This window comes from Tinamus guttatus, unplaced genomic scaffold (genome assembly GCF_059628265.1).
Source record: "Tinamus guttatus ecotype Peru unplaced genomic scaffold, ASM5962826v1 Tinamus_guttatus_pri_ptg000202l, whole genome shotgun sequence".
Classification (NCBI taxonomy): Eukaryota; Metazoa; Chordata; class Aves; order Tinamiformes; family Tinamidae; genus Tinamus; species Tinamus guttatus.
This window is the reverse complement of record NW_028288736.1, coordinates 326,865-459,527: the sequence shown is the minus strand read 5'-3', so window position 1 is coordinate 459,527 and position 132,663 is coordinate 326,865. Positions and strand designations below refer to the sequence as shown.

General features: G+C 41.3%; 1 protein-coding gene across 1 annotated transcript; it reads right to left on the bottom strand.

Moving 5' to 3' along the window:
• Positions 1 to 37,398: 37,398 nt before the first annotated feature.
• Positions 37,399 to 117,691, bottom strand: LOC104565623 (N-deacetylase and N-sulfotransferase 4). Its single transcript, XM_088523980.1, has 13 exons — positions 116,637 to 117,691; positions 88,947 to 89,034; positions 83,983 to 84,137; positions 74,749 to 74,934; positions 72,286 to 72,414; positions 52,138 to 52,320; positions 50,528 to 50,624; positions 48,587 to 48,710; positions 46,528 to 46,702; positions 45,371 to 45,541; positions 43,286 to 43,395; positions 38,189 to 38,291; positions 37,399 to 37,870 (listed from the first exon to the last, which is right to left on the bottom strand). The coding sequence occupies exons 1-13, from the start codon at positions 117,615 to 117,617 to the stop codon at positions 37,751 to 37,753; spliced, it is 2,622 nt and encodes an 873-aa protein (XP_088380106.1). The 5' UTR covers positions 117,618 to 117,691; the 3' UTR covers positions 37,399 to 37,750.
• Between the last annotated feature and the right edge of the window lie 14,972 nt (positions 117,692 to 132,663).

Sequence of the window (132,663 nt, the reverse complement as noted above, 5' to 3'; positions counted from 1 at the left end):
GCTTTTTATTTATTTTTGTTGTTGGGAATCCCATGCCCGAAAGGGGGAGGAAAAGAAACCCCGTTTATCTCGTGTTTGTTCACTAACATGGGAAGCGTTGCGATGACTGCAGAGCGCTGAGATCATCTTCATACACGGTGATGCGATATTTCATTATCACTCCATCAGGAGCCTCGGTCCTGTAGCAATAAATAACAGTGCAGATATATTTCTAATGTACAGTACAGCTCCCTTGTACTGCTTTCTGAATACTTGAAGAAAATGGTATTATAAATAAGCCTATTAGCTATACCTTTTTACAATCTTACCAGTTTGTGGCAACTAAAGGAGCACACGGAGGCGATGAATGGTGGGATGGTAATAAGACCTCGAGTGTATGAATGTCTTGGTTTAAATGTTTTTGGCACTGGAGAAGGTACAAAAGCACTGACCGGATGATTAAGCATAATTTAATCTCCACTGTGATAAAACTTAAGCAATAAACATGAATTTAATAGAGAAACTCTGTCGTTGGAAGTATATTTTTTTATTTAAATGAATATTGTTTACCCTGTGTGTGTGTGTTCGTGTACAGCTGTGGGGTCATACTGAGACACACAAGTTCTTTGCTCTTGGTATATGCCATAAGCATGATATGAATTTGAAATCAAAGATTACTGTGTTTTGGGAACATAAATCTATTTCCCTTAGGTCAAATCAGCGTTAACTGAAAGACTGAATACATAATCAGCCACACTCTAATACCTTTCTAAAACCTTTTTTTTTTTTTATATGAACACTTTTGGTAAGTAGAAGTTTTTTCCCTCTATGAGTTATATCTGTATTTCTTAAAAAGCAAACCCAAAAGTTTTCATAATAAGACTATTCAGAAATGAAATATCTGTGTTTTGGATGTAAACTCAATTCAGTATTATGAAGAGGAAGATACTGCTTTACTAATGTAACTTTATTACCTCTAGAAGGTTCTGATCCACCTAAACTGTAGAACTCTGTTTTGTTCTAAGTTGCCTTCTGGTGGATTCCAAGTATGGTCTGATACTACAGTTGTTTTTCAGTTTTCCCCTCAGCGGTGCAGACAAGTACATCATCCCAAGCAGGTGGGTGATGCTACTGGTTTTCAGGGAACATTTCCACAATGCAGGTCTGAAGAGGAGAACAAAACTGGTGCAAAACCAGCCCGTTCCTTGCTCAGCCCTTCCTGGGCCAGGTATGCAGAAGTCCTGATCCCCCGTTGCCATTTGTTCCTACGCTGTCCTATGCTGCCCCGGGCCGCATCGTGTGCTGCCCTCCTAGCACATTAGGACCTTCGTTTCAACAGGTTAAAAGGAAAACTAACCAGAAAAAACAACACAAACTGTTCTGAAAGGGGAAAAATGGGCAGCCGGGATGCAGCCGCAATGAGAGCGTAGCAGACACAGAGGATTTCGGAGCAGCCTGAGGCTTGGGTGCTCATCCTAGCAGGTTTCAGTTATTTGCCTTTCTGCTTTACTTTGAATATCTCAACTACCCAAGAACAAAGTAGTGCGGCAGCTTATTTGCTACCTGCAGAAATAGCTCTGGGAGGTGGTCACCAAGTATTTAGAATTTAAGGAAACCAACACTTGTGCTGCCTTTTTTTTTTTTCCTTACTCCCCAGATGACTTGCAGAGTCATATATTTGACACTGTGCTGTGCTTGTTTCCTTTGACTTGAAAGATGCCATTTTGTATTAAGATAACTACTTCCTACTTCTATTGCTATAGTTAGTCTTATTTGTACACTTGCAGCCAAGAGAAATTAAAATTAGTACATGCATATAGACATATAAGCAAAATCAGAGCCCTGTTCTTTTTTCCAGGCTGCTGTTTTTTTGTCTTCAAGCTGGGCACCCGTGTGTAGTGGGTTTTCCTTTATACCTTGAATTTCCTTGAATACCTCCACAGATCTGAATTAGGAAGGAACAGAATAAGACTGTTTGCTTTTTCTGAAGCAGAGCTGTGCCTCATGTGCTTGGGTGACTTCGGGAGATGTGAATGCCTGGGTAAATGTGGGTGTGGGGGGTTGGTGTTTTGGCGAATGACCCCATCTTATTGCATCACAGCGCGGGAGGTGGCTAGCGGCCAGTAAGTGCAAGGTAGGTTTCTTGCTTCACATGATGCAACTTTCCACATGCTGAAATTATATTTCTTTCCTGCAATGAGATCACGTGGGTTTTTTGTTTGTTTGTTTGTTTTTGTTTGTGTGGCTTTTTGTTTTGTTTTATTGGGAAGAAATGCAATAATATACAAGGAATTGCCTTGGCTTACGTAATACGGGGTAAATGGGACACTTGTGAAAAGTGGGCTGAGGCACTATTAAATACTTTGTGGTTCTGTGAAACAGTAATCTCATTCCCAACAAAGAAGGCAAACCCCTTATGAGCAGCTTTAATTACGCAAATACGGAAGAAGCGTCTCTGAAGTCCCATCACTGCTCTTACAGGTAAGGTACATGTGTGTTGGAGTGAATCTGAACGCTGCCTTGTTTCTGAAGAGCTTACATGCTGATAAGCTTTTATCAACTTAGAAATAGGATGGAGAGCAAGAAGGAACTTAAGAAAAACTTTGTATTTATTTTCTGTGAGTTGCTTATATAGAACTGATTCATATGGTTATTTGCCATTGCTTTAAAAAAAAAAAAACAAAAAAACCCGCTTGATACTATATCAGACTTACCTCCCTATCGAATAGCAAATCCTGATCATGAGCATCCCAGTTACTCTGTCACGAAACAGAAATTCATTGTTAGATAACATTTAACATGTATTTGAGGGATTGAAGCTTGATTGCTGAAAGAAATCTTAGAATGTACTTGCTGGAAGTTACTTTCAATTTCATGTGTTTCTTAGAAAATGGGGTATCCTTAACTTATAAGGTAATAACATAAGAACTAGAAAAATTGCAAGACAAGAAATGTAAAAAAAAAAAAAAAAAAAAACACTGTGTCCTGAGAAATCATGGAATAATGTTACCAGATTCAGGAATTACCAGATTGCACCTTAGAAGAATAGCAATGTACATTCTGTCATGAATTTGGGATTGAAGGATCTCTTAAAGTTTCTCAAACTCGAGCTGCAAGCAGCGATCTTCAAAGAGTTTGAAAGTACTGTCAAAAAATGCTAGGGTATGAAAAATGCACGAAAGCATCAACTTCAAAACACGGGGTAATTGCACTGCATGGAGCATTAACTGGCTTTAATGTCAGTGTAATTATGTGTTGCTAATAAAATAATTATATGTCTAGGTGTAAACTGCAGCTGGAAAAGAGCAACTACTAAGGCAAGGAACAGGGTAAAGATTGCTGCTTCTGGCAAGGGAGCTTGAAGATTTTTGAGGTCAAATCGTGTAATGCACTCCTGCTGGTATCTTTTAACCAGATGTTTATTTTACAAGTTTCATTTTTACCTGCGTGGTTGGGAGCTTCTTTTATATGATACTTAGTTTACATTGTCATTATTAATAATTAAAACGAGTATTCATACAGTGTCTGCAGCAAAACCAAGTGACTGACTTTTAACCTTTTACCTGAAAGCTTAAGGGCGTTGATCATTTCCAGAAATGAATACATGGTTACTGTGGTCGGACACCTTTGACTCCTTTTGGATGAGTCATCTTTCCCTAGGACCGCTCTGTCTCACTAAGTGCAAAGCATCTATTTGTGATTTTGTCTTATCTGCGTTTTTGTTTTACCCCGGAGCTAGGAGGTAAACTGCCTCCCAGATGATTTTTAGCATAGCGAAGCCGAGCCATTCCTCGTGGTGCATTGGGAAAAGCCTCAGCAGTTTCACAGCCAAAGTAAGTCAGAATTAGTGTTTATTGGCATCACCTCTGTCCCCTATTAGTAGGGAAAAGAAAAACTCAACAGCTCATAGAAAGCTCAAGGGTTGTTTGGAAGCACTGTGAGATTAAATATATATGTTGTGGGTATTATCTCTTTTAGGGAAGGCCTTTGCTGAGAAATGCACAGTTGTGGGAGACAAAAATGCTAAAATTTCACGTATGTGGGTATGAAGTCTTGGTTCTTTGGAAATGGGAAGGGTTCCTGCTCCTTATCCAACGCTGTCCTGGCTCTAAGGAACATGGGGCACAGAGTGGCAGCCGACGGGCTGCCCATCCGCGTGGCGCTCCAAGCCGGGAAGGGCTGGTCCGGCTGCTCCCCAGGCTGCACGGAGAGGGCTGGGAGGGACGTTCAGCATCTGCCAGCAGCGTGCGAGTGTCCAGGCCGCGCAAATCAGTGGGAATGACAAATAAACATAATCACTGACACGAAGGTTCAATGATTCCCTGGATTTGAGCCACTTCTAACGGGTAAAAGGAACAAAAGAGAGAAAACATTCTGCCTGAGGAGATACAGGCAAAAACAACAACAACAAAATAGATTAGCACCTAATTTGTATTACACAAGCATAAGCCTGGAATAACTCCTGAGTCAACAGAATTGTAACCTTATAGAGCTGGTTTAATGAAGACATGTAAAATAATAGTACAGGAAAGCAAAAGTGAACAAACTTGTGGACATTTCCCAATGAAAGGCACTGTCAAGAAAATAAGAGCAGCACATTTAAAACTGATTCATAAAAATGAAATACTGCATTGCATAATATGCAATTAGTTTCTGAGTTACTGTCATGTTGCCATTTAACACGAGGCTGTAGCAATACTAAGGAATGTCACAAGCACTTGGCCCGTCCTGCTGCTAGGGTTGCGTTCCTGTTTAGCTTAAAAGGTTGCAGACCTCTGTATCAGTTCATGACCTGGAAAAAACAGTAGCTAACTGGAATGGGAAAGCAGTTTTCTCTGTTCTTACTCCAGAGCTTCCCCTTCTCCCAGCTTCCTGCATCAGGAGCAGCAATGCACCAGACTGTGTCTCTGCAGGTGCAGCCAGGGGCTGCATCTCTGCAGTACCCTACTAAATCGCTAATCGTGTCTCGTTTGCAAAGTTTAGACTAAGCATTTAACCTGTGGGAAGTGAGGAAGGAGGTGAAAGATGCTCCTGTATTTTTTTTTTCTTGTTATCTGTATTCATAGTAAGGCTTACACCTTTTCAAAATCTACTGTATAAATCGCCCTGAATTTTTCTGACGGCTTCATAAAAAGATGTTTTCTTTATTCAAAATGTTAGCAGTTTGTTTACTTATGAAAACTAGATATCAGGTGTGATAATCTCAGATACAGACTTTTAAATAAATGTCTTTCTTTTGACTCCTGTGGTATTTGAAGCAATGAAAAGCATTTTAGCTCCAGGGTATACCCACTGAGAAAACTTTGTAAAGAAAACTGCAGCAAGGAAGGTGTCCTATGAGGAATTAAAGCATTTCCCTGTGTTTATAGGAGCAGTTCTGGGCCGTGCTCTGCTCTTCTTGAATCTCAGCCTTGCCCTTATGTCTTTTTTTTTTCTTTTTTTTCTACATGTCTTGATCCTCTCTTTGTTAGTGCAACCTTGTTCACTGTTGTATTTGTGTGTTAAAATATTTTTGCTATATGACACATCTGTTTTAACTTCTTTTAATGCGTTTCCCTCCTAGTGATACCTTTAATTCACTCGCTACCAGAGCTACAAAGTGATTTTCTGTTTTATCCTACAGGCAGTAGCATATTGGAACACTGATTTACCAGACTACCCCGGCGTTTACCAGTCCTCCCAGTACTATTGTCCAGGAAGTCCTTCTTGGAAGTGTGATCACTGGAAGCTGTCTCAATGGCTTGCTCCAAATTCTGCTTGTCTGGAAAACTTGCACAGATCCTGTATGCTGTACGGCTGTTTTGTGGAGCTGCGCTGTAAACAAGATCAGTGACAAGATCCATGTTGGAAGTAACCCTGCAGAAATAAAACCTAGGCCGTTCTGTAGTTTCTCTTTCAGAGCAGCCTTTCAGTAGTTGTGTTGGCCTCCCAGGTGGAGCAGTGAGGAACGTGGCTCGTAAGGCACGGTGTGGGACGGAGGGCAGGGGCTGCATGACATGGCCACCAGTGTGCGACACTGAGATTTCTGAAGGATCCACACTTTTTAAGGAAAGCATATATCTAGTGAATATTACAGGAAGAGCGCTTAGAGACAGCAACAGGAAACATTCCAGCCTACCTTTCTACTGAGAGGTAGTATTAAATAAAGAATAGCCTTTTACAAACTAAAAACTAAAAATAGAGGTAAAAGGGTAGTTTTGTATGGTCAATTCAAAAAAAAAAAAAAAAAAAAAAAAAAAAAAAAAAAAAAAAAGGACAGTGAAGTGCAGCAACCAAAAGGTGAGGTTGGGATCTGCCATCTGCCTCCCTGGATGATGGGGAAGAAGGGGTGAAGACAGCTGCTCGTATGCCACTGTCTTCATTTTGTTGTGGTTGATGCAGAGTAGTTCATCTGTCATGGGCTTAGACTGGTTCTGCAAGAGCAACATTAGTTGTGATGAGTGATGGCAGAAAGGACTGGTAGCTCTGAGACCTGGTTTCATGGTGGTCTTCTGGGTTAAGTCTTATATGTTTTGGGGTTAATTCTGAGAGAGCTGACAGCCCCCTGGTGACCTCTGGTGCCTTGAGAGCAGGAAGAAGTAATTCAGCTGTGATTGAAGCTGTTTTTTTTTGTTTGTTTGTTTGTTTGTTGTTTTTGTTTGTTTTTTTTTTTTTTTTTTTTTTTGAGGGAGGCATGGGGAAAAGGGAAGATCAGACAACCCAAGCCTCTCTATCTTGTTGGTAACATCAGCAATGAGAACTGATCTGATCACAGTGCATGGGGCCTTGCTTAGCAGGCCCTCATCAGTGATGATGCTCTGTCGTGAGTCTGGAGACCAAAGGCCCTTAAGGTGGGAAACAAATCTAAAGGTTGTAGTCCAGGGGAGATGAAGAAAGATAATTCTCCTGGATCTTGATGGTAGTTCACCTTCTCCACCTTCATCCATCAGGAAACTATTTTGGATGGACATAGCACATGTATCTGGCTGTCCTGGAAGCTCTTTTGAAGGGCCGAGGAACTGGGGACAGCTGGAGGCAGCTAAGGCACCCCAGCAGTAAAACCAAATAACTAGTGCTGTGTCTTGTAGACCTGTCTCTCTCCTTTGGGCATGGATACAAACTATTTCACTGCAACTTTTCTTATGAGCGACCTTTGGACAATCTTGCTTTCCTGGGTGTGGGAGGAAATGGGGCCAAGTTGGTGGTAAAGTTTGTCGCTCTTTATTAACACCAGTTTCTTTTGGTTGTGTAACATGAGACAACACGTGTCCAGCTGTGTGGTTTCTGGTGTTGAGGGTACACTTTGTGAGTGATGTGCAATGCTGCTGTTGACATAGGAGAGGGAAGCAGGGATCATTCTGGGGCAAAAGCAAGCAAGCACATGTTTTTTTTCCCTCTGATCTGTTTTTCCATCTTGCAGTGCAAGGAGCAAATTTGTTAACAAACTTGTTGAACTTCAAAGTCGGAGATGTCTCACCCGGGCACCAAGTGTCTTTGGCCCTGCCTCATGTACCTTCATGTCCTTTCTTCTCCTCTGTCCCTCTCCCTGTTTCTGTTTTCCTCCTTGTCCTTGGCTTCACTGGGGTCTCCATAAGAAGCCTGAAGCAGCAGCAGCCTCCTAGAGAAGTCCTAGCTGCTTTTCCCCTTCATCTGGGCAGCTTGGGTGCTGGGAACTGCTGATGTTGAAAACGCATGTAGGGAAGTTGCACACGTGGGAGAAGGGAACTGCCTTTCTCCACCAGGTTGTGAAACAAGGGCTTGAAAAAGGAGCACCTCTTTTGGGGGCTTTTGTGGTTAGGTTGCTACAACTTGCCATTGCTCAGTGCTTAATGAGCTGCAGGTTGGTAGATAAGTAAATGCTCAGTCAGCTGAGTAAGGCAGGTTATTAACAGAGATGGCCAAGATAAAAATCATTGTTTTTTTTTTCTGAAAATACAGGGGGAGGGAGCCCTGAAATCCTTGGTGATGGGCCAAGGAGTTCCTGATCTGCAGGGTGATTAGGGGTAGCTGTGGCACTTAAAGCAGTTCAGGTTGCTCTGGTCCCTTCAAGCTGAAGGGTGTGAGGGCTGGTGGCTGCCTGGTCTGTCCCGTTCCCCTGGGCAGCGCCCGGTACGGGGGAAGCGGCTACAGGACCAAAGCGATGCTGGGTTTATCCTGGGACTTGATGAGCCTGGGCATCTCCTGTTGTGTCTTGAAGAAGCCAGGGGGTCTTTTCAACCTCTGTCTTTTTAATGCATTTCTGGGTTTGAGATGAAGTTAAGAGAAGTCTGCAATGATGAAGCAGTTTCTGTCTGTGCTTCCTGGTGCAGCCTCTGCTCTTTCTGTTTCATCTGTTTTAAAGGATGTTTGTTTTCTTCAGAAATATTATCTATTTGCTTTTAAAAAGGCATTTTAAAAAGACTAAAATCCAAACAAAGCAGTCTAATCGACTGACCCAATTGATTCCTTGAACTGTCTGTTTATGCCATTTTTGACATTTTTTTCCTCATTAGAAATAATCTCATTTTCTTGCTAGCTTTGTGGGGCTGAATATTTTTGCGGGTCTGGGAAACTGGCTCCCACTTGGTGCTGGGAGCTTTTCCCGAGGCGGCTCCATGTACTCACCCCCTTCTGCAGCCCCTACAGCTGAGGTGGGGGGATGCGGCCCATCTCTGCGGTCCCTACAGCTGGAAGAAAACACGGGTGGCTTTCCCCTGTGAGAGCTGCTCTGCCTGCAAGCAGCCTCTTAAACTGCCTTTTTTTTTTTTTTTGCCCTTTTCCCCATCTTTTCTTCTCTCCCTGCTCTTCCTGCCTGCTGTTTTTGCCCGTTTCCGGCAGTCCTCGCTGGCGGCGGCGGCCTTGGCCGAGGCAGCGCTGCCACCTGCCGCCGCCAACAGGGAGAAGAGCAGAAGCTCTGGATGTGGACGCGGTTGTGCAGGGGCCTGCTCGTGGCAAGGAGAGGCGATGCAGGAATACACGGCCAGGATGTGCAGGCCGCTTGTTTGGATGGGTGGCCATGTGCACGCGTGACGTGTACACGCTCCCGGTCTGTGTAAGGTGCGAGGCTGCACCGTGCCCTTAACCGGCACATCCTCCCTCGCCAAGCTGATGTGCGCACTTTTAAACTCTTGCCAGCCTCTGCTTTTTTATTGAGTGCCCCTGCATTCCTGGGGAGAAAAAAGGAACACTTTCTCAGTGTATTTTTCTTTCAGATGCAAAAACAAAGTAAAATGCATGCCATCGTGTACTGTGTCATCAAGCACACATCAAGCAACTGCATCCAGGGCAGTTGCTGTTCGGGGACTTCTGTGCACTCTTCTGCTGTATCCTTACTAAGGAAAGATGCAAATGAGCTGCTGTGCAGAAGTCACTGTGTGGTGCAAATAATATTTTATTCCTCAAGAGTTAACGTGCCTGCCTCCTCAAGGTGAGTTTGGAAGGGTGTTCAAAGCATTGGTGGCATTGCTGAATCGCTTTCCTGGGACATTCATCTTCAACACAAAAGGGTTCTGCACTAGTTCAAAAAAAGGAAAAAATAGGAGTAATACTTGAAAGGCTCAGGAGGAAATCTATTATCAGACCTTGCTCATTATAAAATACCTGCAAATGTTTTATTTCCTAGAGATAGCCTCTTAAGGACCAGTTATTTTAAACCAAGATAAAAGCAGCTGTGATTGCTTAGTTAATCTATTATAAAACTGAGTTAAACTTGTAATAATTTGTTTGACGTTTGCCTCTTCATTAGAGGCTGTATCCTGGATAAAGCAGAATAGCTGAAGCCCTAGCTATTCTGTCACAGAATCTGAGACACCAAATTGCACTTATTTGCACACTTCGGATGCTTGGTAGATTTAGGACAGCAGTCTGCAGCACAGGTCTGCATCTGGAAAGCCAGATTTCAGTGAGACAAAAGGGAAAAAATCTCCCATGATTAACCCTTCTTTTGAGATTTCAGTCGCCTCTAAATGCATAAAGCAGGAGACTGGTGGTGGGGGGAAGTGTCTCGGGTCTTTTACTAGCAAAATGAATTTAGACCATCACAGAAATTGTTTTATTTCTTATTTCGTTTTAAGCTATAAGCAAACTCTACTATCATATCAGTACAGTTTCCTGGGAGACAATTCATGTGGCAGATGTGATTTCCCCACCACAACCCCTTTCCCTCCTGGTTTTGGTGGCAAAGGCAGAGTTCAGTATTAGCTGTAATAGCAAAGTCTGAAAGACACTGCAAGACATTTACCCTTCCAAGTCATGCTATTTGTATTTATCACTGCCTATGCTGGAATAATTATTGTAAGGAAGAGTAAAACAGATTTTAGTTAGAGCCTGAGATTCCAAGGGCTGGTTTCTACTGAGTACACAAAGAGCACGTTAGAAAAGCAGCAATGCTGTGCAAAGACCAAAGCTGCAAAGTTGCTGCCCCCTTGCTGCGCTGGGGAGAGGATGTACAAGTCAGAAAACACAGGTCCTAATTCTTCTTCCACAGCTTTTTTTCCACTTACCTTGGTGGCGATATTCCTAAATGATCCAAGCGAAACCCTGCCCTTTGAGGTGAACCTGAAAAAATTTTAGATGCAGGTACAGTCCGTATGTACTAATTCTCAATTGGTAAATGGTAGCAACCTGCAGTGGGCCTGAAGTCTTTTTTAAATTTATAATAAATTTTGCCTGGTAAATTGGCACCTTAATAGGCTTCAGGCTGAAAATTTAAGCTGTAAAAATGTATGTCAAAGGGGTGATACTGCACAACAGCACAGAGCTGGGAGTCCAGAGGATGTGAGCGGGAGAAATTTCCTTCCCCATACTGAGGAACTGGACTGTGAAATTAAGAGTATGGTTTTGCACCCTTGTCGTTTAGTCTTTCATTTCTTGCAGTTCCATTGCTGTGGATGTATTCAATTTATGAAGATGCTCAAATAGATAAGAAATCCCTAGTGACAAACACAGAAAACAAGTTTTAAAATGCAGAAATCTGATATTGCTTTAGAAAAGCTATCAAGAAATACAGATGTTATCCAAAGGACATATAGAATACTCCATCTTCATGAAGGATAAATATAAGAAATATCTTGTTCTTTAATACAAGGCAAGAAATGTTCTTCAGCATGTCAAATCTCATAGCTCAACTTAATCCTACATGTGCTGTCAGATTGAATCGTGCCCCATTTTATCAAGTTCTTCTGATAGATTAGCTTTAAGATTAATTTCTTGCCTCACTGTGTAAGTCTGTCTCCTTTTTTTGCCGCAGTCTTAGGCCTTCATATCATGTAAAATCTTCCCAAACTTTTTAGACAGGGAAAGAAACCAAGCAGCTGAGAGATGTTCTGTGAATGGAGAAGCAGCTGGAAACTGGGCGCTTCCCCCTGGTTTTCCAGGCCTGGCTGCTGGCCAGCAGTGATGAGATGAGAAATGATCTGTGTTTTTAATTCTCTGTGCCCTTTCTTGACGTACAAGTATGGCCATGGGCATGCAGATCCAGCGGCATGAAGACCCCCAGCTTGTCAGGGCACAAGCTGGTCCCCATCCCTGCCAGGTATGGACCTCACATAAGGTACGTGAGATGAGCGAAGAAGCTGTTTTCCTTGTGCAGGAAACCCTTTTTTCACACACTTTGAACTTTGGTTTAGCATTGTATCACAGTAAATGGAGTGTATAATAAACAATGATGCGTGGAGACGTTTCTGGTCATTAGATCAAGCTAGAAAAACAGCCTACCTTACGCTGCTTGACTGAAATCTTGATGGTTTCAGCAAGTTACCTGGCCAAAGGCTTTGCAGTAATATTTTGTCAAATTTCTGATTACAAGTAAGCAAAATAGACTGCCCTTCTCAACTACGTAAATAATTTCAGTTATGCTTCTTCTACCAAAAAAAAAAAAAAAAAAGTCAAAAAGGAGTTGGCAGATAACTAACTCTGGAAGGAAAGCCAGGATTTCTTGTTTCTCAAGAAAAGGGACCTGTGGCATTCAAAGCAGAGGCGCACAGGAGCGAATACAAAAGTTTCAATGAACATGTTTTCAATAGTATGCCCATTTACAAGGTGTTCTTCCATGTCTTGGAGAAGGACCAAACAGATGATAAAGAAAAGGTTTAGAGACTCTTAAGCAGGCTTTGCCTGGCTGCTGGTCATCCCTGCCAAGGCACCCTGAGGTCCACCTGCCCAGTGAGAGGCCACGGGAGGTGAGAAGCTCCGAGCAGGGTCTGGTGCAGAGGAACGGAGCTAGCAGGGATTTGCAAATAAATGGGCCACAGCGCTCATGGAAAAACAAAGCTCTGCTCTTGCCTAATATTATTAGTTAGGAAAGGTGATGACGTGGGAAGTGGCATACTGCCCTTCTCTTCCACCTCCTCCTTCACATCATGCTGCTGGACAGCAGCATTGAAGGATTATGGAGCTCAAGACTAGTTAAAATAGAGGCTACAAAACATGTTCCCAGCTTCACCCGGTCACAGCAGCTCTACCTCAAATTTCTGTGCATTTGTAGTCTTAGTAAAAGTCATTCAGCCTTATAAAGCATAGGGTACTCATCCACTGAATGTACTTACTTTCCTGTACACTAACATTCTTTACTGGGAATATCTAAGTGCTTGAACTCATGTTTTCCTTTTTTTTTTTTTTTTTTTTTCCCCTTCTCTCTAGAGCAGGGCTTAAATCCTAGTTCTTGTAGAATCAAGCCCTAATTCAAGGAAGTTTTAGTGCTATAGCTGGGTGGCATAGTATGCTTGAACTGTTCAGCACTGAGAAGCTTCCCATTATGTTTTCTGTTGTGGGGGTCACCAAAGGTTTATTAGCATTAATGTAATTTTTGGTGGATGGTGGGTTATGAACTTCATAATGGTATCAGCTGGATGGCATTTATTTCATTTATTTCTGCCTTCAGTTGGTAATAAAGTTACTAGGAACTATTTTTTGCGCTATTACAGTGGTGGTCTCTTAATTTCATTTTCAGTAATGTATTGGCATAAAATGTGAAGGAAACACAGAGGATTTGTGTACCAGAGAGTCTTCAAGATGACCTGGGAAAAGTGAGGGAGCTGAATAGAATATTGAAGATTAAACTCAGGCACAGAAAAACAGATTACAAGGTTATTCCTAAGACTAAGACCTAGCTGAATTCTTGAATTTTGGTCACTGCTGTGATTTAAAATGTGGAGTAGCTGATAGGAATTGACACCTGGTGAGCGACTACAGTCAGTGTCTTTTATGAATGAAGAAATTCAGCGTAAAAAAACATGAGTCAAAATATATGCACAATAAGAGCAAGCACCTGCTTAATGCATGGACACGCTTTTCAAGACTCACCGGCAGCGTCTGGAGCGTCACCGCACGCACCTCGCTCCCTGGAGTCACTGCCTGCATCGTGGAAACGCTGCTGCTTCCCATACGGATAGTAAGGAAACCCATATGGAAGAGCTGGGAATTTGCTGATAGGCAAAAGGAGGGTAATGCCACTTTTGAATAGCAAAGGCTGTGCTTTTCATCTGGTTCTTGGTTGCCCCAAAGCAACTGTCAGCACAGTGATGGAAAGATAACCTTTGTTACTGCAAAGGGCTGCTGCTGCTCCGTATGCCAGGGAAAGGGGAAATGCAGAATGAGGAAGACACAGGGTCTGCAGGATGTTTCCTGCTGCTTCTGCTTTATAATATATTTACTTGTCAAGAGCCCCACATGTGGTATAATGAAACTCTGTCAAATTACTCTCCTGTAATAAACCAGGGACATGTAAGTAACACCGCCTTAATTGGAAAAATCACTGCACATGGCACAAGCCTAACTAATATCTGGAAAAGTGCTCAGATCAGCTCTATGAATGCCAGTTCCCCACATGACTACCCTATCTCCTGGAATAAATCCTTAAGGATAGCTTATAGAAAACACATTGCAAATATTTGCTCATGTTCATGAACCAGATGTTTCTATCTGAACTACTTAAGGACAGTGGCAACCAGCTCATGATATAAATTTTCCATGTTTTTCTTGGAAGTAACAAAAGAGAGCATATGGCCCTAAAAAGCAAATGTTAGCTTTTTCACTTCTTACATGTTTTTGAGATAAGTGGGAACAGTGTGGTTAACCTAAGCAACCACCAGCTGGTGATTTCTGTTTCATTTGAACTGAGCATATGGAACATGGTCTAACCAAACCCATGCTGATACCTCAGATAGAAAAGCAAAGCTGCTTCCTCCATTACCCTCAGTCTCAAGAGATGTGATTTTTTTTTTTTTTAAGAGTGGGGGCAGAAATGGATAAAAGTAACAATTCTTTTAATGGATAGCAAAATCACTGTTTCTATAAATAAATGTTTACAAAAATTATTAATCAACAAATAATTCCAAAATATACAGTAATCGCAAAATAAAATTCATAAATATTTACAAAATGAATTCGTCCTGGTCCCCACTGCAGCAGATGAACAAATTCCTATTAAGATGTTTCTTCCTTGCTCACTAAATCTATAAAGAATATATTTGAATCTAGTGATAAAAAGAGCTTAACATAGGTTACTTCTTTCCTTTACTTAGTCTGTGTGCCTTAAGGATTAAATCAGAATCAATCTTTATATTTGAATGCAATCCCAAAGAAACATGACCCTGATTAGGCTTAGATTAACACTACAGAAACTACCTTTGAAACCACACATTTCATCCACATTGTCTAGCTTCACTGGTGAGATGAATAAATAAAATGAATATAACCTTGTTTATTCATTGTCTAGAGCATATGGTCATGACAGGAGATTTTGTAATAAAATACACTATTAGCTATATGATAATTTAAATTATCTTTTAAGTACATAGTTACATTATTTTATCTTATGAGTCTTTGAATTTCCTTCTAGAAAATTGAATACAGAGAGAGGAGAAATCACGCTGAGAGGTGAGGTGGCCAGCCGAGCAGGAGGGGTAGCTGCAGAGAGCTCATGATTGATAGACATGCTTAGAAAAACAAATCCACTTGCTAGCAGGTGATTTGCAGGAATTAAGGAAACCCATAAAATAAATAATGAAAACAGACTAAATAAGGTAAAGAAATAATTTGTCAGGAATCACCCTGGAGGTGCCCCGCTGGCTTTCCTTCATGCCAGGAACCCCATGGTGAGCGGCACATGCCAGAAACGTCCCCAAGCTCAGGAGCAGAAGGGAGAGCTCAGCGTTCTCCCCAGCCAAATTCCTTGCCAAAGTACGAGGCAATGGAAAATTGCTATCGTGTAGTCTTTATTTTCCTGTTCTCTGCTCTCTGCGTGATGCACCCTGTATATTTTTGGGAGTAATGAGGCCTGCTGGACAGACCATTAATATTATGACTTTGAAGCTCTTGGTCTGTTTTTTCTTGTTGTTGCACCCTGGTTTTGAAGACGTCCCATAGTGGCCAGATGACAGGCTTCTGGGTGCTCAGGCAGCTTGGGGAACCTTGTTGGGGTAGTTCTGAGCTGCTGAAATTTCAGCGGGTTTCTTTGTGGTTTATTTCATCATTCTTTTAGGAAAAATGAGCAGAAACCATTTCATTATTCTGGGGGAATATGATCATCCACATAGATTTAATACCCTGAAAGTTCGAAGAACTTTTTTTTTTTAAATCATATTATTTGCACTCAACAAGCAAAAATTGAAGAGCAGCTCTGAAGTCACCTTTGTGGCATTTGTCAGTAGATCTGCCTTACTGTTTGTTTGGATCCTGTTGGCTATTGGGATAAGAGGAGGAGCCCTTTTAAATCATATGGTAGATGTCATTTAATAATCAGTCACCAAAATTGCCAGAAGAACAGTATTTTTTTTTTTTTTTAATTCTCTCCTCTCCGAATTACTCATTTCTGTCCCTGGCAACGTTGCTGCGTTAACTCTGGAACAAACGGAGAGGCTCCAGATTTATCCCCAACAAGTGGGTGGGCTGCAAGACAGGCAGGTAGGCTGCTGTTCCTTGGCTTGCAACGCCCATTCTCCCATGGATTTTTTTGAAGCTTTTCTAGTAAAAACAAAACAACAACAAAAACACAACAGTTTTAACAAGAATTTTTTTCTTGAAGTTGTTGGGGCTTTAACCTGAGCTGCTTGACTTTGGTCATACTTTTTCAAACAGTCTAAGTACAGACACCCCCGTAAGTTTTGTAAGAAACTTCTTCTAAGGACATGCTTAGCTTAAGGCAAGAGCGTGTTTAACAGCAACCTTAAACCTAGGCACAGGGTTAAAGGTCTACCTAAATCATGATCTAACAAAAAAGAAAAAAAGTGTTTTGCCCCCTTAAATTCCCTGTAATTGATTTCTTCTCTCACATATATATGTAATAGGAAATCACAGTATTTGGTGTCCCTCTTTGAGGAAAGTCTCTTGACCTGTTTTTCTCAGTATCATCAGAAACCTACCACTCCTAGAAATGACAAATAAGATCCTTTCTAGACCTTAATGGGAAGGAATGCTTTGTCACTTTTTTGAGCAGAAACAAAGCTGTCTATGTGGATGTTCAAATCCACGCTTGGATTTCCATACAAACCCAGGTACAACCTGCCTTGCAACACAACCTGCCTCTCTACCAGGGAGAAGGGCTTTTCATCACTCATGTTCATGTATCTTCTGCTGCCTCATCTAGCCCTTCCTTGACCACAGGCTTGCTTAATTCCTACCTGGGTTTCCCAAGCTTAGGGGATTTAATAATCATGGTTTGAGTTAGAGTTTCTCCCCTAAGGTGCCCACCTGTAGATCCAATCAGAAGAAAGTACCAAATACATTTCATGCTGACACACCAGCAAAGGAAATTTAGAATGGTGTAAATTTAATAAACCACATTCCAGCAATGCTACTTGAAAATCGTGGATGTGTAGGTGTCAATGGGGAGAGATTAAGTGGTGCCCATCACCACATGTTTGATTAATGACTGGGGTGGAGGGGAGGGATCTGCTACAGGGGACACCCTTGCTGGCAGGTGACACCTCACTAGCAGACACACGTAAGGGAGCCCAGGGATGTATTCACCGTGCTCTTACATCCCTTCCTGAGCCTGGTGAGTACTGAGAGACCATGTCAACTTCCATCCTAGATGACAGGTCTCATCTCCTTCCCTTGAGGCTTTCCAGCCTCTTGGTTCTTGCACCCTCACTTGCAGTTTTGCTGGTTTGGGCTTGTGCTAATGATATTCTCCTCAGATCGCGGATGATCATTGTTCAATGTAATTTGCAGCAAGGCCTATTTTTAAATTATTTTGGGAGTGATATTACTTTGTTCTGTAAATGTTTACTTGCGAAATGTCAAATGTGTTAGTCTCTTCATGCATTGCAAGAGCAATCTGCATATGAATGGCAGGGAAATAGATACAGTCACCAGCATACAGATGCAGCTAGAATTGCAAAAGCTTTGGATCCAAACCCTATGAAGATGTCATACTGTCTTCTGTGTTTTATCTTGTATTGCTTGAGCTGCAGAGAATAAAACCTTAAATAATTCCTTCACTTTTGATGTCCAGGTTTTACAAATTCCAGTGAACCATTGTGGGAATTTTTCCCATGCAGCTTTGAATGTGATGGAGTTTTTTGAACCATGCTGAATATTTTTCCTTTTACAAACAAAATATCTCCCTTCCAAGATACATGAGGACGTGGAAATAAATCACAGCAAGGGGCCCAACCCCCAAAACTTCACTCATCAGGTAAAGACGAAGTCATCGTTTTTCCACGCTACAATTTGTGCTGCGAAATGAAAGCTTCTGCAGCAGATACAAGTGGATGAGAGAGATGAAAGTATTTATTATTCTACACAAGGGGTCTTAGTCACTGCGTGGATAAAATTACTCTCCCACTAGAAATTAGGCCTGCACTGAGGTAAATCAACGGTTTCACTGCAGCCTGCCTGAGCGAATGAGAAGGCAATCCTTGATTCACTTTTCCCATTAATTTAAGATATGTTTTGCTTTTTTTGCTTTTTCTTTTTTTTTCAGGAGAAGTGTGTGGTCCTTTGCCTCCTTTATTTAAGCCTTTATTTTGTTTTCCATCTGCGCTAGAATGGTCTGTAGTAAGGGATCAACTGTAACTAAACTGCTGCTACTCCACGGAGCAGTGCCCTCCAAAAAGCCATGGGAAGGGGCGCACCTACCCCTCGCGAGAGGAGAAATCACTCACTGCTGCCCACGCTGCTCCTTTACCTTCTGCTGGCATGTGGGCATGGGGAGGAAGGCTGCCAGCCTTCCTTTCCTTCCCTTTCCTTCCCTCCCCTCCGCTGGAGCAGCGGAGCTCCCGCAGGTGAGTGTCACCATCCGTGCAGGCAGCGGGGTGCTGGCAGCAGGGCTCGGTACTGGGGAGGGCGTCTCATAAATCTGGAATCGTGTTTCAAATCCCAGTGCCAACACATGTGCTGTTAATCACTGCCTGCCAGAGAGGCAAGCAAGCAGAGGGTCGCGGTGCCAGTCCACGTCGGAAAATCTCTATATGGATGCTCTCTATATAGATATTCTCTGTACAGCTATTCAGAGTAGCTGGGCTCACGTTTTACCTCAGAACCAGACATTTTATAACAGGACTAGTGGGTGGCCTCAGAAGAGCAGAGTCTCCTACCTACTGGCATGTATTCAATCTGTAAAAAATAGCAGCCTGTTCTCTCTTTGGCATCTTGTAAGTTTTGCAGCCATCACATGCTATATGCTTTATGGCAGCTTCGAGCTTAGGGTATAATAATAATAATAAATATGTATTCAGGAATTTATTTCTAAGCATTTAGAGATCATAGGCCCTAAGGGTGAGATTTGTGGCCGGGCAGCCTGTGCAATATCTGGGGCAGGTCAGTCTCAGTCGCTGCCAGTGGGGGCAAATGTCCTAAACATGGCCTCTCTCTGATTTGAAATAAATCAACAAAAATTCAAAGCAGCTTCTCCAAAAGTGGTCAGGGGGACGCAGGAGTGCAGGGAAGTTTGGCGCTGAGCTCCGAGGCTCTCTGCAGCACGCTGGCACGGCGGCGCCCGAGGTAGTGCAGTATTCACCTCATGGCCACAGGCTAAACACCAGCAGGTTTCCTTGGTCAGCGGCTCTCTGAGCTGCTCTTGGATGGGTCCCAGGAGAAGTCCCAGAGTGACTGTGCGATCTTATGGCCAAGGAAGGCGTCCTGTCACTCACTGCTTCCTATAGTGTGTTGGGTACAGCCAGGGATTGGGCTGTGCACTGCAGCCTGGTGCTCTTTTTCTCCTCAGGGCCGCTCAAGGGCTGCCCACAGCCTCCTGGCCTCTCTTCTCCCTGCATAAAAAGGACAGGCTTTGAACACACGTAAATCCAATATTTGTCATGCAGTATTTTGTGCACCAGGCAGGCTTCATGCCATGGGAAGGACTCATGTTGGCATTGCAAAACACGCCCTGGGTAGCTCATGTGCTCCTGGTTGGACAGTTTTGTAATCCTCAGATTCAATAACATCTTGTAGTTCACCTATTTAACGTCATACCCAGCAACAGTCTGTCAATATCTCATGGCCTTCACATTTAGGGCATTTTTCTAATGGGTGTCAGAAAGAGCCATCTTCTTGCACGCACTCTGGAGAATCGCCCTTACTGCCACAAGGAAAGCCTTGCAGGAAGAAGTGCTCGGGCCTATCTTTCGTACCCTTGGAGCACATCCAGGGAGTCCGAAAGCAAGAGCAGAGCCCTGCCATTAACCATATGAGGAAACTTCATAACAATGTGTATATAGATAGTATGTGGATGAATAACAGCTGCTGTACGTTCGCAGCTGTGCAAGGTGTTAGGTGTTATATAGGTGTGCAAACTGTTACACAGTGCCAACACTTCTTCAGGCAATTTTTTTGACGTTACTTGTCTCTCCAAATTCACAGGCATTTTACACCTGCTGATAATTTGCTCTGTGTTTATTCATGGTATAGCCCAAGCAGCACTGAGTGAGCAATGTTTTCGCTGCTCTGTCTCTGCAGACTGCTTGTGACAAAAGGAGAAAGCGAAGGCAGCGAGAGGTGAAGGTGCACGTTTCCAAGCCATTCCTGTTTCCCAATCTCGCAGACGGCGCTCAAGCGATCGTGCGGGGCCGCTCTGCCCACGGCATGGGCTGCGAGCGCTGCTTTGACGCTTCTGCTATCAGCGCCCGTTCCTGCTATCAGGAAGCTTGTGAAGGGATAAGAGTGTTTGCGAGCAGCTGGAACAGCAAGTCTGGGCATTGGGAACAGATACCTAAGCTCCTGCATATTTGCGGAGGGGAAGGGAGCTGCCAAATGGTTTTCATTAGGGTAAGCCTGCACTGCAGCGCAGCATGGAGATTGCTAAGCTAGGATGCTTCAGGCTAACACAGGTTTTGGAAATTTTCTAGCTGCTTATCACACGGCTCAGCAGAAGCTGACTCACCTTGCCTAGTGATAGCATGGCACGGTATTGGGGCTTAAGAGCTTGGCTGGGATGGGATAAGAGAAAATACAATTTATATGTGAAAGATAATGAGCCTATGCTGAGCATCCGAAGAGGCTGGAGCCCTGTTTCAACAGGGAGCTTTTAAAGTACTTTCATTATTTTGAAACTAGTCCTAGTGCTTTCTCTGTGTGTGTGTACATGCGTGCGTGTCATTTTTATAATGCAGCATAAGTTTCCTGGCCCAGAGGAACTGAGTTTCTCAAGGCCTTTGCTTCCGCATGCCGCACATGCTGGTTTGGGGATTTGCACCTGCTTGCAATTTATCAAAGTCTCTCAAATGAATTGGAAACTGTGAAAGTCAATAGCTGCTTAGCACCTTGTGGGTGGTTGGAAGGTGTCAGACGCCTAATACCAGTGCAAGCTGCATGTGGCTCGGTGCAATCTGCAATGCAAACCAATGGTATGAGGGCATGTTTTGTGAATGATCTTAAAATGAATGAATCCAAGCCATGCTTTTGTCAGTCATAGCTGCAAACACAGCACCGGTGCGTGAATTGGACATGGGAACCAAGAGCGTGGCGGTGGCACGTGTCTGCATTTCCCCACACCTAGGCCTGCAGCACGCACGCTCGTCTGTCCCCAGGCCTGTTCTGAACTGGGTGCTGCTGCTTGGGACAGTGCCCTGTGGATCACAAGGCTGTGAACTGTTGCACCATTTATCCTAAGAAGCTGAGCGAAATACAGCAGGATCCCACAGTCAGAAATCTTGTAAAACCTGAAATGCACTTCCCAAGTTACAGGCATTCTCATTTCCAACACAATGAACGTTTAATTTAGGTGTATCTTTACTTTGCACAGATGTACTGTATTTTAAAACGTACTGCAAGTTACAAAGTCCAACATATGAAAGCAAGGAAGTTCAGCGTTAAGAACGATTGTACCCTGTTAGCTTGGTTTCTGAGCTTGTACAAATTAGGTTGCCATTAGTAATTAAAGATTTAATTGCAACATTGTGTCCTGAGTCATTTGGGGCTCATGATGAGCAGAGGCTGTAAGCAAATGGTTGCATGTCACTGCAACAATTCTGCTACCACGGGCATTATTTCCCTGAGGTGTCTGTGTCGTGCATGTGTTGACACATATTGCCCCACACCTCAGTAACTGCAGTGCCGTGTAAATAAGTGACTTGACACCACTGACAAGTAACTTCCAGGGCATTAGAGCAACAAAAAGATCACGTAATTGCAAGTGTGAACTTCAAGGTTGAGTCATTAGCTCAAATCTTGGCTACTCTTCTCAAACTGAAGAGGTGGCTCCACTGTTGAGATTTGCAGGACTGCATCTGCCAGTGTAACACATTTGAGAAATTGAATATATATCAAGGATTTTAGGAAGCCAGGCTCCTCATTAAGAATGTTATCTACCTTGGATGATGGAGATTGTGACCTGTTATTATTTTAGGTCCCGGAAAAATATGTCAGCAGTAGCTCCTGCTACTAAAGAGTTCTGAATAGATGTGCAAAGAGGAGAAAGAGCAGCAAAAAAAAAAAAAAAAAAAAAAAAAGAAAAAATGGTGTGACTTGTTCAACCACACAAGTGACTGGGCTGGTTCTCTCCTCTCCTTCAGCACCTATTCACTGGCACAGACTGCTTCTGCAGGGCCCTGTGCTCTGCTTAACTCAGTGTCAAGAGATAACCCCTGTTCAGCTGAAATTCCCCATTTTGGCTGCCGATAGGCACTGAATTACACTAAGAATGGCCATGAACAACAAAGCAGCGAAGGGATGTCTGTAAAAAAATGGCCATTGCTGCTATGCACACAAATCCCACAGGGCTGCACCTGAAGAAGCTTAGGGCATTTTAGTAGGTTTTTTATTTATTTATTTATTTTCTGTAGTGAAAATTACTTCCCCATTAAGCTATTTGCAGCATCTCTATCACTGTTTTCCTTTACACTTCTGTAAATGTGAGTGTTGTTTTCCTCCATGCCTCTAAACTGCCAAAAACTCATGCGAGGTGATTGTGGGTATGCTGATAGGTAAGAGCTGGAATAAAATTGTTACTCGGAGCCACGTATAAAAGCAGGAGATTCGATGAATACAATAAACACTGCACTGAGTAAATCCAGTAAGCTTGTGTGCTGTTTCTGCCCATTGGTGCCACACTGAGTACATGTTTGGGGCTCTGCTGAACCGTACCTCACTAGGTAGACATGCTGTGCTGAGCAGTTCCCTCTGCTCTCCCTCGCAGGCAAGGTTTTGTGTTTTCTGCAGAAACTGGACCCAAATTCAGTGTCACTCTTGTGCGGCACATTGGAAAATTTAATTATTCTATGTTCTAGGCAAAAAAGAATAACACAACCCAAGCTGATCTTGCGTTAGCGTCCTGTGTTGCTTTGCTGCATTTTTACTCCCTCAGCTTCCAAGGTCTTCACACTGATTGTCCACAGCTCTGCAGAAGGGACTCTCAGGGAGGGCAGCAGAGGTTTGGGAGGATGGAGGAAGGTGCCCTGGGAAGCACCAACCACATTGCACAGCTGGAGAGAGGATGGAGCTCCCCCCTAGCAAGAAAGACAGGGCCTACACCAGGGAGGAAGTCGCCTGCAGCACGTGCCCCACCACGGCACCTGAAAGCTGTGATCATGCTGGGAGCACCACCCAGATATTTAATCTCCTGGGCTGAACTGGAAAAGCTTGTTTTTGCTGGGGCCTGTTCTTGTAGAGTGGAAAGGTAACTGGTTTGTCTTTGTTTGTTTGTTTATTTATATATATTTAATGTGGAGGAAGGATGGAAATGGAGGAAGGGAAAATACAGCTTCTCTTGGAAGGAAAAGCTTTTCTGGAGGCTGTTGTGGCTAGCTGAGGAAGGATGATTTTCCCTTGGAAGTTAGCAAGCTGGAGAAGTGCATAGTGGAGCTGTGTCTGCAGTGCACAGTAGGGAAACTGAGGCAGATTAAACAGCAGAAGGTAGCAAAGATTTAAAGCTGCTCAGTAATAAGAGGATTAAATGCATATTGCCAAGAGCCTGGCAATTTATAGCACAGTACTGTTAGCCTGTGAATGTGGCTCCTTGGGTGCTTGGTTTGTGCTCAGAGCAGAGCCACAGAGCGCTTTGCCCTGGCTGTGTTAGAGAGCAAAGTGCACGCTCCGCTCTCGGTCTTGCTCACTACGTCCCCTCTTACCTGGTGTGAGCGGTACTCGAAACGCTCAGCTAATCAGGAGGAGGGGAAGGAGAAGCATTTTAACCTGAATGAATTCGATTGGGAAAGAAGGCAGTTATTTACCTTAAATAGTTAAGCTCCTAGAGATGGAGATGAACGGGCTAGGGCCCCTCTGTCTAAGGAAATGGCCGTCTCTTTGGAAAGCTGCACTAGGTTGCAAAGGAGCAAGTCCAGGAAAGGAGAGGGGAGGAAAAATGCCCGTTTGAGGGTGTTTTGGGACTTTGTGTTTTCCTAGATGATTGAAGGAACTGAAATTTTGGACTGGCATGATGTTCAGAGTTGAATCTCTCGTGTCACATGGGCAGGTATTTATTGTTGGGAGCCCCAAAGGAGAAGATTGTATCTGCTTCTAGTTGCTTCTAGCTAGAGAGATTTTCTTTTTTTCTTTCTTTCTTTTTTTTTTTTTTAATCTAAATGTTGGCTGAGGGCGGAGTGGGATGTTATGCCTACAGAAACCTTGCAGGCTCTTGGAAAGCAGATGCAGATGCTTCCCATAAATAATAGGGATAAGCAATGCCCTTGGACAGCAGAGCAGAAAATAAAATGCAGTGAATCCTACTCAGCAAAACACTTAGTTGAAATGGGACTGGGTGATGCATACAGCTACATAGATGTTCCTTGAGCCTTTTGGGTGTGCTCTTACTGTGGATGTCTCTTCTCTGGTGCAGAAGATCAGTGTTCCTGTTTCCCAGGGGTCGCATTTGTGCATCATCTTGCATAAACTTTGGAGGAAAAGGAATTCAGCTATGCCTATGTTCACAGGCTGACCAAGTACTTCAGTACAAAACTGCCAGTATTATTTTGAGGGGAGAAGAGGTTTTTCACTAGTGGAAATAAGCAGTTTCTTGTGCTTCAGACAAAGCTTGAGGAAGAAAAATTCCATTGTTCTTCAGCCAGCTAAATATCAAATCTGCGCAAGCATCAGAGGTGCCTCCAGCCAAAGTATCGTGCCTTTGACACAAACAAGAGTCAGGGTCCTAGAGATAACTTCCAAAATGGTTTTACAGCTAGTTAATGAATATATCACAACAGATGTAGAGCCTTTTATTTCCCCTATTTACATGTCATTGTTCATATATACCGTTGATGCCAGCACAAGGATGCAAGAGCTCACAGATCAATATGAAATGCTTCTCACGGTGTATTGATTACTGATGGGTAAGGGGGAAATAAGGATGCATTTTTGTAAACTGCATTTCTGCCTCCAAGCCCCTGGAGCCTTCATCCCCTGTGAAGATCCTCCTCAGGAAGCAGCTTCCATTTGCTCTGTTCTCTCTGCAAGAGGAGTTTTTTTGGTGAGAAGTGAATGGCAATCCGGGCTATACCAGGACCTCCCCTGATGAAAACAAAATTTAAAGATGTATATTATTTCATGAGATGCTTTGATTGCAATGGGAACCAGGTCTACAGCACTGAATAGAGATATTCCTGGAACTTTATTGTCACCATTTCCAGTACTAAATGTTGCTTTTTCGTGGCATTTTTGTGTTTCCCAGTATGACCATTCCCACTTCTAATAATAAATCTTTTGTGTTATCAGGGAGTAAAACCAGCTAAGATATCCTGCAAGCTGTTTCTACCCAGGAGAACATGAGTTAGAATTTACCTTTTTTGAGACATTCATGTTTTTGTTATGATCCAATGTTATGATCTTCTGTTATGAGCATGGGCTCACTGATCTCCACCTGACAGCAGTCATAGTCAGGTTTGATGATTAATGTCACCTGAGTAAAAGATCTCAGCTGCGTTTCCTCAAAGCCTGATCATGGATAATAAAAGGTGAACCTGAGGAAAATAATGTTTAAATTTAATCCCTTTAGTCTGCCCAAAACCATTCACTTTGTCCTAGCGCTGTGTCGCATTAGTGATTGCTATTTTATTTTGGCTGCCTAGCTCTCTTCCCTGATATCTGTATCACAAAACTGTAGATGTGACAGATGAATTTGTGTCACCGACTCTGAGATGGCTTCATCCAGGGCTTGTTGGAATCAAACATCTTTTGTTTGCCTGGCTTTTGCAAGCCTGGCTTGCACTGCCCATATAATGATGATAAAAGCAGCCATCCAGAGAAGGAAAATGAGACCAAGCTTTTTTTACCTGGACTACAAATCATATAAGTATGTGAAAATCATGTGGCGAGAGAGTGCAGTGAGCGGGTTGGGGAAAGAGGGTCCCTAACTGTTTTTCAGACCCCAGGTGTGGAGAGCAGAGCTGTCAGGAAGGGCATTTAGGGGCTGCTCTGACATTTACAACAGCCTGTGACCGGGGCTCCGAAGGAGCTTCAAGTCCCTGGAGTGCGGAGTTCCCTGGGCTTAGGGTAGCCAGGAACCAGCCATGGGTGAATTTAAACAGAGTTGTGGTATTTACTTTAAACGCTGATGCATTGACGTTATTATTAAGATACAATCAGGAAAATGGATTTCAAAATAACATCATCAGCAGTACTGTTTTTCTTTCTTAATTTGTGCTCACTTAGCTTGTTTCCTAAAAGACTTCCCAATGCCTCTGTCAGGGTTCCATTCCTTGGGGAAAAGCTTTGTTTTTGGAGAAGCTGCGGCGCGTCAGATTAAAGTGCAAACCCCCGCTCGGAGGCTCTGACAAGCTGTGTGCCACCAGGAGCCTTTGATTTCTGTGTTTAATTCTGGCTCATTGGATTATAATAATCCTGTTCCTCCTTGTGGCTTGGACGTGGTTTTCCATGCTGGTGTGCACTTAACTAAAGCGGCCCCTTTGCTGCGAGGCTGGGAGTTCCAATGTGGCCTCAAACCCACAGCTGAGCCCCATGTCACCATCCTCAGCTCCATAGGGCTGCGATTAGAAATGTGCCCAAGGGCCCCGAAAACGTTTGGGGGTGACCCAAGCGGGGGAGCCCCCAGACTGCGACTGCCACAACCCCCTCACTGGTAACTGAGAACTTACCAGGTGGGAGTTTCCGCGGGTCCATTATACAATAAAATATGGTTCCTGTGTTATCTGCCAAAAAGAAATGCTGAGAAGAAACAAAGCAAAGGAAATGTACTTTTGGCGTTATGTTACTGTTGTGTTTTAGCCTGCAAGTCCTTTGGGACACAATGTCCTACTTTGAGGTTTGTGTCTAGCTCATGTCTAGCTTATTATCTGGCAATTTTTTGTTGAGGCACTTGACAAAACCCTTTAATATTCCAAGTACATGCTCTTATTTCTGGTTCTAATCGCCTTATTTTCAATTTTATTCCATCCAGCTAAGTGGGTTTTTCTCTGTGGCCTGTGACTCATCGAGCCATTCTGGCTTCTTGGGATCAGCCGAAGGATTTTAGGGCATTACACGGTGAAGTGGTGATTTCAGATTGTAGAAATTAATGCTGCTTTTTTTTTTTCCCCTCCTTAGAGGTGACGATCTGATTGCTCTCCTCCCTGCAACTGGACCCTTAGCTCTGCCGTCGGGGTTTTCAGCATTTCTGGCCCAGTCTGGCTGCTACATTCAAGTGATCCGCTCATCGCTCTGGCTGTAACCTCTGTTCTAGAGGCTGAGAGCAAGCGGTTAAACCCTGCTGCTGTAATAGAATCACCCTTTTATGCCCAGGAGGATTGTGAACAACCCTGAAATCATTTGGGTTCCCACTTGGGTCTGGCAGTGTTTCTGGAAGTCAGCATGTGCTGGGTCGATTCCCGGAGCTGATGGCAGTGAGGGAGATGAGGGGCAGGTTTCACACCAGAAAGGGCAGAGCTCCCTGGGGAAGAGGGACTTGGACCTTCCCGAGCGCCCACAACAGGCACAACCTGTGCAGGTTGTCAGGCTGGCCGGGACCTGCTGCCCTTCCTCGCTTACCCACCACAGACGTTTCCCAAAGCGCGATGCTGGGGCCGCCAGGCGTTGGCGGGAAGATGCCGGTGCGCAGAGCCTCCGAACGGACGTTTTGTCCTCACTTATTGATCTGGGCTTATTGATCACTTATTGATCACTTATTGGGCTGGTGTCTGCCCCAGAGCTCAGCCCGCTTCTCGCTGGCGGAACGCTGAAGATTTCAAAGACTAAATTAGAAAGATAACTAAACAACAGACAGTGTCGGGGAAAGGCAGCCAAAGTGAGAGGGAATTAGCTGTGTACAAACAAATGGCTTTAAATCAGCACTAGGCTTTGTAGTTGGACATACAAGAATGAAAAACGTACTGCTGGAAGGGAGCTCAAATGCATCTACTCAGGCTTGCACGTTATGAAAGTGGCTTTATAGCAGTATTATTTATTACGGAATTTTATGTCTTAATTGTTTTGTAAGTGTCCAGAATTCTCTTCACTCAATGAGTAAAATAAAAATGTGCTTAATACATCAGGATTAAATAGGTCCACAGGAAAGACAAGTTTGCAAAGGATATTTCTACTTTACTGCATGGTAGTTTGTCAGTGATCTCTTATGAAAGGGATGGAAACACAGAGTAAAGAACGGGCTTTTGGTAAATGCTTCACTTTGTTCTCCTTAGAGCTTAATCCTGCAGGGTGCTATTTCTGAAGAAAGACAAAAAAAGTTTTATCCTTTGGGAAGCAGCAGTGTAATGGCTGCTCTGGGAATGGCAGGGACAGATCTCTGTGCTGCAGGTCTTTGGAGTGTCCAAGGAAAATGAAGCTCCTGGTGCTCTGAACATCCGTGGCTGCAACAGAGTTGTATGCAGAGCATTTGGCTGGTTTATGTTTTTGTTCTAAACTTTTTTTTGTTGTAAAAACGTGATCAGCAGTGACACCAGGGCACAAGACCAAAGGCAACGAGACAGCGGCCGTGGCCCAGCCACGGCTCTGAGCTGGGGGTGTTCAACCAAGCCCATCTGGGCTGAGGACAGGCCTGGTTTGGTGCTCGAGGTGCAGATGCTGGTCTGCTTTGGTGGTGGCAGACGTGGATTTGTGTGTGTGGAGGGTTCACATCTCATGCTCTTTCTCCTGTGGGATTACTGCTTGCTTCCTCTTGCAGGCCCAGGGATGGCAGAGACTATATAGCACACCATTACTGCTTCACTTTTTTATCTTGCGTATTTATATTTATGTATTTATTTGCATTATATATATAGCATATGTAATATATATAATGTGAATATATATTATTTATGTATTATATTTAATAATAAATATTGTAAATATTACATATTTACGGATGCAACAGCCTTCTCAATGCTTAGGGCAGCTCGGCTGTGAAATCTGAACTTGGGTCTCCACTGATGTGCCAACTGCACATCTAGTGCTTCACGGGAATGGGATTTTACATCAGTCATTGAGGTGGGTCATTCATTTCGACATTATCTCTTGTTGGACAATTCACTTAGTGGCCTTATTAGTAGCTGAACCCATTACAGAAGTGTGTTGATGCTCAAGAAAAAGTAATTGAGGCTCATGAAAATATAGATCCACACTGAAAAATAAGATCTGCAGCACTACTGGAATGATGATTTAGGATCTGCACTAAAATATGCAGCTGCTGAGCAGGCTCCCATGGTCATAAAAATTCTCCATTGTACAGGTATTTTTCATGTCAGAACGAGAGACTGCTGAGGGATGTCACCAGAATAAAACTTACCTGTCAAACTGTGACCTTTATCTCAGCAGCTCACCTCATGTGAGAAAAGAATTTTTTAAAAAAATGCTTCCTGTGAAGTGGGATTTAGAAAATGCTCCCTACAAGATGGGCTGTGCTCCAGGGCTCGCAGCACTGTCACCCTCTGTGATCCAGGCAAGCCCTGGGGTGTTTCTGCTTCAGCCAAATCTCCCAACACTGAAGAAGCAAGGGGTGGCTTCCTGAGCGTGCTGTTCGCCTTTGGAAAATGGGTTCTAGTGCTAGAAACATCCATTTGGGTCGTTCCAGCTGCTTTGGATCAATGCCCCGTACCTGCCTAAGCTGGTGAGGTTTTTATCTTGAGGCACTGGGTCATGTCTCTTAAGAAGATTGAGAGGAATTAAGTTTCCTGGCTCAGCTCGGATCACTTCCAAGCGGCTGACAAATTTTAGGGCGTTCTGTGTGGCAGTTACTGGAAAGAGCTGAGATCTGCTGAGGATGGACTGGACCCATAAAAATGTTCTTCCTACTTAAGGCAATTTCTATTTGAACTGCAGCTCCCAACTTAATGGTGGCAGATTTATACATGGGACCATTCATCTCTGTCTTGCTTTATACTCAAGTAGCTTCACTAAATTGATACTGGGCATCTGAATGAGGGGAAAAAAGAGTAAAAATAACAAGAAAAAAGGCAGCAACATCAAAGAAAGCCCTGGCACACTGCTCCTCAGGTTGCCTTAATTAGCTGGGGCATTTAAAAGTATTTAATGTGGATATAGCTTATGAAAGAAAGGATGGTGCTTCCTTCTGGGAAATTTGTATTTTTTTTTCCCTCTATGAGGGCTAGGAGTGTGCCAATTTAGAGCAGAAAAAAAAAAAACATTTCATATTGAAATCTGCAGATAAAGTAATGTATTTTGAGGGTAAGAGGTAGCTTCAAGGAGAGTGGATAGGCAGGAAGCAGCAGAGTGGAAGCAGACTGCACTATAAAAAGGAAGAGCATTTTAGGAAGAGAAAAGCCAAATATCTAGGGATATTTTCTTCTTAAAACTGATACATGAGCATCATATACTCATATAATAAACAAGTATGTTAAGATTATTTCATGTGGAGCAGGGCAGAGGCCCTTGCTCTGTTTTTAGTGAGGGGAGTCAGGATTCAACCCAGGGATGTAGTCCTGAGCGTGGCACAGGTGCCCTGGGGCTGCTGGCACCTTGGGGGAACGTGCATTTGATGAGGGTGGCACTGGACACTGGGAGTCTGCTGGAGATTTTGGGCACTAAATGCAGGGCTGCCTAAGCGCTGAGTTTTGCAGTTTTGTGTACACCATGAGATGCCGAGCGGCACATCCCCACCTGGAAACGTCCCTAGGGAAGGGCCTTGGTTCTGCACCCAGCCCCGACTCCGTTTGGGCTGTAGTTGTGTGGGGAATTTCACAGCAATCTTACCCTGCTTTTCTCCAGTCTCTAGATGTGATGGAACAACTGGAAGGTAATTTTTGCCTTTTTGAAACAAGATTGCTGATGAAATTTTAAATACTTCACGTTGTGGAACAGTTTTTCTTTGCTTACTTAGCATGATTGCCCCAAGCCCTGCAGGAAGATGTGCTCTCACCACAATGTCATTAAACAACGTTTTCTCCTGGTGGGTTTATTCGCTCCTTCTCTCCTCCATGAGGGTATCTACTTGCCCCCAGTATTAAGGGGAACCATGTCGCTTTGGAGGGGATGGAGGGCAATGCTGAGTTGATTCCCTGCCCTAGGGAAGCACAAAGAGGCAAAAATATTGATGAAGAACTCTCATAAACAAACACATGTAAAGACCTTCCTCGAGGTAAGCTTTGGTGATTTCTTATATTTGGTTCTTTCTCATAATTCAGCTCAGCCTCTGAAGGGAAGTGGTGGATGTGGCTTGCAGGAAAGCGCAGTGAGGGAGCAGTACGGATCTGGGATTCAGGAATGCAGCGCGCGCACACTCGGGTGAGTGGTGAATTTGCAGTTATCGCCAAACTACAGAGCACCATTTCCAAAACCCACTGTGTCTCATGGACTCACCACTTAGGCAGATTACAGAGTCCCAGTCCACCCACTGTCAACCTTCTTCCTGCTGAAAATAACCCATGGAGGAGGGGGAAAAAAAACAAAAAGGAAAATTCTGCCTCTCAAGGGGAAAGCGGGTCTGTATATTGTCATGACACATCCCTATTTGGGAGAAATAGGGATAGCACTAAACTCACCTGTGTTTGATTAGAGTTAGCTGCATCTGGAAAAATGACTTAGTTAATCAGAAGTGGAAGATATGGGTCTAAGTAGATATTTATTTATTTAATTTTGCCAACTAAAAGCTGCAGCTGACTGAAATGCAAATACCAATCTGCTCTCCCTAGGCAATTTTTAATTCTTCATGAAAGTAAATTGGAATATAAATCACATTTAGAATTCATATCCATAATTCTATAAATCAGTTTCTATCGGAAATGTGGACATTTGCATGTACAAAAAAGGGGCTTTCCTCTCCTCACAAGGTTCGTGTGTATTAAGAGTCCTCTGCAAAAAAAACGAATTAACCCAGAATGTTATTTTGGCTTCTTGTGTTTCCATTTGTGGGGGGAGGAATCGTCTGATTCCAGGAAGTAAAAGAAACGCATAAGGAATTTAAAGCAAATCATACATTTACAGAAGAGCTCTCCTGTACTTTTACTAAACAAGACTCAGTCAGGAAATCCAGCTGAACCTGTAAAGCCCATTTTGGGTAAAAATCAAAGTATTGTTGAAATTTATTATCAGTTGTCGGTCCTGATTTCCACATGCTCCTTTCTCATTGAGGGAAGGAAAAGGGAGATATGGCCAAGAAATGATGAGCAGCTGTGAGAGGCAGCAAATCATGGTCACATTTGTTCATTAATGTCATCATTTAGATTTATTAGGGCATTGGGGATCCAGAGAAGCAGACAGGCAGATGTCTGTGAGGGCCTTTAAAAGTATATATCTGCCTGACTTGGTTAATAACAAATGATTATCCTAGACAGCCAGTTAACTTTTGGGTTTCTTAAAGCCCACAAGCCATTTTTGGGTTGGGGGCTTATAGTCTTAAGTATGTTGAAAATTTTACCTGGTAGGTCTCCCTTGCCTGAAAAAATCAGACAGATTCAGCAAAAAAAAAAAGGCCAAATGGGTATTAAGATGTCTATAATGTCATTTTTAATTTATTTAACTATAAAGGCCCTAGTGAGGCGTAATTTGCTACACTGTAAGGCTCGTATTAAAAATTCTTGGCTTTGATTTGATTTAACCGCGTTCTGACATAGGTCTGTAAAGCAAATGAATATCTTGCAACAAAAAAGAGAAGACGTGTTATGATATTGTAGGAGAGAAAAAAATCAGTATGAGGTAGTTTTGAGCACACAGTTTGAAGCCCCTTGAAGGCAGTTTGCAGTGGCTGAAGTGAGGCCCTTTTAAGCTTCCTCCAGCTGTGCAGAGGGACCCCGGTGCAGTGATGGAGCCGTGCTGGCCCGGGCGGCCGCTCTGCTCCGCGCCGTGGCGCGTGCAGGCCCGTCGTGGGGACGGCGCCCTGCCACGCGCGCCGGGGCCGGCTCCTCACCGTGCGGTGCTGCCCTCTGCCACAGCAGGAGCTGAGGACGGGGCAGTGCTGCCCACAGCCCGAGTCCCCAGGTGTCAGGTTGGGAATGGCCCACAGGGGAGGCCGAGTCCCACGCGCAAGCTGAGATTTGTGGTGGAGGCACCAGGGAGCAGAATTTGGCTCAGGAAAGGAGAGGGAGAAGTGGAGCAGACAAGAAAAGCTCTGTACAGGACGTCCTCAGAGGTGTTTATCCTGCAAAAGGAGAGGAACTGATAACCAGCCGTATCACTGGAATCAACTGAAACAACTGCAGCAAATGCGGAGCTCGACCTTCCTCACTGCCCCCAGCAAAAGCACTTGCAGTGATCACAGTTTATTTAGGTTCTCTTTTCTTGAACACCAAGTACTTGCTCAACTGAATTTCCTGTTGTTGTGTAAGGGGGAAAAAAATTATGGGGCAAAATGGATAAATGTTCCCCCCATCTCGGGTCTACTGAGAGGATCTCTTTTTGTTTTAAATCCTACAGAAATGAGACCAAGTCTTATAAAAGTTATCCAGTCACTGGAACATTTAATGCTTAAGCATCTGTGTTGCTTGAAAATCCATTAATTCTTTTTTGGTAGTTTTTCTAGATAGGATAGTGATGGAAAAATCAAATCCATAGACAGGTCCACACCTTTGCAGTCACACTAAAAGGATGAACTGGAAGGAAAAAAAAAAAAAAAAAGAGAAAATAAGGACAGTACAAGATTTTTTTTTTTCTTCTGGAAATATTTATATTCTGAGAACATATATTTTTAAAAAAATAACTCCTAAGTAATAAGTCCTGGTAGATTTATACAGAAATGTCTGTGGGTGAGTAACATTCTTCGACCTAAGGGCCTGCCTCCGAGTTTAATACCAGTGAGGAGTAAGGGAAGGAGGGGGGAACAAGAGGGAAAAGAGTCTGGCTTTGTTTCATATTCAGGGCATGTCTCCACTGCCTTATTATCACTTCAGAAAGTCTGGGCCCATCAGCGCTTTCATTACGCAATAATTTCCTCCCCCAAGAATTTATAATTCTGCCATTTTAATTTGTTTGGGGGACACTTGGCAGCCTGACTCCGTATCGGAGAGAAAATTTGTTTTATTAAAGAAATATCTATAAGCAGTTAATCTAGCAACTTTATTCTAGACCTTGAGAGGTCAATGCATAATTTAGAAGTTTTCAGATTCCATCCTGATTGCTTCTCGCCCAAAGACAACCTCCCTTACATGAACTTGCTTTTCTAGTGCTGATGTCCCCTTTTAATCATCAGAACGGTTGCCAGAGCCCTGGACACTTGGTGTCAGCCCTTGCTAGATCCTGTTTCCTACAGGAAGGCAGAGGAAGGTGGAGTAGATGTAGCCCCATGTGTCAGGCTGAGATCAAAGCTGGTTCAACCCCATGAAGGGTTTGAGTTGAGGGGACCACAGTGCCCCTGTGCAGGCAGTAGTTCTAACCGTGGCACTGGGGTGGCTCCTGGGAAGGAAGGAGGGAATTAAAGGCAACTGGGGAATAGAAATCAAGCTGGGAGTGGGTTTGAAATACGAATACGGCCATGTGAAATTGCAGTGTCATTGACTGTGCTTTATAGAAACCAACTCCTTGGGAGTCTGCTCAGGGGCTGCTAAAATTAATAGAAAGATCCCCAAAGGTCTCAGGTCTGTGCCATGGCAGTGCTATTTCAAACTGAAACAGTATTTCCAGGAGAAGGGGAGCGAACGGCAGCTGCAGCCCTGCAGGCCTTTGCTGTGCAAAACCCCTCCTGATTTACAGCCTTCTCCACGTGGCAGCGTTGTAGAGAGGAATCCTGTAGCTTAGGAATAAGAAGTAAAGCCCAGTGTTATCATTCACAGCTTCGGTCCCCTTTCCATGAATAAATGCTTTATTTTTATTGCATTTGTTTTGCTGGTCTTTAAGGAGCCCGACAATTAGGTGGTCAGGGAGAGCAGAGGCATAAAGGAAATCGAGCTCTTTCACAGCTAGTTCACAGAGGCTCCTCTGTCCTGTGCCGCTCTGGAGAGAGGCTCCTATTAGATGGCTCCTATTAGGAGTGCAGGGAATGAAGCTTTGAAACACTGTTATTTCATCTTTATAAGAGACATAATGAAGTCACTTCAGATGTCAGTGTTCAATGGGACACATGAGATCTCCTGGTAGTGATGCCCATTCAAATTGAAAAAATAGCAATGAACTACAAAAACTCTCCACTGTGTTTCAAGGGCATAATGTTATTACAGAAATCAGCTTTGAAAAGACCTAATTCTTTTTTTTTCTTTTTTTTCTTTTTTTTTTTTTTAATGAAAGAATTTGCCAGATTTAAAGGCATGTGCCTCAGTTCCTTGAGAACCCCCTGAAACTGTTTTCATTTTTTTTTAAGCTTTACCCCAAAAGATGTGAAGCCATCTTTTAAGGATGAATTATTTCTGATGCATTTTAGCAGCTAAAATTTTACCAAATGATTTGTATATATATATTTTTCTCCATCCAATCCCTACTTATGCAAAATTCACATCAGACAAGTCTTCCTCATTATCAGTGCTACAAATTAGAAGAGCTTGAGTTAGGTGTTAAGAAAGTAACTCACTGCAAACATTTTTCAAAAATTTTACACAATTTCTTTTATTTGGTGTTTAGGTTGTCCTGGTTCATTTTGAAGTTCTTCCTTCACTGCCCACGATAATAGCTAGAAAATTCCCTTAAGAAAACAAAACAAAATCCAACTTTTCTCATAGAGCCTCCCGGTGCCCCCTTATCCTCAATTGCGCAGCTGTGAGGTGGAATTGCAGGGCTCTGTGTCACCTCACGTAATTTTAGGCTTCTGCAGTTGAGCTATACCTCTGAACTGGTTGTCTAGTATCCTCTTGCAATCAATGGAGAGAAGGCAGCAAGATTAATCTCACTTGTCTAACAAGTCTACTTTAGGAGGAGAGGAATTGTGTCCTACAGGTGCTATTTCTCTCCGTCAGCTATAAAATAAAGTCTAAATACACCATTTAGAGGCAGATGTCTCACTTAAGTGAGACGAATCCCACTACAACATGTACAGGAGAACATGAGGGTGGGCAACACTGTCTTTCTCAGACTCCTTTATGTTTCCGAATTCCCTTGTGTGCCCATGCTAGTTTTTTTTTTTCCAATTTGCACTTGTTTCCTAAGCATGATTTACAGTTCCTTAATATCATTGCAGGTTTTCGGCTCCAAGCCTTTAATGAGTGTCTTGGGCAGCAATGGCAGGTGCGGGCAGAAGATACGGGGCAGATTGCTGCCATGGCCAGGGAGTAGCTGGGCTGCACAGGGGGTTGCCCTTGGCCTTTCTGTTCCCTGCACGTGAACTGGCCTGGCAGGAGGCAGGAGGGCTGCGTGATGAGGTAAAGAGCAGGGAATTGGTGCTGACTGTACCTCCACCTCTTCTCCATGCAACCTTGGATTATTTATACGGGACCAGGAGGGGCAGGGCAGTAGGCAGTACCAGCTCCTAAGTGGAAGAGAATGGGTGAGAGCGAACACCCTAGCAGGCAGGCAGTGGTAGATGGAGGTGTGAGAAGCCAGGTGGCACCAGCACATCTCTGGGAAGCAGCTGACTCATCAGGCCAAAGTAAAAGGGCTCTATTTCCCCATGTAGGTGCTTTTTTGCTTTCTCTATTTGCATGAGCAGTCGCAGGGCTGAACTAGATTCAAAAGCATAAACCTGTCATTGCTAAAAGACCAAATCATGTTAACTTAGAGGTTGCAGCAGAGTAATAAATCTTTAAGCAGTCTAGCCAGAAAAAGACAAGAGAATGGAGTCATTTGCACACTTAAGAAGATGGTCTCTAAACATATGTTTTATGTGGATACATAAAACTAAGTATATGTCTGAATTAGATATATAGGATGTAAAGGTACCTGCACAAAAATGCATACATCATATGTGTATGAGATTTAACAGTAGATACGCTTATCTGTTCAGCTCCATGAAAATCTGTAGAAAGAGACTTCTTCAGTAAGGCTGGAGGTTCTCCAAAACTTTAAAAAATGCCCTTGGCCATTGAACTCTTTTAAAAGTTTATTCCAAAATGGCTTTAAGACAGTACTCTGAATGACTAACCAATGTCTTATTTTGTAGGCTTTGGAGTGAAAACTGCTTCCAGGACAAACAAAAGCATAAACATTTTTGTCAGTATACTGCTCTGATGACCCACCTGGATTTTTTTAACGGTTTTGATAATATTATAACGAGTGCCATAGCGTTATGACAAACGATTTCACATAATCCCACATCTCAGTTTTCTGCCACAGCTGCTGCAGTAATCCAGCAAAAACCACTATCAAGGTGGCAAGATGCCAGGTGAAAATGGCAGTTGGGGGGTTCACTGAGAGCCTGGAGATCCAGGAGGAGAAGTTGCCTCACTGCACTGCACCTCAGCTGCCCATGCAGCTCCAAGGCCCCAACATGTAGCTTGTTGGGAAGGGGAAAAAGCGAGAGGAGGAAGGGGACAGACTGGGCATTGGTTATTACAGGGCTTCCTGGCAAGCGGTCAAGTTAGTCAAGAATTTAGCCAATCTCAGGCTGCTAATGCTTTGAAGAAATGATAATAAATTAAAACTACATACAATACAACAATTAAGGGCCCAACTGAAAAGTGCTGAATGCAAAGTTATAAGTGGCTGATTTCCCACCTGTGAAGGTTGGGGGAGAAATGTGCAAAACAAAATAAACAAAAAAAAACCCAAAACAGAAAAGACAAAAAAAAACCAAACTAATGACCGACCTCATAATCCGAGGAGAGATGTTCCCATCCTTTGCTTGTGTCCTGACAGACTGTACTTGGTCATATACACTGAGGCCTATCAGTCCTACACAGAGTTTCTGGTACTTTCTGGTGAACAGAAGACTAGGCTATGCACAAATCCCAGCCTGGATACAGAATAATGCCATGTAGCTCCATATTATTTCCTGGAAGCTGACAGAAGGAGTTGATGCTAATAACTGTCAGTACGTGCATATGAACGGTTTTACCTTTTTTTTATTCTTTTGTGTTTTTTTTTTATAGAAAGGGCATTATTCATGAGGTCCTCTACTGATGATCACAAGTGAGTCGGAGAAGCGAGGGGTTTTATGTGAAGGAAATGGTCCTCAGAGCCTTTGGTCCTCTGACGGTCAGTGCTACCTCACTTTCTGCAGCTCTTGTCTCAGCCATGACGGCAGCGGCTGGCCCAGTCTGTGCAGCAGTTTGGACAGTTCCACGTTGTGGTCTCGGTAGTAGCTCGACAGAAAAGCTCGAGACTGAGAGCAGTGAAAAAATAAAACACAGTCAAGCAATCAAGGCCACTTCACGCTAGGTTTTGGCATTCATTTGTATCAGATTGCTACAAGAAACATGTTGGCCCCTCTTAATGCCTGGGACCTGAGCTCTGCTACTACACAGACACTGTTTTAAAGGGTGATTAATCTCAAATTATTCATAGCTCATTTAAAGCTTCTGGTTTTAAAAATATCAAACTAACAGAAATAAAAACAAATGTGTTTACTTCAGTAGTCAAATACAGTATTCAACATACCCATACTCAGCAATTTTAATTTAAGTCTCTGGAAAACCTTTACCTCTTGATCCATTGGTGGGTATTTTCGACCTTTGCTTTTTCCCAGGCACTTTGTTTTCCCTCCTTCCAGTAACTGGCACCAAAACCCTTTTTGAGGGTCAAACCTGTAAAGTATTATACTTTAAGAAAGTCTAACTATGAAAGAATCGCCAAGCTGCAAAAACATCACTATTAAACACCAATTTTTGCTGCACACCTGTCTTTATATAACAGAGATATTGAGAACTAAGTGGGAAATGGTGTTCCTCTCCTCTGACATCTTGGGCGATTTCATATTTTCCAGAAACTTACCTCAGAAAGGACCACATTTTTCACATGTTCTCTACCTGTAATAGCTACTTGATTATTGTACTGCTCCAAGACACAGGACCTAGGACACCAAATTCAAGCATTGATCTATTTGCTGCTGGTCAAGGCTCCGAACCTTAGTCTCCAGGATGCTACGTGGCTCTCTTGCAGACTCTCATTTGTGGGTTTTTTGCCTGCTTTTGATCAGAGATTTCATTCCTGTCAGACTGTACTGTGCATCCCTGCAGAATGTTTAAGTTTTGATTCACTGACACTTCAAATGATGATTTTTTTTTCACAAAATTACTAAGCAGAGATTTTTGTGGACTTGTATGCACTATGTTCTTCAGAATATAAGATGTGCTTGGGGAAACATCTCCATACAGCCAAGAAAAGACAGTATTGTTGCAGGTCAGTACTGTTAATTGGAGAGAGGTTTAAAAGAAAAAGCTTTTGCCTTTGCAAAAGACGTAGATTCAGGCTTTTGCTGTGCAAATATAAGAGAGGTGTGTTATTGTGCTGTGACTATGAAACTATGAGAAATATAATACTGTGAAATAAGCAGTACTGAAGTCCTCTGAAAGGATGGATCATCCTTCTGGATGTTTGTTGATAAGCTAACTGCACCCGCGAAGCTGGTTGCTCCATATCATTAGCTCGAAATCTCATTTTCATGCCAAAGATGGCATTCTAGCATAAACAGTGTCTAAACCATTCTAGCAAAAATATAAAATTTGATTTTGATGTCTAAAATGCAAAGACATAGGCATTTTAGATTGAGGCATTAAAATCCAAACTCACTGAGGAACGAACAATGTGAAATGTTAAATTTTGAATTTATTGCTGTGGGACTGACAGCATGCATAAAACATTGAAAAGGTTTGCATTTTTGCTGTCCAGCAGATGTTTGAAAAGGATGAAATATAATTGGCTGGAACATGGAGTTAATTAATTGCAGGCCACTTTTTGCCCTGGGTCCATCCATAGGGCACTGTTGCACCTGCACTTTGCTACTGTACATATGCCAACTAATTTCTGGGAAAGACTGAACCTTCTTCACATTTCCATGCTCAGCCTATTACTGCAGGCCTAGCCCTTCTTTCCTAAACTGTCCCAGTAGCTGCATCAATTAAAAATAAATAAATCATTATTAAACGGATGTATTCATGGTAGATTCGTTTCTACTTTGGCCTTTTCAATCTGCTTATTGCATAGTGAAGTATTTCAGCTGACTCGCACTAATTTCCCAGGAGAAGAAGCAATACAGTGCACTGTGCAATGGGAAAACTGAGAATCTATGCCCCAAACAATATTTCTGCCTCAGAATGAGTATATTGAACATTATTAAGAAGATGTGCAAATCCTGTGCAAATTCAGATGGGGGAAAAGTAGGTAAGATGACTCAGGCTGAGTTCAACTGACTGTGTTCAGTATTAATTACAGTATGACTTCTGAAAACTTAATTTTACACAATGGAAATCCTTAAAATATTTAAAAATGTTTTCATAATAATAATTTAAATGATAATTTGAAAGTACTGTTAGCCTTATGGTTAAATGTTTCTTAAAGAAACTATTGCTCCAGTCCTGGCCATGTTCTCTTCCCCCTGGCCAGCACAAGTGTCTTCCTTGGCCTTCCTCGCTCGGAGTGGGCATATTTCACAAAGTAGGCGAATACCGTCATGGGGAAGCATGGATGAGGAACTGAGGTCGAGGAAAATACGAGGCTTCCCTCTTCTATGAGAAGAGGGAGAAATATCTATGAGAAACATTACAGGCAAGAATGTGTCTGTGAGAGTGCAAAGGATGTTCCTGAGATCTGTTTGCACCCTAATGCAGATGGTTGTCCTCTTCCAAGACCCTCCTCCCTGTTGCTGGGAAAGCTCCCTCCTGCCTGGTCCGTGGCAGGGCTTAGCTCCCCAGGACCAAGCCCCTGTCTGTAACAAGCCCAGCTTTCGGCTCTGCTGCTTCACGCACACACACGAAGGAGTTTTGCCCTGCATTTAGCAGTTTCTTGAGATGAGTTTTGCTGCTCATTTGAGCTGGAGCTGATGTTCCCTTGACTGCAGGGGGCCCCAGGCATCTCCCTGGAAAAGACTAAAGCAGCCGTGTCAGGAGAATTATTTTCCTATTCCCCAGTGAAATGTAGCAGTGCTCCAGGAGAAAGCATCTGCTTAGGCACACACGTCCAGTCCTGCTGCTCCCTGTCTCTTCCTTTCCCTCCTGTTGCTCATTTGCAGGGGAACGCAGTGCCAGGGGGAGGCTCCGTGCTGTGGCACAAGGCCGGCTGTGGCGGCGCGAGCGGGGCCGGCTCTGGCGGCGCGAGCGGGGCCGGCTGCGAGCAGGCTCAGCGGGAGCAGCGCTCGGCCTGCGGCGCCGCTTCCCCTCCTGCCACGGCTGCCTCTGCCTTCCTCGGGGGAGGGCAGTTTGGCAGGAGCAGGAGGTGGCAGTTCCTGGAGCGTTCCTACACGGAGCGCGTTAAAAGGCCCGAAACGGTTGCATCAGGTCTGCCCTGGCTCTCGGCTGTGGGAAAGCCCTGCAGCTCCGCGCTGCCAGGGCCCGGCTTCGCCCCCAGGTGCCCTGCTCTCCTACGGGGACGAGCTCTGCCCTGGCTGCCATGGGCTGTGGGTCACTGAGCGGGGCAGGCACTGGGGACACTCTGCTAGCAGTGCTGGGGATGAAGCAGGGCCGCTTGGGGATCTAAAGGAAAGTGCTGTGGTACATTTCGTCCCAGCTGCTCCAGGTTTTGGTTCATCAGGTTGAGATGCTTAAAAAATGTGAGCCCTCGGTCATGCTTGGTGGCAAGGAGTGGTGAGGGGAGAAAGGGGAGAAGTCCCCTTGCTGCGTGAGCAGGTGCCTCACGGATGTAACTAACCCCTTTCCTAAGGCTTTTAACTGAAGAGCTTAATGTGGTTTTATGAACAGCGTTATGTGCAAAAGTCTTATAGCATTGGCTAACTTCCCCTTGTTTTTTTCCCTTGCTCTAAAAAAACCCACAGGTCCTAGTTAGTGATGGGTATAAGAAATGATGCAGTACTGCTCTCTTGCATGGCATCAAAGGGGGGCCTCTGCTCTGGCCAGCCTCTTCCTCGGGCCTGAGTTGATTTTACTCTTCCTGAAGCTGTTTCTGGGGTTGCTCAGAATGATGAACCTGTTGCTCATGTGCGTTTGCAGGGCTGGCTCTTTACGCTGCACTGTGATGACTTTAAAAACTCATGGTATGCACTTATCAGGCATTAATAATGAGGAAGCACCCTATGCAATCTTCTTTATTTTGACAATTCTAACACGGAGCTGCTACCTCACTGAATGCACTTTCCTCTTCCCTCCTCAATCCATGCAGACCCATGTGTTCCTGCACCACATTTGCATACTCCATGTCTCCAAACAGTGACTGCATAATCATATAAAACTGTTTACAACCTATTTTTTCCTGTCCAAATAAATCTGATAGATTTTTTCCTGCTGTGTGACTCCACTGACTCTAATTTAGTTACACAAAGGAAGATACATATATATGTGTGTGTGTGTGTGTTTTTAAAAGCATAGCAGAAGGCACTGGAAATGTGTGATAGCAGTTGTTCAAACATCAGTGGTTTAGCTATGTACTGAAACTCCTCCTGTATTTTGTTTACTTTAGAAACCAATGACTTAAAAATTACATTCCGAAATCCAAAATTTTTCCCCTAAAGAAAGGTTTTGGCAAAGCACCACTCCTAAGACTAAACGAGCAGCAAACATTTGAGCAATTCTCGGTTTATACCTGTTGCATAGATAACTATGAGCCTCTGGGGCAAACAGAAGCTCCCAGCCCAGGCTCCCAGGGCTGTGCTTGATTCCGGCACTTCCAGGTCTGGCATCTGCTATTAGCAGCTTACAGTTTCACCATGCATTTGGTGCGGGGGCTAAATTCTTCCATGCTGTGCGTCTGACTGCATGTCTGGCTGGGTGAAAAGTCAGCAACACTGGTTCAAGTTCTTATGCCATGTAATTACCATGGTATAATTATACCGTGATATATTTTGTCCATATTTAAAGCCAGCGGATGAAGATCCCTTGCAAGCAGATGAATCCTGGCCTCTGCTATTAGACTGCTATGCTGGCATGATAAAAACATTTAATTCAAGCCTTTCACAACCAACATTAAGTTTTTGGAGACTGTCCTGAGGTTTTATGCTCCAACTTGCAGATGCTAGATGGGCTCTCACATGTGCAGTTCTGATCAGCTGGACCTACGTGTTAATCAGTGCAGTTGTGAAAGCAATATTAAGCATCCTGAAAAGTCAAGCCTTGGGTATCTCAAACCGAATGCTCACAATCAGCGGGCATTTTTTACATGAATCTGGACCTTAGATCTTAGTTTGGAAAGATGGAATTCATGGGGAAAAAATAGGCATTTTACATCTATAATGTATCTGGAAAATATAAAAAGTAGTGAAAAGGGAAATTCACTGTATTTTTGGAGGAGACCACAAGCAGTTTTTGCAGGTAGTAAAGCCTAGGCCAAAATGGATTGCAATGAGCCTAATGCAAAATACAGAGTGGTCATTTGTTCCATACATTGGGTGACAAAGAACTTGCACAAAACCAGAAGTATTATGCTGTCATACAATTATTCTGCAACTTATTGTATGCATGCGAGGTAAGGGAAGTCGTGACTCAACCCTCCTCCCCAAAACTCTGCTTAGTGTTGCAAAGCTGTCATTCTCGTAATGGGGGGTTTTCTGGCTTTTTATTAATGACCATTGCTCTCAGGAGGAGGGGATGTGCAGTGTGGTCTTAGAGGGCAGATATTACAGGCACAGACTCACGTTAGAGCTTCAGAGTAATTGTAATGAGGAGAGACGCCAAGAAACTTCTGCACTTCATCCATCACAGTAGCCGGGTCACTTCTGAGCTGCTGTCCATCAATGATTAGCAACTGTGGGGATAAATATGGTACCCATTTAGAGAAAGGATGAGGACGAACAAAAGAATGGCATTATTTCCCTCTTGTGACCTTTCTAGTGACTGCAGGGCTTTAAATTAAAATGTCATTTTGTGCCATGCTGGAACAATCGTGTGACTGAACTTCTTTTCAGATTTACTTTTGTACTAGAATATGTTGGATCTGTATAGGTGGGCATCTTGTAATTCCTCGTGCATACACTGCTCAAGCAGAAGAATTCAAGACTCTCAAGCTAAACCTGACTCAAAGAACTCTGAGAAAAAGAGATAAGGAAAGAAATTTAAAGCACTGCAGAGGTTACAATGTATTCATAAAAAAATCTGGCATGAAATAAGAAAAATAATAGAAAGCTCATACATATCTTGGAATTAAATGCTCAAAAGTAATAGGAGGTAATTTATCTGAGAATTACCACCAGACTATCAAATGTATAAACCTGAAAAAATTATTAGCAAAGGGTTCTCTTTTTTTTTTCCTCTTTGTTTTTAATTAGAGAGTGATGTGATATAAAGGTACCTTGATTTCCACAAGCAAATGCTAAGTGTAGGTATCGAGAGCCTACTAGAGTGCCAAATAGTATTACTAATACTAACTCTTCTGGAGGGATGCCTTTTATATTTATTATGAAGGCTTATTATTAATTATTAAGTTTTTGAGTGCCCAGGCTTAGTGGATGTACATTACTGAGTGCACATTAGTAAGCACCAGGAGTGCACTCGCTGCGTGCACCTTATTAGGATTGAGTGCATTTTGTTGTGTATCTTGTAAAATTAATCACTACAACTATGGAACACGGGTGGGAACCGGCTTACACGGGATATGTCACTGCGCTCCCGCGTGCGGAATCGGAGGGCTGCCCAGCGCAAAGGCAGCTCCGGCGCCCCGGCCGCCCGGTCCGGGTGCTCAGCACCCCTGGCTCCGGAGCAGGGGCTGCCCGTGGGGCTGGCCAGAGGATGTGCCCCATCCCCACGTGCCCGCCTGCTCAGAGATACTGCTCCGTCCCTGTCTATGGAGGAGCCAAAGGGCCAGAGGTTAAAAAAGGAAGTAAAAGACTGTGGTTTCACTGGAAATGCACAAAAAAGAAAACTGAGGACAGCAAAAGGCAGAGCTTACATTTCCTCTTGTTCTTCCAGGACCTTGACTAACCAAGCAACACTCAGTGCTACCTGCTTTCAGAAAATCCTGGCCCACAAAGCGCAATCTATCTCAGGAGATTTGGCTCTGCTCACTAAATATCCCTTTTATATCTTTTTCTCACCATAGGGAGAGGTATAAGCTGGACTACAGAGCACAGACACAGGGCTGCTTTGGCATATGTTCTGTGGCATGAAGGCGTTGGCCTTAGGTATCTATGTGGAAATAAACATCGTGTAATAGCAGGAAGGTTCTCTAGGTCTTGGTGTTTATGTAATTTGTTATGGAAAAGATTCTGAAAGGCAACTCGATGAAACATCAGAAGGAAGATGGGGCAGAAGGAGGGATGTCTGCTCCAGTACTGAGAAAGGCTAATTCTGTATCAGGATCAAACAAATGTGACATTTTCTATGAAAAGGAATGAGTGGGAGAAAGGGATGAAATATCTTTTAGAGAAAGCCTGGCGTGTTTTAAATGAATTTGTCAAACCTTCCCACAAGGTCTTTTGCTGCAGCTGCTCCTTTCAGGGGACCTAGCAGCCTTGACAGCCTTGGTTAGTCCCAGCAGGGAAGCCAAAAGCCCTGGATCAAGCCCAGGTAGCCACAGTTTATAGTGTTTTCACGCTGTATCTTTTCCCTCAGAAGACAGAAAAGCCTACACGCGCCTGACAACCACTTTGATCTTTGACAAATCTGCATTTTCCAGCAGTCACGTACTGCATTGGGAATTACCCCACAACCCCTAACGATATGACTGGATCCACTGAACATTCCCAAGGGTCGGCGCACGTGGTGAAATGCCAGGTGGGCATTACCTGTGAGGCCGGGTAGTGCGCCAGCCACCTTTCGATGTGGATGGCGTACCAGCCCGGGGTCAGGCAGCGCTTCTGCAGGGTCCTTATCTCGGAGGGCGCCCAGTGGCCTGACGTGATCACCTCGTAGAAATTGAACTTGAGAGCAGCGGGGTCCTCGTGGGATCGCTGGTGCTGATGGAAGACAAGGAGACACACGTCACGGAGACCCGGGCGACTAAGCCGTGAGCAAAGAGCAAGGATCAAGGGAAGTGCTCCTGCTTTCCACGGAGAGCAAAAACATGTCTCGTCAGCGCCTCCTTTCCCAGGGCCTCCTGCTTCTCAGGGTATGCGGGTATGCTACCTCTACCACACTGGACAATGGCTGCTGGCTTTCATGCACGTGTAATACCATTTCTCCCATAAAGAGGACACTTTGTCTGGGCACTCCAGAGGGAGCCAAATGAAAATTACACATGAACTCATTTTCCTGCACTGCTCAGGCAGCTGTATTCCCACAGCGCACAGGCCCTCAGCAGGCCCCGTGTGGATGGGGCTGGCGGAGGCTGCGCTCGCACAAGCAGCCCAGCTGCAGCCCCAGAGCAAGCCCGCAGCTCCCACCCAGCTTCCTTCCTCGCTGAACTCTTACTGACAGCACCAGAAATACTGCTCTTGGTGCCTGATGCAGTATTTTTCACGTGGCTCTGTTTTAACACTGTCTTTCCTCTTTTATATAACTGCACCTCACACTGCATATGTGTTTCTGTGCCTCTTGAGAAAGTGCATCGACTCTCTTTGGAAAGGTGTGGGCTCAGTAAGAGACAAGGAGTATCCTAGCATTTCCTAGGAAAACCTACAGGCCTTTTTTTTTGTTCCTAAACAAACTACTACTCTTCCTACTCTTCAGATGTGTGGTTTTATTTTTATTTTTTTTATTTTGGAACCTCTCAGAAACTTGAGAGGATTGTCATGCAGGGGCTGTTCCTTAGAACTGTGAAGCCTGGATGACATATCTGCTGGTCAGTCACAGAAAAGAGCTCTGGTTTCCCTTGGGTATCTCTCTGGGTGAGCAGCAGTGCTAGCCCACCATGAAGTGCTCAAGGGCACTAATGCACATTGGTGTTGGTCACTAATCCCTGATGCTGATTTCCCTGCCCGTTTCTTGAAGGCAAGATCCATACCTGGTACCAGGAGTACGCCCGGTCAGACGGGTCGATGAGGATGGTGATGATCTTGGCCTTGGGGATGAGGGAAGCAGCTCTTCTAGGCGCTTCCTCCGAATGGAAATAGTTGGCGCTTTTCTCGAAGAGCAAGTCGGTGGTGACATTGGAGGGAGCGGGGAAGAAATCCATGTACCTGGGAGAGAGGAAGAAAACAATTAGAAACAGCAATACAAAGAAAAAAAAGAGTGGGAGGAGAGCACATATCTGTGTGTTTTCTCTCTGGAAAGGGGAATTTTCAGAGGTAATTCTTTAGAAGCAAAAATAACTTTCTCAGCTCACTCCAAAACTGGAATAGGAGGAAAAGAGCACAGCTTTTAGCTGGGGCTGGTAATAACAGACACCTCCATGAAGTCAGGTAATTAAGTTTCCTTTTTCGATGGGTGGACTTTTTGCTGGTAACTTGGATGTCAGGGGGAAGCCTCTCATCAGTTTGGAGTGAGCTCAGTTTTAGCTGTAGAAAAAATGGAGAAAGCTTCTAGATGTCAAATGCTTCATTTCAACATCTCAAAATATTACATTTAACAACTGAGAAATCTTTTGGACTTTTTCAGAATGAGAGTTTTCAATTTTGTCCTTGAATGGTCTTTCTCATTTATAATTCAATGAGAGTAAAAGTAAGTAAAATGGGAGATTCAGTCAAAAGGTTTAAGAATTTAAATGAAGCAAAATGTGAAATTGCTCTGGAGGTGGCTTTTTGGTTCCCTGAGCATTGCTGGGAGCTCCAAGAAATTCCAGTTTTATTGTGACCAGTTGTTTCCGTATACTTTTCTGCGGAAACAAAGTACGTGTGGTCTCCCTCCACACATACGATCCCAGCAGCATTCAAAGCTGTGGGCCAGCCTGAGTGCAGTGTGGCAGCAGGGGTCTTGGGGAGGTCTGTCTCTTCCCCTGCATCTCCTCTGCATAAAGGGACATTTTCTGCCTTGAAAGAGAGAAGCCACAGCAAAAACCTCTCTCTCTGCCAGAGTTATTTATGGGAGAAAGGGACTGCAAATGCTCCAGCCACCCACGGCCTCTGCTCGTCCTGTTGCTCCTTCTCCTTGCTAGCACACCTGTACAGATATGTGCTCTTTAGGAGGCCCCTGTTAAGGCAAGCTGGGGATGCCAATCTAGGGCTATCGTGTACGTGAATTAGAGGGGCATCTCTGGCCTTGCAGTATTCCCAAATCCTGGCAGCTCTCAGCAGCGAGCAGGGAGTGCACCCACTGAACAAGCAGGCAGCCCCTTTGTGCATGCCCCAGATGACCGCTCGAGTCAGACCCAGAGCCATGTGAGCCCTATTTCTTTACACTATATGAAAAATAAATGCGAGGCATTTATTTCTCCTTATTGTTTGTGACACTTTGACTCTAGAAGCTGGTCTTGCAGCTGCAGCGATTGTCTGCTATTATCAGCTAGTTTCGTGGGGTCTGGATGCTCTCCATGCACAGGCAGGGAAAGCAGTCCGAGATTACTCTTTTTTTCTGTACAATGTGATGTTTGTCTTATAGCTTGGTTTTTACACAGGATGAGAACAGCTGTTCCCTGGAGGAACAGAGCCCTTACAAAAGGCTTTCCCCAGCAAAAACAGTAAGAGCAATGTTTAAAAATCGTAACAGGAATATCAGCTAAAAATCTTTATGGACAGTTTGTTTTTTTTTTCTTCTAAAGAGCAGACTTTTACTTCATGAAAAGATCCATTTTAAGAAAAAAAGTATAACTCATCATCTCTCTTGAACTGATACAGCTATGAAAAGACTAGAGGTTATATTTAGCATGAAGACAGACATCACAACTGAGCTTGCTGTTGTATTCATTTGCTAAAAAATACAGAAATTGTTACTGTAACATCTAAACAAAATTAAGGACTTGATTAAAAGTCCCATTGTTGTGAAGGAGTTTCTCACTCTCATTAGTAACACCAAGCATAACGAATTCATCTAGTAATTATGCAGCTGTCTTACATACTTCTGTAATTGCTCCATTGTGATTTAGCATCTATTAATGAGGAAGACTTCATTTTTGTTTCTCTTCTTACCAGTCAATTCCTTTGTGATAGTTGTTTCCATTGAAGAACTGAACTTCTTCAAAAGTTTTGGGGCTAGGGAGATTACTGATGATGGAAGGATGCATCAGAAGAAATAGATAAAGTGCTGTTGTTCCTACAATGACAAAAAGAGATGCCATTAGGAAATGGAAAAAAAAAAGACTTTATTCATTTAAGCAAGTATTTCTGAATCAAGGCACACGTAGATAAACTGGAAAATGGAAGAGATCATCTTTCTAAGAAAACTGCCTGTTGCTGAGAGGTGCTTTCGGAGAGAGCTGGGAATGAGCAGGGACCTCCCCTGCGCTCACTGAACTCTGCACATTCCCAAACTCCGCTCTCCGTGCAGCGAGGATGCTGCGGTTGATGATACTGCTCGCTTGGCTGCGTATTTAGCCAGGATGGATTTGGGCCAGAACGTGTTACTTTTTAATCTATATGCTGCCAGAGCTTTTCAAGTGTACTCAGTGTGGGAATAGGCTCCTGTTGCTCCCAACACTGTACTTTTGTTCTCTGTTTTTCCTGGGGGTAAAACTATTCCAAGTGACATTGTATATTAAAGTGCCAACGAACCTGTGTGTAGTAAGTATATTTTGAAATGACAATAACAATAATTTTCTGTTACTTCTTTGATAAAAACTACTGAACTGATAGATGATGTTAAATGAAATTGCAGGAGAACGTATCTTTAAAATTGCTCTTCAGTGATTTTATGCTATGCAAAATACCACCAGACTGTAAATCAAGAACTCCTGTCTCTTTGTTACTGTCATATAATTTCTATATAATCTTGGATCAGTCTTTTATTTCTCTGCCTCAGCATCTACTTTCTGTGCATTGTCAATAACAATGGCTATCTTGGGGGTGGGAATATGTGGCTTCATTTAAATAATGTCCCGAGACCTCCAGAGAGGCCTGTAAGGTGATGTGTTTACTTGCAATTAGGGTCTCAAATGATGTAGAGATAATTTGTCAAAGCATACGAACAACAAATTTAACTCGGGGCCCCATGACAGCACATATTTTTTGCACTGCTTTCTGGTGTGGACTCTCCTCATCGGAGGACTAAACTCGGCAGTGGATGTAGGTGGATGTGCTACCTGGCTACCCGGCTGCTGTACAACCCTTTGCCTTTTCTGCTCTCCCAAACCTGTGCCTGCTGGCTTTGAAAGTGAAAAAAACCCATTCTGACAGAAACCGTCAGCGAGGCAGCTTAATTCTGTTTGTTATTCTGATCTACAGCGTCTTTTCGGTGCCTGAGAAAGTAGTTACTGTAAAATTATCCCTTAAGTAGGTGTATGCAAAGGCTGCTCGTTACCTGCCCTTGGCTTCCCATGTTTCCAGTCGCCCTGCTTCCCTCTCGCTGCAGGGAATTTGGCACCTCTACTGCCAGTGAAACCCAGCCTTGGAGGGGCTGTGAGCACAAAGCCCGTAGTTTAATACTGTTTAAATCTCTGCTTTAAATATGGATGAACCTGAGGGGAATTTCACCCTGTTTTCACGATAAAATCTAGAATGACAGGAGAACTTGCAGAATCTCACTGCAAGGAGAGCTCCCCTAAAATGGCGAGCTACCTCTTCTTGCTGAAAAGAAGTCAGCCAAACATGTCACCAAAATAACCTGTCTTCACATATTTCGAAGCATCTTCCCCTACAGGGAGCAGAGCCTGCTGTGCAGTTTTAATGCTTTCCTGCTTGATGATGTGATGCATCCAGCGAGGGCTGCAGTGGCAGAGCAAGGCAGCGCAATGCCACCACAGGAGCACTTGTCCCCGTCTTTGGGCCGTGCAGGAGCCGGTTGCTCGCAGGTACCGGCAATGCGTGATGGCTATAGCTGGGAGCTGCCTTCAGCGTACAGGAGACAAATACACGTGGGCAGGCCTAGGGGGTGCTACCAGCGTGCGCAGGCTTCAAAAATGTGTAGTTTCCTACCTGTTTTCTGGGGTCCTATGACAAGGAACTTGGGTAGGTGGTCACAAGTTTTATCTCTGGACCAAATGTCTCTGTGTCGCTTATCGTCACATGGGTTCTGAAGGAGAAAAGAAAACAAATGCTCAGGCGAGCCAGGGAAACCCCTGGTGTACTGCACGCCTGCTGGTCACTGCAGGCTCCAGTTGCTATACGCCAATGCCAGAGCATTATGCTTAACAGTCAGATCCCAGATTTCCTCCCAGGAGCTTATTCTCGAGAGCTGGGTCCATGGAAGCGCTTACATTTTGGCACACCCTGGAGCGCTTTGCTGCACAGGGACCACGCTGCCCGGCTTGGAGGGCTGCCGGGGAGGGCAGCTGTGGGAGCTGCACAGTTGTGCACGTCTCAGGAGGAGCAGTGTCACACTGCAGACCCTGCGAGGCTCCAGTGTTCCCTCCTCTGTGCTAGCCCGGCTCTTTCCCCCAGCTCGGAGTCCTCAGGCAGATACTTGGCCATAGGCACCTGCGTACGCACCTGGGCAGTCCCTCTGGTGGGAACTGAGTACGGATATCGTGGCTTTGCATGACTGAGAATTACGTTTAGTCATTAAAAAAAGGCGGAGGCGGGGAAGGAGAAAAAGATTAAAACATCGATTTAATCAGTCTTTCAGTTGAGGTTAAAATGGAAACCTCTGTTTGAATAGCTTCAAGGCATTACTTTCTTAGGTGACAAAATGTTTTCAGATATATGGTGCTTAGTGCCAATTTTGTTTACATAAGAATCCAAAAAGAAGGACAAAATAGAAATGTGAGATACTACTCATCTCCTTATCTTTCTACTACCTATGAATAGAAAATAAAAATGTGTGAACAAAAATCCCCATAGAAAAGGTCAGGATTGACCATTCCTTAAGACAGGTATCATATGGATCCTGCTTTTGCATAGTATTTGCTGCCAATGGAAGATAAAGTTTGCCAGTGAATAACGGTAACAAAATAACATGGAGAAAAGTATGGGAATCAAGGCAGCTCCACTAAACTCAATGGAAATGTCTTGGATTCCCACTTCTTTTGCATCCGGGCCAAAAGCAATAGGGGAAATTTCTGCTCCTTTTTCCCAGTGTAAGCCTGAAATAGCTTCACGGATCACCACAGTGTCACTCTGGATTTATGTCCGCACAGCTAAAGGCACAACGTGGCACATCATACCCTGAACAAGAGAGGAACCAGGTAGGTATGGCAATGATTTGAAAATCACACTACAAGCAGCCTGTTGTGCACTGGAAGTGGAAAACAGTCATTTGTATGCTGTGCAGAAGCCCTCTCGCAGGCTGGAAACAGCCGCCCACCCGGCCTGCCGCACTCGCGCTCCCGGCCCTGCCGCATCCCCTTCCCTGGCTGTCCAACGGGAGGGCAATTGGATGCTTTTAATGTGCCTGATATTGGCTGAGGGGAAGCCAGCCCATTTCTAGATGAAAGCCTGTGAAGAAAATCCAAATAATTTGAAAAGTCATGTAGAAAAAGAATAAAACATTTTAATGTGAAGAGAGCATTTTTTCCCCCTGTCCCGAGAAAAGGCTCTGTTTTCAGCCCAGGCACTGCAGCCGAGGGGGCGCCGGGGATGCGCGTTACCTGCCAGAGAGGGTCTGTCTGCTCAGGGAAGAGCTCGAAGTACTTGTGCGCCAGCTGCAGCGGCGGCAGCGTCCGCAGCTGCAGGTTGGTCGAGCTCCTCACAAAGTTGGCCAGGTTGGCAAAGGTATAGAGCCCCAGGCGGTCGTTCCCGTAGTTGGACAAGTGGGTCATGAAGACGCTGATCTGGGAGAGGCAAGAGAGCTTGTTCAGGAGCGGGACGTGGGCAGGCGGCAGCGTCGGCCCGGCTCCGGGGCCGCCCTGGGCCTGGGGAGGACCTGGCGAGGCCTCGCGTCCTCACGCACGAGCAGCAGCAGATGCTAAACCAGCCCCACTTCTAAGCTCCCTGACGGCTGTGGTCAGTCCTTGTTTTCCCCCACCCTTTCCCCCACGTTTCTGAGGATTTTTGCCATGGCCCCACGTGTGGAACTACCACTCGCTTTTGAGACGGCAGCACTGTAGGTAGATAAGGAAGTCCAAAAACAGAAAACTTCTGAGCCTTTATGAAAAATGATATCTCAGCTAAATATCACTGTCATTGATTTCCCCTTAAAGGCAATATAACTTCTTTCTATTTATCAGCCTTATTGTATTTCTTCTTTACATGGTCACTGCTTTGTAGATCTCGTCTTCTCATTCAGGGAGATAAAGAGAAGAATATGTACAGACAGTGTGAGGAATGTATTTCCCAGGGTTTTCTCTATATGAGGCTATCAAGCTCAAGTCCAGTGCCGCAAATGCCTGGTTTATCTGTGTATTGCCATTATTTGGCTTTTTGAGGGCACTTTCAAAGTGAGATTTTTTACTCAACTGCTCTGCTCCATGAAGTGGCTGCAGCTGGGAGACCCACTGACAGGACAGTTTAATTGCACAGTTATCAAGAAATAACAACATAGCAGTAACTAAACAGCGTGCATACTTTTTTTCCCTGTCACGGCTCTGAAGTAACCCGTCAGTAATATGCAACCTAGTTGCAGAAAGTCCAGATTAACTTATGTGACAACAGCAGTTAAGTGAAAAGGTATGCCCAGTAGCGCACTTAATAAAGGTATCATGCTTGGAGATGGCCCCAGTATGAAAGAAAAAAAAAAGAGAGCTACAGTGCTGCTTGTAGCAAACTACAGAACAGGATGGTGAGAAGTTTAGCATTTTGTTATTCTGCCTTCATGCAGTCTCAGGCTAGCAAAGGAAAATAAAGTGCCAGCAGCTGGTGAACTCAGTGGTCACTTGGTAAAAATATTGCATCCACGGATGTCAGGAGTTTTGCTCTTCCCAGGTCCCATGCATCTATCCCAGCTATGAGCTATGCAGATTTTTTTTTTGATCAAAAAATCCCACAAGGACAGTATTGCCTTATGTGAGAAGGGCTCCTTCACTCAAAGCTAAAAATATCTCCCTATCAGGGGGATTTATTGGTGACCTTTATTGACAGTGTCCTCTCATGCTACACCGAAGCCCAGAAGAACCGTAAAATAACACAGGAGCAGAGCCGGATCTGTCATAACTAGGTGAAATGGTGCCAAGCAGCAAGCATGGGCACCTGACAGACCGGATGCTCAGGATGAAGACAGTATATTTTGCATTTTTTTCATATAGCCAGTTAACATGAGCACATTGAGCACTCTGTATCTCAAGCCATGGGAGAGCTTGGTGCCTCAAGCACACTGTATGAGGGAGCCACTGCCAGCCTGCTGGGCCAGCGGCTCTCCTGGCCAGCAGGCCGAGGCTTGCAGGGCATCAGCCCAATGTCTGCCAGGGCCACAGGTGATCTGCTTGCCTTGCAGCTGGATATCCCCAACCAGGAGAGTCTCTTTTAGGAAGATTAGGAAGGGGAATGGGCAGCTGTGGGCACTCAGCATCAAGTGCTTATATTGCAGTGTGATGGGAAGAGGCAATTTTACTGCCAGAGGCTGGGGGTATGTGTGGGCTCCTGCTCTGGGACCTGTAGCTGGGCATGGGTGTCCTGCGTGCTGGGAGTGTGTGGAGGTCAGTGTGCTTTCTCTCTGTGGTGTTGGGCTTTTGAGTTTGGGCTGCGTTCCCTCAGTGTTTGAATTGAGCAAAGTGGGAGTGTTGAGATGGGTGCTGTTGCAATGGAATGCTTGAGGCTGTGGGTGTCCCTCTCAGCACTCTGTGCATCCTGGGGATGTTGAGGGCCTCCTAGAGCAAATTGCTTTTCCTCCCTTAGAAGCAAATTTGTTCTTTAGTATGTTGCTGCTTTGTGGTGCTTGAGTTCTAGGGGAGCAAAGTGCTGCTGCTGAAACACTGTGCTTATAGTGAGATATGGTTTTGGCTGTTCAAAATAGCCACAGCAGAAAAAGTTGCAGGCTTTCTGTTTATACCCTCTTGCTCTGCCAATGTGTCACTTCTTTTTTCTTTAAAAAAAAAAAAAAAAAAAAAAATTAGCCCACAATGTTTAAAAACATGTCCATTAGTCTGTTTAATCATTTATAAGGCTTTTAGAACTTCTATAAGGTAAAGATGGATGCAAGTTAGGAAAAAGTGTCCCTTATGACTCATCTGCAGCTTGTTTGCACTACACCCACTTATTCCACAAAAGGTAACTTATCCTTCATTTTTATTCTGAGACTCCTTTGAGCAAAGATTGGCAACTACTCAAGATGTTTTTCTTCCCCCCCACCCATGAGCTGGACTTTGTAGCCTTCAATGCCTCTATGTTTTATGGTTGAAAAGTGTTTGACATAACCGGAGCAGGCATTAAAATTGCCCTACATTGTGTGTGTCTATATGTGCTAACTTGGAAGCTTATAAGCAAGGTAGAGAAACTTCTTTGGTTTCTCGGTCTGATTTTTTTTTTTTTAAATCAACACTTCTATTCTGGTTTTGATACCTGCTTATAAAAATGTGACAAGTGTTTCCTGTACACTGTTTAAAAATGAGAAAATGAATAAGTAAATCCTTAAGAAATGTTGGTAGTGAACATCATCTTGTCCCTGAAGTATTTTTCTGTTCTTGGTAAGTGCCAAGGAGTTTGTCAGTGCCAGATAATATTGTTCCAGTAAATAAAATGTAGGTAAGTAAATCTACTTACTCTTTCTGCTCTTTAACTTTGACCTTGGATAAGATTTTTTTAAATGTAAAAGCATGTCTATATGAGAGAGATTAGGTCATCTTCATTTAAGAACTTAATTAGAGAGCTGCCTAATCCAAACATTCATTTGATCATTCTTCATGGAGTCAAAAAGATCTTGGCTAGGTCTCTTGACTTTTTTTGCCCCTTGGGTCTTATTTGAAGAGTGGGAAAAATAGTGTGTTGTATATAGTACAAAAGCATATTTAATTTTCTGCCCCTTCTATCCGAATCAACTGAGATAAAAGGAGATGGGTATTAGGTGTTTGTTCTTACAGCACGGGTGTTGACAGAAGTGCATTTAGCTGCTGCTGAGCAGTGAAGATGCCCAAGAAACTGCAGCTGCCTGTAGAGGTGCTGCATTTTGCAAGGCCAGGTGCTGCTTTTTGGGGGGTGGCAGGGCCCTGCCTGGGGCAGGCTCTGGCAGCCTTGTGCTGGGCCTGGGCTTAGCTCGCTCAAGCCGTGTGTTATGTGCAAGCCCTGGTTTTGGCCCTTTCACTGTGGTCACTGACATCTTGAGCGGCTGAAGTGGGGGGGAAATGCTGAAGGGTTAGGTATGAAAACTTTATTTGAATTCCTCTCTCCCTTCAAAATCTCTCTGCTTTCCCTCATCTGATCCTGCTTGCTGCCTCCCATCCCTATCACTTTACCTTCTCTGCCATTGGGACCTTTTTGTTATAGAGGTATTTGCTATTACTATTTTTATCTCCTCATCTTATTGTATGAGGATAAGAAACAACTACAACTTTTCAGCTGTGGATTTCAAAAGATCTTAAGTGCTGAGATTTGTATTTTGCTAGTGAGGAGCCTGGGGCATGGAGGGCTGGTGTGATATGCAGGAGATAAATCGTGAGGCTGATTAAAGATTTGGAAAGTCAGATAACCTCTGATCCACCCTAGCATCCACTAGACAAAGCTGGCACTGAAGTATCTAGAAGAGGAGAATAGCTACTAACATCAGTTAAAAGGGGAAGAAATATCTATATGAAGAGACTCCTTATCCAAGTAACTAATTCCTGGGGATGGCGCTTCAAAGTCAATGGGATTTTCATTAAATCTTCTAGGGAGAAGTAAGTTGGCCTCTTTTCTTCATCTCCAAGAGAAATAAAACCTTAAGTGTTAAGGCTCGAAGCTATAAGCATGAACTGGCTTTGTATTTTTACAAATACATTTATATTAAAAAATCTGATAGACAAAATCCTACTTTTTATTCAATGCTGCAACTATTCAAATTTTTGGAAGAGCAAATGCCAGCCTATTTCTCCTGGTTCCTGCTACCCGCTTTTTATTAGTGTTACAAATAGGTGCATGGTGGTCTATAATTTCCCTACTCCCAAAAGGAAGGAAGAGGAGAAGGGGTGGGACTGGATTTTTCAGGCCACCTGCAGTTGATGTGCCTTGCAGGCTGGTGAATTATGTAAACTGCTTCCCCCTTCAGCTGGGTGGGCAGAGGGAAGGAAAAGTGGGTATTTCATCCAATAGAAGCTGCATCCTCAGTCTGCTTATTTACTGGTTTCCTTGCTTTCAAGTCATAATATTTGGTTAGTGAAGTATTAACAAACTCAAAGTGCTGTGACCTGAGCCAGCTGGGCATGGAAGTGGAGGCCTTGCAGAGCTGAGCAGCAGGAATGCGGGTAGCTCTGCGGAGCTCCTCAGTGCTGGGTCTAAGGGCACTGCTTGCACCTACTGCCAGGCTGGCTGGGGCCCCACTTTATGCTCTGGTTCATGTCTGGGGTGGGCTTAAAAATCAGATGCATTATCCACTGGCCAGCTCCGTGTGTACAGTCTGTATATGCATTTGTGTGCTTCTGTATGCTTCTGTACATGTAAATGAACTCTGCAGCAAGCCAAACTTTTAAATTAAAGGGCTTGTTTTTAAAATTACTGTAAAATCATTTCATAATAGATCTACTCCAAAGTGTCCAAAAACTGCTTTCTGTACTCAGTTACGGTTGTGCATTTGGAGAAAATGTATAACTATGCATGCATAGTAAAAGTTTATTTCTTTTTGTAAATATAAATCTCGGTAGAGCCTTAACTAAAGCACTCACAACTACATTATAGTATACCTGACTGATTAACATGCAAAGACAGGCATTTTTTTATTTTAACAATTCTTAGTTTAATTTAGTAATATGCGGAATGAGAGTGAGAGTAATTGCTGCATTGCCCTATAGAAGCATTTTGTAAAGCTAATGAAGCCTTTCCAGTAGGCTTATGTGCAACAATATTGTGTTATTATGTATTTGTAAAGTGCTGGGTGAAGGCTTCAGTTTATATTGCTGTGTCTAATGGTGATTAGATTTAGTTGCACCTATTAACTCTCCATTAACGATGTACTCTTGCTAAACACAATGTAGCTCAAGATATCCTAAATGTCAGAGGAGCAGCTCTTTACAGTGGTGTAGCTGGAGATGGGCATTAGTAGGTGAATTGTGAATGTGATGTCAGATATATGCAGCTATACTAATAACTGCATAGCCTCAGCTATAGGAATCCTGCTGTGCCAGTTTGGCTTTGGATTTGCATCCTAGTGTACACACTGCTGCTCTGTGCTGCTCCTGTGCTAAGTGCAATTCTGGCATCTCCCTGGAAAAACACTACTGCGAAGCTCCCTGCTGGCTTTGGGCTCCTTTTCTTGCCTGCAGCCCTGCGATGCCACTTTGCTGTCTGGCGACATGAAGAAAGCGCCTCTCACCTTGTGGCCAGAACTGCACCCTCATTGCCACCCAACACCTGCAGTGTCCAAATCCCCTGGGGACCCAGCTGGTCTGCAGCACTGTGCTTAGCTCCCGTGGTGAGGAGCGGGAGGAAGGCTTTACCCATGGACCTGTGAAGTGCACGGGCATGGAGGGGGGACCCCTTGCTGGCCAGCTCCCATCCTGGGACTTGGCTGTAGCTCCAGCCCTGGAAATCCTCTCCTGCAGCTGGGAAATGCCCCAGTCCTGCAGTGCAGGATGGGGAGAAATACTGAAGTCCAGCAGGATTTTCGTAATGGTGGGGTGACCCACACTAGCAGTAGCTGTGAAAACCCTATCTGGGCCTTAGCTAGGATTTCTGAGGCTTAAATGCATCAGAATAAGAGACCATGAGGAGACCAAATATCCTGAAGGTAAAACTGTGCAGTGTCCTTCAAAAAATGAGACATTAAGCTTTTAAAATCCCATCTTTTGTATATATGTTTACTGCTAGACTTATGCTAAAAATCATTCAACTTTGGGAGTGCAGGAATACTTTACATCTCATTTGAGAGCATTTATCTCTGGAAGACTGAGGATAATGATCACATCCTCTGCTATATAAATTCCTCCAGCCCTATAGAAATCTGCACAGCTCTCCCTTGTGCAGGAGCTGAGGCGAAGGTTGCCTCCAGTGTGTTGTTGAAAGCCCATGTTTCCTCACCACTGACATTCTTCTATCTGTACTTTTAATTTTATTTAAAATCTGCACAAAACTTCTGATTTTTCCTACCAAATAGTATATGTCCCTGTTCTAGAACTAAAAGACCCTGGGAAAAGGGTCTATTGGTGTTCAAGCACAACCCAACCTCCCTTGTTGGTCTTGCTGGGCCCCCTCAAAGAGGGTTCTCCAATATTGACAATCAAATATTGGTTGGTAGTCTTATTATTTACTTATGCTGATATTTAGAAAAGTGCCTATTTATTGATCCAGCACTTGCAACGAAAAAAACAATTGCAAAACTTATACATAAATGATGTGATCCAAGTCATCCTCTCAGCCACTCAATAATTAAATAGGACTTGTTGCCTTTGGTGTCCTTGGCTTTGGCTCAGCATCCTGCCCCAAGCCATGATGGAAAATCACAGAGTGGGGATGGTCTTTGCATGTGGATGTTACCCCCTTAAGGGGAACTTGACATTTGCTATCTTTGTGCAATATCTCTATCTTTTTCTCTGACATCTGTGATACTTAGATAAAACTTAACAAGAAAGGAAGACTCTTCCTTTTCTGTAAAATTAGTGTGAGGCTCATGAGGCATGGGGAAAGGGATGGCATAGGCTACTATATTTATACACAAAGAGGATGCTTATTTTCTGCCCTTCTCCTACAAAAATGTTTCCTTGCAAAATGGGTTTTGCTCTTTTTCCATTGTGCTCAAAAAAATGCTCTACAGTTGCTCCACGAACAGACTCTCATAATTGGATCTAGATGGAAGCAAGTTGTATTTCTGAATGTGTAAATGGGATGTCATGGCTGAGAAATGCAAAACTGTCAAGTGTCCATTTACTAATACCAAGTAGCTCCATGCTAGGCTGACCAGAGAAATACCTCCTGCAATTTCAAGTGTTTCATATATTTCACATCCTGGCAGCTTCCTATTACAGATTACAGATTTTTCTTGTACCTTATGAGCCAGAGCCCCATTCACTGATAATGAATCTGAGGTGCTGGGGCCCTTCATGCAGCTGCTTGTGAGGGAACATGGAAAGGAAGGGGGAAGCCAGCTGTCTGTGTTGACAAAGCACTAATTTTAATAATGACAAATTGTTTTTCTAGGATTCAGCACTATTCATATTCATGACTGTTCTGCTACTGAAGCAAGTCATTTATATGCCTGAAAACTGTACTTTTACCCTATTTCCACTCTGCACATCTTTATTTTTGACATTCTTGACAGGATAATCAAATATTTTCCAATTTGATATCTCTAAAGAAAGCAAAGAAGGCAGTATTTGGAAAGAAATTTTTGGCTTTGAGGGGAAAGATTTTGACCAGCATTTTATTTCCCATGCCCATAGTCATTTGCCATTGTGAATCAATGATAGTATAAACTTTTGAGAGAGCTATAGAAATATCTTGGTGTATTTATGTTTTAACATTTACTTTTCAAAAAGGAAAAATCATTTCTCATTTACCCAAGAAAGTTTTCTCCTTTTTCATTGTTTACTTGCTATGATTAAACATTCTTTCCTATCAACACAACTCCTGTACCTTGCACTTATCACTCTAAGAATAAAATATCAATGTTTGCTTTTATTTTCTAGTATCTACCTCATCCTCAGCTTTTAAACAAAGGCTAAATCATGACCACACTTCAATACAGTAACTATTTCCCAGGTTGGATGTGTATTTGATACCTCTGAAGCTTGTGGTCCTAAACAAAGGATCACTTTCAATTTTTTAAAAAAATATTTTAAGACCTGCTATCAGAGCCTGCAAAAGAAGACTGTTTCTTTTGATGACCTTAAAATCAATGTATAGCAGCATTAGAGAGGAAAAAGTAAATAGCTATTTATTTTTGTTTGTGCATTTATCACCCTTGTGTAATGCTGGTCAGTATATCTAATTATGGCCAAATTTTAATAAGCTCTGTGCAAATATGATGTTACCATCTAATCTGTAGGTACTACCAAGCCTTTCCAAAAATCTAGAGCAATTCAATCTTCCTACTATAAGAGAATACCTATATTTCTAGGTGAAAAAAATGAGATACATGATTTTTATTTATCTGTTTTCTCATGGAAAACAGTTAATATAAATCTCAAACAGTTTAGGTTTGAGAACAAACCCAATTTCAAATTACCAGATATGGATGCTGTTGTCTCAGGCCAGATTTGTATCCAGTAGTTTCTGACAACATGACAAAAGTATTACCAAATGAGCAGCCTTGAAGTCTCCAGATAATCTGGATTTCAGATTTTGAAGATCATCAAAGGAGCCTGTACAGCTATCAATAACTCATTTCATCAGCCACATGCTTTGCACACTCCTTAACTTCCATCCAGCCACAACAGAACACGGATTAAGGCTGTCAGCTTCCTTAGTTATAACCCTCTGTAGATAAAAATCAGCCCACTTTCACTTACTTCGTACCAATTAATAATTTGGGTGTTCCTTGTCATCAATTTGATACTATTTTTTTTCCTACCCTCACTGACTACAGTAAATTGAAGTTCTGACTATCAGTGAGCTAATATAACAATAATTTTCTTTATGTCATGATATTGTGCTGATTGCACAGCAGTGGGAGGGTCTGCCTGGGTTGGTGGGTGAGTGATGCCTCTGGCCAGTCTCCCTCTGTGGTCCCTTGCAGTGCCTGTGCAGGGCTGCAAGCCTTGTATACATCACAGCTTAAGAAACTTGCAGAATAATTCTCAATAATGTTGTGCTGTGTATGCACAAAACAGTTCTAGGTTTGGCAGTGATGTGATGGCAGCCCTGACCATGGAGTTTTTCCTCAAACAGTGCTTCTGAGATGTGAGCCCAGCCTCTAGCTGTGCCTTTGGACCAGCCTTGTGGGCAGCCTGCAGGCCGGCTGGCTTCTGCCTTCACTAGGCTTTCCCCCACGTTGGGCATCATTTCCAGGGAAGGGCCAGCTTTGCCCTCTATTTGTGTGTGGTTGCTTCTAAATGCCTGATAACTAAGTCACAGTATGTTTTAGTAGCATGCAGGCATTGCAGATAAACCAGGAGGAATGGGTGTTTAGTGTAGGTTACATGTTTTTCCAGCAGAAGTAATTACTTTTTCAGAATTTTCAAAATGTCTTAAGGGGGCTCTTATTTGAGTGAGTGGAAAATAGACACAGAAATTTTCTTCCTGCTTGATTTGCTTAACAGAAGTAAACTCTTTTTTCAGTGCTTTGCTTGATATTTAGTTTTTTAATGTCACACCTCAGTTAAATAGATTCCAGCAGACATGATATGTAATTGTTTGTTCTGTCCATGTAATACCTGTGTGGTTGAGGTCCCTAGATCACTAGGGTGACAGCAGCAGCAGGCAAGCTGCCAAATAACTAAGAGCAGTGGTAGTAAATATCCGTGGACACTGAATGCCACGGAATGGCACGTACTGCATTGCTCAAAACTCATTTGCAGCATGTGCAGGTTTATCAATACACCTGACTCTATAGTCTCTAGGCATGTGTAGCGGATCACCTGAAAGCATCTCATAAAATTTCCAACTTTAATGACCCAGGGTTAAGATTTTTTTGTCATCCTGCACCCTGGATATGGTCCGGAATACACAGCAGTTCCCAGGGAAGGGAATATTGCTGTGTAGAAAAACTAATTCTGAAATGAACTTGGAATTTTTTAGGGATAGAAGCTTAGAAGGGAGAACTTGCTTTAACTATCACTGCAGGTTGTTGGCTGTGTTTAGGCTGTCCTGTTTGGCACCTGGCAGTTTCAATTTGGCAAGAGGAAGCTCAGTATTTCCCAGGTCACAGCCCAATGCAGTATGTTATGGGGCCAGTGGTCCTGACAGCTTGGGTAAAACCATGGTAAGTTCAGTAGCACCTGTCTGTTTCAGATATGTTTTTTCCTCTCCATTTACTTTCTCAGAGTTGAATGCCATCCTTCAAGCTGGCCCAATTCTGGGAGAAATATGGTCATATATCTACCAATGATCAAAGTGATCCTTAGTTTGGATAAGCATCCATAAATGTGACTGTTTCTGATGTTTCTCCTGAGACAGATGTGCTAAGTAAGATCTGTCTCTAATTGTGTTTTAAATGATGCAAAGAATTATGTCTATCATCACTAATGTGGCACTTCAGTCTCCAGGTAGAGGAGGCCTGAATCTCTCAGAACAATACTGACGTTCGCTATGAAATTATTGCACAAGACCCAACACAGCACATAAATAGTTGGAGAACAGCTATAAATCACCCCGTTTAAACTAGGGCCTCATACAACCCCTGATTAAGTATTTTCACCAGAATACTTTTCTTCAAACTGCAAAGGAAGAAATGTCAGGCAAGCTGAGGTAAACTGGAGATCCAGGAGATTTATCATTTGTTTTCATAACTCTTCCACTGTCATGTTGCTATTCTTGCAGTTTTATGAAGAGCTGACTACTCTGTTATAGAGAATTCATAAATGGTGATTAATTAATCCATTTTGGAGGCCTACTCTGAGCAAATAAACCTCAGTTAATTTAATTCTCCACTCCTGGTTTCAGAGAAAAATATTTTCAGTTCACTAGAGGATATAATATTCTCAAAACAGCCACTTTCCAATTAATTTTGAATGGCAAACATAGCAGGGAAATTTTGTTCTTGTCCATTTACCTCTATTAAGGATTCATTTTCAATAATCACAGAATTCAGAGTCAGCTCATTTTTACCTTAAAGGTTTGCTCCTGACACTTTAATAAATTACTGTATGGTATGTGCTTGAAGGTAGCAGATTCTTTTTCTTTTTACCCAATAACTGTCTTGTTGACACAGTCGTTCATTACTGTTTCTGCCATCACCTGACTTGCTAGGAAATAATATTGATAAAGTATTGCAATACATGGTGGAGGGTGCATAAAGAAGAAATATGTTATGAAAGAGAGCAGAAGGAAGGATTATGTGTTACCCTCAAAATACTTTCTTCATGCTCTGTGTTAATTGCTAAATATGCTGCTGCTGAAGGCTTGAGTTTCCACAGGGTAGTATCTTCTTGTACCACCTCTCCTCAGCTGGGGTGGTCATGTGGGATGAAGGAAAAGAATGATTAAAAATTTCAGAAGCCTAAGCAAGTATGAAATAGATTAGTCATCCAACTCCAGGTGTTGGATTAAAAGTGGCTTCAACTTTTATTTTTGTACTATAATTTCTATCATGTTATCAGTGCTTGCAGGATTGTTGTTACAGAAGGAAGCATCTTGGGGAGAGGTGATTGTGCTCTGGGTATCTCTGTACTGAAAGGCAGTAAACTGCAAAGGAACCCGCATGCTGCTTACTGAACCTCGTACATGCTGAGCAGAAAGAAAACCAAAACTGTAGTTTACTATGCTAGATATGCAGAGCATATATATTTTCTTTATTCATAAAGAAGCGATATCACTCTTGGTCTCTTCCTCAGGCAAAAGCTATTAACCTTTTGCAGTTATATTGCTGGCACTGTCTTGTACAGGCAGCTCTGACCAGGATGTCCCAAAAGGTTAATTTAACGCTTAACCTCTGGCTTAAGCGTCTGGCCACACACTGGAACTTCACTCTGTCCTTCCTTCGTATGGGAAGGGGTCTTTACGTTGTCTGTGCAGGACAATGGATACTTCCTTGAGGGAGGATAAGGCTCTACTTTGTAAAATTTGTTATATTTCTGGTTAAAATTAGTAAAAGTGATATAGTTGGTTAATAATAAAGCTCCTTTTACTTTGGTAGAATTAATGTATGTCACTTCTCATGTCCAAGAGCAACACACCTCTCCCTATAGGCAGCAGCTGGCTAATTATTGCCCAACCACTATTGCCCTTTTTGCCTGGGGGAAGGTGGTTTGTTCGCCTTTTCCTTTCCTTGAGATACACAGAGATGTTGTATTCACAAGGCCCATATTAGAATGGCATTATGAATTACTTTTGAACTGCAGTCTATTTCCTACGATGCCCAAGGTTACTTTTTATTCTTTCTACAGCTATGCTCAAAGAAACAAAGCAAATAAAAAGAAAAATATTATTAATGCTCAAGATGTTTCATAATAACACTCCCAGATCTCTTGTGGAAAGCATAAATTAACCCCTCTCCGCATCTACTTTTAATATGCTGAAGCAATAACGTGTGATTCTCATCTGTTTTTGTGATGAGCGAGATCAAATGCAAAGAACAAAATGTTCCAAGTAGGCACATGTGGGACATGCCACATCGTGGTCTGACAGACTGGAAATGAACAATAACCCTTTAGCTACAGTGAGATTTTTAAAAGCGCAAATGCATTTAAGTGGCCTTGAAAATTAAAAGCATCCCATGACACTTGCAAAGAATTTGCCTATCTCTGCAGTATGTGATCGCATTTTGTTCAGTTAGAATAATGATGCACTTTATTACAGACTGGCTGTAGCTCCTTCTGATTTGAGTTACCTTTCAATCACAAGCCCGATATCACTCTCTATAATTAAATTCCCACAAAAGAAACTAACCTGAGATCCACCTGCCACCTTTCTTAGGTTAAAGCTTCTTCAGTGTGTTTAACTGAAGTAGAAAGAAGAGTTTAAAATTAGTGTTTAAGTCTTCCTTTTTCTACTTTTTTAAACCTTACTTGCCATCAGTTGTGACTGTTTTTTTGGCTTTGAAAACAAACCTTTCTGCACAAGATATGAGTGTGTCTATAGATACTTTTCAATGATGTGGCTGTCTGAAAAACACAGTGGCCACTGCAAGTCCTCATGGAAGGAGGCAGTGGAAGGCTGGATCAAGTACTTTGCAAGAGCAAGTAAAAAGAACAGTTAACTCAAAAGTAATGTGTGCAAGAAGGTAAAAAGTAAGACAAAAAGAAAAACAGGAAGCTGTCTCATGAATGAGGTCACTGAATGCAGGGAACTGCCTGCTGTTTTGTGGAAATCCATTGAGGAATATCTGACCTTCTTGGTTCAGGCTGCAGAAAATCTTGATTTATTACTCAGCCACGATCAGGACAGGGACAGAAATGTTTGAGGTGGCGGGTTCAGACACCTTTCCACTTTGTACAAACTTTTCCATTCTTTGAATTTAACTGAAAGTTGGGTTGCTGGAAACTTTGTCCTTGCACATATAGCAGGTGTGCCCTTCTGTTTTAAGATTAAGTTGATGTTGGCTCTCAGGGGAACTCCTGGCTGTGACACTGAAACAGGGTGCGAGCTGAGCAGAAAGCAGAAGGGAGAGCGGAGAAGCCATATCTCATGTCTGGTAGGTGGACGGAACAAGGAGACACCAATTGCACCAGGCTGTGGCAAGTAAATCCAATTAACTGACCATTAAACCAAACAAATACGTTTTGCTGGGTCTTCTCAAAACCTGGTATTTTTGCTTTGCTGTTTGTTTTGAGGTACCTTTTGTGTTGCCTCTTGCTAGCTTAATAAAAAGCTCTCTGGTTTGAAGGTTTTTGAGAAATGATCATCCTGTTCTTGTTTGTAAGAGTTGATCATATTTAAGACTATATTTATTAGCTTATCTTCCTTGTTAAACATTTATGATCATTCTTTATTGTCTGTGAATTGGGGGAGTAAAGAGAGGCGGACTAGAAAACAAATTCCTCAAGACCTTGAAGATACTGAAGATGTGATATATATCACAGTCTGTAACTGTGTGCTTTAAATATGTCAGGTCATTTCTCAGAAGACTGAATGAAGACCAATGGTCAGGGCACATAAAGTGAACCCACTTATTTTTGAGCCTGACATAGATGTAGAAAATCCGTAGAAAATTTAAACTCTAAGGAAGTTCTTCAAATTGCCCTGTGAGAAACCTATTATTTTATTGTTGAAGCATTTTAGTTTAAGAACTGTATATTATGAAAACTTTTTTCAGTTAAAACTTTTAAATTTATTTTTAATCTAAGCGCTTTACATATTTTTAAGCAAAGAAGTAAATTTGATCTGCTTATACCATTTTTCCATTCTGCCTCATGCTATTGTTTTTATTCATAATAGCAGATGATAGATGTGCCCATGATACTTAGAAAATGTATTATTCTGACAGGCACATCACAGCTTTCATAGCAAAGCTCTTTCAAAAGGAAGAAGGAATCTTATTGCAGATGGGTCCTAAGGCCAATTAACTTGTTTCTCCCTGTACCAAGTATGTCAAAGACCACAGAAGAGCATGTGAAGTTGGTTGCAGTTTGAAGGGAAGTGATAAAAAGACAAAAGCAGTATGGCCTTGTGCTGGTGACATGAGCAAAGGGGAAGAATTCCCTAAATACATCATGGGAATGGGTAGATATTCTAGAGGGAAATTAAATGAAGTAAAGAAGTAGAATAAGAAGAAATCCTGGGTGAGAGTTGCTGAAATAAAAAGTCAGTTTAATATTTTTTTATAAGTAAAGCTAATTGTGTTTAAGTAAGCTAGTTTTTCTGCTGGAGCAGCAGAAAGTTAGGTACTTGCTGAAAACTTCAGAATTATTTTTTCTCAAGGGATTAGGTTCTTGCAATGCTGTTCAGGGCCAAATGATTTTCTGCCATGCTTATGTAACTCTAGCACTAAATTCAGACTTTTTAAGGCCATGATATTCCTCTAGCCTGATTTAAATTTAAAAAAAAAATCCACAAAAACTTAAGACTAAAATAAGTGTCACCTAATGGTTCTGAAACTTTTGCTGTGTGCTTGTTTTGTCTGCTTGCCTGCTAATGCAGCCTGCAAGCTGCTGCAGCCTGTACAACATACACCCACATCAGGCTTTTGACTCAGCCTTAATATGTCTGCATGCGACAAAGCAAGAGAAAGAGCAACACTGCCAAAGCTTTCATATTCTGGGCAGAAAACTACCAGCCTGGTTAACTTTTGTAATATTAAATTTCTGCCTTGAAGATGTGGCTTGAGTAGCAATGTACCTAGTATTTTAAGATCTGACTAGAATGAGCAAAGAAATACTTGCTGTCCAGCATGGCGACAACTTGATTCTTAGTATTGAAAACGTTTTTTTAAAAAAAAAAAATTAAAGATGCAAAGCAACTTTTTTGTATTTTTTGACTGATTGAAATTTTAATTGTCTTTCTCTTCCTTTGTGTCCTTTTACTGATTGCAGTGGTTAGGCTTTATTTCACACTGCTTTATTTTTGTCACTGATGTGGAAGTGCTGGTGCTCTGCTCTTTAGTTCTGCTCTTACTAGCATAATGTGAATAACCGAGGCTGTCAAACTCTAAAGGAAGTAACATCGAGCATAACAACATAACTGTGATTGAAATGCTAGCTCTTATCTGGCCAGGGTGAGGAAAATATTTCCGTTGAATGTTTTATTGCTTTTTTGCAACAGATAGTAAAAGAAGACTCAACAGTCAGTGTATAACATCTAATCAATGTCAAACTCTATGTGCATCTCCTATTTATAAATAGATTGAGAGCTGCTTGTAAATATTTAAAGCCTTCAAACAAATGTAGCCTTTATGAAAGTAGCTGGGTAACTTTTAAATTAGTTTCGCTGTTCAGGTTTAATTCAAACCTAATTTGTTCACTGTGACCTCTCCTACTCGCTTTGCTTTGAGGGCTGCATGTACAGGATTGGTACCACAAACTCAACACTCACAGAGCCTTAAGCGTTACCCAGGCCCTAAGAATGTCTGCTTGGGAATTCTTGCCACCCACATGAAAACTCAAAGGAAAACTGTCTTGATTTGTCTGTCGGGCAGGAATTTATCCCTCCTCTGCATGCCTCTAAATCAATTGCTGCTAGACATGAGTCATCCTTAGAATTCATAAATTAGAGTGAAAATATATCTGTATGAACCACTGAGCACTCGGTAGAAGTTGTTTTTAAAAAGTAACAAGTGTAGAAGTGGGGAAAAATAACTTGAGATTTGCACAAGACAGCAATGACCAGGGATGAACTTGTCCAGAAAGCCCCTCTCAGTGCCCACCTTGGCTGGCAGTGGGAAAGTGTCCATGGCAGTGGAGGTGGTGGTCCCTGAAGCAACCACCTGCTGGGGCTGTAGATCCGGACCCTCTTTTTGCTCCTGTTTTCCAGAATGGTGAAAAACTGAGTATAGCAGGGCAAGTGATTAGTTGCATTGGGAGATTTCTAGTCAAGGGCTATTCTTGGACTCATTTTTTTTCTTTTATTATACTTATATTTTAACACATGATTTGTAGGTAACTTCAGTCATCACGGTAGCCTGGCAGAGCTATGGAAATATGTTCCCTTCAGCAAGCTGGAATAGTTTGTCCCCATCTCTGTATTGCAAGAGAGCACGTTGGTCCTGCAGGCAGGCTCCTCTTCCCCTTGCCATGTGCACAGTGCCTGCACCCATGGGCTGACACCAGATCTCAGCAAGAAAGGCATGTATGCAATCCATGGAGCTACTGCACTTCAGCAAGTCTCTTCTGAGCAGGGCCATTGTTTTTACAGGGTGAAAGAAAAATATATATTTTCAAATGTCAGTGGTTACATGCCATACAAAAATAAACAATGAACAGACAGCTCCTTTCCAGCAAAATCTGAAATAGGATAACTGTGATGAGACATCAGCCTACATGGAAAGGTGCTATGTGTTCTAGTTAGGATTTTATTTTATGGAAATGGCTTCTATTCCTGAGTTGCACTAGGCATCTCATTCAATGTGACTCAACAAAAATGGAATATTTTTATAATTATCATTTGGAAAAGCCTTTCCACTGCACATAGTTGCTATTTCTATTATCCATTTGGAGAGCACACATTGCTTTATGCTGTGCTGTTCTAAACCTCTCAAAACTGCATAAATTGATTTTCACATACTAGAAAAGTTCATTAATGAGCTCAAGTTTGTGACAGACTTCTAGCTATACACTGGGAAGTCTATTGTTACTGCAGTGCTGCTGCCACTTTGGGCTGTACATTGCATTCAAACCATATTTCTTCAACTGCATCTGCTCTTTGAGCCGCAGAATAAGCATGTTAGATGATTTTCAGAAGATACTATGGATCTAGGATCCATACACCAGTTCTGAATTGTGTCCATCATAGATAAGAGAGATCTCCCTGTTGCTCTGTGAGCTGTTAGCACAGCAAAATACCAAACTCAGATAAAAGTGCCTGGGGGTCTATGCACATAGATGACTTCTTTTCCTACTTCTGAAATTAGGCTAGATGCCTCTTGCCACACACAGAGTATGGTACCAACCTGACTTGAATGATGGTAAGGTTTTTTGGTATATCTTCAACTTGCACATAATTTTATTTCTTCCTACCTGAGTAAACACTATACTGGAACAGTTTTTTACTTAACTCTGTGTCAGGGGAGAGCATGTCTGTATTTCTGTTGTGTGGCTCAGCTCAGTAGAATGCTGGTTTTAAGGAGGGAAGATAGAAATTCAAAAAAGTAGATGGGGAAGCAAATGAAGCATTAGTAGTACAGATAAACTTTTTTCCAAATCCTACAATACAGTATGTATTGCCCTTTCAAGATATTCAAATATAGCTTGGTCAAAACCAGTGCCTGTATTGAAGAACACTGAAGAAACACCCTCCCCAACCATCCCTCTTCTTTTCCTGTTTCTGAAAACAGTATTTTAGCTTTGTCATGGACATCACAGTTCTGTAGCTAAATCCAGAATATCTTGCATGCCATTGCAGCTTGCCTTCATAGCGAAATTCTCTGGTGGATCCCTCCTGAAATGTCATCAGTACATGTGTTTTCTGTGTGTGTGTGCTGCACAGTTTGCTGGCCAGGGTGCAACCAGGGTGCTCATCCCTTCACTTGCAATGATGCCCTCAGAGCCAGGGGCTCCTCTGGTGAGGGGCTCAGCCTTTCTCCAGAGAAAGGCAGCCTGCAGGGATGTGGGCTGTTTCCAATACACCAAGTGCCTTTTGCCATAGCACCAGCCTGCCTTTTGCAAGAGTTTTTAGATGCATTTATTTAAAACCTGCAAAGGTTATGATTTGCAATGGACTGAGCAACTGCAAAGTTGCGGCTTCCTGGTTGGTTGCCATGCTCAAGAAAAGTATATTAGAGGGAAAAAGTGTGTAGCAGGGAGAGAAAGAGAGAGAAGTGGTCTAAGTGTGCTGGAAACGTTGGGAATGCAAAATTAAGTACATGCACAAAGCCAAACTGACCCAGGATTTTGAGTATATCTCTTGAAACGAAAGAACCATCTGCTGTAGATTGAACTTCCTATACCTCGGGAAAACTTCGGATAATAGTAAAAGTATGATGAAGCTAAGGATAACTCCAACAGCATCTCAAGATAGTGATGAGCCAAACTATGCTCAAGCAAAGTAGGAGAAGAAAAGCCCCTCTTCAAGAGAATTCAGGTAAACAGAGGGCAGGGTATGGATTTTTTTTTTTTTTAAGCTCAGTGCCACACCTGGCATAGAGAGAAAAAATCCTAACAGAGGCGTCCCATTTCTTTAAACAAACAATCTCTTTGGTTCAGATGCCAACTTGCTCCCAAGCCAAATCTTGCACACATAAGCATCTAATTATAGGACACCAAAATCTATACTTAGGTATCTAAAAACAAGTGACCTGGATTTGAAAGCCAGTTCCAAGGAAGCTTCTTTAACTCTATAGAGAAGTCAATGAGTGCTGTAACTTAAAACCACTGAAAATTAGGCCACCTTGCAGGACACAAGGCATTTATCTTGTGAGCAGGATGCCTTGTTTGTATAGAAACAGCAAAAGGGAGGGCGATAGCAAAAATTAGTATATACTTTTTCTCTCCTTTCTCATAGTCTATTCTCTTTCCCTCTCTGGTCTGCTGCCTCAAACACTGCTAGATGGTTCTTGGTAAGAGAAATATGGCTTCAAACTAGCAGTGCAACTGTCTTTTAACTTTTGCTCTTTGATCCTTAGCAAGCCCTGTCACACCTACCACATGTGCCCACAGATACAAATTTGACAGCATGATGTCTTAGCATGGCCCTGTTCAGACTTTTGTTGACAGAAAGTCAGGATGTAGCTGTGCAAATCATCCTAAGACTGTCACTTTTAGTCAACCTATATGTGTGTGTGTAGATATACGTAGTCTGTATCTACATGTACCTGCATATATCTATAAGTAGTCTGTATATACACATAGGTGTCTTTTCTATACATACATGCTTTCCAGTTCATGTAATCTTGACCGGCAAAAAGGTAACCATGGGAAAAAAAGCAAAACTGCTTCTGATGCTGTTCTGCAAATCCTTTTTGTGAACTACCATCTTTACCTATTTAGCTTGAAGGCTTGCTTCAACTTAGTAGCATTCAGCCAATTTTATCATTTCTTTTTCTATACAAAACCTGCTTTTAAGAACTTGCATCAGCAAAATTTTGTTAGCCTGAAGCCCCGGGCTTTCCATTAAGGTGTACTAGAAGTGACTCCAGAGCCAAGACTAGAGAAGGGGCAAAAAGGATAAGTGAGATCATGCAGGTTGCTCTACCCTTATTGTTTTCTTTCAGTCTAGGTTAGACAATTCAGTGCTTTCCCTTCCTTACCAGTAGTCAAAGACAGGTTGGGAAACAGTTTGAAAACGTAATGAATGCACTTGCCTAGTAACTTGTCTTATGTAGGATCTGAAGTCAGAAATTAGCAGATGTTTTTGCTTATTTCTTCCTGAATTGCTTGGTACCTCAGAGCAAGGGTTCTTGATTACTTCCTAAACAGAATTAAAGAAAACAAATCTCCTTTCCTTCCCTCCTCCCTGTTGTTCAGCTTGTTCCAAGAATAGCAAAAGAAGATACATACAGGATTTAGGAGAACGGTGAGGAAGAGTTCACCTCCTTGGATACTTTTATCAAGTTCATGAGGACCTCCAGGGTATTCCTTGTAAAAAATAGTATGAGTGAAAAGGCCGCAGGTCTGTCGAGGGAGCACCTGAGGAAAAAATAAGAGTGCCTTTGTGACATTAACTTTTCTGCAAATTTACATTCATCCTAATCCCTTCAGCAATTCCCTTCCTTCCCCTTCTGCCCCTGCCAAAAAAAAAAAAAAAAAAAAAAAAAAAAAAGGCATCCCTAACACCCTTCAGCCCTTTCTGACTCTCTATTCTGGCTTGATTATGGACTCTTGTGCTTTCTCTGCTCTCCCTGTAAGCAAATGCAGTTGTGCAGATGTGAAATTCCAGATCATGGAATCATAGAATGCTTAAGGTTGGAGGGGACCTCTACACGTCATCTAGTCCAACCCCCCTGCACACGCAGGGTCACCTAGAGCACGTGGCACAGGACTGCATCCAAGCGGGTTTTGAAAATCTCCAGAGAAGGAGACTCCACAACCTCTCTGGGCAGCCTGTTCCAGTGCTCTGTCACCCTCACTGTTAAGAATTGTTTCCTTAAGTTCCTGTGGAACTTTTGGTGCTTCAGTTTGTGGCCATTTCCTCTAGTTCTGTCGGTGGCCACCAGTGAAAAGAGCCCAGCACCATCCTCCTCACTGCCTCCCTTGAGGTACTTATAGACACTGATTAGATCCCCTCTCAGCCTTCTCTTCTCCAGGCTGAACAGGCCCAGCTCCCTCAGCCTCTCCTCACAGGGCAGATGTTCCAGGCCCCTGATCATCCTTGTAGCCCTGCGCTGGACTCTCTCCAGCAGCTCCACATCCCTCTTGTACTGTGGAGCCCAGAACTGGACACATGTGGCCTCACCAGGGCTGAGTAGAGGGGCAGGATGCCAACTGAAAAGCTGCAAGGCAGATGTGTCCTGAGTTTTCATCCAGACTGTTTTATTTATCTTATACAGTAATAATTAAAGGTTTGTTTCCTGGCATTTCGAAGGGGGAAGAGAGGAGGAGGGACAAAGAAAGCCAAACCTCTCTTTCTTTAGCAAGGTTAGTTTATTAAAAAATAAATAGTGCTTCTTGGCCATCTTCACTATCTCAGGCATTTAATCTTGCTATTCTTGAGATGCTGAACACGATTTGTATTCAAAGCTGCAGACCCAGAAGTGTTGCTTCAAACCTCTTCTGTCCTGAAAATCAAACTTAATTCCTCATTCCTGCCCTTGAAATAAGTACAGGGACTGTCACGATACTTGCATTAGACTCTCCCAAGGTCAGTTCTGTGTCCCATCATAAGTCATGAGATTATGTGCCAAAATTCCACAAGCTAGCACATGTGGGAAAATAGACTCAACTAAAACATCTTGTTCTTAGAGATATCTTATTAGCTCTTAACAATTAAAGGGCACTGAAAAAGTAAATAACTATTAGGGCTTAGAAATATTGCCTAATACAAGTCTGAGTATAATTCGCCTTGCGGAGGCCTTTGGTTTCCCACCAATCACTGTTTTTTTCTTTCTTTTTAAATTTAGTTAAATCAAGAATAATAACCTGTATTTGGCAATATATTTTAATACTTGTGTAAGTGTGCTGCTGTCTAGTCCAATAGTAACTGGACTCTGTGTTATAACTTACTATTTTTGATTAAGGCATGTTGCTTTTGTCTTAGAGGATGAAAATATTGACTTCATATGGATAGGTAATATTCAAGTCATCTAGGACTTCTGTATTTATCCCTGGACCTGTCTTCAAAAGATTTTTGAAGTATCTTATGCTTAGTGTTTTTGTAATTGCCTTTCACCCATCTTGGTCTCATGGTCAGCTCTGTTTTGCATGTTTTCCTCTATGCTGCAGTATAGGACTGAATTTGCCTGCTAAGATAGGTCAAAATTTTGCATGTTTATTTGATTGTTTTGCAGATGAAATCTATATGCAAGGACATTTATCTCTTACCAAAATACACAGCCTGAAACAGGCACATGTCCAGTCTCTGGCTATGCGAGTTTCAGAAGTGTGTCTCAGAAACAAAACTTGGCCTGGGAAAAGCATCATATTTGCTGGAGGAGATGACTTACACCTGTTCATCTTCCCAGTTGGTGTATTTCTATTCCCTTCATGCATAAAGATGAACCTGACCTTGAAACATAGGTCTTAGGCAGTTTAATAAATTTAAAAATATGCATTTATAAGTAAGATGATAGTTGATTGGGCTACAAGTACATTGAGTTTGAGCACTATATTTGTAGTTGCCAAAGTCTTTGTTTTTTTTTTTTTTTTTTTTTTGGCTGCGAAGCAAATGTGCTCTTTTGGCATCCTTACAAATCCTCCATCACAGAATTTTAATGATTGCTCTCAAACTTGCAGCGTTTGGTAAAAATAGCCTCCTTCTGAGTCACTTAAAGGAATATTGCTATGAAGCATGGAAGCGCAGTGTACCATGATGCCATTGTGGATGAAGCCCCGTCTGTACCGTGCGGGTTTCAGGTGCGGGTACTCTTCCGTGCTGGTCACGCGGATGTCCCACACCTTCTTCCAGGCCTCGTACAGCTGCACGTGGACTGGGTAGACGCCCGAGTGGTGCGGAGCCACCGCGTACCCCATGTCTGTTGGTATACCGTGCTCCTGCAGCATAGCAAAGGGAGGAATATATTTAGGAGAAAAATAATGAAAGCCCTTTTTTCCTTCTACAGACCACCGGGTTTGAGAAGCTGTTGTCCTTGGGCAGGCTTGTTTCTATTTGTATGTAACATGTGTTAAACATTAGAGATGAGGGAAGCTGAAGTTACAATTTGATAACCTGCAGAGTGATAAATATTCCTCTTGGGTTATATTGTGGTGTTTTTGCACAGAATAGATTTGTCTATCGTTCATTACATATTGTGTAATAAGCTGTTACAATTTAAGTTTTCAAAGAGCATTAGGGCACTAAGCAGAAAAATTGTTGCTCTGAGATCTGTGGTTTATCCTTTATTAAAAGAAGAGCAGAATTCCTTACTGCTATTTTTTTCTCCATAGCTTCTGAGGCTAGTTGTGTTTTCCCACAGCATTAGGGTAATATGAAAAATGGACTGACAGACATATTTTCCAATTCATAAATATGTATTCATCTCATCTCCTGTGATGAGATGTATGCATTCTCATGTGCATGATCTATACATTATCTTAAAAATATCTTCTGATTGAACAATGGGGTGGTTATCTGTAGGCAGAAGGAATTAAGAAAAAAGCTTAAATGTGAGCCTGCTGATCTCCTATGCATGTTCCTTTTATTCCTAAGGCTCTTCTGCCTTGTTCTGTTTCTAATCCCTCTGGTTTCTGTTCAATGTGGGCTGTCTGAAAACTTCATCTGATGATGGGGTCCAATAACCACATCCCTAGAACAAAATATTTTTAAGAGTGCAAATTATTTGAAGCATTAGCTATACTTGAGAAAATAAGGTAATTAGCTTCATCTGTCTAAGTAAATATTCAAAAGAGCATCAGACTTTTTTTTGCCAGCTATAGACAGCAAAATAAAAGCTATGTTCTGCCTTTCCTTCCTTATGCCGGGACTTGCTGCAGGCATCGTTAAGGGCCTCTCTGACCTGTTTTCAGGGTCACTGTGGCTTTTGCTGAATCCCTTCCTCTATTACGAATACGGACAGTTGGGTTTATTCCCTGCATCATGTTGTGCTCAATGCTGGCTTGGTGCAGGAGGCACAAGCTGGGCTGTGGATCCTTCCCAATGTTCCTGCCTAGCAAAGCCCTTGTGGCAAATGGGCCAGGCTCCTTGGCTGAAACCCTTAACCTTTAAAAGCATCATCTCATTTCCCCTGCCTTAGAGCTCCCTTACAGCACTTCCCTCTCCTGCCAAAAGAGCTGCTGACGCTTGGAACGCATTAGCCATTTTCTGTTCATATATAATTGATATTCAGAGGGAAATGGCTAAAATGCGAGATCGTAATTTTTGTCCTTCCTGCCCACATTATCTAATAACTGTTGATTACTTTAATTCTGGGAGTAGCAGGTTCTGCTGGGCATCTTCAAGTACTTTACATAGATGGGTTTTTGTTTCATTGACAAGAATAAATTAAACCTATGGGGAGTGCTTGTTCTTATATCACATAATGCAGCTGCTTAAAATTATCTGTTCCTTATTAGTAAAGACCTTGGGTTACTGGCTGATCTTGAAAGGGAGAAAGCCAAACCCACTCTTGTGAAAATTCACTGGGCACAAATGCGTTTTCTGCTTATTAATGCTGTCACCTACCTGAAAGGCATGAGTCAGTTTAGAGGTGAAATGAAGAGCTGTGTAACAAGAAATGTTAAATCGTTCTCTGCTCTAACTTTTCCATGAGCATGTACAAAAGAAAAAAAATCACATTAAGGGACCTGTGAAATACCTGGACTTTTACTAATAGAGTAGATTTGTCTGACTTTGAATAATAGTCTGAGTAGACTATGATGCTCACGCTGCTCAAGGTATTATAATATCTTGCATGCGCACAGACCTTCATCAAAACAAGTGTAAAGTGTCTCGAGATCTGGCTAATGAATACTGCTCTGAATGATGCACCAAAAAGCAGGCACCTGCTGGAACGCATGCGAAATCCCACTTATCTACCTGTTATTTGCTGCTGGCATTGCCATAGCAACAGCATGGCGAAACGGTAACCTACCATTCACAAATTAAAAAAGGTAATGTTTGGTGAGGTCTCAATAAAATCTAATCAGCCTCTGAATACCAAGTGTTCACTACATATTTCCTTGCATAAATACAGATCAGTTGCTCACATACCCAATATGATTTTTTGAAGAAACAGCAACTAAGCATAATCAGGTTTTCTTTGGCCGGTTTCATGTTCAATTTATTTGAGTAAATTAAATATCATACAGCCTCTTTTAACAACTTCTGTTGCTCTGTTTTTTTTCCCCCTCTTGCTTTTTCCTTGAATTTAATATGGAATTGGGAACTAACGTACTAAAGGAGGAGCATATGACTGAACCTAAGAAGGACTTATTGCAAGCTGTTAGGCAACACTGGAGATTCCAGGGTAAATTATTTCTTATATATTCTAACAGACAACCTGCTACAAAATTCCACCAGGTTATTTTTACATTTGAAACTTTCATTGGTATTTTCATTTCAATGTTTAGAAACAAGTTCTGTCCATCTGTGTGTATGCATGAAACTCCTGGAAGCTTTTGGTGCTGAGCACTGTTATTCTCATACTCCAGTGGGGATCCTAGAGCTGTCCACACTGGACAGGTTAAGTTTGCTTTCCCATTTCACTTGTATGTTATTCCAATTCTAATTTAAATGGCCATGTAAGCTGAAGCTGCAGTAAAGTCTGGGCTGGACATTGCACAGTAGTGCCTCTAATTGGACATTAAAAGAGAATTGCTGCTACAGCCTGAGAGATAGGAGGAGGATGACTAAAACAGGTCTTGTGGGTTTTTGTCGGAAAATTGACTGAATTTTATCCATGATTGCCTTTAAAATATAAGGAAAAATTATATTTAGTAGCTGAACAAAATAGATTGATTTATGAACTGAAAGTATAAGCATGTAAAACTTAGGTAGTAATTGAGAAACAAGAAAATGCAATATCGATGTCACTAAACATGCTATAAAAATAATCAGCATTATGCATTATTATAGTAAGAAATACAAAACTAACCAAAACACTGGGGTGTGGGTATTTTTTAAAATAAAGCTGGATGTTTACGTGAAGCTTTGGAAATTGTCTAGAAGTCCCTGTTTATTCACCTCTAACTCAGCACCTGGCTCTGCGCTGCTGGAACTCCAAGGCAGCAGAAGAGATATGTAGCTGTGTTGTTTTTTCCTTGCACTGCTCCAGAAGCTGCTGTGTCTTTATCTACTTCCTGGTAAGTTCAGCTGTGTGAGATGGTATTTCTTTGCATTTATATAGATAACATGAGTATTTCAGGGGTAGAAAAAGCAAAGGCTTGGAGGATGCTACCAATAGTCAGTGATTAATGTGTGGAAAGTTTTCCAAGAACAGTTCCACAGCCTCAGAAGAAAATGGAGATAAGGCTTTAGGATCTGCCTTTCTCCCCATGTGCTGATATTTTAACAGCTTATAAGTTAGCACAGGGCACAAATACCTGCCTCTACTTTGCAAACTGCATAGTGCTGGTGTCCCAGCTCCTGGGTGGGAGCCTGGTGTTCACAGGCAGAGCCTGTGAGAATCAGAGTGTGTTTTTAAAGCAAATTGCCCCAGGCATCCCTTACTTTTACTGGTGTGTACCATTACCGAAGCGCTGCAAGGCAGAGGCAATCTGTGGAAGCTGCCTCTCTCAATTATCAGCTTTGGTAAGCAAGTGAAGGCTTGCTTGGAATTCCTAACCTCTTTTGACCTTCCTATTTGAACAGAAATGAGCCTCGATGCAAACTTCCTGGCTGTGAGTCGGTATGTTCAATGTGTATATATTGTGCTTGCATTTACAAAAAAAATCTCTGCAAAGGCATGACAACTGTGCAGAGCAAGCACTGCTTTCCAGTAGCAGGCGTGTTCTCATTCCTGCGGCATTTTTATTGTGAGCAGATGTTGGAAATTTGAATAAAAACTGGAGTGTTTGAAAACTAGCTATTTACATTAGCAGGATGTTATCTGACAGAAAAACACAGTTTTTATTCAAACCAAATATTACATATCCTTCTTAAAACAACACAAGGAAGAAAATTAAACAAAAATGAAATACAACTGTGTTAACAGAACTGGTGTTCTGGATTTTTAAAGTACACTTATTTGCCTCATAGAAACATTTAGTACTGGCTATTATCACAGAATGCATAAATGATGCAACTTTTTACATAGAAAACTTGGTGTCTCCAATAGGTCTTTTCACATGGTTAAATTGCAGGACTCTCCTTGATGTTGAGATTCAATTAAATGAAAAGTTAAGACTAGCTGCAGATAAGCTTGCTAAACTTCTTGACTTTGCACAGAAGTTGATAGAGTAAATGTTCTACTTTTTAAGATGTCACTTTCCAAAATTAAAGAATTACATAAGCTTTGCATACTTCCAGTGCTGGGATATATTTCTAATACTGCTGCAGATGGGTGAGATTTCCTGTAATATATTATATTTTATTCTGTCTAATATACTTAGTAAAATTTCCTTTATTAGGTACATGAATTTTCTTGTTCATCAGTGCCTACAAAAATGTTGTTCTAGACTTTACAGACACGTTTTTGAGGTGTAAGTTTCTGGGTCACTTTTTGGGTAGGTATTTCAGCCTTGTTTAACTTTTTCTTGAGTTTAAAAGCTCTACCTGGACAAGACAGTTCAGCAAATGAAGGAGCTGGTTATCATTAGGAGATAGGGTTTGCATCATGTAAAGCTAATGTTTCAAGCTTTATGGAAAAGAATGATGAGTTTGAGTGACTGCAGCTATTGTAACTTATCTGCAGGTGCTGGCATGATGGAGCACTACCTGTAACAATACAGAAATGAAGGGGCAGTTTATATCTAATGGAACAACCTGTCACACAAACTAATTTGTTCTGTGGGCTTGTCACAAGGTTAAGCCACATGGAGAAAAAGCACTAATGAAGAGGGACTATTTAGGAAGAACTTTAAAAGCTAGGTGGAATAAACCTCATCCTGTCTGTGCAGTAGAATATTGTTGTCCTATGTACACAGAGCACTTACAGAACTGTTCTAGTGGCAGTCTCTAATGGGCATCTCCTTCCCAACATTAACTATGGATATTAGTAACGGGACAAATTAGACTGTTTGTTTTCCATTGTTTGTGGACACGGCATTTGATATGTGGTCATCGGTGTTCATATTCTTGGTATTTAATTGCTATATTAAAAAGCTCATGGCTTCTCTGTGGTCTGAGTGGTTGAAAAGTTGTAAGTGCAGGAAGTGCTAATGTGACTCTAGCTGCCTTACACACAGGAAATGGAAAAGTGAGCTTTACTGGAGAGGGGTTGGAATCGATTGGCTTTGTATGTGTGTATTTTCCCCTTCTGCTTGCCAGATCATAGCTGGCAATAACATTTGCCCTATCTCTACTTGTGCTTTGTGCTAACATGAGCACAGAAGAAAAATTGCTGAGCAAAGGGCAGTAAGCTTTGGGTAAAATATATTCTACTTGTGTCAGTGCCTTTAAAGCACTTTGGGATTCTCAGGAAAAAAATGCAAAAAAAAATTGGCAGATCAAACTGATAATCAAAATAAATATCTTTTTCCTTAATTAGGAATGTACTGTTCATAGTTATACAAATAACAACATTAGTATAGCAGAGTTCTGGATGGTCAGGAAGTTACTCAACTAGAGTTAAACTGACACTTGCTTTTGGAAATATTTAGTAGGTTAGACTTTTGAATATATTTGTAGCTCAGCAGTATATCTTTAGGAAAAAAGACAGAAGTCTAGATGAAAGAACACCACCCTTTCTGAGGAAAAGAAAACTGCAAGTATAAATATACTGTGTGAAGTAACGGGGAAAAGGGAAAGGCTTTGCAGTGTTTTCCCTGCTCAGCAGCCAATCTAGCCTATTGCCGATGACAGCAAGGCTGAGGAGATGTGTTAACGCTGCCCAGGCAGTCACTTCGTCTGGTTGCTCTTACTAACAACCATAGCACCTTCTGCTAATGCCATGGGCCACCCGAGGCTGGGGACATTGTGGGCGTTTGGGAGGTAGTTCGGCAGCAAGGAACACAAATAGGCTGGTGAGAGCAGCATCGTTCAGGTATGTGGGGACAAGGATTTGGTTAGACGAACCTTCCTGCTACATCCGGAGCAATGGGGGAACAACAAGTGTGAAACAGGCCAGAAAAACCTTCTCTTGCCAACCAGACGTTGCTCTCAAAGGATAAACGCCTCATTTTTGAGTGTGTCCCCTCATCTTAGGGACACAAACAAAAAACAAACTGCTCTTATTAAAGGCTGTCTCCTATTCAAATGTTTGCATGTATGGTCATCTTTTAGAGATTGCCTTGAATTCAGTGCAGATAGCTACATGCCTCTGCAGATCTGGGACTTAGTTAATTCAACAGTTATGTATATAATCAGGAATTAGTTGCATGTGTACAAAATAGTGCAGGTGTGCAATGGTTTTATACATATATTTTGTGGTACACCTGTTTGAGATAGGCTGCAGTCGTAACACTCTATTTGATAGTCATTATCAATACAAAATAGGAAGGTTATTTCAAACCAGTACCGAGTTGCAGCACCTTGTGTTTCTTGCCTGTGCTCACTAGACTGTACATCTAAGCTCCTGCAGGCAGGTGATTATGCATACAGTATAAATATAAGCTCCAATAAAAATCATGTGCACATATATTTGTAGTTTCATGCTATAATATCTATGAAATCTTTTGTTGCAGATGCACTGACTTGTGTTACTGAGTTAGACTTTAATCCCCAGTACTCAGAAGAATGTTTTTATCAGAATTTTTTTTCCCACAATGAACAATTTTACTCCTGAGCCCGACATTTTCTTGAGTGGAGAATTTGCTGTTTTCTGCATTTTCAACCTGGCCGGTCAAGTCTGGGTTTCCAGTCAGTGTCATCTATATACTGAAGGAGAGATAGTGGACTGACACTTTTTCTGATTTACTAGAGCTTTCTCTGTGAGACCACGAAAAGTGTCACATTAGCTTTTTTTTTCTGAGGAGCAAAGGAGGAGCAACAGGTTTCCATGAACAGAAATTCAGTTGCTGTTTTGAAGATATTTAAAGCAATTGTTATTGGTGGTCTTGGTATGTATTTTTAGGTATAATTTCCCCTCCCATCTTGAAGATTATTACCCTCCCATTCATACTTACAGAGTTAATTAATGCTGTTTACCCCTGATTATAATACTGAATAAACTAAAGAAATCTGTCTGTCACACACTTATTGTTCTGTATGTCTAAGTTAAATTTAGATCCATACTGTGATGTAAAGGAATACTGAAAAGGGATTTTCTTTGATGGAGTAATAAAATGTGGTTATGGAGCGGGGAGACCTGATGTGGGGAAGAGAAAGTAGGAGAGGAGCATGCAAGAGCACTCTGAAGTCATGGCTGGGACCTCTCTGTTGGGTATCAGGAAGGTTGTCATATCAGGAAGATAAATTTCTACCCCAGAGAAGATTTCATGCAAAGTCTTTTGAAAAGAAATGTTCTCATAAGTAAATTGTACAGTTAGTATGGATTCAAGGTTAGGAGGTGAGTACAATCCCTGTCCAAATGTTAGCAGGAAATAAAGCTATAATAACATCAGCTTTTCACTGACATTCTCTCCTTATTTATAGGCACCCTATGGAGTCCATCATTCAGTGAGGGTGATTATAGAGAGATGGCTTTATCTTGCTATATGTGAAACTGCAAGCAGATTCTATTATAAGCTCCATTTTTGGGCTACCTTACAGCTTTTCTCCTAAAGGTGGTTTGATCTAGGAGATGTCAGGCTTGCTGAAAATACTGTGATAACTTTTCCCACAGGCTTAGAGATGAACAGGCTTTTTTGAATTAGAGATTGTTTTAAAATTACTTTGGTGTTTAAGATCTCAGCTATCTTGAATGCTCTTTTGGGTCTATTGGGTCTTTTTTGAGGCAGTTTACCCGGTTACACAAAAGTCAAGAATAGACCATGGCAGGAATAAAGTAAAGCTGGTGGTAAAACAGAACTGTGGAAGGAGAAAAAAATAAACTAAAATGCTTCTATACTAATATGTTACCAAGTAGGAACCTGGAAGGCAGCAAGTCTAGAAAGAAGCGTAAACCATTAAGCTATTTTTAATCTGCTTTAGAGTTTGTTAAGAAAATCTTCATAAAAAAGAGAATAAAATCCTCAGCTGCTTGTTCAGACATCTGCCTCTGGCGGCTCCTGGGAGCACCTCTTCTCCCACCAGAGAGCTGGGGAGAGGGGAGAACCTGATATTTCAGAGCTATCACCTAGTTTTGTGCTCCTTGAGTAGTGAAGTCTTGCCATGACACTCTCCAGAGCGACATTGGTTGCTTGGTATTTCTGTGCTTCACCATAGACCCCATAATGTGCTTTCCAAAGAGCATTTTTAGACTGCACATTTCTTTGCTGTGCTGAGTAACCAAGTAAAATTGAGTGGGCTTGAAATGGCTTTCAAATTTCTTTGGAGTGTGGGTATGCTGAGCTGTGAGGATAGTTCTTGTAAATTAACAATATAAAAAGCAAAAATAAAACATCAATAAGTATCAGTAGGTTAGTTCTTGGGTCTTAAAGCACTGTGAAATCCAGTAGCTTTCCTTCTCATTTACCTCACTAGGTTCAAGAGTTTTCTTAGAAATCCTATGCAGCACTAATGTTTCACTGGAACAATCTCCATTGCTTACAAAGATGTTTGAACTGGGCTTTGAGAAGTTGATAACCTTTTTATCACTTTCCAAGAGCTCAAAGTGTCTGCTGACATCTACCTGAGGTTTGATTACTTCTCATCCTTATGGTCTTGCAAGGTTGACTGAGGTGAGTCTTTCTGGCTGGAAAGCCAGTGAAAAAGGCTGTGACAAAACTGAGCCCAAGCTCAAAAGTATCACAAAAAGCCCTTTCGGGACTGAACTTCCAGTCTTGGCTTCTCATTTGTTTGATAGCTGTATAAATAATAAAGATACATAAAAATAGCCTGGAAAGCAGAGATAGAAAAGTGTCCTTACGGACCTTTTGGATAGCATATACCTTCTGGTAACTTACCAGTGCAAACTCTTTGTTGAGGATCATCTGCTCCACCAGTGATGACTCATTGTGGAAGAGGTGAGGCTGCATGTGACTCCACATATGGGGAAACCACCAAAACTCATCTACAGACCTCAGCAACAAGTCATCGCCTTTGTCTTCCTCTTCTGTGCCTGCAAGAGAGAAAAAAAACCAACCAACCAAAAAAAAAAACACACACAAAAAACTTATAAAGAGGCTGCCGCTCATTCTTGGACTCATCTGTTGACTCATTCTTTCTCACTGCTGAAGATGGACCCTAGCACATTGCAGAAGTGATATTGTGAACGGTGGATGCCTCTCCTGGTTCCTGGTATGGTATTAATAGCCAGTAATTCTAGGAAGGATGAGTTTGCAAGGGCTGTCTGCTCTTCTCAGCTATATTCAGAAGCTGAGGCTCTTGACAAGTGGAGCCTGAATAGACTTGTACTCACCTGGATTGGTATGTCATGATCCTGCACTGCACTAGCTGGCTGAAACCTCTGTGCTCAGACTCTTACCAAAAGCAACTTTCACTCGCAGTTACGTTAGCTTCATCAAATTGAAATTTGTTAATTTGTGCTAAAGTGTAAAGAAACTTTTCAAAAGTTTCAAAGTTTATCTGCAGGGGGCAAAATTTGTAATGGCAAAGGGTTTTCAAATGTTGTGTTTTCTATGGTTCAATATTCCATTTGCCAAGTATAGTCTTTAAGTAAAAAGAATAAATACCTGTTAGGAGTATTTGCTTCAGGCAGAAGCAAGAAAGAAGTGGTTATAACAACAAAAATCCGTCTGAGAAATGATATGATACTACTTCCAACATCTGCAGACATATGTTTCCAGTGCTTTTTTAAATAAGAAAGGCAAAGTTAACATTTCAATAACTTCATCCTCAAATTAGTGAACAACATTCAGTTTATTGGCAGCATTCCTTGTTTCTTCATCATTTCAATTTAAGTGCTTTTATTTAGCTTCAGCTGAAGAAATGTTTGTCAAAATCTGTCTATTGATGCAAACACAGATAACTTTCTTTTTACAAGCCTTTCAGTGTTTTGCAAAGCTCCATGGAAGAAAATGCTCTGTGGACATTACTGTTTACTTCTCTGGCATGAAGGAGAAACATGTAGATGTGGCTGTTCAGCATATGCACTTCAGCTCTTTGTTTTTATTCTGCAGTGTTGTGAAGAACACTACTGCACAGCAAGAGCATTGCCTTGAAACTTTCTCCTAGTGCCACCAAATCAATTGACTCTGTACTACTCCACAAGCTGTAAGAGAGCATGCAGTTGCCTCCACTGTTGGGAATACCTCTGGGAAAATATTACAAGCTCATTTGTTAGGTGTTTTCTTGCTGAGAAGAAGAGATGGCAGTTCTTTTGTACGATGGAGTAGAAATGTTCCTAAATTTCTCTGTATGGTGTCTGGCGAATGACCGTTCTCTTGTTTATTGAGGGTAGGAGGTACATGTGCACCCATGTAGGCATATGTATGTTGAAAGGAAACAAGACCAGAGAGGAGAGAAGTTTAGTGCAGGCTTTCCAAATAGGACAGAAGGAAAAGGGGTAAAAATCTGGGAAGGCAGTGAAGATCCCATTTGGTAGCTCTTAAATAGAAAAATGAAGATAGGGCTAAAAAGAAAGAAGTGGCTATTGGAGACTTACATGGAACTATGATCATGTGAGGTGAGATTTAAGTGAGAATAATTCAGTGTCTTATTAATGTTTGAAGTAGAATATGATCTTTTGAAAGTGTCTCACTATTAAAAATATATTAATCATTTTTCTACTAATGTCTTTGTACATTTAGGTAAAACTCATCAGACTGAACTTCTTTATTTTTACTATAACAAAGATTAAACAACGGAAAGTACTTTCCAGTTTAGAAAAGAACTCATAATGGTAGACCTGCAACAGAAATCCCTAAGGTTTCAAACTTGTCCTTGTTGCCCTTAAGGATAACTTTCTTTATAAACTTTTTTAAAAAAAATTCATTCTGGTTCTAGAAATTTTGAAGTAAAGATACTTTAAAAAAAATCAGATAAACTTTGAATAGACCATTTGATGGATGTCCACATCTTTTAAATACTTTTGCCAAACCCTTATTCGGAGTACCGAAGACAAAGTAAGGAATTAAAAAGTTTTCATTTCTTGAGCAGTCAGCATTATCTATGTGACTTTCATCTTCATTTTAATATGAAATCTGTAAAATGGAATAGACCTATAAACAGAGGTGAGCATATATGTGCTGTGAGATGCTCTGTGCCCTTTGCATAGGGAGGTAATTATTTAAAGATTGTTTATGCATAATCAATAATCCCTTTAAAAGCAGTACCATAACTTTGATATCTTTCAAGCTCAAAACTCAAACTAATTCTGAAATTTAGTATTGATAATCTTAGAAATTTTAATTGTAAGTTCTGAGAACATCTTATAGAGATACCTAATAAATACAAAATAAGTGCTAATGCTAATAGATACTTAGTCCATTTTTAAAAGCCTTATATTTACTGTATATAGCATAGCAGGAATGGTGTTGGCATTAAGAATGAGTAGTGAGACTGAGAAGGCCCCTATTATAATTGCATGAAGATGTACCAACAGAAATTGGTATTTGTAATATGGGTGACAGCCAGATCTTTTGGTGAAAGGGTCTGTTTAATCTGCCAGACATTCCCACGGTGAACTCCCCTCCTGTAGTTTGAAAAGGATCCAAGTTTTGGAAAGGAGAGCAAAACTGTGCATTAACAAAGTCGATAACAGCAGTTTCGAAGTGCTAATAAAATGTGTTGAATATCTTATACTAAAAGCCTCTCTGGGTAAACAAGCCACACGTACAGTAATTAAAGAATACCTTTCCACGTGTTATTTATAATGAGTCAATAAAGAGTATATTGCCTGGAGAATACTTTGAAAGGTTTCTACTAAGCTGATATGGCAAAACACTACCACCAACCTGTAAATGAAGGGCTTGCTTAAAAAGTCAGGTGCATCACTGAGCGCAGACTCCAGCAGGTCCCTTAATGGAGGCAATGACATGCTTCAGCTCATTAAGTAGTTTTGTGCTATTTTTGTAAGCCTTGAGAGCCATAGGAGAACAGGCACATGCACATTTTCCTATTTTCTCTCCCTACAGCAGTTGCAAATCTGAAATTGGTCAGTCATAGCAAGTGGGTGAGGAAACCTGTGGACTGAATAGGAATCAGCTTTGCTGCTGAGAAAATTGGATAGCATATGAGGGCTATTGGGATTGACAAAGAAGAGTTGGGAGCGGAGGCGGGGTCTGATTTTGCAGAAAGTTGTTTGTTTTGTGCCAGCCACTACTCTAAATTATAGAATTTATAATCATTTCTTTCCATACTTTCTTACTTCCTGGAATCATCTTTCTCTGAGGTGGACATTGCAATGACTGATGCCAGCTCTTCTGTGGATGGCCACAGTAAAGCAGCATCCTACTGCTGGAGTGGCTCAGAGCCTTGGGCTGTTTTTGTTTGTTTTGCTATATTACATATATCTCCAATTAATCTCCCCAAGAAATAACTATACAGGCAGGTCAAGATAAAGTGAGCAGAATACTTGAAGGTCTTTCTCCTGAGTTGCTCTCTAATCACAGACCTGCCACTGGTTTGTTATACAGCTTCAGGCAAGTAATTCCATCTCTCTGTACCTCATTTTTCTCATACTCTACAGCCTACATCTTTAGTCTTTAAGGTTTTTCTGGGTAGCAGCTGTTTCACGTTATATGTTTGCTCAAAGGGCAAATGTCCTGGACTTTTAACTGGTGGTGCTTAAGAGCAACAGTGATAGACACAAACAAATAATTTTGGTTGACTTTTCTCTGTTTGTTCTTCAGATGCTTTCTCATCTCTCAGGGTCTTATGTTCCCTGCTAACTAGTGGTGAAATATTAATGTGAAAGGTGTGTAAGGTCACCTGCTTGGTGATCCAGTATTGGCATATGAGAAGTGACTTAATACAATGCCTGCACCGAGAGAGGAAAAAAAATTGCTTGCTTTTCCTTATCTACTTTGCTTCCCAGTATCACTCCTATAGTTCTCATCTTAAAGTTTTGCTGCTTTAATGCCTCTTCATACCCCTCAAAGAAGCTCCTCAGCTTGCTCTATCGGTGCACCTCAAGCAGCAGGTCCAGCGTGGGGGTTGAGCAGGCTGGAGGTGAGATTCCTGGAGGTGGTTTTAAGGGGTGGGAAAGAGGCAGAATTTGGAAAAGGAAAGGACAGCAGACATCTCTGTTGCAGTAAGTTGCTAAATAGCAACTAGCAGTCGGCAGCAGCAGACAGAAGCAGAAGTGGAGATGCAGCAAAAGAGAGAAGAGAACATGCAGGAGAAGGGGACGTACGAGTACTGGATACTCCAGGAAAACTGTGTGTGTGTGTATTGCTTATTATTGTGTGTACCTCAGGAGCGTGACTTTAACATTTATTTCATGGAAATTTCTTTTCATCCTGTTTACTGTTTTTCTTGGTATAAGAATTCAGTTAAAATTGCATAATTCTCCATTTATCACCACCCAACTCACAGACCAGTGTCACAGGTTATTTTTATAACAAAATCTTGTGTGTCTTCTTCAAGTACTTCTGCCTGTTTAGAGGTAGAGACAGATTTTTCAGTTTTATATTTCATCATACCTATAATATTGCCAAAACCTCAGTTTATCTTCTGTGCTGTCCTGCATTTGCAAAATCAGAGTTCCTAACAAATATTTTTATTTGTTCACATCTCTAAGATCTACTACTACACATCTTTCAGAAAAGCACCAGACATTCTACATATGACCTCACTCATAATCTAATGTTGCCTCAGAGGACAGCAAATTAGACCCTGAATGCCTAAAACGTATTTCCCATTGCTCCACTGAACCAAAGCATTGCTTAGAAAAGGGCATGTTTAAATTTAAAATGCTATCCTCTATTTAACTGTAGCTACCTGAGAGCATGAAGTTCCTTCTTACCTGTGTGGTAAAATTTTCCTGAAAATCCAAGGTTGAAGGTAAAATTTGCAACCTGAGTGCGCAGTAAATTTTGAGTCTCTAGTAAAGCCTGAAATAAATAAGAAATTAACATGCATTTAGAAAAATAAATATAAAATTTTAGAATACCTCACTTTAAATAAAAGTTTGCTCTACTGAGGAGATACAAAAGAAAGGTCTGTTAAATGTTTCACACTTTATTTGGGGTGTTTATTCTTTCAGACTATTGCTAAACGCGTTATTTGATCCTTCAGAATTTCATGGTTTAGCAGTGCTGTTAATAGTATCTAAGTACCAACCTGTGACAATTTCATAGCTTGGGCTATGAGGCTATGTGTTATTTGCATGATCTATGGCAGGAATTGAATCCAGCTCTTCAGGGCAGCAAAATGCTAAATCACTAATTCATTCATAATGTGGGTTATCAATGAAGCTTAGGAAAATGTTTTAAAACTCAAAATAAGGTTAGTTGGTATCTAGAGGTGAAAGCTTTGGAATTTACCTGCAGAAACATTTTAAATTGTCTTGGTATCAAATTCAGGCTTATGTATGAGTGAGAAAGTCCCATTTTGACCTTTGGTAAAAATAATGTGCATTTTTCTCAGGTCTGAAACTAAATCTTGTTTAGTATTTTCCTCCATGGGAAAGAAAAGACCAATCTAAACAAAATGGAGGGAAAGGATATTGCTTATACAACAAATGGATATAGACTTAGGACCTCTATCCAGTTTGTTTTGAAAACATATTTTGCCCCAAATACTACACCAGCAAGGGGGAAGCAAGTGGTTCAGTGCCCATGAGTTATCTAAATTTTCTCTTAACTGCTCCTAAGGATAATCCTCTCTGTAGAGACTTCTGTCTGCATTGAACTATCAACCCGTGTAATGCTGGACATGCTACATATGTAAGATAGCGCATTTAGTTCTCTCTTGGTCCAGACCTTTCTGAATGGTTTATAAGTTATAAAATATAACTTTATAACATTATTTTCCATGTCTCCATTATGTGGTTCTTGCAAACGTTTCCCGTTATCTATCAATAACTATTTCTATCTAAAAGTATCTATCAAAACTATCAATAACTTCTATTAATGAAATATGCATGCTCTTCCACAGTTCCAAGACAAAATGAATGCACTGATTTATTCATGGCCCAACTCCAGCTAGTGTTTCATTTCTTTTGGTAAGACAACATTTGGTATGGTCTTTAGTAATAATATCTCTTAATGTTACAGGAAAATGGCATCGCCATTTTCCTTAACCCACTGGTCTAAATTTTTTACAATGTGAGATTGTTGTGACCGTAGATCAGAAGTACCACCAGCCCTTTGTAAATAATGGAAGAGGTAGAGTTTTTAAGAAATGGAAATATGAGTGACAGCCTATGTAATTCCAGTCCATGCAATCCCACTCCATGCTAGAGCCAAACAAAACAGGTCAGCCTCTGTGGGGTTACGGTTTGTCAGATATTTCTTTGCACTGAAGCAGGTTAGGAGGCATGGGCAGGGATTTCAGAGTTACTGACCACTCGCCAGTTGCAACACCTATTTGGAGCTATGTGCAGTTGGACACCAGGCTCTTCTGAAGCTTCGTTTGCCAGCAGTCACCTTCTAAAGAGGCATCTCACCTAAGTGCTAGGCAGGTTGCCAATGTAATGTAAGAGGTTGTTAGAAAGTGTGCATCTGCCTTCATTTCTTTTATTATAACCATTTATTGGGCTTTAAGGAAGACATAAAACAGAGTTATCAGCTGTAACAGTCTCCAAGCAAAATACATTGCTAAGGGAAAGAAATAATGCAATTTAATGGCAGTAAATCATGAGCTTTAGAATTGAATAGTAAGACAGCAGTATGGCTTCTAGCCCATCTTGCCAGACATTTAATAAGTTGGTTATATCACTTTCCTGACTTTTCCACATATAGCACTATATTTACATACTGTATAAATAAATGTTCATGAAAATATAAAACCTTGGAGAGCAACATGACTGTTAGCTAAGACAGAGGAAAATCCCCAGCTGACATAAATTTGCATTAAATTGAAAGCATTAAAGTCCTCAGCTTAGTCTGAGTCATTATATTTTAAAACATAATTTTGCAAGTTACAGAGCATTTTATGTATGTTGAAAAAGACTGATGGACTGAGCAAAATCAACTCAATTGTTGTTGGAAAGAACACTTTGAGAAATTATCACCTAACATATAAGAAACAAACATCATTATATCACTTGGTGTTTTTTTTCCCCCAATTTCCCTCATGCTCACATCTCATTTAATAAGATCACAAAACCGAGGGGGAATGGCAAGAAACATTCCATCCCAGTGAGGTCTCATTAAAACACAGAGCAAAGATTAAGATGTAAATCCTATAACCTGCAGCATGTCATGCATTTTTCTCTGTCTAAAGGGCAAATCTGTCACTCAAACAGGATTTGGCTTGGTCTTGAAGACTTGTTTTTCCTGCATTTTGCATATATGCATATTAACTTAAGTAATATGCAGCAAAAAATCATTTTTCCTTCAATTAATTTTAATACTAAAAGGATATTGTCAAATAAGCGAGCCTAAACATTTTATCACTTCTTGCCTGTATGTTGACAGGAAATAATATTGTCCCCATCCTTAATTAAAACAAGCAGTATCTAGGTGCTTATGGTTTGATTTTCCTATTTTCAGTAAATTTATATTCAGACAAAATTGCTGCTGACTCAACTGCCTTCACGGGTGGTCTTACACAGTAAATAGCGGGGACTTTTTTGTCTCCTGTAGGTACAGTCCTTAAAAGCCCAGCACAGAACTGTGTCATGGCAGGAAAAATTCATGTGACTCCCGTTTTGCCCACGTGGGTTGCTGAATTCCTGCTTGTTTTTAACTCCGGAGCAAGTTTGCCTGCTGCCTGGGCAGAAACGTGGCCCTCAGCATTCCTGGGGGCCTTAAGGACGTGGGGAAGGAGGACCTGGTGTGTTCCCTGTGATCCTGTGCTAGAAACGCTTCTGGGCCTTATTTTCATTTTCCTCCTCCACCCCACTCATGTGCCAACCCGCAGTGCCTGCTGCCGCTGGGGAACCATTGCTCTACACTCTGCCTTTCCTTAGGGTCTGTGGGTTGACCTTCTTGGGCTCAGAGAAGCCACAAGTGGAAGGAAACTACTTGCATGTGGAAATGCCTTTAGAAATTGCCATTGAATACATAGAAATATTTTAAACCAATGGCTGGAATTTACCATCATTTTAATTTTGGACAGCTAAATATACTGGGCTAAATAATTATCCGTTTCTAAGAAAAGAACCACAAAGCACATCTGCATATGGTCAGACAGGCATGTCTCAGTGCCAGGCTAGGCAATTTTTTTTTTTTAAGGTAATTCAAGCTGTTCTTTGAAATAAAAAAGAGGAAACTTAATTGCTTAAAATCTCTCAAAATTCATGGGTTTAATTTTATTAATTCAATTTTTGCTTTGTCAATGAGGCTTTTCTCTATGACATTCACAAGATGCAGTTTCTCCTTTATACTGCATTTACATTCAGCAGTATTTTAGAGTAATCCTTATAATTAGATTTGAAGTTGCCATGTCTTTATTCTTAATAATTGGTGCATCTATTAAGCAGAAGTGATATTTTCTTACAAAGTCCTCGTTAATTATAACTCATTTACATAATAAACTTTTTGGGGCAATTTCTGCAGTAACATTTCATGGCTAATAGGAAGCAATTTGCTTTCCTTTATTAAGTACATTAAAACTTCATGCCCCAGACATCATTGACTGTAAACATTTGATTCTGCTCAAATTTAATGCACCAAGGCATTTTGCTCTGCCATACTCGGTTTATTTATGTGCTATGTTCTGGATTGTTAGCTGCTAATGAGACTTCAGCTCTTATTGCTCTAAGGCCTGAACACTAACCTCATTTTAATGAGTTCATTATTTGCCGCCTTCTGAATGGAAGGCAACAAATTTTCCTTTTAATTAAAGGTCAAAACACCCCTGGCTAAGGAAAGTGGAGAGGTTATCAAATCCTTAGAGAAGTTAAAAGAATGACTTTTTCTTCTGATTTTTTTGATGCCAAGCATGGGCAGGCCAGATGGGGGAAGAAGGTGTTTCTCTGGGGACTGAAACTCCAGATCCAAGCTAAACAATAACAACACTAAAACATGGGAGATAGTTTCCTAAGAGGCTGTAAAAAGCAAAAGTCAGATGAAATAATTAAAGGGGCTTTACTCCTAACTCAAAGGTCTGTGTGGATCAATACTATTGTTAGAGCATTAGCCCCTATTTGCATGTGCAGTGACTTATAGGGTGCAGAGGACAGATGCCAGATTAATAGAGACAACAAAACCTAATCTCCTATGTTTTATTAGGGAAAGTGAGGCATGGGCAATGAATATTGTAGGCTGTTTCTAATGACATGAGTGTATGCCACTGTGAGTATGTGCACGTAAGGGTGACTAGTGAACTCTCTCTGTAAACACCTGGTGGAAACTTCAGGCAAACTAAAGAAAAGGGATATGAATTAATATATAAATCGTTGTATATTGTAAACCCTTTAGTATTTGCTCACAATTTAAGGGCAGGCTTAGGTCAATTTACGAACCTCTCATTTGAGAAGAAGCTTGATGTTAGATAACAGTATTAGAGACAGAAGTAGTATTTGTGAAAGACAGTGCTAGTATCTGTGAGAAAAGCCTTGTTAAATTTGGAGGCAAATTCTAGCATTTTGAAAACATAATCACCATCACTTAGAATGAAAACCTGCAGACATTTCGGGAACGTTCTTCTTCCCAGAAGCTGCTGAATGTGGCTGAGAGTACCAGAAATAGCCTAGGTTGTTCACAGTTTTGATGGGCACAACGTTACTTCACCACAGTGCATTAAGCCCTCTGGTTTCAAGTCTCCCAGGCTCCTGGCTACATATTTGGTCTTTGAGACTCAGTACTGTGCGTGTGAATTTTGGGAAATGGCAAAAGCTGAAGAGCTTAGCTAAGGATCTCCATCTCCATGGAAGGAACCACTGCGGGAGTCCCCCTGCCCGTGCTGGGCAGTGCTGCCCAAGGAAATGAGAACCCAGGTTATGAAATAGCCCATCCATGAGCACTGCCTGACGTAGGGGACTGACCAGGAAGGCTATAGGTATTCATACAGTTTAGAACGAGAGGAGGGCAAGTGTTTTTGCTTTTCAGTGTATCTATAATTTGTTGTCATCTTGAATTATTTTATTTCCATGGTTTATCCTTCCAGGAAGGACTTCTGATGCAGGAGGATGTGCCAGTGTCTGGCGTCTCAGGGCTACATGGCCAAGGTTGTGTTGCCCCATCATGATCTGAGAGATGTGACTGCGAATCTTGTCAAAAATACACTAACTTTCCATTACTCAAAATCATTATTCATTTGGGAGGGGATCTTAGTGCTGGCTAGTGATTGCTGCAGGTATTTCTTCCCTTCTAAGGATGTTTGTGTTTATGTATGTGCGTGTGCATAAAATGTATGCTCCCTCTCTATGTGCATTGCTATTCTTCTGTATATAAAGTGTATATATATGCAGCTATCTAAAATAGATAATAACTTACAGTAAGTCTTCCTATGTTTATAATATATATACACAGCTTAATAAACAGTTTAGACTATAGCAGATTGCCCAGAGAGGCTATGAGGCTGTAGAATCTCTGTTCTTTGAGATATTAAAAACAGACCTGGATCCTGTGCAACCTGATCTAACTTTGAAATTTCCCCTGCTTTGAGCAGGGACTTTGACAAAGCCACCTCCAGAAGTCCTTCCCAAGCTAAATTATTCTAAGATTTGATGAAGCTTTATGCCATATTTTTCAATTCAAGACAATATTCCAAGTTCTCTTTTGCGCTTGTGGAATATCAACAAAGCTTTTTATGCATTTCCTTATTACTGTTTTTTTTACATCTGCACTTGATGCTTTTGCAGTTATGCAGTCTTGAGGTTCATTCCCAAGCGGTGGTCTCTGCAGCAATTTGCTGGTGGTCTGTGGAAAGTTGGATGACCATAATAGTACTAGTTTTGCTTTTGATTTTCTGATGTAAATTTCTATAAAAAAAACTAAGACTACATTCAGTAATGCTTCCTTCCAGTACGAGCAGCTGTTGTTAGAATGTGACTTTCTATTGCCCCTTCCTGCTCTATTTCCTTCCCTGAAATCTATGCTAAGAAAAAAAATCTGACCTTACATTATTTACTCTTCAAAGCCATAGTAAGCTTCATAGGACCAGTATAAAATAGCTAGCTATATTAGCTTTTGCTTCACTTTATTGTGAAGGAGTTACCATTATTTTCCTGAACTATGTAAAACAAGAATTGAAGTTAAAAACTGAAAGACTGACCCCGCATCACTGGAAGGGTCACTGCAAGATCAGGACATGGGCACAGTTGTCTGTTTGGACCACAGATATGTGTTATAGGGGGACAATCTCATCAGGTGCCTTTGCCCTTCTTAAAGCACAATCCAGTGGTGGCTTCAAAACTCCAGTGAAGCCGAGTTGCTTATTTCTGGATGTCAAGGCTTTCAGCCCATTTCACATTATTATTAAGCAATTAAAAAAATAGCAAATTTATTAGTATTATAGTGTAAAGATTATAAAGAATTTTCATTATTGGTTTGCTGGCTAGATTTTCAAAGGTGTTTAGGAGTTAAAGTTATGCTCAGGTCCTTAATGGGATTTTTAATTTCTCCTACTCTTTACCCTAAGCCAACAGTGATTTGAAGAGCTGTTAACCAGGCCTGAGATCAATGGACAACTGTTGACCTTGCATTCCCTCTTATGCAAAGGATGCAAGTCCACACACTGGCTGCAGACTGCCTGCCACAACCAGCCAGTTAGGCCAGTAATGGTTGCCATGACCTAGTAAGCTGAGACTTTATAACATTTTTGGATTTATCTTTTTGGGTTTTCTTTTTTTTTGTATTAATTTCTGTGAAGTGCTATGCTAATCTATAGTGCTACATAAATAATTAATCTCTGATGATGCTGAACACAGCCAGCTCTGTCTGCAGATCTATTTTTTATTATAGAGCTATTACTTGATTCTGTTCAGCATTTCCCTTGAGTTAGTCATCTTAGTGTGAGGTCTGAGAGGATATGTGAGTTTACTTGAAGGAAGCAAGAAGTCATGTTTTGAGCTCATATGTAATGTGTTTATTGCAAATAGAAGAGTTTATTTTCCCTTTACGAGCAGAATACCCGATTTATCAAGTCTACCTCTGCTGCTGTTTCATAACTCCCTCCTGAAGTCAGAAAACTGTCAGTAGTCCAAACACATATTACTCGGCCCAGAAGGACGCATCTGTTGCTGTGAAGGTTTAACTATGTTCAGCTGAGTGAGATGTAATGCACCAGCTTTACCAGCTAACGAAGACTAACTGTTTAATAGCATCACTTGGGAGTTCAGAAAGAGACCTCTGCTCAAGTGTTACAGCAGGGATGATGCTATGGCAGGGGCACAATAGTCTGAAAGCGGGAGGGTGCTTTGGCCACTTGCATGCCCATGCATGGGGCAGATGCCCCTACACATGTTTATTCTTTGTGTAGGTGCTGGGCACGGCGCTGAGCAGCCCGGGGGCTGCAGAGCCGGGGTGGCTGCGCAGGCAGCCGCCGACAGCGATTGCTGCTCTGCGTCGCCGCTATCTGCAGAGATTTACAGCCCATTTGGGAAATCGCTGAGGGTCTTTAATATAAATCAGTGCCACTCTGAAGGATTTTTTAGGGATACTAACTAGCTCTGCTGGACAAACTTGGGAAGGGTAAAGGCAGCTTGTGCACAAGCAGCAGTGGCAGGACAGGGCTGCTGTCTGACCCCAGCCCCGCGTTCCTCAGAGCCCCTGCACCACTGGCATTGGCACTTCTTGCACTTTGAGCAGTGCAGGAAAGGCTTTAGGAGCTTATTTCTTATCTCTTCTTATTTTTCAGAAGCTTAAGAATTTTCAGCAAAATAAATTTCTCAGGGAAGCACTCTTCAGGCTTGTAATCAGGAGGTGTTCTACCAACTATAAAGTGGGGATTTTTGGTTCAGTTTTTAAGGCAAATGTGATCTGGAAAGCTTAATCTAATTTAAATTGCTCTCCTCTCTTCTCCTAGCCCATCTGCCCGCTGAAAGAAGAGCCATGGAAAGTATTTAGCTCTCCAAACGAGATTGCAGCCAGGTACACATTCCTCGCAAAGACAAGGCCCTCATGACTTGTTTGTAATGGGGCAGCAATAGCAACACAGGCAACATCACCACAATGTGTTTATCATGTGAACCAGATTTTAACAGCTGGGTTAAGAGTTCAGCTTGGAAGGAACTGAAGAACCTACCATAACATCCATCAATATTTCCTTCTCCTGTTGTTGCAGACCACATCGGAAAATATAACGCTGAAAAGTCATTTTTTCCAACTAAAACTTTCCTCATCCATTCAGCTGCTACAGGGTTGCTGTCTTTGAGCAGAATCAGTAAAAGCAGTTCCTCATCCAGGGGCTAGCCATAAAAATGGGTGCAGCTGGCAGATTTCTGTGCTGTTCCCTCTACTCTCAGAGATACGGGACAGGATAAACTGCACTTGGATCCGCATCCGAGTTTGCTCCCCAAGTAGAGGGTTGAGCGCACACCACATCTCAGCGGTGGGATGCTGCCTTTGCTAACCTGGTTTCTTCAGCCCCTTGTCTATGCCAAACGCAGTCTCTCTCCCACGAGAGCCGTGCTGTACCACAGGGTACATCCATGCCCGAATGGCTCTCTCCCCTGGACTCACATTCCTAGCCCCTCAGCAGGACAAAGGGTGTTTGTTCCTTTTTGCAGTCCAGGGAGCACCAGCTTTCTGCTGCTCCTTGCCCACTTCAGAGGCTGCTGCTCTCTGGAGAGTCAGAATCCCCGTATTGCCAGCTCCCATCCTGCCTTTGACCACAGACCAGTACAAACACACGCAAGGGAAAGAGACGGTATTTCCCCATGCCCACATCTGTACAAGGCGGGTAGAGTTTGTGCATCTGTAATTCTGTTTGAAGGAGAGCAGGAGAACACCCATCAAGGCAGAGGCAGAACCATGCTTTGATCAATCGCACCAGATTTAGAAATAAATAAATATTGAACAGGAAACAATCTCAAAGCTTTAAAGAGCCAACAGCAGAATTGAGAGTAAGCTGATCAAAAATTCATGTGCAACAATATGTATTGTAGCAAACTATCAGTGTCAGCCACTGTGCTGCATGTCACTAACAGTAAAAGAGAGAGATGAGATTTATGATTTCCTTCTGTGTAATGCTTCAGAGATGCCAGAAAAGATCAAGGTCTCCCTTTCTTTGGCACAATACAAATACATAGCCAAGGACAAATAAGATTAACAACTGTATTTTCTGTTAAGTGTATATGCTATCTTTCACTTCTTTCTTAGCTATCCAGAACTGCTTCTTTAAACAGAAAAAAAAAAAATGTACTGAGACTGGACAATTAGTTGTTGCAAATTATTTAAGAGGTGGACTAATGGAAGCTGCCTTATTTGCCTTTTTAAATTTCTGAATTTAGATGTGCAGTGGTTTAACTGCAGTGATTTTTTTTCTCCTTTACTGACCTTGGAAATAATTTACTGGGGGAACCTTGTCATAAAAACAAAAGTACTTTGAAATGCTCATCATAGACATCTCAAAATTTTGAACTCCTACCGACCCTCTCAAAACTATTGTTTAAGTTTGAGTTACGTTACTGCTTAAAATCTAACTGATGGATATGTGACCATATTAAGACTTTCATAACACATTCAGTGATAAAAGGAAGGTTGGAACAGAGGTGACACATTCAGATCTGCCCTTTGGCCTGCAGAGCAGGTGTTGGTGCTGTGATGGATCCAGCCATGGCTTCCTGAGGAAGGAGGCCTCTGCATGGCTAAACCAAAGGCTTTTAAAACCTGCTGGCTGGAAGAGGGTGACAAGGAAACCAGGGCAGTTACTCATGTCTCTGGTCCTGTTCTTGTTGGCAGTGGTGAAAAATGACTGTGTCAGAAATGCCTAAACGCAGAAGGACAGAGCAGAGTCATGGCTCTCTTGGGCACTTTTTGTCTGTGAAAAGATATTTTAAAACTCATATTCTCAGCATGCAGGCTCCTGCTATTTCACTGTCCTTCTCATCATTAGGTGCTGCTTTTCCTAATAAGCCCTTCTGAAGTGTATTACAGGAATACCGATATTCAGCCTCAGATCATTTGCAGCGATCTTTTACATCTCTTCTAGCACCTACCCAGGAGGTGTCTCTGGATTTTGTCATTTCTTGCCCTTTGAAACATTGCACGTTCCCACCCTTTCTGCACCAACTGGAAGCCAGGGGCATAAGCTCATGGCTTATGGTGCCAAGCTGTGGGTGCCCAAGCTGCAGTGCACGGCATAAACCCTGACGGGGTGCGGAGGTGCTCCCGTGGGCTTTGGAGATGGGTCGCAGGGGTCTCCCCTTCCCAGGCTGATTTTGTCCATAGTTGGGAGGAAGATAGGTCCTAAACAGGTTTAAGAAAAGAAATCTCAAAGTCACTCTTATTTGTACTATAAGAAAGAGTAAGCCTTGCAGCAAAGTGATAAAATCTCTTCTCTGGCATTCTTTATGGGCAAAGTAAATAATGCCTTAAAGTTTGGGTAGAGATGTCTTTAAAGGTGGTGGACTATTTCTCTAAAGAGTTGCATATAATATAACCATGTCATATAAAGTCATCTTTGTGTTTCTTTCTAATGATCTTGTAATGCCTCTATTTTACAGAAACCTCAAATTATAGTTAATCAACATCTTAGTTTTTTAGTTCCCCTTTTATCTCCAATTGGTTGCAATTAGACACCTGGCTGCAGACTGTAGAGTGTGTAACTATGCTAGAGCCTGAATCTCTAAAATTGAGTTGACTTGCACACGTTTGTGCCAACGCAGCATTTTGCTTTGTCCTCTAACAAGATGCAGAATAGCAGAGCCACTCGTAGCACTCGGCTTCCCCGCAGGGCTGCAGAGGCTCCCGGATTTCAGCTGGTCGGTTGCTCAGACTGCAGCTTGCCAAGACTTGGCCATTAAAGCTGGCATTGAGCAGCCCTGGCACTGATGCCCTTTCCAGCTTTGGAGATGTGTGATACTTCACCAGAGGAGCTTAATATTTTTGACCCTTCTTCCTTCTACCATCATGCAGGGAGCTGTGAGTCACTGGAGTGTTTCAACTGTGGTTGGTAACTGTTTGGGGCTTTCTGTAAAATAGAAAGAAAGCCCAAGGGAAATGGTGTTGGTTTACACTGTGCTCATTCTGTGTTTTGCCAGAGTCCAGGCTTTTTCCACCACCTATGTGTCCTATTGGCTTTAAGTTTGGAGTAGGGGGAAATAATGTCTGTTTCTTTGAGGATGGGTTCAAAATTCCAGACCCCCAAATCCTGCTGCTTAAATACCATTACATTCTCATCCTTTCCAGTAGTAAGCTGTCTAGAGAAGGATGCCTCAAGATCCAAAGCAAAATGTCAAAGTCCCTAGTTTTCTTCATCTTCCACTTTTTCTTTCCAATGCATTGATGTTACTATTCTATTTAATTCTCTCTAATGGTAATGTCAAAAGCCATATATTTTCCAGTAAAATCCAGACAGATCACCAAATGAGGCTGAGAAACTTAAATGAACCATTTTAATGGCTTCTGTAGGATACTGTATCATAAAATCAAATTGGTTTAGGTAAAAGCAAGAACAAATCTCTGTTAAGATCAGAGCCAGGGGAAACGCCTCAGACTGTAGATGGATGGCTGAAGAGTATTATCAGACCTTTCTAAAATGCAGGAAAAGTGTATCCAGAGCAAACCTGCAATACTGCACTTAGATCAGTCTGGATTGGAGATTTGGAAAAAACCTTGCTTTTATTGAGATAGAAGAGCGGTATCAGGTATTTGTCCAAATGTATTAGGAACTCTCGTGACGGCTGGGGAAGAAAACCTCTGCTATCAGTGACCTCTTCTATCTGGCAGATAAAAATAAAGGCAGATCCAGGGGCAGCAGAGCGGTCCAGGCCTCCTCTGCAGGTAGATACAGATGACATTTGATGCAGGGATCAGCAGATGGAATCCTTGGCCCTGCATTCCTCGGGATGTCACTCCGGATTATCCTAACGGTCCCCCCGGGTCTTCCTAGCCCGGCAGGACGTGGGTGCTCACGGAGAGCTGCCCGCCGGGAGCGCAGCCGGCGGCTCCTGTGGGGCCTGCAGCCGGGAGGTCCTTGAGCCCGGAGCCGGGAGGTCTGCTCTCAAAATCCTGCCGCCGGAGCGAAGCGAGCGTTTGGATGAATTTCCTAGCGTCTAATGGAGCTCACCCCTTGCTCGATACTGCTAAATCGTTCTTGACAGGGATGACTTATCTCCAGGCCTCCTAAAACTGCTTCTGACAACCAACCCTTTTTTTTTAATTTTTGCTACTGGAATGCATTGAGCTTTTCCAAGTGCCACGCTTCTTCAAAATATTTCCTGTTGGAAAGGTATGCTCAAGCTCTGAGCAAGCTCCCTGCGCCTGCTTTTCTGGATTACACGGGAATACTGCCGTGTTATGCCATAAATACAGTGAATTAGTTGTCACAAAGCATAAACATTTCTAGCAAGGGTTTTTTGAACAGTATGTTTACCAATCTCTTAAATTGTGCAGATTTTCTTATAACTGGACGAGGTCTATATTTGCATGAGAGAACAGTTTTGGAATTTCTGGTTCTTTTCCACGACTTAGTGTTTGTGGGAGTGCTTATGCTCATGGTATCTGAACTTTCCCTAGGTGATGGGTTTTTAGGTCAGAAGTTCTCACCACACCCTAGAAGAAGGGAATGTTTTCCCAGCATAGTACATCCAAAGAAAATAATACAGTGAAAATCAGTGTTGCTGAGATCTGTGATCCTCTCATAAATCCTACAATAATTGATATTTTTACTTTCTATATTCTCACATATGTGAGAATATCAGCTGTCAATCTTTATGGTGAATAAACTTTCTAGCACTTAAGAATGGCAAAGAAAGCTCACTAAAACACTACCACAGTGCTACCTCAGAAACCAAGGACAAGTTTTATTATTATTATTGTTCTAAATATCTTAAAGCCTTTCTCATGCATTGCGGTGGCAGGCTAAAACTGGCATTACTGGGAAGGTTATCTTTTAATGCCAGTTGCTTTAATGAATATAGGTAGTACTTTTCTCTCTAAATATTCTCACTGTAAGCTGCATAGGTAATTGTCATGTGAAATATGAATCCATGCAATTTAGGATCATTAAATAGAGAAAAATATGTTCAACAAAATATCTACCTTTTAATTATAAGTGTTACATTAAATATCCACCCAATTCTGAAGTGAGAGATTGTATTACTCTCCTAGTTGCGGGGAAGTGCTATAATTTTATTTTATATAGAAATAGCTGTCTTCAGTAGCAAACGGTTCTCATATCTTCTACTTGGCTAATGGTCTGCTATCCAAATGGAATTATTTGACAAGATTATTTGAATTCTGAAAAAAATCTTGAAATTGCAAGATGAGAGGCAACACGAGAGCTTATGTGATATGTGAAACTTTTCTACTGTGGAAAGTCGTCTTTATTTCTTGAGCTTGTCTATGGGCTCTGCATCCTCACTTCTCTTTCCCTCTCTCCGCTTTCAGGGTTTAGCATGCCCCAAATCTTTGCTGTTTGGGAGATGTAGTTGTGGTGGCTTAGCAGAAGTGACCATAGCTTGTTTTGAGGTTGGGTCCCCTTCCTTTTACCTTTTCTCTTCCTCTCTCCCTTCCCCTTCCCTGTATTTCATGATTGTTCAAAGGCACCTTTTACCTTTAACACTTCCAGGCCCATTTTTACACAGCATTCTGTGCTGTTAATTGCCATCAGTGACCTCAGAAGATCTGATGGTTTTAATTTAAAGATATCTGACTTGGTGGTACTGTAGGTCACTGAGGCTACCAAACCCAGAATTTTCCTGTGCAAAGTGTATCACCTGTTTTGTGATCAGTTTACTGGCAGAGGGATATGAGAAGATTGGATGTCATGGCCATATCCACATCCCAGTGAGCTGCAGCTTTCCACTTTCACAAGCATGTTTTCTTAGACTGGTATAACACACAAAATGGTTCAATGTACCAGCAAAGAGAAATGAGGACAAGCAGTTACAAAAGTCAGCCAAAAATTATTCTCCAAGACATTTAGTCGGTTAAGCCCTTCAGGTAACGATACTCAGCCTGTTTCCAACCTGGTGAGTGCTATCAGAGTCTCCAAACAGTACGGTGGCATCATACTCTACCCTCACATCCACAGACTTCTCTGGCGTTCAGCAAATGCAGCGGATTGCTGGCTGTCCCCCACCATAAAACGCAGAAATAACTGTAAGGCAGTAACAACCTCCCTTTTTTAAAACAGGTATTTGCCTTTCCCTTATGGCTTAGCCTGCTATAAATATCACCATGTGCACATATTAAGTAAACACATCACAACACGTCGCGAGACTTTGCCCGCTTACCCTCTTGATGCGCGGCTTGGAAATGTACCTACTGCCTGAGGCTAAGAATGAAACACTCCAGGTTTTTAGCAGGAAGCTCCCCTGTAACACCCACTTGCCATATTGACAACAGTGATGGGTAGCTTTTATTTCCTGATAATGTACTGGCAGCATGTTCCTCGTTACAAGCGAAATAACAGTGAAAGCATATGGGAAACCTTATTCCCTTTCCTAATAACAAATACAGCAGAATTACAGTTTATAATACTGCAGACATATTTGTTTATGATGCACATAAATCTTGGGATGTGTTACTAGGAAGACGCATGCAGAGCTTTTTATATTAAGGAATCCACAGTCTATAGCTGAACTATTTTTTTTTTTAAGAAAAGCACAAAGTCTGTTGTTATTAACTGTGTAGAGTATAACCTCATTAGATTACAGTCCTGTCTGGAAAGTCATTAAACATTTCCTAAATTAATAAGATCATAAACACAGACTAATTCTTACTTTTCTACATATATTTAATTATTTCCTGAATATGTGTGACAATTGGTGGATATATCTTAAAGAAGAAATTAAAAAGGAGTCCTTCAGCCTTCATACCTTTGGGATTAAATAGCACTTGAAAATGGAGAGAGCACGGCCTTGATGCAGGGTCCACTGTGGTCCTCATCCTGCACCACATACTGTTCCAGTCTTTATGAAGCTGCTTTTCCCCTGCTAAAATTTCCACCCCCCCCATGGGGTCCTACAGCCCCTTTTGCATTTGCGGGTCCTTTTTTTCTTTGTGTCTGGCACATTCATAGCCCAAAAGCTGGCAGAGGTGGCGGGTCTCGCTCCCTGTCCCTGCTCGGAGCTGTTTTGCAGGAGCAAGCAGACCGGCACCTGGGGATGGCCGTGAGGGCCATGCAGCTCCCTCGGGTCAGGAGAGCAGCCTGAGCCACCACAGGGAGCACAGCTTAGAGGCCAAGCACCGATCTCACTGGAATCAATGTCGAGACTCCTTCTGACCTGATTTTGGCTTCATCGCTCTGCTATTAATGATTAGACTAATGCACCGACAGACAGACTTCTGAACAGTTTAAAAATCCAGGGAATGGAAAATTATACTGAGATTCTCTCTGTTAAAACAATTGGACCCGAACCAGGAAAGCACTTGTGTTATGAAGAATTCCTGGCAGTTTTAGGAGTCAGTGTTTCATGAATTTTAGGGGAGGCAAGCAAATACTGTACGCTATCAGAATGTGAATCCAAACATTCTTTGTATAGCCCTTACTTGAAGATCTAATGTTTTGAGGTCAAACACAGAAGTCCTTGAAGCCCATATCTTTGATTCAATCTGCACTGGTCAACACAATTCAAATTTAATATTAAGACAACTTTTAGAAATAACCTAAATGTTGACATTTTGGCATTAATAGGTAATTTATGAATTGCATTAATAATTCTTGATTTTGCATAAAATGCGAAGGCGATAAAAAAATGGAAATATCTATTTCATGGGATAGTCGCATGTTAAAAACCTCTATAACAGCATTTGAACAAATGCATTATTTGCATTTTTGATTTTCTAGAAGCACTTTCAAAGCTCCATTTCATTATGTTTTTTTTTAATATTCTTCAATCTTCCCACCTTTCCTTAAGCCCGCGAAAGCAGATGAATTTTCATAGAATCACAGAATAACGCAACGCTTACGGTTGGAAGGGACCTCTAGAGATCATCTAGTCCAACCCCCCTGCATACGCAGGGTCACCTAGAGCACGTGGCACAGGACTGCGTCCAAGCGGGTTTGAAGATCTCCAGAGAAGGAGACTCCACAACCTCTCTGGGCAGCCTGTTCCAGTGCTTCGTCACCCTCACCATGAAGAAATTTTTCCTTAAGTTCCCGTGGAACTTTTGGTGTTTCAGTTTGTGGCTGTTACCTCTAGTTCTATCAGTGGCCACCACTGAAAAGAGGCCAGCAACATCCTCCTCACTGCCTCCCTTGAGGTACTTATAGACACTGATCAGGTCCCCTCTCAGCCTTCTCTTCTCCAGGCTGAACAGGCCCAGCTCCCTCAGCCTCTCTTCATAGGACAATTTTGCTTAAATTGTATTCCTGTGCAACACTCTGAATTCAATAAATCAACATTTAGCCATGGGAAAATATTCCAAATTAATAGAGTAGTAAGAAACCAAACTTCACTCTGCCTTGTCCTACAACTTTTCCATTTTAGAAGGATTTTTCACACACTTAGTCCAAGGAAAAATGGCTAAGCAAGTTTCAAAGAAGGAAAACTAAAATTCTGGTCTCTAAATCTTAGAATTTCACTGTGCATTGGTCATACAGTATCAAGAAGTAACTTTATGTTTACCATTAAATTTAATTTTAACATTTACAATTAGGTTAACCATTTACCACTAGGTTTACCATTAAATTTAATTTGTGATTTTTTAAAAAATGCATAAATGCAAGTTGAGTGTCTTAATGCAATAATAATAATAATAACGAAAAAACTTTCAAATATCTAGGTCAGTCCTCTTCAACCAGTTGTGTTAAAAATAGCATGAATGTAACATAATAAAGAAGATGAATATATATCAAATCTTCTATTTGGGTATTACCTGGATGAGAACTTAAGGAGCAGATTAAGAGCAAACAGATAGTGAGGAAGAAGAAACGAAAATGTAGAAAAGATTAAAGGGGGCAAATATTTGGAGAAACTATGACGCTTTAGTAAATGGTATTTATATTTTATGCTCCTGATGAAAAACCATCATAAACATTAGAGATTAGTGTGGAGGAGATGTTTTGCTGATAGTGTTTAAAGAAGGGGAATGAGCTGCTTTGAATTCAAAGTTAAAAGCAGTCAGTCACCGTCTCTGTTTTTTCAAAATGAGCCAAAGGTGGGATTAGTTCCTTTATCACACAAATTCTGTAGCCTCAGAAATGCACTTGAAATACTAATCATCTTTGCTAGACTGCAGTAAACAGCATTAAGAAATTAAAAAGTTTTTTTTTTTTTTAAGAAATCAAGAATTTAGGAGACAAGTTTTGGCTTCTTGAAATTCTTCTTGAAATTACTTTTCTTCCCAATCTGAACTGATGATCAACCTGTGACATGTTGTAGTAAATCAAATCCTAACTGACAAAAATATTGATTCAGAAGCTTTAGTTTTCACTAAAATATTGATTTTGAGGAAATTGTGCATAACTTATCCTTTCATTTTCCTGTGAATTTTGAAAATGAAGTTCTATTAAGATAATAAAAATCTTAATGTTTATAAAATATTTTTTGATTATAACTGGCCATTTAAAGTGTATATTTGCCATATTTAATATTGCTATTGGAGATTTGATGTTTTGTTCACATGAAGCTATTTACTTTATCAGTAAGGACTCTTATGCTACCATCTTATGATCTTCCATAAGATCAAAATATTCTCTTGTACTTTACTGAGAGAAAAGTATTAATAACAATGAAAAGCCATTTTTATGCAAGTGCTGTAGAGCTACTAAGGCTTTTTGACATTGGTGATGTTCAACGAGAGTAAACAAAAATGTGAAAGAATTATGTTGTTAATAAATGAAAAGGCATTTATATTTGAAGGCCCTATGCAGATTAATCTCATAGACAGCTAGAAACCTTCATTTTAGGACCAGTGCATATGCTGGTGGAAGACTAACTGTATGGAGAAGAAATATTGCTTTGTTAGGATAATGTTTCTAAAATAAAAGGCTGCTAATGAAAAAAAAGGTTATGCGTGGCTTCCTGTGCGCCAGTGATGATGCCCTCTGGACAGCAGTCCTCAATAACTTTTACTTATTATCACTAAGAAAATCTCTGGAAAAGCACTGCCTTGTGCATATGGCCCATAAGGAAGAGAGCATTGTTCTTTTCTCTTTCTGTATTTATGTGATAATTGTGTTTACTGTCTGCAAAAATGGATTACAGTTTGGTACAATGCTCTATATGCAATCCTCTATATGCACGTACATCATTTTGAGAGGGTACCACCGTGGATTTGGAACAGGCTCTGTAAAAGGGACATGTAGATGACAGGGCTAGTAAATGTACAGGTAAGATATAAGGGCCCCAAATGAAAATGAAGAGTAAGCTAAAACCAGTATCGGCATCCCACGACTGAACCAAGAACAGGCTGGCAATAAAGAAGCAGGAGGATTTAATCTGCAGCGGCAGGAGCGTAAACCTTGCTGCTGCTCGCGTGTGCACAGCAGGGAATAAAGCGAAGCTCTCCAGGCCAGGCAAGTGAATAATCCACACAGGCAGCAAGAATCCCTGAGGGAGCGAGGCCCGCGCTGCGGCAGCCTGGAGCGGCCGCGCAGGATCTTCGCGTGTGGCACCAGCGGCCCTGCGCATCCGCTGCCCGCCATGCTGAGGGAGAGCTGGAGCCTCCCAGGTACTTCTGGTTCTGAGACCATGACGTTTCCCGGAATCTGAGTCTTCTGCTGGATGGATTGAGGGGTCAGTATTGCTCATGCAGCACTAAAGTGGTGTGCATCGATGTTAACTTGTTTAACAAATAAGGAGCTGGAGAGTCGCTCACTTGCAGTTTCTAACCATTGACTGTGGGAAGTCCTAGCTCTGAGGCCTTGCCACAGGATCTGAAGGAGACAGTCTCTGAATGCGTGAGACCCCCAAATGGGTGCCTGGTCGCAGGGGACAGCATCACGGCCACAACACCCATAGTTCTCCTTCCCAAGGAAGTGGCTAAGCACTGACAAATGCTGAAGGGTTAACCTAGCACTGACTTGTCTTTGCTGTTCTTTCCAATTTTACTCAAGGCTTTTAGCTGGCTGGAGCATTGCAGGTGATTTGTGAGTCCATAAAGCATCTGGGGAGCTGCTGTGCCTCTGGTCATAGGGCCTGACCAGGCTGCGTGGGATGCCATACCACGGTATCTCATACTGTGTTTTATTATCGCTCGTGCTCGCACAGGAACCCTCAGAGCTTGGCAATATTTTTCTTTTCTCTTGTTCAGTCAGCCCACAGGGGCACAGAATATTTTCTAGTAACATACATATAAAACACAGGATGATTTTCTCATCAAATTTGAGCCTGTCTCTATGTGTGTGTCTGTGTGCGTGTGTGCTTATGAGCACTGCAAAAAGCAATAAAATGTCTGATGCACAGAAATCCCCTTTGGTGGTGGGAGAGCTATATCAAATAGTGACAATGTTCAACGAAATCATTCCTTTTTTGATTGTTTATTAAAGTAGCTTCACCCAGACCATATGAAATTTTCAAAATAAATTAGTTTCTTGCCAAGTGAATTTCTCCCATTGAATTGGTGTATTTGCATGCTAAGCACTACTCGCTAGCAAAGTCTCCTGAAAGCAATATATGACTCATTCTAACTACTCTAAGTGATGCATGACTTATTTTGAACTATGGAGTCAGAAGGTCATTTGTTCTTATGTCTCTGAAAAGTATTTGCACTCTGTACATGTCCAGAGGAAAAGAAAGCCCTTCTGAAAGCAGCCCATTCGGAGTTCTCAGATCTAATCTCACCTCGGATGAGAAATGCTTCTCATTTGGAGAAAGCCTAAATCTTCCTTTAGACAAACACTCATCTCACTAAAATCAAAGTCCACTTCCTAGATTTGGACCAAAGGCACTTTTTTTTTTTTTTTGAAATGAAGCGGGAGTTTTATCTTTAAAATTATTCTGTTATCTCTTATTAATCTACTTATGAATTTCTAGTTTTGAAGTTCTACCTGCTCGCATATGAGCAAGAATAATAATTAAATGGACAACAACCACCTATTAGAATGCAATTTTTCTTTTTAGAGAGAAACTGAACCCAGTATTTGAGGTGCAACTCTTCCTAGACTCTTGAAATAGGATGCCCATTAGGCAGGATGGAGTTTGATATCTTTTACCTAAAAGACATTGTGATACCCTTATGATATTGTACTTGTATGAAAAGAAGACAGGAGATTTACAGCATTAGAAGTAAAATTATTGATTAAAAGGGCAATGTCCAAATTAGAAGAAAATACAAAAGTCACAGAATTTTCTTTATACATATATATGCACGTATGTGTATACATAAGCTTGATATATATAAACTCCTGAAACAAAACATAGATGAAGGTGTGTTTCGATACTACATTATTGCTTGGATGTGGACAGTTAATACCTAGATAATAATTGCTGCATGATTTTACTTTTCAAATTTCCCCTTTTCTCTCTGAGGCTTTCTCTGTTCTGTGATCTGTTTGCTTATTCTCCTGTTCACCCATTTTCTGAACATTGCCATTTTCAAATCATTTAAATAATACTAATGATAGTAAATTGAGCTTTTGCTCTAAGCATTGTTTCTTTGGATGACAAAGGCACGTTTGAAGTTAAGTAATACTTTTCCTAATGCAAGTGCACTATATATGGCATTCATGGTAATGTGTTTATTGCTGCATCTAGTACTTTTAAGGCAGTGATTATAACTGGCATTTAAGTCTGGGTTGGCTAGCCTTTCTAGAAAGGTACTCAATCATTTCATAGTGTGCTATTTCTAATATAGGAAACAATTTATATTGTTCCTTTTTAAGTAATACACATGTTTTAAACACAGCTTAATGTAGGTCTCTTGAGAGACTATATAAAGAATCCATGTTTATAGCTTCTAGACATTCCCAAAATGCTATGAAAATTAAATTAACCTAAATCAAGAACCATGTATGTTCTTTGAATGTATTTCAGTACAATAAATCCTATATTTCACAATTAGTTTGGAGAATATATAAAAGAAATCATAAACCCAGGAAATTAGCAACTGTGTAAGCAAAAGAATGTGTCACAAGACAGTTATGCTGTGCTAATATTACCTACTTTCTGAATTGGACTAAATAAGTTATATATATAATATATGTTTTAAAAAGTATTGCAGTATTTTTCTGGATTATTTACTTTTTCCAGAATGAAACGCTACCTAATTCTTATGTCTGCTTAAGAAGCTGGGCAAAAAAAGGATGATTTTTCTCTATTTTGTTCTGTATTTTGTATCCTTGCTTTGTGAGAGAGTAAATTTTTCCTTGAATAAAACCACTTTTTTTTTTTTTTTTTCTGGCATGACAGTATGAAATGTTGTCAAGACCCACCAAATCTTCAGTGGGAATTCTGGACGATAAGAGAAACCCAAGTCTATTAAAATTCAGGCAAGGTACTCTGACTGACAGTCATTCATCCAGGCTGCCAAAGAGAAAACTGAACATTTTGCTGATGGCAAAAGAATGGTATTTTTTAACTACACCAGTACTGAAATTTTGAATTGAAGAGTAGGCTTTAATGAAACAACAAGAAAAAAAGTATGAAACATTCTGTATGGTGTATCAAGTCAAGACACTTGAAACAGTGTTCAGTACTCAAATTATTGCAGAATGAATTGGGTGATTCAAAAGACCAAAACAGGAAAATATTGAATGATCTGTCAGCTCTTCTGAAGTAGAATGGACAGTTCCATTTAAATAGAAGATTGCCTGATCATTGTATTTTTTCTTATAATGCATTCTCATTTGCTTTCTAAATTTATTTCTAAAGTCTTTAGGAACTCCTGAATGTCTATTCATTGTGTTCTTCACTGCCATTTTAAAGTGGTTAAAAGGTGACACAGAGGTTAACACTTAACTATAATTATTAATGCTTGGCAGTCTGCTCTAACTTTCTATGCTCTTATATCTTCTGTTTTTAATTGCTCCCCATATTGTCCATTAATGTTGTTACTTTACTGTCTGGAGTTGATTATCACAAAAAAGTTACAGGCATGACTATTGTATCTCATGTGATCAAGAAGGAAGTGATTACTTTCCAATCCTGTTGAAGGAATAGTACAGGTAAATTAACAATATAGAAACAATCCCTTTCTATTTCCTGCTTGTAGAACCAGTTGTGATTTTTGTTGAAACACTGGGGAGTCTGGGGACTGGTGCTCCGTACATTGGCAAATAAGTGGATGGATACGTAGATGTTAGACTGCAGTAACTAGCTCCATAGGCTCTAATGTTGCATACAAATACAGAAGAGTACAGAAGAGACAAACATCCAGAAAACCCTTTCAGAAACCTGCGTTACAAGTAAAGCACCTTCCACAATCCTCCTGGACTGTTGTCTCTGGTCTTGACTGTTACTGGCAAATTTCTACATAAAATATGTCATATTCTGTGGTATTACATGCCAAATTCTACTGAGAGATGCAGAAATATGTTTTTGTCCATCGATAAATAGAGCTTCTTGATCCACATGCCAGGCTACAGATCTTTACCACAAATTCAAATGATGCAAGAGGTAAGAGATACTAGAGGCATGGAAGTACAAATGAATATTATTCTCTAACAGCTACTGAACTCCTTGTTTTAAAAAGCCATTTAGTTGCATGGAGAGTTACACAGAGCAGCGACAAGGAGGGTTTCAGGTATTCCTCTCCCACCCACAGCCTCGCACTGAGTTTTGTTCTGCCCTGGACAGTAAAGTGGCCCAGACAACCCTGATTATTCCCTCTGAAAGCATTTCTCCTTGCATAAAGATCAAAAAAGCATATGCTGGAGAGCTCCGATTAGCATGTGCAGCCCCCTGTGGAGCCAGTACTCCTTAACTCGGAATTGTCAGATAACCTGCGACTCCAGCATGAATTCTTGCCTTAAAAATACTAAAATGAGCATGAAATCACACCCTCTAAATGGACGAGGCATTTTAATGATGGTGAAGGTCAAAGACAAAGCACAAACATGTGGAAGTGAGGACGTGTCAGAGACTAACGCAGTTGCTTTCCCGCTGAAATGAGTGGTCTGATGCTGAGCACAGGAGAAGAGGCAGGAGAAGGGGTGGCCGGGCAGGAGCCACCGTGGCCAGCACAGACACCAAGGTAGCACCAGGTGCTGCTCTGGCTCCTCAGTGGTGGCACAAGGGTGATCCTACCCCAATGCCAGCAGCTAGAGGGAATACCAAAAGGAAAGCGCAGCTTTCAGAGCAAGGGGGTTTGTGACATGAGGGTGCAATCTCTCATTGATTATCAGTTCCAGCTGGGGAAGTCAGGGCTGGAAGGAGAGTAGGTGGCTCCCAAGGGAACCCACCTGAAGGAAGCCTATAGGGAGGGCTTTATTGCCCTCTTTAGGGCTTGGTAGCAGAGGAGAGCAAGGTAGGAAAGGCTAAGACTGCTTCAGCATTTTTTTTTAATTAATTTTTTCCTCCCCCTTTTTTTTTGTGTTCTGAGTTAATAGTGAAGGTAGGAGACAAAGCTGTAGTTGTGAAAGCTGCTGAGGAAGTCATGGTCACTTCAATAGATTCTTCCTGGGTGAGCAAATATTGTACCATTCTACATGCTCATGCTACAACAGCAGCAGCAAAAAAAAAAAAAAAAAAAAAAAAGTATTTCAGTAACTTGTTGTTACGTTTTTGAGTGATGCTGATGGGCAGCAGCTCAGTTTGGGCGTGCTTAGAAAAAACTTTAAAGATAAAAGATTTGTATTCTTTCTGTGCAATAACCTGAGACAGAGCACAACTGCATGGATGTTCCTAGCTGCTTTCTTGGGATCATTGATGCCAGTGATCTTGGATCTGTTGTGTGGCCAGAATTAATGTACTTTGCAAGCGTGTGAATTCAGTAATTCTGCAAACTAACTGATGAGTTCTTGAGTCTTTTGCCTTCTAAAATCAAGCAGTGAGATAAAGCGCGGGGAGGAGGGAAAAGGAGAAATTCATTTGCAGGAGCTCGCTGGGCTCAAGATAGATATCCATAAAGCTAGGGAAAATAGCTTTCTGTGGCTCAACTGAGTTCCTGTTTAATTACTCAGTCAGATATGACCTTGCACAACTTCTATAATATAAGGGACTAGGAGATTTTGTTGTAAACACAGACCATAATAACTTCCTTCTTTAATCTCCGTTTCTCTAGCTGTTGGCACCCTTTATAAAGTTATATATATATCCTTGGAGCACCTTATTGAGAAAAGGCTTGGTGAGAGGATAAAAACATTTGAGGTGCAGGAAGTAATTGCACACGAACACAGTTACTCATCTTCTAATTGTTATGTGGAAATGCTGTTATCAGAAAACTCATTTTTAGTGATACGTTCTTCTCCCTGGCAGTTATAGTACTCATGATCACTGACAGAAAATGCCCTACTAGTTTGGCAAAATGATCTTTAGTCAGACTTTTAACGTAGTTTTAGATAGGGCTACCTGCTCATCTGCAGTTTTCTGTGTGCACCTTGCTTGGCGGTACCTGACACTGTTCCTGGTGAGTGTTTCCAGCAAACCAGCGGCACTAGGTACCTTTAAAGGCCTTCACAGAGATGCCCATAGAATTACGCAAAGTGAATCTACCCTGTGTGTAATAACAAATATTATGAATTGAAGAAGTGGATAAAATGCAGTGTGGCACAAGGCATTTATTAATTATTTTACAAGCAGTGCTTTAGACACTGCTCTTTTTTGGGTAGTGTTGGAAACCATGGAAAACCACATCCCTTTTATGATAGAGATGCTGATTTTGTTTGTTTGTTTTTAAACATACAGTAGAAGAAGCAAGATGAAATTAGTTTTAAGGTGTGTGCTGTTGTAAACGAGGATTTTGTTTAAGTGTTAGATATGCATACAATAGGCACTTCAGGAAAGAAAGTAAATGATCCAAACTCAGGATCATTCTTGTAAAACACCTTACAGAGTCCCTTTTGCCACTGGAGCCATTCACACTTCTGCCCTTATAAAACACATGTGGGGAAAGTGCCCTTAAATCTCAGGGTACCTGAAGCGAACTCTCTCCCGCTGTGAAAACAAGGCCTTCTGAGGGAATTTCCAATGCATGCCAATACTTTGACTTCTCTTAAGAAAACTTTAGCCTCTTAAATACTGTCTCTGTGTGATATTTTGCTGCTCAGCTGAGGTGCCTGCTCTGCCTTTGGGCAAAGTGAGGCCCACTGGTTCTTAATTGCCTCTTTCCCCAAGTGATTTGAGAGACTGTTCTCTAACTCACTGTAATTATCCTTTACTGTAAACTAACCGAAGTAGACTCTGATTTTGTTGTTATATTCATTAGCAAGCATCTTGGTTTTGAATATTAATGTATTCTAGGAATATTCAGATAATAAGAAGGCCTGATTGCATAGCAAGTGCTTCTAAAACACCCTGGGAAACAAATCCATACCTGGAAACTGATCTGAAATAAAAACTATTGTTTTTCTTGTTTGGGGGTGGGTTTTTTTTTTTTTTTTTTTTTTTTTTTTTTTGTAATCCATTAATTACTGAATTCCACTGGATGGAAATGCTGCAAAATGGCTTTGCATGCAAATATCATCTATGCAGGGGAGACTAACTTTTCCCCCTCCCACACTCCAGAATAAACAGGATCAAGTTACTTGATGGGAATTTTGGGTCCGATCCTTTGTCTGTGGTAGGTTTCTACTGTGCTCAATGTTTCTCACTTAAGGTCCATAGCCAAGTCTTACCTTTACAGACACTACTTATTGCGGATATACAAAGTGGGTTACTCCTTTAGGACCTGAGAAATGTGGGAAGAATGAGGGCATCCCTTCAAACCTTTTTTGTTCTATGGATTATGTTTGAATAGATTCACCACTTTTTCCTTAGAAAAGTGAAGCAGTGCAGGTGCTTTCTGTTTTGTTAAGGTCTTCAGTGGTATGTTCTGCTCAGTTCTTTGAGAGAGGTGAATGTGTGCTGCATTAAGGAAGAAACGCTGAACGCTTTTAATAGCTGGGTTTTGTCATCCAGCTCCTACCTCAGTTTCTCGACCTGCAGTTTCCTCCTGCATATTCCTCCGCCTGCCGAGCCTAGTATAGGGTTTGCCTAGTCATTTTGATGGCTGAGTAACAAAGAAAATACTGGGGCTTTTCTGTCCAGGAAATTATTCCAGTCATAGATATGATCTGAATGTGGACTGCCTTATTCTAGGAAGAGGAACCCTTTAACCAATGTAGAATAATAGACTGTGCTCCTTAGTGGAAGAAACTAAATCATAAAAAGACACTATCAAAAATAGTAAAAAGCTATTGCTGAAAAACTACTACAATAGCCTTTTCAGTTACTTTGCTCATATAGACAAACCCTTTGTATAACTAAGAACAGAGAGCATTTAACCATGAGCTTGTGCATGCTCAGTTCTCAGGACACCAGAAGTATCTAATGCAGGCACTAAAAGCACCTTAGTGCTAGAGTACAGCTGGGTGAGCATTCACACGCCTCGGTTGGCTAATAGAACTACCTGGGCTTCTCTGATCTGCAAAATTGTTTTAATAATGTATGAGACTACTGCCTTGGGGTATTTCAATACTTCTTACTGATCCTGACTGATGGACATACATAGCAGCTGTAGAAATAAGACTTAAGGAATATTAAGAATTAAAAAATAGAAAACTAGGTTTAAAAACAGAGATTCCTTATTGCTCTTGAAAAGACTGAGGTATTTACAAAAACAAACCCCCCAAAACCCCCCCCAAAAAACAAAAAACAAACCAACAAAAAATCCAGAGTAATTGCTAGAGAATGTAATGTTGCATGCTTACGAACTTTCAATTAATCTCTGAATATGATAATTTTCACACATGTGGAAAATTGCAAGGAAATAACTGTCAGGCTGTTGAGTTCTACCTTTTTATCATTTTAAGCCTTTACATCTAAGAGCACCTGTGAGAATTACTTTCAACAAATATGCTGGAGTCCCTGAATAACAGCGTTAATGAAAATAAGTCTAAAAGAGCCCTCAAACATTAGCAAGCGAACACTCTACAGTCACCTGTTACATCATTTGTTAAAATATAAGGTGGTGCATTCATCACCACTCCTAACCTTAAATATTTATCTGACAGACTGTTAATAAAAAAAAAAAACCCTAATTCTCATAAGTCAAACAGATCTTTTACTGTTTTCTCGCTTTTTGTTTTTTTAACCTTATAAGTATATTATATTAGAAAAAATAACTTACATGAGGAGGAGGCAGTCAGCACATTCATTACATGCCTTATTGTATGAGATCATCCCTGCGTATTCATGTATACATCCATATTAAATGCCTGTGTGTATATATGCACAATAGCTTCCTAAAGGAACTTCAGATCACCATTTTTGTATCTTCTGACTAAATCGGTGCCTTTGCATCATTTACTAGGAAATGGGACCCAACAGGCCTCTTGCACCTTGTCTCTCTCTAAATGACCCCTTTGTACATACTTGTATTTGTGATGGCATCCCCAGTTCTTGCCCTACCTTCACATCCTTGACGTTCATCCTTGTTCCCTCCTTTCCAACAAAGATGTCGTCTATGTCCACAAGGATGTACCTATCTAAGGACAGTGTCAGTTTTTTTCCAGACAGGAAGGAGATGGCATCAATAAAGATCAGCTTGTGCAACCAGAAAGTCAAGTTGTTTCCAAAAAGGACTCTCTGAATCCCATCGTGAAGGCCCAGGTCCTGAATGACTGTTGCATATAGAGCAGCCTTTGGCAATACCGCTGGCAAGGGTCTGGAGGTTTGCAGTTCTGCTAAAAGTATAGGTTGGTACGTGGAATGGTTAAAGTGGAAAACTGTCCAGTCTTCACCAGGCAGGGCACCTTTCTCGACCCTTGGTGCTTTGGTAATGCGCAGTAGTGGAGACTGAGGATTTACAAAACAGTCTTTGAGGGCTATGTTATTGTAAATATGTAATGGAAGTCCTTTCAGTTTTGTACTTGGTGAGCTGTTCTCGTTGGCTTTATGAAAACCAATTATGCTAACACTGTATTCCACACAGTATTTTTCTAGAAGCTCTCTATTCCATGAGTCCATGGATACATATTTTAAAATATTCTCGTATATAACAATTGTATATTTTCCTTTCTCGCCCTCTGTGAGAGGGGGAATATCCCCCTTGGAAGGTGCAATGACCATGTGGTATGGAAAACGGCTGGACTCGAGGATAGCTATGATGTCTTGCCCCAGCTGGGAATACTGGCTTTCCACAAACAAGAGGACAGTGGGATCAGTTTTAGATGGGTCAATTGGCTTAGCAGTTTTCAGCTCCGTGGATCTGTATGGTAAAAGTTTAAGATCTTCGCATTCGGCTTCTCCAGTGGCTTCCGCAAGGGCCATTTGCTGCTTGTAGCCCGTGTACAGGTAGTAGGCGGAGATGGCAATGCTTGCCAGGCAGAAGGTAGCCAAGAGGATTACCAGCGTTCTGAAACTACGGCGAAGTCTCACCGTAAGATTCATTTTTTGCAGGACTCTCAACTTCTGTTGGACTTGTTGCTTTTTGGTTTCTCTCTTCCTAAAGTGCCATAGTAACTAGGAGATGGGTGCTGATTGGCCCAGAGCTGTTCATGTGACCATTGCAGTGCATTTATGAAACTGTTGAGGAGGTTATAAAGTTGTTGGAGCTGGAAGCGAGAGGATCTGGAAAGCTGAATTGAGAGGGACTTTCTCAGAATGCAGCGGTTGCCAATAGTCAATGAGGAGGACTCTTAACATTATCTGCAGTAACAGGCAAAAGAAGAGTAAATTAAAAAAACAATCTGTAAAGCAATTAAAACACATGTTAATTAAGACAGTAACTAATGTTAGTCATCTGAGCTAAGGGAGAGTTTATGAATAGTTTAGGGAGCACTTGCTTGCTTGCTTGCTTGATGTATTAAGCCATAAAGTAAAAAAAGGTCTTCCATGTTTCAGTACAAAAGCAGCTTTTTGAGGACAATAATATTTTTCCTATTGCTGTTCCTTGGTTTATTGCTATTGCAAATGGAAACAACTAATTATTGGAGGATAGAATGAATACAAAAAGCTGGTTAAATATTGCTGAAAGCTTTATGTCAAACTCGCATTTTTTTGTGGCTAAATATATCGAAAGTGTTAATATTCTGTTTTCAAGTGTGAATCTAATCAAGGTAAAGTGAAAGACATAGAAGGACTTCTCTCAGGTTCCTATTTTGTAGCTGAATTCATCAGTGTCTATATTCCACCTAAGTACTTTCTCGAATGATTAAAATGGATGAGAATGTGAAATGAATGAGTAGGGTATGAAAACTGCAACGTGCGCCACTGTACCTCTCACTAGGATAAACTGGGGAATGTGTTGCTAGGAATGTTGGTGAGCAAAGGAATTCGGTGTGGCACCTGTGTGTACTACAGACCACAGCTCCTCTTGCTGAAGTACTGTGGCTTCAGCCCGTTCCCTCTATCATGATTTGTGCAATTTGTAGTAGTGTTGTCTAAATCTGTGAGGAATTGTCATTACTAATAAAGAGCCATATGAGTTGGAAGCAATTAAAAAACTAAACAAATAGCCCATGCTGCTCTATGGATTTAAATGGGAATTAACATCTTCCTGAATTATTTATATTGTTTACCTACTGGAGCCATGTGTGACTAAAGAATGGATGATTTTTGTACTGCTTAAAACAAGTACTCTTTCAAAGTGACAATTCTTCCTCCATTAACCCAGATTATGATTTCCTAGTCATTTTTAAGTGCTGTATCTAAAACTGGGGATGAGGTGCATTCCTTTGTAAGAAAGCCGTTCAGGAAATCTGTCTAGTCAGTGTAAGGAGCTTCTTGACCATGTCCATTCAGCATTTAAAAAAATGCAAGCTAAAAGTTTCAATTTTGTTTTTAACACTTTAAACACTATCCTGCGCATAACATCAGATAGCAGAGAGCTACACTGCTTTTGAGAGCTTATCAAGCGATGACTGACATGCCAAACAGGTCTACTTGCTGATGAGGTTTCCTCATTACCTCGCAATTAGAGGGGGTCATTTCTGTGGCTGTTGGTGACTTTTCGAGAACATGGCTTTCATCTGCATTACCTTCTTTGGTCAGCAGCTTAATATGAGATTCATACCCTTGTTTTTTAGGCTATGCTATCGGTGACCCTGCTGTGTGTTATGTGGCAATTAGCAAAAAAACAGAGGAGTGAAGTGGGTGTTTTACATGTGGACAGAAATACTGCACAAGAGATACTATTAAATGTGGTAGACCATTATGCATGATAGGAGAAATATACAAGAAATACAGCTAGCATTATGAAACTAAAATCACCCTGATAATAGCAAGGATATTTTTTTCTCTTTTAATGCTTCCCTTGTTCTGTGGTTCGCTGTGCCTGTCAGGAGCTTGCTGCTTATTAAAACTCCAATTAAGATTTTATAAAAAGATAAAATTGAAGTGAAGCCCTTTCTATAAGGGCATACATTAGTTCTGGGACTTCACTGAGTGACAAGGGGTTATTGAATGGCAAGCGTGTCTTGTGGGGACAGGGAGGGACAGGTATGGCCTTGCTGCGTCTACCTTCTGCCCACAAAACAGCCAACTCCAAAATGTCTCACTTTTGTTCTGACTCTTAGGTCAGCCTAAGAGATGCAGATAATTTGAAAACATAATTAATCCCCCCATCTTGGACCTTGCAGCCTCTACTTTTTTTTCGGCACTAGAGGGCAATATCTTCTTGCTTTTGCCAGGCATCACCTGTCACAGCCCTGGCAATTCAATGAGCAAAGAGCCCTGTGGGCAGCGGGGGGGTTTTGGGGCCGCGCTACCGGGCAAAACGCCCTAAGACTCTTACGCCAAAACAACATGATTGCTGCTCTAAAAAGTCTGTTATTATAGCACACAGAATACTTACTGAATTTTGCTGTCCACCCCTGCAACAGGAGGGAATAGCACGCAAGCAGATCTAAAACTGCATGTTTTCTCTTCACCATGTAATCCTGCTGGATTTCTCAGGCACTGGCATTACGAGCTGTCAAAATAACACACGCAGTGAGCTGGGTCTTCACTCTTACTATCCCATGTATTACTCAAATATCTAAAGTCTCTGCCTTTATGTTGACAAAGCAAAAAATGTGGTCTTTTTCCCAAATCTGTGATCTAAATAAGATAGGTAAAATCTCTTCTAGTTAAAATATAATCCAATTTAATGGAAATTTATATATATTTTGTAAATAGATCCTAAAAAGTGTGTTATGTGTGTGTTAATATTTCTATGTCTAGGTAATGGTAAACTGATAAATTTGCATGTGTAAATGTGGAATTGGAGCAAATCCCCTTCTTTGAGTCTTTTTTGAACTGCTCTGTTGAACTGATAATCTTGTTCAGTAAGAAACAGTATAAGGTAATTAAAGTTTATGAAAATAAATCAACTATATTAGCCATTAGTGGGACATTTTCCAAGGCATAATTGGAAGTTAACTACCATTTGTGCCTTTTAAAACTCTCCCTCTTAAAGTTCATCAGCTTTATATTCACCCAATATATTCAATACTCAAATTTCTTCGGAGTGTTTCTGAGCTATATTACCCCGTGAAACTTGAAAAATAGGCTATATTTAATACTTAGGATTAGTAATGTACCTTTATCTTAAACTGATATATAATATCCTGTGGTCCAATGGTTGCTGATAAGAATTCATTGACTCTTCATGGTTAGGTCCAAAGTTAGGAATATTCCATGAAGAAATCAAGGTTATATGAACAGGTTCTCTAGTAAATTTGCAATCTTGTGTTTAGCTGACTTTTTAAACATTATGCGTTTTCTTTGAAAGAGTAGAATATACTATACAGAACATACTGTAATGCCATGGCCTTCTGCAAGTATTTAATTCTTAATTCAGACAAACAGGAGGGGGAAAAAAAAAGGGGAGGCATTTATAGTCCTTCCTCTCTGCTAAGGAACATTTCCTGCTTACTCATACAAAAACATTTGTATTGAGACATACTGTTTTGAAGATGATAGAGAAATTAGAATTCAATAATTTAACTGTAGCAAGGTAGTGAAGAAAAACAGCCTTTCAATGATAACTTGCGTTAACACAGCATAGAGAAATAAAACTGATCCTCTCAGAATTCATTGCCTGAATATGGACCTTCTCGGTGTTTAGTGCTTTACCGAGCTGCTTGGCTGAACTAGCAGACACGCTACTGCAAAAGGCAGTTACAAAGGTTGCTGTTAATTGCTAATAAGAGAACTCTGAATTAATGAAGCAGTGGCCTATGAATACAAAGCAAACTCTTTATTAAGGAGAACTGCTGCTCCACATCATCAGGAAAAGTACAAGCTACATCATATGTAAGCAACCTGTCTCAGGTAGGAGGACAGCAGCAAATACTAGGTGCTTTGGCTGCCAGCCTGAGCAAGGCAATCCTCTCTCCTCTGGAGATACAAGCTTTTTTCCTTTCCTTATCTTCTTTTGTAGGTAAACTAAGGATGTCTGATCTTGTTTAGCTTTTGAAAAACATAAATCTTTGTTAAGCAAACAGTTGTTTCTGCCCATCCCACTGATTAAGCAAATGCATTTTACTTCACGTTTATAATGCTGAGTGGAGGAGCAGTGCACTTGTTGATTCCCTGTAATATGATAACCTCTGATTGCCTGTCTGTAGCAGAGTGCCTCGCTGCGCAGAGTGTTTTACGGGTAATTCATCTGGAACCAGGCCACAAGTTCCCTTCATCATATTCCAGTATAAATCAGAAGTTGAACATCTCTATTTCCTATGTACAAAAAAGTAAAGGGTTTCTTCCTTTCCTTCCTTTTTAAGCTTGTGTAACTCTTGCCATTTATTAGCAATCCAGTGCACTGTTCCTAACGCATGCCTGTTTATTCAACACAATCTTAAACTGATTTGAGTGAAAAATGACTCCTGTTGACTCTTATCAGAAGTTCAGGGTTACTGCTCACCGTGGATAGACTCTTCTGTAGACAGGGGAAGGAAGCTACTAGAGACTTCAATTTGAGCCCTTGAACTTCAGGTGCCTATTGAAAGCACTATTCTTGAGATTTAGCAATGTTGCAAAACATTTTGCATTTATAAACACAGCTTTGCTTGCTAAGAATGTTTATATCCGCTGCTTATTGCTTATCATACATGATACAAAATGCATGCAGTTTTGATTTTGTTCTAATTTTCCATGACAATTTGAATGGTGAGGCTGCCCAAACACTTCTATTTTTTTCTTTTTTTTTGTGGTTTTCAATTCATAATCTCTAAGTTTAACACTTATTTTTCAGTATTTCTTCTCTTTGTATCTGAGGAGTCTATAGTACACATGATTTTGTGTGATTCCAGATAGCGAAATGATGCTAGAGGTTCAAGTCAATAATCGCAGATTATAAAGCAGAGTTGAGATGCATTCAGTGCATTCAGTGAAACCTGGCTGAATTATATGCATGAAAGCATGCTTGGAAACAAATTACTTGACCTTGTTGACCTTTAAGTTTTTTTGGCTTTAAGTTTTCCCAGATGATTTTAGAAGTTGGACCTTTGAAGAAAAAATACTTTCTGGTGGAAGGGTGGAAGCATTTTTGTAGATTGCACATACACACTTCCACATGTTTATATCATGGTTGGGAAATGTAGGGGCTTTATACCACATTTAGGAAGTATTTTAAACTTCTTGACAAATCTGGTAATTTCCCTTGTATCACTCGATAACTGTCAGATATTTTGTGTCTCTCCAGAACTATCAACGTTGGTTTATTTTTTTTAAATCATAATTAGTATTTTCAAGGGTGACTTAATGCACATTAATGCTGTGATTTTCTTTATTTCCAATGCTTTATTTGTCTTTTGACTAATTATGGAGAATTATGATTAGAGAATGCAACTTAATAAACATAATCTCTACTATTCCTTTGTTATTTCCTAAGATGTGCAGATAGCCACCACTGACTTGTCACAAGTCTGTTTCTTGAACATTAGAGCTGCTCTAATGGCACAGAAGCAGGCATATTTCATCCTCATTAATTCATACATGGTCTGAAGTTGTTGAATTGCCAAGGGTGGTGTGTTTTTCATATTGATGCTTTTAGACAAAAGAAAAATATTCTCTGCTATACAAAGATACTCTTTTTGAGTCAGTCAGCTTTAAAAATGTGAACTGGTAAGATCATAGGCATCCAACTGTACCTTCTGTAAATCATGGAAATGTTGCCTCCTTCAATTCTCCAGCCAGCTGACACCATTTTACATCTCTTGCAACTAATTCTAGATATTTATTCTAAAATTTAATTAGATCTCACTTTTGGTTGCCTAATGTTTAGCCTCAACTCTTCTCCGTTCTCAACCTCAACTTCAAACTCTTAGTCATTTGGACCACCCAGAAATACACATAAACATCCCACTTGTGATGTTTTCCTCTAACTGTCAATGGTTATTATGTTCTTTAACTGTCTACTGTTTTAGAACATATGCAGTTGCAATATTACTGCAGGAAGAAAAAATGCTTACTGTTGATTTTTCTTTGAATGTCAGCCATAGAAACACATAGAAATCAGCGTAATTAATGTACCTATTCTATTAAGACTGTCACTGAAGGGAGTTAAGACTGTGTTTGAACTTGTAACTCTTTCGTGTTTCATGATGGAAGGGCTCTTAAAAACATTGCTAAAGGTAGTTCTGAATGATCTTTTTTAAATCCTGTATAAGGCAGGAATATCACAAGGTAATATTTTGTTGTCATGAGGCAAAGCGTCTTAGCTTTGTGGTCAGAATTACATAAATTATATATAATCTCTAATGCCTTTTGCAACAAATGCATCCATTTTGCTTGAGAAATGACAATCATATGCATCACTTTCCATCAGTAGCTCACCAAAACATCAGCAAAGATCAGTACCATTATCCCTATGTACAGGCATGACTTGAGGTCATTCGGTCGATCAGTGGCTGAGCTGGGAGCAATGACTGCTTGCTTTCACATAATGCCCTTCTCCTGACAGTTGCCTTTACAGCCCTTATGACTTTCGTTTTAATTAAAAAAAAAAAAAAAATCATGCTACCAAGGAGAAAATGAAGGCTTTGATGTGAACAGCAGAGTTTCACCTCTTGAGCCGTGAGAACAGAGCTAAAATGTCATAGGAGAAAGTTGTAGGAGACTCCCATGCTTCTCTACTCTTGGAAGTGCCCTGATCAAGCTTTTGGAGCTAATTCTTTGCTTTCCAAAATGGGGTTGATAGACTAAAGGTGTACTTAATACCATTGCCCTAGATGTTTTTGGAATGAAGCTGTTGAATAAAAACAGGTGTTATGTGCTTCCCCAAAGCAGTCCACAAAACTTTTTTTTTTATCTGATACAACAAATCTAGTGATCTAGCTTGGTTAATAGCTCTTCATCACTCTTCAATTCATAGTTTTATGCTTCAGTGCAAGCCAATTTCAATTCATTTAAGCTTTCAAGTAAAACTTTTGAGAGATGTGGTATCAAATGTTTTATTATATTCCAGCTTTAGCTAGTCTGTTTTTTTTTGTTTGTTTGTTTTGTTTGTTTGTTTTTGTTTGTTTTTTGTTTTGTTTTTTACAGAAGTAGATAAAAGTGATTAGCAATCCATTTTCCATAGGATGCTTTACTTGGGAATTACATTTGTGCAAAATAATGATTTCCCAACTACAGCTTCTTAAAGTCAGTCAATGCAACAGTCAACTCTTAGACTTTGTCTGATTTTATATATATAAAACTAAAATATTATTACTTATAGTTATTTTAGCATCTAAATAACTGCAGATCATCTCCAATTTAAGAACTTGCTAGGGATTACAAATTTGCTGGATATTTTCTATTAGAATGTTACTTTTTTGGGGATACTTCTTACATAGTAATGGATTAAAAAACTTGTCTCTCACTGAAGGAAATCTTTTGCCTGCAAAGCAGGCAAAGGCTCTGGACTAGCTTATTACAGGCTGAACTACTTGGTATTTGTTTTTCTTCAATATCAAATGTTTTTCCACATCTTATGTGTGTGGGTTTTTTTGTTTTGTTTTTGTTTTCTGTGTTGCTTAATGGGACATAGAAACACTTGTCTGCGCCAATTTATCCATGGCAATATAATTCACTGAAGAATGTGTTTTTTTGGTGTCTGTATCCTGTCACAGGGACTAGCTGTGAAGAAAGCTTGATGTGGTCACATCTGTGCTAGGAATTAAGAGGAGGCCACTAACTTATTTCAGAAGGACTACTGCTGTCACATAGTAATGATCTACTAGTGCTGCAGAGGAAGTCAATTTAGACCAAGATAACAAAGACTTTGTACATAAATCCTTAGAGTAATGCATTTACCACATCAAACTTAAACAGAGGTTTTTCTGAGTTTACTCAAGCCAGATTCCAGACATACTGAGCTAGTTTTCAGGCTCTGGTTGCTTTACTCTCATTACAACCTCCATATATTTATTCCGAAGTAAATTCAAGGGGAGTCCCTTCACCTTCCTCATCCCTTGCTGGCGAGCTTTGCTGTAGTTGCAAGGAGGTGATGGAGCAGGAGTGGTTCATGCAGGATGAGCGAGGGGAAAAGCCTGTGTTACCTCCGAGTAGCTGTGAGAGGAGACCCAGCTCTCCCCTTTTGGGCTGGCTCGAGGTGCAGAGCGGGGCCCAGGAGCCTCAGCCCGGAGCAGCCGCCCAGGCTGCGGCCTTGCCCCGGCTGCCTGCGCTGACTAACGCACCCGCCTAGCCAGCGCGTAGCAGCAACAGGGAGCGATGGCTTTCAGGCAGCAATGAATGAAAAACGAGGTGACCCCAATGTGTGTGCGGAGTGTGTCTGTGTGTGCGTAACCCCCTGCTCGTGTTTGTGCGTGTAGCTGCTTGGACTTGTGACTTGCGTTGCTCAATCATTTGTCACTGTTATTTACATGTCAGTTTGGAGGTCAGAAGTTAGGTTTATAATCTCTCCCCTGTCTTTTCCGTGTATATTTAAATTGCTTAGGCTGGAGTCATAGCACTTCACCAGGTTCCAGGCTGTCTGTTGGAAAACTTTGGTTCTCACTAGCGGCTCTTGGAGACCGAAAGGATTGGTGTTTTTTGGGAACCAATTGTAGCTGCACGTATTAGTTGTCTGAAAAACTAATCTAGAATGAGGAACTTCGTGTATTACATATATTAGAATACCCAGCAGACTATACCTCACTCTAATGTATTTAAATATTTTGGACATTACCAAATAGACAACATATGCCAGCAAAATTTTATGGAAGATGTGCGTGTGTGTGTGTATATATATATATATATATAAAATACATGTCTATTGCTTACATAAGAAGAGGAAAAAGTGTCTATCAGAAGATAAGATAGAGCTGAAGTTTTTGGTTATGGCTCTTTCTGATGCTGACATATATCATTTTCCTGAGGCCACTTATTTTTTCACTACTTCAGTTTTCCCATTCAGGATGTGGGAGTAGTAGCCCTCCATCTTCACATGCGGAACTAGCTGTGTAACACTCTAACATAACTTTTGCTTCAGATGGGTACAGCATGGTTATTGCAAACAGTTTATTTGAGAAAGTTGGTGCAGAATTCATACTTTAGTCAAATGCATAGTCAAATAGGATATGGTGTGTTTGCTTTCTGCTTTTACTCATACTTCAGTTACATTTTTTACTTCTGCTGCTGTTTTATGTTTTTTTTTTTTTTTTTCTGAGCAAAACCATTTTCACTGAAAGGAAAGCACATTTTTGTTGTCATCTGCAATCAGTTACTATTTTTCCTTTTGGTTCAAAACGCAAACAAAATGTTTCATTAGTTTTTTTTTTTTTTTTTTTTTAAAGTTCAACTTAGAAATTTCGCTGGTAGAATATGGATCCTACTTGAGAATTCAAGGGATTTTTTTGTTGAGTCACACTATGCTCAGAGTGGAACCAGGACTAATGCCATTAGAATTACTGGATAGAACACTGAGATTTAGATTAACCTGCTCTCTTTGTGAAATTTCTGCTTATTGAACTACTGAGGCATTAACTTTTGGAAAAATATGTATTATCAGACTAGCAGTAAAAATACTTGCACTATTCTGAAGCCATGTTTCTATTTTTTTAATATTCTTATTCCTCTCTACTGATTGTGTGCAAAACTATTTTTTTTTCTCTCCTCTCTCCAATATGTACCTCCAGGAAGCATCTCGGAAGGGGATATCTAGCCTGGCTTTCTGTTTTGTAGGGGAGCATAGGGGACAACGAAATTATGTCTCATTATGAATTCTGAAGTGACATTAAAGTTTCATCTGAGGCAAAGTATTTCTTTTTTTTTTTTTTTAAATCTGCCTAAGTAAATACTCTCTGGGAAAGAAAATGCATTTTCTGAATCTGCAGAATGACTCCTGCTGACTCATGCTGGTATGTGGATTTTGTTAGCTCTCAAACTGAATGAAGGGAGTCTGCCTGGACACAATATTTTGAAGTGGGCACTGCTTGCAGTTCTCCTCGTGTAGACAGGGCATACCGCAGAGGTGTCCTGATTTCTGATGGTGGCTTTTAAGTGCAAATTAAAATGGAATGTACCCCTATGAATGACTTGGAAACAGCAATGCATGGTTGGAATGAGACTAGCCTGATGTTGTGTTAGTGTTTTTCAACTGCCAGTAAGGTAGGCCTTAAGATGGAGGAAAGGCTGCTCTATCAGTTCACAACAAAAACAAACCCTCAGATGCTGAGGGAGTGAAGGTACAGTGCTGTTTTAGTGTCTGGAACACTGGGAAATTGCAAATACTTTGTGTGCGTGTGGTTCCATCATTACTGTGGAATTTTATTGGTTTGGAAGTGTGAAGACGCTGAAATGGCACAACAAAGAGGCCAGTGACTAGCAGTGACTACCAGTGTGTTAACTTACTATGTCTGCACTTTAGATAGGAAGAGTGTAGGTAATCTGGCAAAAGTATCAAGGCAGATGGCCCTACTTCTGTTGAAATTAAAAAAGATGCTTTGAGAGCTTTACAGCGGAAAATGACCAGTAAGAGCAACTTCTGTATCTCTCCTAGAAGCATAGACACCATTGCAATTTCCTCTCTCATCTCAAAATTTTCCTGTAAAACACTGACCACTTGGTGTTTATGGGATGGTGAACATCACAGGGGGAGAGAATAAATTCAAAGGATACCCTGAGGATCTGGAGCCCTGGGTTGAAAGCTTTGGCCTTCTCCCCACAAAATACTGATGCCATGTAAAAGGGAAGGATGGTGCATAAAACATCACCTGAAAGTAGAGCATAAATGTGGGTGCATATTTCATGACGGACAGCTTTAACTTTCCAAATAGTCACAATAGTCACCTCTTTTATGGCCAGCAGCTGATATTAATTATTTAGCACAACATTTATTTATACACTGAAAGCTCTGCCAGACTTCCACTGAAAGGATTGCATTTAGTACAGGTTGCAGTAAGTAGCTATGCAGTTTTTCAGAAGACTGTTTCATGTGTAGTTTTGTTCTGGAAATAATTTAACTGTTACTGTCTGCTGTATGTATCCAATATATCTGTATAGTAGATTAAAACCCAGGAATAAGTAGAGCTTCACTGCTGTATAGGTGCATCAACCTGTGGGTCGTGACAGGATGGCAAATATTCCTTTTACCTGATTAGGACCTAATTCTGAAGTTGCAAGTTTGTCCTAACTAAAATTCTGCAATAGCAACTTGTGTGCAGCAATACGGATCTTGCAAGTTTAATTGTAGCAGGTTTTCCCTAAGCAAGCCAAATATAGCTTTTATTTCTGCCAACTTCTGAGTAAGAAAAATGCAATTCCTTCCTAGCTCCTGCTTTTTTACTTAAAAAACAGAAAGGAGAAAACCCCAGCCCACCCTGCTCTGACTCCTTCATCCACATTTGCCCTAGCTCCCCAAAGCCTTTGCAGCGTGGGAGTAGGAATTAAATTGCTCCATTTGCCTTCACTTGGAAGGCAGTTGTGACCCTTCCTGTAGCCACAGGGGAGGAAATGGGTTTAAATACTTTTCTGCTCCTTTTAAATTGCATTTAAATCATCTCATCATAATGCATGACTTCTAGTGCCAGTAAGTTTTCTTCATCAAATCCTGACATGGCAACAGCACAACACTGTAGAAACCATGTGATTCTGGTAGCATTACTGTTTAGATTAAATATTATTCATTTTCTATAGCAACTGTTAATTTGGGAAGAGTCTGCAATATCATTGTAATTGTTATTACTGACAGTAGTTATAATAAATGCTCTGGAGTGATGTACATGGTTTTCATTTTCTTCCTGCAGTTTTTTAGTAGTTTAAATGTTGACATAAATAAAAATTTCTGTATTTGTGCATAGTATCCTTCAGGGTAGTTTTCACTTCATGAGGGGCATGACTTTAACATCTCAATAGGAAAAGTAAACTTGTTGCTGCAGTGTGAGCATTCTTCAGCCTTTTTCCAGAACGCAGGACAGGACTCTCTAACAAAATGCTCCAAACAAACTCCAGCCCCGCAACCATCCTCCTTTTCCTGCAGTCCAGCCACTCGGTCCTTGCTGAGAGCCAGGTGCTGTTTTGCTGCCTGCCTACTCTAGCATCCTAGAGCTGCCTCCCAGGTTTGCTAATAAGGCATCTGTTAAACTGCCATGCTAAACTGTTTTTAAACCAGCCCCCCCTTCATCTTAGAACATACAGAGAGCTCATCTTCAGCTCAGTTCCTGGTGCCTTAAAAGACTCCACAGACTGGGGAAAATGCAGCTATTCTGAACTGCCCTTTCCTTCAGTCACCCAGACCCAGGTTGAAATGTTTAGCTGTTTTAGCCTAGGTGTCTTTTGCTCAGACAGGTCCATTTTGTGGATGTGGAAAGCAGTTTCCTGTATGTGCCTGGGAAGCTGAAGCGTTGTGAAAGCTTGGATCAGACACTCGATGGAAGCACATGTCAGTGTAAGCATTGCAACTGAAGCACGAGCAGCCTTATGGACAGAGGATGGCAAATGACAACTGTGGGCTAAATGGGAAAGATGTAGAACAAAACTGATTTTCTGATTGTGTGATCATGTTATATTTTCTTTATTACTTATAGAAAAGTGAAGTGAAGCTTTTCCTGGTGATACAAAGTTATACATTGACCATGCAATTTATTATCTAGCTGGAAGTGAGTTGTGACTTGCTAGTAACTCATCAGCATTAACTTTGATAAGTATTGCTATAGTTCTGTATCCTTGAGGGATCTCATTATACCTCGGAGGGAATTCCTACAAAGCTTCAAAAAGGGAGGCAGAGGAGGACCTTTATTCGCATAGTTTGTCTTTCAGTCGTACTGAGTGAGAGCTGAACTCTAGAGAAGATCATGATACCCTGCGTGCTGCCAATCCAACAACATTTGATCAGTGCCCTTACAAAAACACAGGACAGTGGGCATGTCAGCTTCTAGGCATACTTAAAGCTTTAATAGGAGCTTCAGAACTTAATAGTGCAAGTTAACAGTATGTTGGGACAGAAATGCCCATCAATACATATGCGGTTGGTCAGCAACTTGAGCATCCCCAACTGTGCCTACATCTGATGCTCTGACTTGGCTTACTCCACTAAGATGAAATACATGGAAAGGAGCTCCTCTTTATGCCTTACAGGAAATAGTGGTGTGAGCACAATATCCAGAACACTGCTGCTTTGATTTCTGAGGCTTTCAGACGTTAGTCATTCATTAGGAATCAAAAAATGGCCATGATGGTAAAAATAAAAGAAGACACAAAATTAATACACAGTCTTAAAGTTCTGCATTAGGAGCAGAACCATTAGCAAAAGCAAAGACATTAGGAGCTTCCAATTTAACTGAGTGGATCATGTTTGAATTGATAATGTTCAGGAGAAAACTGAAAGCCAAGAATTTCCTTAGTTAAATGCAATTTAGCTAAGTCTCTCTCTCTTCCTCCTCCCCTTTTGAGTGGCATTTAAGAAAGCAAGTCACAGTGCAGCTAGGCTGATGGTAAAATGTGTTGATATACAGACTTTACTGGGCAAGATGGGGAAGTACCTGGCAACATTATCAACTATTTAAACTTTGTAAACAAGGAAGTTCAACTTTTGGAAAAAATATCAGAATATGTTGTAGTAGGAGGAAGACTATTACTAAAAAGCCTTGAAGAAACTGGGTGAAAATTGCTTGTTATTTCTATTATTACTTTTTGCTCTGATAACATTCAGCGTATAAAGGTAGAAAGGGCAAAACAACAAGTTACACTGTATATGCCAAATTCTGACACATACGTTCATGAGGAGGAAGGATCTTTCCAGTGTAGTTAAGAGGTCCCAAAGTTGATAAAACTATCATCTTAAATTCCTTGGAGAATAAAGAATTTAAAATGCGTGGCTTTGCGAGCATGTGTAGGGCTTGTAAGAAGAGCCTTATTCACCTCTAAACAGTTCTCCTTTCAGTGTCTGTTCTCGGCAGCAATGACTTGGTGTGCTGGCTGTGTGACAAATGCTGTGCTCTGTCTCTAGTAATCTGAAGAACAAATACCGATTCCTTTAGTTTCTCTCTACCTAAAACAACCACTACTTCCACACTGTGAATAACCATGTTTTAAATATTGCAAACCACTGGAAAAGAACAGATTTGCAGATCTGGGTTTCCTCACAGCATAGTTATTTCTACTTTAAGTAGTGCATATTTCATCCATGGGAAGCTTCCACATTGTCACATTTTTGACAATGTTTTTTTTGCTCGTTTTGCTTAACTTTGACTAGCAAATAAGCTATGGACATGGAATATTTTAAAGAATAATGGTAATCCTTTTTTATTTTTCCCTTCCCTAACTTCTGGAGTCCTAACTTCTGTGCCTTTCCCATATTCAGTCAGGCAGCTATTTCCCCTCAGATGACATGCGTCCGTTTCATTTAGGGCACTTGAGCATGGTAAAGATCATCTCAAAGTTTAAAACTATCCTTTCAATTTCAGACTTAAGGCAATTCTCTGAAGTATCTATTTGCTATACATGAATTGTGAGTGTGTATATATATATATAATCATTAAGTTCAAGGCATATATTTTACACAGTGTACATTATACCTGCTCAAGATTTGCTTTCTTGGATCTGAGTGCATGTGCTGTCTGAGGCAGTAGTATGAACACACACCCAGAAGTACAGGTTCATGTAGCAATACATGCAGAAGCTAAACAAGAGCTTACCTAGCGAAGAATTTCTTTTCTTAGTGTGCAGGAAAGAGGCATCTGCTACTCAAATCTCTTCACATGGCTCCCGGCAAACTACTGAGAGTTTTCAATCCGCATCAGCTGTCAGAACAGTATTTCAGGAAGGCTCCTCTTGCGCCAGCCCCCAGTAACTGAACTCTACCAGCACAGTCACATTTTATTTATACCCAGACAGTCCTTTTCAAAACAAGCAGGCAGCTGGAACGATTCAACCCTCTGTTCAGCTCGATGGTAAAAGGCAGCTTCCTCCTTGGACATGAGCACTACACCAGGGAGCAGGCAAAGTACAGCAGAAAGGCCATGAGAACTATTTAATCACCCGAGCAGCAGCTGCTCCTGTTAGTGCTGCTGGTGCCGCTGCCGCCGCCGTG

Coding starts and splice junctions, on each gene's coding strand:
- LOC104565623 (XM_088523980.1), bottom strand. CDS start 117,617: ATGAATCTTACGGTGAGACTTCGCCGTAGTTTCAGAACGCTGGTAATC. Junction 50,625..52,137: donor AGACAGACCCTCTCTGGCAG/GTAACGCGCATC, acceptor TTTCTCCTTCAG/AACCCATGTGACGATAAGCG. Junction 48,711..50,527: donor CATAGGACCCCAGAAAACAG/GTAGGAAACTAC, acceptor TTGTCATTGTAG/GAACAACAGCACTTTATCTA.